Source organism: Sapajus apella, unplaced genomic scaffold (assembly GCF_009761245.1).
Source record: "Sapajus apella isolate SASKATOON/1434 unplaced genomic scaffold, GSC_monkey_1.0 scaffold20, whole genome shotgun sequence".
In the NCBI taxonomy this organism is placed as follows: domain Eukaryota; kingdom Metazoa; phylum Chordata; class Mammalia; order Primates; family Cebidae; genus Sapajus; species Sapajus apella.
In genome coordinates, this window is record NW_022436960.1 from 17,413,461 (window position 1) to 17,557,639 (window position 144,179).

The 144,179-nt window shown below is 39.5% G+C and overlaps 1 protein-coding gene across 4 annotated transcripts; it reads right to left on the bottom strand.

Moving 5' to 3' along the window:
• Positions 1–10,415: 10,415 nt before the first annotated feature.
• FLRT2 (fibronectin leucine rich transmembrane protein 2) lies at positions 10,416–112,003 on the bottom strand. 4 transcript variants are annotated; one of them, XM_032287702.1, is made up of 2 exons: positions 110,093–112,003; positions 10,416–18,998 (listed from the first exon to the last, which is right to left on the bottom strand). In XM_032287702.1, exon 2 carries the CDS (start codon positions 18,622–18,624, stop codon positions 16,642–16,644), a length of 1,983 nt encoding a protein of 660 aa, XP_032143593.1. In that variant the 5' UTR covers positions 18,625–18,998; positions 110,093–112,003; the 3' UTR covers positions 10,416–16,641. The 4 variants fall into 4 exon arrangements, with proteins under 4 accessions (XP_032143593.1, XP_032143594.1, XP_032143592.1 ...); XM_032287703.1 differs by lacking the exon at positions 110,093–112,003 and adding an exon at positions 107,406–107,487; XM_032287701.1 differs by lacking the exon at positions 110,093–112,003 and adding an exon at positions 106,682–106,764.
• Positions 112,004–144,179: the final 32,176 nt, after the last annotated feature.

Below are 144,179 nucleotides of genomic sequence, written 5' to 3' on the forward strand. Positions count from 1 at the left end.
AAGGCCGGAAGGAAGCGAGGTCAGGAATTCCACGTAGGCGATTCGCTGTGTTGCCGAAAAGCCTAAGGTAGGATCTGAATTTTAGAAATGTTTGTGTATATCAGTTCTCTCAAGCTATTTAAAGGGTGAATAGGAGGTTGTTTCTAATGATGTGTTTGCCACACTATTTGAGTAGTTTCCTATGTTCTGGTCAAAGGGCTCACATCTCTGCAGAGATGCTCAACTCTAATAGAGATGACTGAGCAGACCAGTGAGAATCTAGCACATATATGGAATATTCACAAAGTATGTTTATTGAATAGTAAAAAAGTTATGGCAGTAAGTGGTTCTATCATGGCAGAGACATTGATGAGAGGAATTAGTCATTATTATTATTATTTTTATTAAATAATTCAATGTCTCCTAATTTGCTTCTGGCTCCCAGAAGGCTCCCAGTGGCTTTCCTATGAATTAAATAATTAAAGAAAACCTCTCACCATATTTAATACTTGCTATATACATTGTGGTGACCAAATTTTACTTCCCAACGGAAGCTTGGTCATGATTTGCATTAAAAACTAATAATTGCATGATTCTAAATGTAGTCAGCAGTTTGGAAGGGTCATTACTCCACTGACTGCCTTACTGTCCTGATAAAATACACAGTTTTGGAAATAAAGCATTTAGGTTGGCCATTTCCAGATTTCCTTTGCTTTATCTGCAGAAGGAACCACCACAAGCTCACAGCAGAGTTCGCACTAGCCAAGTAGTTAGATAAAAACTGTCAGGAATTTCTGCCAGTGAAGCAGTATGGTGCGGGGAGGAAAACAGCCTGACTTGCAATCCCAAGCCCTGTGTTTCAAAGCTCACTCCGTCACTTATTGGGAGATCTTAGCCAGTCCTGTCCGGGGGCTAATTTTAGCCAAACTCCTAAGAGAAAATTCAGCTTCTACCCGAGAAGATTGAGACAAATCATTCATTGCTACCATCATTTGGGCTCATAAAAAAGTAGTAGAAAGTGGAAACAAATCTCAAAATGACTGGTGGGGCCCCTTCCTCTACTTGTATTATAGAAAGTAAACGTGGTGCCTTGAATGCCTAATGGCCTTTAATACTCATCCTCTTTTTGCCCATCCTGGTAAACTACTTTCAAGAAAAGCTGCTTATTTTAAAACCATAAATCATTTCACGAAGAGAACTCAATTCTCTTTCACTCCTGTCAAATTTTGTCAACGAGAAGGCATGGCCATAAACAATTTGCCATCTGGTTAACTGAATTTGTCAAGGAGAAGGAAACAGGGCAACAGTGAATGAGAGTCACCCCTTTCCCAGCTTCCAGCCAATCACTGAGGAAGTCTGTGGCATCCTGCAGGTGTCCTTAATATAACTGGATCATGAGAGAACATTGTTACAGAATAGACTCTGCCTGCTACGGAATTTTTTTTAGTTTCAGTTTAGTTTTTACCTATCTACAGGAGACACTTATCCTAATGCACCAATCATTTTGATTGTCATTTTCTTGGACATTTTAATTTTCAGATAGAGTTGATACACTTAGGTTCACTGGGCTTCATTCAAAGAATTGATTGTTAGCTAATTTTTGTTTGCTTTTTTGCACTGTGCATTTTTTAATCTTTTATTTTTGGCTATACCAACGTTATCTGACAATCATAAAAGAAGGGGAAAAATTCAGTCCTGATTAAAAATCAAAATAGGTTTGAAGACCTGCAGCAAAATCTGAGCCTTATATATGATCAGGCGCATCATTTAAATTCATGGAATTTTAACAGTTAGTGGTTATAACATGAATTAATATTACTTTGCTCTGCTCAATAAGTAAAAAAAAAAAATCCTTTGGGCCCAGCCTTACACCTTCACATAATTATAGCTCTGTTGTTGGAGGAATTCAAGACAGCCTTGCGAAGAAGTGTGAAGGAGACTGTATGTAGCAGTGGGGTTCCCAAGTAAGCAGACTCTTGAGACAGAATAGAGTGCTAGAGGCTTACTTGGGAGGGTTCTTGCAACTGACATCTGTGGAAAGCACAGAAAAAACCAGAACTGGTAGAGGGAGAAGTACAGCCATTATGAAATATCAAGGGAAGCCTAAACTGAGCCTGCAACCCATCAGAGCTGATCTGAGCTGGAGTAAGGTGTCTAAGACTTCCTACCCCAATATCTATCAGTCATTGGTAAGTATTGCCTGGAGAAAAGGACAGAACCATGGCAAAACACTCCCTCTTCAGCCTGGGCAATAAGCAAGGAGCTAACAGCAAGGCTCCCTGCCAACAGAACCATAGCACTTCCAAGAACGCCACCCACACAGGCAAACCTTGCTCTCCACTGTGACGTCTGTCCATCCTAATGGCCCGTGTGTCAAACTCTTCCATTTCTCCTTTCTGTCATACTCGGTTGTCCTTTATCCCATTCTCTACCTATAATTGCTACATGTGGATAATCACCCACCGCTGGTAATAAATAATAAAAAGCCACCTAGTCCCAGTTTCCATCATAAGGGTTGCTAAACATTTCACTTCTTGAAAATCTAAGTAATTAATGTGCATGCATTTTGGTAGTGATGCCTGGTATGAAAAGAGCGAGGATAATGATAGGCATTGCAAGCACAGTGGAGGATGGGGGAGGAGAGGATTTCAATTCCCTTTAAACGACACCACTATATGGGTGCATATAATTAACCCATTTATTACCAGAGGTGGGTGATTATAACATGAAAAATTTGCAAGAGTGTGTGCTCTACCAGCTCTTCCAGAGACATCCACAGAAGCTCCAAAGGAAACTACTGTTTCAAATCTTCCTTTAAGACAAGCGATAAATGAGTTCACCCAAGGAACATGGCAGGAATGGTGTAACCAGCCTCAAAGCTACTTCACTCCTGGTCACATGAGAAGGCACCCTTCTCTGTCTGAGATTTTCATGGAAGGGCAGACTGGGGACGTTTGCTGTCATTACAGGAGCATGGAAAAGCACTTAGTTCTACCAGGAGTGACAGAACAGGAAAGAAAGAATGTTGGATGGTGTCCATATAACAAAGCAACTGTATTTACTAGACACTGTGCTAGTAACTTTAAATGAATTCTTACATCAACACTGAGGTACATGTTTTTGTTATACCTTTTAAAAAATATGAAACTAGACATTAAAGAGGTGAAGTTATTTGACTAGAGGACACATCTGGTAAGTGAACGAGTCAATATTTGAACGCCAAAGCTAATGCCATTCCTACCATGTCCATGCCATGGTCATTCTTAAATGACTTTTAATTACCTCAATTCAACTTTCTAATACTTGGAGGGATAATATTTTCAACTACTTGTTAATGCTTTTAATAACTTCTTGGTCTAGATGAAAATTTTTTATAGTTTACAAATTACAGTTGATTAGTTAAACTTACACCAATGCCAGAAATGATTTGTATGTTCAAAATGTGTTTACATTTATCTACACAAAACATGTTGCTTATTCTTCCCTATAAAATGTATGTCACACCACTATTTACTTGCCCACTTTATTGTTTTGTAAAACAGTTTTGTTTTGCTTATTAGAATGTTCCTCTTTTTTTTTTCTGAAACAGAGTCTCACTCTGTGGCTCAGGCTGGAGTACAGTGGCACGATCTCAGCTCACTGTAACCTCTGCTTCCCAGGTTCAAGAGAGTCTCCTGCCTCAGCCTCCTGAGTAGCTGGGATTACAGGTGCCTGCCACCACGCCCAGCTAATTATTCCATTTTTAGTATTTCACCATGTTGTACCTTTTGTATTTCATCATGTTTTCCAGGCTACTCTCAAACTCCTAATCTCAAATGATTCACCCACCTTGGCCTTCCAAAGTGCTGCAATTATAGGCGTGAGCCACCACACCTGGTCCAGAATGTTTGTAATTTTGTATAAACATTTTGTTTGTCTTTCTTTTTCTTTTCCTTAAGATGATTTGTTGCTTCCTTTTCAGTTTATGCTGGCTTTTAAAAATAGATTTCCTTTAGAGTAATTCTTTCAATAGCGATAACTATATTTGCTGAAATAAACTATTTCAAATACATCTCTGAAATTTTGAATTTCTGTCACTATAATTAGTTGAGATTAATAAGAATGTGTGTGTGTGTGTGTGTGTGTGTGTGTGTGTGTGTTTCTCACAGGTGACTTCGCCTTTGATTTTCCTACATTTAAGCAATATTAGTGATGTTCTTTGAACTGCCAGGTGGAATTTTAATGTTTGCAATACAAATACCACCAAATACTTTTATTATATTTACTTTGATAAGTTCCTTTTAAAATATTACTTTGATCCTCTATAGGGGTAACATAATATTTAAAACTAATTAGAAAAAAATATTTTACTAATTTGGTTGCATTTTATTAAATTCCCTTTACAGAATTAATGAACTTTTAAAGATTTCATAACAAAGAGCTAACTAATGAGAAGCATAAATAACAGCTTATAAAAGAATAGATAATGATACCTCAGTCTGAGTCCCAAGGACCACTTTCCAATTACACAATTACAAGCCATTAATTTAAAATATCAAACATTTTAGACTATTATCAATTATTGGAAATGTGTATTATATAAATATCTTAATAAAGCAATGTTGATTATATTCAGGTGTCTGATGTGATCAAACAAAGCTAGTGTTCACTGGCAGGTATTCTTAGGCAACCACTTAAAACACTAAACATCCATTGTTACCTGCTAAATAGTGGTTTTATAAATGTATTGAAGGTCCTGGAAAGAATAATTTCCTAATTATTCTAAAAACTTGTCGCCTTTCTTTTTTTTAAACCATAATTGTACATTTGTTCAAGGTTCAGATAAAAGTGGCAGAAAGCGGGGTTAAAATCTGTTCTATTCCATCAAAAATAAACTACATTTATTATTTAATATTTTTCTAGGTATACTTTTTATGTTCCTTTTCTGTCAAATATTGGAATTCAATAGCTGTTATATAAAGGCCTGAAAAAATAAAAATATATTCAATATTTTCGGAACCAATTTTTTTGTAGAAAAATCCATCTTTGATAATTCTTACTGAAATAAAGTATTTTATAAATATTCTATTTAGTAATATGGTTTGCATTTCCTTGTTTTGAGGGAGAGGTGATTGAACTAATGAGTTTCGTTTTCACTTGCTTCTCTTTCTATTCATTTGTAATCTGTCAGCCATAATTGGTTTGACTATATGCCAACCACTGCAGTGAAGACTACATAAGTTATATCATTAAATCCTTAAAAGTATTAGTACCTCATTTCGTGTATGAGAAAACTGACAGCTTGTGGACATAAAATAGTATCACACAGTTACAAAGTCACAGTCCTTTGTTATTCTGTAAGTCCTGCTTTTAATGATTATGCAGGTTGCTTCCCAAACATATCAAGCTTAAGGTTATTATAACTAATGAGAAACATGTTAGCCTTTATATTAAAGTCAATGAAGCTGAGTGTTTACATATTTGCTCTATCTATCCTATACACATCTTCCTGAATTTTAAAAGAACACAGAACATAAATCAGTCCAATGAGCTAAATCAAAACTACATAGAAAATGAACAAGCATAAAACAGAATTTAAGGTCCAAAATAACTTGGGAGATCAACTGAATGCTGTGCTTTTGATTAGAAGAAACAAGCCAGAGAGAGAAGTGGTCTTACCCAAGATATAAAGCAGATTTGAATTATGTAGCCCAAGTTTTTGCACACTAATTCTGCATACTTTCAGAAAGCAGCTGACATTTATTGAGCACTTTATATGTGTCAGGCACTGTGCAGCATGGTTACTGTGGAGGTGAGTATTGTTGTTAACCCATGTACAGATGAGAAAACTGAAGCATAAACATGCCCAAGGACCAAGGTTAGTATGAGCCCAGATTTGAGTTTAGCTGTAGAGAGCATTGTACTCACAATTTTGGGAGTCATCATGTTTGCATAATATAGCTTCCCATCCAATAGGCTACAATCTTAATAGACACTATTGCTCTCTATTAGATATAATTGGCTTCCATTACAAAACAGTTCACTTCCTGGATCATCTTACTTCAGATACACTAGGAAGCAAGCTGTGTTCCAACTAATGAGGGCAGATATGTGAAATATTTAAAGACAGGAGAGCTGAGGCAAATCAATCAAAACAGACACTAGTCCAAATAGAATAGAGATTGGCAGTAGACCACAGGAATGCCAGTACCCATTGATATTTGCCAAATAGCTGTCCTGAAACCAATTAAATCATGCAGTCAAGGACTGAGAAAGTATTTTTTCTCCATCATCAAATATCTGAAGTTCTGCATTTATTGAGCAAGGAAAAGACATAAGTAGAAAGGAAAATAAGGCCATAATGAGTGAATTGCTTTGAGACTATTAACTACCACAAAGTGTACAGAAATTACACAACATAACCCAGCTGAAGAGGGTGCATGCCTCTTAATAACAACCAGATTACAAAGTTAATAGTGATGCTGATTGCAAAAAGTAACTGGATGACAGGTGGCAGACTACTGCATCTGCATAGCAGAGACAACATTAAAATGTTCTTCCATTTGACTGCTACCATCCCCACTCTCAGCAAACCACGTGTGGATTTAGATGTCATATTTGGTGGTGTACTAAAATAAAACTGTGTCTTACTTAAAATTATAGATTTCTGAAACAGAAAACCAGAAATAGATTACTTTTTTTTTTTTTGAGACAGGGTTTTGCTTGGTTGCCCAAGCTGAAGTGCAGTGGCACAATCAGAGCTCAATGTAGCCTTGACCTTCTGGGCTCAGGTGATCCTCCTGCTTCAGCCTCCCAAGTATCTGGGACTATAAGCACATGCCACCATATCTGGCTATTTTTTTTATTATTATTTAGAAAGAAATGTGATCTGGGGTCTGACTGCATTGCCCAGGCTGGTCTGGAAATCCTGACTTCAAGCGATCCTCCCACCTTGGCCTCCCAAAGTGCTGTGATTGTAGTCATGGGCCATTGCACTCAGCTTATCTTGATTTTGTTTTTAGCATTTTGATTTCCAATGCCTTCTGAACGCTCATTCCTGATGCTCTTTTGATGTCCACCTATTCTGAATTAATTTTCAGCAATAACCACACCTATATGTACTCTACCGACTGGATAGAATATATGCTACATTATAAAGAAGTCTGTTCTCTTTCTGTTCAACAATGTTTTTCAATGATCCCACTTGCCATAAGAAAAAAGCCCCGCCATGGTTGTGTGTTATCTATCCTATGACGCCTCATCTTCCCCAGCTTTTCCCCCAGAAAGAATAGAAAATAATGAAACATTTTCCGACACACTTGTCTTGATAATGGCTGTGTAAATTATTGAGTGTTATGAGGAATTTTGTATGCTAATTACCTTTAAATCGATCATCTCTACCTGCAACTCTGATCTTAATACATGAGAAATCTGGTGTTCATCATAAAAAGGTGGCAATTTGTCACCATGTGCTTGTGAATTACATCTGCATGAAACATACATGGTGCTTAATGTCATTTATTCAATGTATATGCAGTGCCAGATACTGTGTCAACTACTATACATGCCTTTAATTTTGACAACCAGCATTTGAGTTAGACATCATTGTCCCCATTTTAGGAAAAGTACACTGATAACCATAAAGTGAAAGTTATTGCCAAGGCCAGTTGGCAGGTCAGTGGCTGAAGCAGGACTCCAAAGTCGTCACCTTGATTTCCAACTGAATTTTTAGTAACTACCACTCTCCACTCCCTTCTTCTTTATGGGCATATGATTTCTAGGAAATACTATTTATTCTCATGGCAATAACAAAGATAACACAATGTGAACCTTTAAATGATATTTGCTATATTTTTATATGGGATATGACATAGTGAATAATGACTGTCACTTTTGATTTTGCTGATGAAAACGAAAAAAAAGAATCTCTCTCAGCTTTCTACATGTGAAGAATTCATTTTGGCTAGCAAACTGTCAAAATGTTTAACTGTGTCTACTTGTGCTTTGTGGACTTTTCATGATGGTGATATTTTGTTGCAAGGTGATTTTTAAAGATATCTCTTTGTATGCTTTTCTGCAAGCTGGTTCAGTTTTGAGATTGTCTCTGATTTATAACAAGGATGTTCTTGGCTGGGTGTGGTGGCTCACACCTGTTATCCCAGCACTTTGGGAGGCCGAAGGGGGAGGATCACCTGAGGTCAGGAGACTAGCAGAGTCAACATGGTGGAAACCCTGTCTCTACTAAAAATACAAAACACTAGCTGGCCATGGTGGTGGGCGCTTGTAATCCCAGCTACTAGGGAAGCTGAGGCTTGAACCTCGGAAACGGAGGTTGCAGTGAGCCGAGATTATGCCACTGCATTCCAGCCTGGGTGACAGAGTGAAACTCTATCTCAAAAAAAAAAAAAAAAAAAAAAAGAAAGAAAAAAGGATATTCTTCAAGTCATAATAATTGTTCTCTCAGCACACCTTGTGAACGTAGACATATCGTGATTCCATCTAAAGCTTTCAAATCAGATGTGTGGCTCCTAAATAATCAGAAAAACAAAATTTCTCTTAAAAATGTTGATGCGTAATCAAGAGATTTTTAACAAAATACATATGTTTGGGGTTTTCTTATACAATGCATACTGTGGTGTTTGAGCAAGGCTAATTTTGCATAATTCAGAACTCCATAGCTCTTTCTGATTTTTTTAAAGCCCTATGGCAATAAGAGACTCACAGTGTGGCTCTTGTCCCCTAGCTGGGTACCTACCAGGGCCTGGGCGTGGCTCTCAACACTGGACGAAGTACAACAATTTACAGAAGATGTTCTCTTTCTCCAGGGGCCCCAGTGTATAGGCATGAAGCAGACTCACAAAAAAATTACAATCCATAGGTGCTAAAAATGAAAGTATTTTAAAGTTATATCAACTGCACAATGGGGTCAGGTGTGATTCCAGCAGCTTTAGAAGAGGGGCATTTGACTTGCATCTTAAAGGAAAAATATGTCATCAGGCAAAGGAGAGTGTCATAGGATGAAAGACCTTGAGCAAATACATGGTGGTTTGAAGGAGCTCGAGATTCCAGGAAGATAAACTGAAAGGATTTTGTTTGCTCATATCAAATATGTATCTAATCTAGAGCATGTAATGGAGTAGAAGGCAATGCTGGAAAGGGATGTCAGGGGCAATGTATAGTTGGGTACATATGTCACACAAAGAGTTTGAATTCTATCTTGCAAGCAATACAAATGCATGTTTTGAAAGCACTACAGTATCATACTCAGGCATTCTTTATAGATTATGATTACCCTTGGTCCTTCAATGAGTTGGAAAGGCTAACGTAGGAAAAGACTCAAGGAAGGGTCTTAACCAAGTCAGAGTCGGAACGAAGAGGAGAAACCACAGTTGAGAGACCCTTCTAGTGCTGGAACTAGCAGAATCCTAGGCTGATTATTTAAATACAGCGGTGTGAGTGCTCAAAGAAAGCAAAGAGGCAGAAATAGCCCAGGCCGCTGTTAAAAACCAGCAGCTTCCAAGAAAGATTTTTGATATGCAAAATTTAGCTCCCCTGGAAAACATTCTTATTCAGCACCAGAATTTACCAGGCCTTGGTACATATTTGTTGAATGAAATCAAAACTAAACCAACACAGGCCTATCCTATCCCAACGAGGGAGTTTAGAAGACTTTCTGAACCAGCATAGTTTTATATTAGGAAAAGAGTGCCCAATAGGGAGGTTTATTATGTCATTGAAATAATAAGAATTACCCTAAGGATATATTGAGGTTATCATCTAGTTTAGACTTCACACCAAAAAAAAAAAAAAAAAAAAAAGGACAGATATGACTACCAGTTGGTATGTGTGTGCTAAAGCAGCATACAGTTTAGGGTATTACCATGAAAAGCTTTTGTACCCTTAACTTTCAGTAGAGCCAATGAAAATAAAGCTTATAAAAAAATAGGAGGAAAATACAGAATTGCCCTTTTTAGTCTTCCTAAAAAAAAAAAAAAAAAGAAAAGAAAGCTTATATAACATCCCCTAAAGCACAGTCTTTATCTATGCTATGGAAAAAAATAAGAGCATAAATTCAGAAGCCCGTTTTCTAATGCCCTAATAGAGTGTGACATATGTGCTTTTTCAGCAGAATCTACAAAATACTTAGAGCAACATCTCAAGTAGGAAACAAATTTGTTACTAAAAATAACTCAAGACCTTTTAATAGTTCTTTCAGCTCACCCTATGGGTATAGACATAACTTGATTCCAACTGAAACATTGAAATCAGATAAAAGTGCAGCCATCAAATCACAAACAGAATTTTTATAAAAAGTAGTAATGGATGACCAAGGGTTTCGAAAGACAGAAATTTTGAGGTTTCTAAAATGTTCCCTTGATTTGCCACAAATAATAATATATGCATCCAATGAGAAGTTATGATAGCTCCATCATGAAAAATCTGAACGCTACTATGTCTCAGGTATACTCTATTAAGAGGCAGAAAAACAATTAGGAGTCCATAGAGTCATGCTAAGGGGTAATTCCCAACTCTGCCATTGACAGGATTTGTGGCTATGGTCTAATCACTTAATTTCTCTTGAAGCTATGTTTTAAAAGCTATGAATTAAAATAATGCATCTTACAGGGTTATTTTGAAGGCAAAGTCCAAACATGTATCAGACAGTTTGCACGTGATCTTATATAAACATAGGTTGTTAGTAATCATCAGGTGCCATTATCACTCTTTTAGATTGATTTCCATTGTGATGCTTAATAAAAATATAAGAGGCTGCATGTGTAATTACCAAATACAATTTCTAAGTTTTCAAATACTTGGTGGAAATTTGAAAATTTAATTCAAATTAAATTCTGTCTTTATCGATGTACTCTCTCATTGCTGCATCAACTAAAAAGCAAAAACATGTAATATATGAAAGATGTGTCAATTTTACCAACAGGTAGAAACATCTTTTTTGTCACCTTAGATGTCCTGTTCATTTAATGATGTAAAGTGATTACACGGGCTCTGAGACACTGGAATGCATTAAGTGTTTATTACCTGATCTGTGAGTTCCTTAATGGCTCACAGACATTTTTCCTCTGAATACCTGGAAGACCCTAACATAGTGCTGTAGAAAGTAGATAAATAGTAAATATATCCCATGAAGAGGTTTCTTCAGGGACATAGTGAGGGAGAAGATATGCTTGATTTGGCTAAGAACACATTTCATTATTCTGTGAGGTCTCTGAACTCAGCCAGTCACTAAGCTTAGTGTTTGGAACAGAGTAGGCAGATGCTAATCAATTATTTTGAATTAATGTTGGTATATTTTGACTAATGGTTTAGTCTGCATAGGATAAAGTCTGTAACTCTTGGCAAAAGTACCCAAGAATAGCATGGACATTACTTTGGATAAAATTTAGACACTACATTTACCCAAATGTAATATGCATTACCTGTTAACACTGTCTTTTCATAGTCAGTGTTCCAACAGAGATTTTACAAACAAGTAATAGTAGCTAACTGAAATCTCATACATTTATTTCTTGATTCAATCTCTGTCAAATATATTATTAATGAAATGGCCAAGGGGGGCTAGGAAACAGAGTTCTGAAAAATCATATGAGACTAATTAGAATTGAACCTGAGGATATGAATAGATACATTTCCATGCGTGCCTATTGAAAGGATGTATGGATGTGCTATAAACAATTCTGATTAAGAAAAGTACTATGAGAATTCTTAAAGAAAACTAACATTTAAAACCAATAGTGTGGCTGGGCATGGTGTCCCATGCCTGTAATCCCAGTGCTTTGGGAGGCTGAGGCAGGATGATCGCTTGGGTCCAGGAGTTCAAGACCGGCCTGGGCAACATGTTGAGACCCTGTTTAAAAAATTAAAAAATTAAACCAATAGCATCTTTTATGAAATAGGGAAAAAGACTATTCTGATTGGATAAGTACAATGGCATTATCTATATACTAAACAACATAGATTTCACCAACATAAAATAAGATGCTCTGTGTATGTATGTATACCTAGAAGATATTCATGGGAACACATGATTTAGTTGGGAAATTTAAAAGAACCTGAGGGTTGCATATAAACTCCTCACACAAAAAGGATCAAATGGACTTTAGAAACGCAAGTCAGTTTCATGATAGGAGAATACGAAAATCCTATTACCTCCTTTATTCCTGCCCTCCTGCATCAAGAAGCAGCCCTCATTAACAGCACAAGTATTGACTGTATTCCAATGAACTTACTCAGATAAACACAATGTGGTTTTCTTTTAAAATAAGACTTTACTGAATATATCAACAAGGTACTGTATAGTGTAGAGTGAAGTTTGTCATTAACAAAGTGTGCGACATGGTAGGTCTCAGAGGATGTGTGATGCAGAATCTTCCAGCCCCTTGTCAGAGAGAACACACTAAACAGAAACCAGAAGCAAATCAGCATATGGTTCAAACAATAACAAATCATCAGGTTAACTTTCAGTGAATATACACTAGTCCTGTGAAGGACACTCAGTTGGCGATGCCTTCATCTTGCCTTTAACAGTTATAAATCTTACATTCCAGGGACACCTTTACAAACGCCCCTGTGTGTGTGTTTGTGTGTGTGTGTGTGTGTGTGTACACGCACGTGCATGTTTGATATTAATTTTAAAATGCCTGTTGCAATGGTCTTGCTTTGTGCTCTTCTGGTGGGTGTGCAGCTAGAAAAAAAAAAACTATAGTAAAAAAATCTGATTTGTTATAACAACAGTATGAGACATGTACAAAACTCTTTCTCCACAGTGACAAGCATTCGCCACTGCTAGAAACTCTGTTTTGCCCCTGCTGAAGAAAACAGAGAAGGATGTAGGTTATACCTTCTTAGCATTCATATTTTACTTTAAAAAGAGCATCAGGCAAGGTTTGACAAGACCAAGAACTGTTTTGTCTTGTGTATCTTTTTCCCTTTGGGAAACTGTTTTCTGCTTTGCTTTCTCATGCAGCTGGAATGGTAAGTCGTGAGCAAAACTGCTATTCTCATGTTCTAAAAGTTAAAATGTCATGTCTCCTTGTTATAGGTTAGAGAAAAATGCTATAAGCAAAGACACCAATGGAAATTAACCACATCACTTTTCAAAAGCTGCAATGACCTCTGCAGCCGAGATCTGCTGATCAAGTGAAGCATCCACTCCCTGCAGACTACAATATTGCCTGGTGTTCAGAATGGATGCTTTGCTCGCAGCATGAAGAAGCTGTCCTCCCCTGTGGGGAAGGAAGTTCTGATTTGTGTAAAATGACTAAGACCATTATGACAGGTGCTAGTCGAAAATGGAGCTGTAATAGTAGCTACTTCATTAATACTTTTTATCAGACTGGTCACATTATACTTTTTGTTTAACCTCAGGGAAAATGTCTAATATATTTTCAACGAACATCCAGATAATTAGAAATTGCATTATTTCTCACAGGGGAGAATGTTTTTCATTTGATACACAAGGAAAATAGGCAGGGGATACATTCCTTGTATCTGCCTGCAACTGTCCCACGTAGTGGGCTGCTAACGCGTCTGACAGTGTTGGAAGATAGCCCAGAGTCTCTCTATAATCAAACATACCTCCCTAAACAAGCAGGTATTAATAACCACCCTGGCTATAGACAACTGTCAATATATCCTTGTGATCATGACTCTGCCTCTTCCTTTTCAATGTCTTCTGTCAGTGAGAGTTAGTGACCAGATTCTATGTGAATCACCTCATTTGGTCAGGTAGCATTAAGCTCTTTATCAGCCAGTGAGCACAGCTTTTTTTCCATGGTCTTGGCCTGCACTCTCAACCTTGACTCTTGGCTAATCATCTCAAAATACATCATAATGACAGCAAGAGAGGCCCAAACACAGAGCAGATATATCAGCAAAAATACATTCCCGTGACAACAAATGCCAATCAAAGCAGAATCCCCCAGGGACAGTGGTTCAGCAATTTTCATAAGACACATTAGACATCACAGATTCCATCACGTGCTTTCTATCCTGGTGCAGGTGAGGTTGTAACCAATGGGAGATAGATTTCAATCTTAGCAGTCTTTGTCATGTTGTGCACAAGATGAAAATAAAGCCTATTCCTAGATTCAATCTCTTCAGGAACACCTCCAGCAAAGGGACCCTGTCAGACCATCTTAAAGCATTCCATACGACTGTCTCCACTGTACCACTGAAGCCCCAAATAATTCTGTAAACCCTATAAGAAATGACAGAAACTCTTCATCCTTGTTCTTCCTGGCCCAAAGCAGTTTCAGCAGCCAAAAATGCCACTGGCGGTTAAACATACAATACAAATAAATGAGAATGATTATTTTGTGAATAACAAAAATAAAAACCCTCAAAAGTCAAAGTACCATCATTTGAATGCACGGTTTTATCTACACAGCCAAGGGGAAGAGGACAGTGGAAAGGAATTATCCAGCCAAGTACACAAAACCCCCATGTCGTTGTCTTGATTTTCAGTGTCTTACTGCTACACTGATCATCTTCACAAACTCTTTTCCCTTCCCTGTGTGGACCTAACTTTAAAAAAATAACAGCCAAAACCCTCTAGCTAATAGACTAAAACGGAAACCAGAGTCACTTTAGAATTAATTTAAATTAATTCATAGCTAAGTTCAGCTCTACTGGCTGCACAGTTTCAACTCTTGTGTCTACGACTTACAGCTGCAGTTGTATTTTCTGCTTATTTGGAGGGACAAGGGAGATTAAAACATATAAGTTGGGGTACATTATGAAAGAGAATAAAGCTCTTACTATAAAGAAAAAGTTGCATAGCATTTTATACCTAAACTTTTACAAAGAAGACACATCACAGTTTTATTTTGCTGAGAGAGAGAGAGAGAGCAAGTAAGATGATTGTGACATTTTCTTCATGGGTCTCTGTAATAATGGCCAGTGGTGAAAGAAATATGAAGCACAGAGTGAAATGTTTAAATATGATTTTAAAAAGACTTTTTTTCTTAAGGGAGTCGTTTTTGATAATGTATGTGATCCATAGCCCTTCTATATCTAAGGATGGAGAAGATTAAATTACGTGTTTTCTGAAGATGTTGCCTCAAAAATCTCTAGAATTAAGCATGGACATCCCTCTCTTTTCTATGCCCTACTCTGTGACGATTAGGGGAACAAGCCTTTACTCTCTGACTTGTTTGTTTTTCATGGGTTGTCCTGCTAACATAAGACTGGGTATCCCTCCACAATTCTCAAAGTAGAGGAACATCCATGATGGAAAAGGAACAAATCAAGTTTCAAAAGTGGAACAGGATCAATGTCAGTCCAAGGTGGAAACCATGTATTGCTTTCAAAATACTTCATTATTTTGGCCATCTTTGATGTGTCCTTACAGAATTATTAGCAGTGAAAATTAGTATGCATTTACAAATGTATAAGTACATACGGATATTTTGTGCAGCCAAGACTGGCATCCATAATTTTCCTTGAAATACTGAGCAGAGGGAGAAAAACAAAGGTGGCACAAACAACTAATTATGAAAATATATGGGAGATGATTGGAAGACAAGAGTTTGCCAGGGGATAAAAGATATTACTTCAGGCTATTTCAACATGATACTGACAAAGTCAGCTGACGTAACGGAACCACTGATCAATTGTTTTTGTCTAAATAGCAGTTAGGGTAATTTTTAAATAAGACATTGTATTTTCCAAATATTGATCACCTGTTGGTCTAAATATCATGTTGACATAGCCTCAATGAATCTACCCAAATAATTCTCGTTATCAAAAATAATTCCATTCAATATAATTCTTCCCTTTATTTTATTAGCCTCTTCTAAAAAAGTATTCTAGAATATATCTCTGTTGAATGTGATTCAACCTGACATCTGATTTGAATAGTAACACTTTTAAAGGGAGTTTTCTCTCTACAACATCAGGTCGGTCCCTGAAGATGATCGAAATCAGACTCAAGTCTCTTAACTCTGTTATCACATAGGGGCAGGGAAGCACAAAGCGTGATTTTTAAGTTCCCAGTCAGAAAGCCAACCCCTGTGTTTTCAGGTTTTTTCAAATTTCATCTCAATTTTCTTGATTCTGTCAGGCCGGGTTAACCTATCTCATGGGAACTGACTTCCTCCTGGTGTTTCCAGCATTCCCCACATTGGGTCAAATCAGGGTAACTACCTCCATTCTTACATGCTAGAATTTTTTTACCTGTCTTCCAGACCTGGAGGCATAGAAATCGTGTGAAAATATCTGGGCCATTTCTTGTTTTACCCATATTATTCCTTTCACCCTGATGAGTCCATTTAATCCGCCCTTTCATCTAACCACCAGGAATTTATTCTGACAGCTTCAACAGCAAAGTGGTTGATGTGTATCCTAAGGAAGAATCACTCGTTCTTTTGCCTTGGCATTGGGTTCTCATTGTACAACCCTGTACAGTACTTCAGCAACTATTTTTTTTTTAAGATTTAAAAAGCAAAGAGTTACAAAACTGTTTGTAATTAACTGGAAATAGAAAAGATAGCACTTTTTTTTAAATCCCATTATATAGTACACCGTATAAATTACAGAGTATTCAAATGCACAAATGCATCTGTGTAACATTTATCAAATGTAATCTGCGTGTCTTTATGTGCACACACGAGTGTGTTCTCAAGAGTTTAATTGTCCTCCTTGATAACACTGGGCCCCTGGCTGTCACGTATGGCAGTGCTCCAGGTCTGGCACGCTGCTGTTGCAGTATCGCATGTTGTTGGGGATATGGCAGTCTGTGTAATTAATGCCCCCATTTGGGGTGTAAATGGGCTGCAGTCTGAAATCTCCTTTAAGGAGCTGATCGTTATTTAAGGAGACGATCTGAAAACTGGTTTCTGTCATCTCCAGGATGGAGTTGTCCTTCTTGGTGCCCGCCTCGCAATAATCATCTTTCCGCCGGCCCCGGTTGTATTTCCACTTCTGGGAGGTGTAGCGCCCCTTTTTGTGCATGTGCCAGCAAAAGACGCTGAGCAAGACCACGAGCACAAATATCACAGCGCCCCCGATCAAGCCCGCCAGCAGAAAGGGGGAGCCCATGCTGTGGGATGTCGTCTGCTCGTGGCTGGACGCGGTGTTGCTGCCGTTGTTCAGATAGGAGGCATGGGTGGTGGCCTCTGAACAAATGGTGTCTTCTACGGCGCGGTAGTTAAAAGCATCCAGTGGCACCAAACAAATCCGGTAGGTGGATCGGGGCTCTAGATTAACCAGGCTCAGGTGTTGCTTCTCACCGCTGACTATGCGCTCCTGAACGATGCCCCCTACTAAACTGTGGCCCATTTTCACCCAGGTGAGTTTGTATGCCATCACGGTGAAGAGAGAGAGCCAGCTGACTTGAATGGAAGTATCATTCACAAAATGGATAGAGAGCTGGATTCGTTCAGAAATAGGTGGGGTCACTCTTTCTCTGCCATCCCAGTCAGGAATCGTGGGAAGTTTCGATGTGGTAGGAGTTTGAGGCGTGTAGCTTCTGCTAGGGTTTGGAATGGAGAGGGTGGGAGGCTGAGTGGTCGGAGAAGCTATACTTGGGGCTGGGGTGAAGAGAGGCAGGCCGGGGGTCGTGGTGGGACACGACAAAAGATTCATATTTAATTCCCTGACGGCCATTCCCCGGACTTGTTCAGGACCTTGGCACATGAAACCTCGCACATTGAGAGATGAAGGGATATATTTGAGCCATTCCGTGACCCATTTAATACTGCAGTCACAAAACCAAGGGTTATTCCGAGCAGTGAGCTGCTTCAGGTTGGAGAGATTATCAAAAACCCCTTGAGTCAGCATCCGCAGTTGGTTGTTGGATATATCCAGCCGTTCCAGCTTGCGGAGATTTGAGAAGGCTGTCAAAGGGATGTGGTTTATCTGGTTGTCCTGCAGATACAGCCTGATCAGATGTGTACCTGGGAGATCGGGAGGAGGGTGAGACAGCGAATTACGTACGATTGAAAATTCCTTGAGCTTAGTGAGATGGCTGAAGGTGCCCTCGGCGATACCCTTGTTGGTCAGGAGGTTCCCGTCCACAATAAGACGCTCCAAGCTCGTGAGATTCTGGAAGGCCATGTCTGATATGACAGCAATTCGATTTTCATCTACTCTCAGCTCTTGCAAGTCCACTGGAAGCCCAACAGGTACACTGCTCAGGTGATTCTTAGACAAAAACAACAATTTGAGGCTGATAGCCTCCCGGAAGGCCCCGTCTTCCACCCCCACTGTGGATATGGAGTTGTCATCCAGGTGCAGCTCTTCGAGCTTCAAGAGCTGGGCAAGAGCGGCCCGTGAAATGGTCTGAATATTGTTTTCCTGCAAATGGAGAACTCTGACGTTCTTGGGAAGGTTCATGGGGAATTCGTCCAGTTGGTTGCCGTACAGGTAGACCGTGTGCACCGACTGAACATTGTGCAGTTCTGCAGGAAATCCAGCATTATTAATTTGGTTATTGTGGAGGTAGAGTACGGTTACGCCCTCCGGGATCCCAAGAGGCACTGAGGTCAAGCTTCGCTCATTACAGTAGACAAAGTTCCTGTCGCAGCGGCACACACTAGGGCAGGCCAGGAGTTTGGACACCTGCGAGTAGAGCCCCAGGGAAATGATAAGCCAAGACTTCAGGAAAAATGCCCCATGGCTGGGCCACTTTGTGGTCTGTAGGCCCATTTCTGAAGTACAGAAATAAAATACAATGTGGTGGGGAAAATAAAAAGAAAAAAAATAAACAGCAAAATCAAGATGACTGGACGGGGTTCTGTCAAAGTCCAGAACTCCTGCTAGAGAGAACGTCCTGAGGGCGTATGGTAAAATAATCTCCCAGCTGTCCCTGGTCTTATCAGCTTGTGTTGCCCTCTTTGCTGCTGTCCTCCATGTGCGGAAAAATTCAACGGGGAGAATTTTCCACACTGGCAACGGGCGATGGCAAGTTATCAGCCGAGTCAGCACAAGCCCAAGTGGGCAGGCAAAGCTCTCTTCTTCTTTTGTAGTTCAAGCCAGGCTTGATTAGCCTACAAACTTCTTGGTTAAGCTCAATCTGCAATCTGTAGTAGGGAAAAAAAAAAGAAGAAGAAATGGTCAGTTAGGGGTAATAATGAAAGAAATGCCAGCATGACCCCGAGCCTTTCAAAAACAATGAGATTGGGACAAAATGTTAAGAGGCAGGGATGGCATTAAGTGGCATTTCAAATAACAGTAATTTAGCTGAAAAGGTATTCAGGAAATAATATAGTAACTTCAAAACAATATCATGCTGTTACCTGTCACTATCAACAATCAAATTGTGAATTTTATATCCCAATCAGTACCTTCTCTTTTTATCTAATCTTTATCTATTTGCATATCCAAACACTTAATTGTAACAGGCACACTGCTGAATCTAGTCAATCAGTTAATGACAATTACCTACAAATCCTACTGGTCGTGATCTTGTTCCAAGGTGGAGGTGATGACTGACAGCTAGCAAAAGTGAAGGGAAAAATGTGAAGCCCTGCATAGTTATGTATTTTACAAATGCAAAATGGAGACGAATAAAGTCACTTAAAAAGATGCATCCTTACTGAAAAATTATTCCAAGTGGATTATATTTCCAAATACATTTACTATATATGAACTTTCATATACTAGCTATTAAATAACTGTAGCTGAATAAGTTGCCATTTCCCTTTAAAATGTATTTTAAAACTCTGATACAAAAGCTTATTCATGCCTAATGGAAAATTTTAGAAAATAAAATATAAAGAATACAGTATAATGGTGATAAAGATTGTTCATTATATAATCATCCAGAGGTAGCTGATTCGATTTGCATACTTACTTCCCTTTTTTCTATACATATACTTAACAAAATTGGAATCATTATTGATTTTTCTCTTTGTTATTTAACATGTCATAACCACATTACCACATAATTTTAAAAAATTATTCAAAGAAAAAAATTATTTAAAAAAAAGGAGTATAAACGTAGTAAGCAGAAACATGTATGAAGGCAGAAAGACTTTTTTCTTTCCCACTTCTCGTCTCGCTTCCTCTTTATCTTCCTCCAAAATAGCTTGCACTCAAGCCACTGAGGAGAATGACCAAGCTCCAGCCCACAAAACATTTCCACTTATCTCCTCCTTTGGGACCTCTAGGTCCAGATGAGATACACCATTGTGGCCCCTTGAAGAGTTGCCAAGCTCACGACTAGGAGTACATTATTTTTCAACACTACCGCCCTCCTTCCGACTGTGCTTTCCTGCTTTTTATAAGAGGTCTTTTAGCCAATTTTGAAATGACAGAAGACACAGTTGAGGTAGTCAAGGCAATCCACAGATAGCAATCGTGCCTTCTTGCATCAGAATGTATTCCATCTGTTTTTAGATTGGAGAGGTAAAGAAGTTAATTGAAAGGTGCCAGATTTGATTTCCCTATAAAATAAGCTAACAAGACAGAGCATGGCAAGCTGTGAGTCTCCTAATTCTCACCAATACACGGAGACTGAAACAACTTACATTTAAAAGCGCAGAGGAACTATTTGAAATTGCTCCCTTAGCTATCTTTAGAAATATAATTAAAAAAGAAAAAAAGAACACTGGAAGTGTTATTTAAGTATCAAGGATATTGTAAATGTGTTCTATAATTTAAAAGATTGGAAGCCAAAAAAAATGGCTTCAATGGTCAGAAATGCTAAAATTCACTTTTTATTGTTTAGGAAATATAAGGTGTGTGGGTGGGGATCTTTTTTCAGGTAAAAACAGAGAGATGTGATGCTTTATTAAATATCAAGCATGGCTGGGCTCGATTTCACATGGTGGCTTACACCTGTAATCCCAGTACTTTGGGAGGCCGAGGCAGGCATATAGCTTGAGCCCAGGGGATGGAGACCAGCTTGGGCAACATAGTGAAACCCCATCTCTGCTAAAAATTAGAAAAATTTGCCAGGTGTGGTTGGAGGGACCTGTAGTCTCTGTCACTCGGAAGGCTGAGGTGGGAGAATCTCCTGAGCCTTGGAGGCACAGGTGGGCCAAGATCATGTTACTGCACTCCAGCCTGGGTGACAGAGCAAGATCCTATCTCAAAAAGAAAAAAAAAAAAAAAGTCAAGCATTATTTAATTTTTTACAAGACCTAATATACATTTTGCTGCTGAAAAGGGAGCCAGCCATTCCCTTTAAAAGAAACATCTCTATAAACTTAAAAAATAATTCATATAACTGAGGTGGCATTCGAAAAATGCGTTTAATGCTATCAGTCCGATGCCATCCTTAGCTTAGATTTCAAACCATCTTAATGTTTCCTCACATCTGGGTACTCAAGTGTGGTCCTTGGTCCAGCAGCTTGATCCTGAGATGATGAGAAGGTAGAAAATCTAAACCGCAGGCCCAGAATCTGCCTGTTGGCGAGAGTCTGGGGTGGGTACATTCAAGTTTGTGAAGCACCATGAATATCTTACTTAATCATTCATGTTTTAATTTGTTAAATGTAAAATAGATGCAAGAGCTCTTTTGAGAAGAGTTAAGGCATAAGGCATACTAATCACTTTTGTCCCCGGGAGAGAGTCTCAAATAACATCTTCCATGTAAATTACATCTTCTGGGTGGAGCAGTGCCGTGACTATATATGTCAGTCGGCCTTAACAGAAAACGACTATCTGAATGACAAGTACTAATGTCTAGTAGGACCTTAAAGAGTTACTTGTCATCACAGGAACCCACTTTTGTAAAACACTCAAGCATAAAAAACTGGTGCTATTAATAATTACTTCCACAAGAGCTAGGAAAGTTAGACTAAAGAATAAAATATAATACAGTTTTTTTAGGTTTTGTTTTTGTTTTGTTTTTGATACAGAGTCTCACTCTGTTGCCCAGGCTGGAGTGCAGTGGCGTGATCTCGGCTCACTGCAACCTCCGCCTCCTGGGTTCAAACCATTCTCCTGCCTCAGCCTCCTGACTAGCTGAGATTATAGGTGCCCTCTGCCACAACTGGCTAATTTTTGTATTTTTAGTAGAGATGGGGTTTCACCATGTTGATCAGGCTGGTCTCGATGTAATATGTTTTTGAGTATTCTACTGGAATCTTCAAAGTGTGATAGAGGCAACCACTGAAGAGAATGTCCTAAAGGTGAAAAACAGTAGCACCAGGGTCCCTAAGTTTCTAGGTAAAAAGAATAGATGCTTCTTGCTTGTCTTTTAGGCCAAGTATTAGGGGCTAAGAAACAAATCAGTACTTGAGGATGATGGAGTTTACTTAGAGTTCATCAGCTAACAGCTAGAGGACATTAACACTGGGAGTAAACCAAGTAGGCAGGGATGGGCCTAGAAACTATTATTATGCATCCAAATTGTAAATTTTCCACTTGCCTGAACTGTGTCCTCTGCAAGGAGAGAATAGGCCCCCATCAGCCAACCCTTCACCCCTGGGCCTTGCTCTCTTGCAGGCATATTTTACTCATGAGTGGCTCTTTTATAATTACATAAGAAGATGACGTGGTTCCGAAGAAAGCGCCTAGTAAGATTACATGGGGCAAACTGTCTCTGTCTATACACCTTAATAGGAGAAGAGTCCCATCTAGACCACAATGTGTTGATGGACTATGACAAGTTCAATTTTGAATGAAAACAAAACTCTCAGAGCTTTCTTTGAGCTTCTTGGGAATCCCACAAAATAACAGCATATAGCAGATTTGTTCTGTTCCTGTATCAACAACCCCTTACACCTATCAGTGAATGTACCGTATTTTTGTTTCAATCAGTGCAAACACTAGTAAAATTACAAACACCTAGGCCATAATAATTTTTTAAATTTAAATTTTCTTTGCATTTCTACCTGTGGTTCCTACTGAATAATGAAGGTAGAGATCCTTTTAGGCTTTAAGCTGGGAACCATATTTAAGGAGAAAGTATAATGGTCAACAGGCATAGATCCTGAGTTCTTGTCCTACTTCTACCACCAGGTAGCAGCAGGATCCTGAGTACACATTACTTTTTTCAAGTCTTAGTCTCCTCATCTGAAAAATGATAATAATAGTTCCTAACTCACAGCACAGTTGGTAGGGTTAAATAAAATAGTACTCGCAAAAAACGTATGTCTGTACATGGCAAGAACATAATAATGCTGATTATTGTCTATGTAATTGCTATTATTAATGATATCCAAAGAGGTGAACTCCACCATGTAGAACAAAATAAATTTAGCCTTTACCTGCAAAAATCTATGCACTTCCAACTACCCCAGTTTCTCAGCCTAGGCATTATTGACACTTTGTGCCAGATAATTCTGTGCTGTGGGGCTGTGGTGTGCATCCAAAAATGTCTCCAGATGCGGCCATATACAAGTCCCCTGGAGTGGGAAAATTGCCCCCTGTTGAGAACCGATAATCTATACACACCTTCTTACAAGTGCTTTAGAAAGCTGGCATTATTGCCACAATTTTCTAGAGGAAATTTAGGTAAATTTCTAATAACCATAACCTTCTCCCACGGACATCAAAAAGCATGAAAATGTAACATACTTTCCATTCCTTTATTGAACCAGTACATATGGAGCCCTAGAATGAGGATACAGCTGTATACAGAGCTGATGTGGGTTTCGGTCTCATGAGGCTTAGAAGTTAAGTGAGGGGAGAGAAATGAGTAGGTGGGAAATTAGGGTTCTATGTAAAGAGTTCTAACACTAGAACATCAGGTAATTGTGATCCTGTGGAAGGGGCCTACTCCAACCCATGAAGTATCAGGAAAAACTCTGCAGGGAAAGGGTGGCTCTGTGAAAATCGGAAGCACAGAGAGACCAGACCCACACCAGGGAAGAAATGTAGGTTCTGCATTCAGATTCAAGCTGCTCATAACGTGAAGCTAGAGATGAATCCCAGCTCAGCTGAGAGAAGGAACAAAATGTTAACTGCACAATACTTTCTCACAACTCTGTCTGCTTCTCACTGAGGTACTCGTGCTTCTAGAAAATAATAAACAAACTCGTGTTTCAAAATCACTGGGTATTTCAGTTATAAGCCTAAACGTTGGTGATAAAAAAAAAATTGCTTTGCAAGATACATTTCAAATATCGAAAGAGAAAGGGTATTTTTTGTCTTTTAAATTTTTCCCTGTTTGTGTGAATACTGTATTGAATATGTTGCTTCCGCTCCAGGAAACTAGACATTATAAAGAAAGGCTTATTGGCAGGTGCTAGGTAAAAGCAGAAATTTTCATTTAAAGGAGATCACAGTTTCAAAACCTTGAGTATAAATCAACATGTGAAAAATGCTCTTTGGGGACAGCAAGGACCTGGCCTTGCCAGTCTCTTAAAGATGACAGTAAAAGCAGTGACTTTTCCAGGCTACGTTAACACTTTTCATAGGAACTGAGATTCAAACCACGTAAGTCATGCAAAAGCTTTCTGCACAGTGTTCCTCTCCTAGTGCTGCCTAAGAAGCCCTTTTTCTTTTTCTAATTAGTTCCAGGAGCCTGTATTCCAGGAGCGCTTAATAAACTAGGACTATAAAAATCATAGTACAGAAAATAAGAATTGTCAATAAGCAATGCCAATCGCGTAATAGAATGACAAGGACAAACCTAATAAAATCTTAATGGTTTCAGCACTGGCTGAATTGTGACAAGGCAGCATAGCTCATGAGGTGATACAAATGAGAAAGCTGAACTGAAGAGAAATTCTCCTAGAAAAGTTTCCCAGGGTCGTATCTGACTTACAGCTTCTGGAATCAAGCAGTTCATGCTGAAAATCAGACACCTGCAGGTGCATCATCCACAGGCCTAACTACACTACAAATCTGGAAACATGAAAGCAATTTATAGATCTTATGTACATGTCCACATTCTTGACTCCAGGTTATAAATACTGTTTGCACAATAATCAAGAGTCTTATAGTTAGCTGACCAAGGTGTGGGGGTTATTAGCAAAGGAATTTGAAGAAACATTTATCAATAGCCATTCCCTAACCTGAAACCATTTTTCTATCTGATTCAGTAAACTTCAGCCAAGCCCCTGGAAGGTGCTTATTAGACAGATATTTCTCTTTACTGAGACAAAGAGAGAGAAACAAGGAGAAAGAGAAAGAAAGAGGAAGGGGTGAAGAAAAGAAAGAAAACACTTTGTTTAAACAGTTGACCATTTCCAGGCTCCAGTAAGTCTAAAATTGAAAACATTAAAATCAGACCAAAAAGGAAAAGCTATGCACTTGGACAGCATAAAATATTCTAAAACATTTGAAGTGTTGTTCTTATATGATTTCCAATTGGTTCGAGTAACAGGGGTAAATTGAGAACAAATAACCAATGTTATAAATTCAAATCCGTGAACTTGAGGTCACTTTCACTACTGCTACACACCTCTCTCAGCCCACTAGGAGGGAGTTCCCACTGATCAATCTCGCTCCCTTTAAAATCAGAAACTGCAGGACTGGGTGGCCTCTTTCCACGTCAACTACTGCCTGCGTGGTGGTTGGTTCCAGAAGAATAGCCAACTGTCTGGATGCTCTGAAGCAACTCCTGATAGCAACCTGTTGGTTACGTGGTTCCCACTAGTGAAGGGAAGCTGGCAGAACAGAATTTCAGGACGGAAAATGAATTCAGAGAGTACTAATAAGATATAAAAGTATATGGTCCATAACAGATGGATCTTCCATAGTGGATGTCTATACACTTTCAATCCATTTCAAAGGGAGATAATTCAGTTCATTAATAACATTCTTTCATTTGCTCAAGCTGATTCCAACCGTCTGATTTCTTAGACTCTTACCTTTGGAAAGAATTTTTTCCCTCTCATCACTTGGAAGTTGTACCCCAAACCCAAGAGTCATCAAACACACTAGGGGAAAGTGATGAAAAATGAAGGTTTCTAGGCCCCACCCCTGCAGATGGTGGTTTAATAGGGCTGCAGAGGAGGCGTGACATGTGCAATTTGCCAACTTTCCCAAGTGGGGCTGATGATCAGTCACTTTAAGGTTTGACCACCCAGCCACTCCCTACCAGGAATTGCTTTCAGGGAATTGAAACAACTGGTCCTTCTGTCTTTCGGGTCGGATTTGGTGTTGTGGAAGGAGTTGAGGGTTTGGAGTCAGAATTTAGCTTTTTATCTCAATGCTTCCACTCACTAATAGTATGACAAAGAGCACCTGACTTAACCTCTCTGTACCTTTTTTTTTAATCTCAAAGGGGATAATCAGCTGTGCTTATGAAGTTGTTGGGAGGATTAGATGTAAATCACGGAAAGTGACTAAGAGTATCAATTAGACACTCAATAAACTGGTTTTAGAGAAGTAGAAAAGGTGTTATGAACGGGAGCTGGGCTCTGGAGACAGGACCCGAACAGCTTTTCCACTTAGCAGTTGTGTTAACTTGGGCACACTACGTCACTTCTCTGTGTCCCAGTTAATTCACATAAAATGTAGAAAATAACAGTATTACTATTTCACAGTTGTTAGAGGGCTGCAAATCACTTACAACATTACCTAACACGTGGAAAACACACACTCATTAGGTTGGTCGTTCCTAACATCAGCTTTAAACAACAACGAAAGCGCCTGTGCCAGGGAGCATTTCTCCCTGATCTCGTAGAGAGTTGGTTGTACTGAATCCACCAACTTTCACTTTCCTCGTTCATTCACTGATCACAGTTCTTTCTTTGGGTAATATACATACACATCTTCCATTCAGCCAGCCTGCACATATGTGCAGACATTTATGAAGTTGGTCAGTGAGTACGTGACAGGGCTAGGACTTGAACTCGGGCATGGGCTGCAGGGCCTGCTCCTAACCTCTGTCCTGCCTCTCCGCAAGCTCTAGGCAGACAGGCTGCTCTGCTTTCGCTCACCATTATTTCCCCAGAGCCCACAGCAGCCCATGGCAGGCATTCAATAACTGTTTGTAGAAGAAATGAATGAATCAAAGAACGACCTTCAGATGATTACTTTGTTTGAAAAGACAGTCTGCAAAAACTCTCTGACATCTTCAATCTGAGGTCCCACAAGGAATCAGTGAGATAATATTTTAGAATAGCTTTCAAGGGTTTAAGCTACCTTAAGCTATCTGGGAAGATGGAGGGATAGATAGAGCGATGGAGGAACAGTCCCTGAGCATAAAGAAACTCGATGACCTTCGTAAAAGGCATAGAATGTGCAACTAGGAAATAGTTGCAATTATGACAGCCCTATATTTGTTTTACAAAATGACATCAAATTCCATGCTCTTATTGACTTGTAGTATTCTGAAATAGGGTCGGTAAGAAACGTTATAACATACTTGGTTTGTTGAGAGGCACGTCCATACCTAACAGTTCAGTTCTATGATGGTTGTGATCTGAAATCAACTCTTTGTGATCTGCCACAAAAAGTATGAATTTCTACTTATATAATATCAATCTATTTTAAATATTTATATAAATTTAATGTGACAGTTCAACCAAACTTTAATTGTGTATGACTTTACCTTTCCACACAGTGAGAATCAACATAAAATAGGCCAGTATCTTTGAGAGCTATAAAAAAGCTTATGAAAAAAATAAACTGAATCCAAAAATATAAACATGGCCTACTTCTCTACCCTAATATTGCACATATGTAATGTACATAACAAAACAGAAAATCTTATGTCTGCTTCACAAGAGGAATGCAGATTTCCATCGATGATATCGATTAGGCGCATGAAGTGAAATTACATAGCGTGTCTTTCCAGGGGAGTTACCTGGTTTTGAGTCTAAAAAATGAAAAATTCATTGCTTAAGCCTATTTTGGTATCATAGAGATGGCTCTGCATGTAAATGGTATAAAATTTCCTCACTGAATAAATAGGCTTTTACAATGCACCTTCTCATATTCAGCACACCTGTCATGCTGAAGTGTCAGGCTATGTTCAGGAGACTATTTCTGGATTTGGGAAACAAGAGGGGAGAAGAAACAGAAGAAAAATTAGTATTGCTTATTGTCCTTGACCCTCTTCTTCTCTCAAGGACATCCCCCCCCCGCCCCTGGACATAACTAGAAAATGGGTTAAGATCAAATCAAGTCATTTCTAAAGCTCAAAATAAAACCCTAGATAAGCTGTCTAGGTATCACCTCCAGTGTAGTTGCACAATACTCATGAGGAATAATTCGAAGCAGAATATTGAAAATACGCAGCAGATTTTAAAAGCTACCTTCAAAATAATCTATACTGGTGGCCTTGATCATGCAAATGAATTCTGAGCTACATTCTCCAAACACAGAATTTCAACATACTGGCAGATCCTTTTACGGGTTTACACACAATCAAAATGCTGCTTTCACTGAAGGCCATGGCAGATTTTGAACTTCACATCAAAGGCAAAAAGCTCATGTTTTCTCAGTGCCAATCAATTTCAACCACTTAACTGTTTTTTCTTTTTTTTTTTTGGAAGAGCTCCCACCAATAATAATTTTAAAATATCTGGAGCAGATAATTACTTTGTTTGTTTGTTTGTTTTTTTAAAGGGAGTTACATTCTGACTCAGTCTATGTCACCAAGGCCATGTGCATATAACGGCCACCAGAGGGAGGCAACACAGCTGAAAGGTGGTCCCAACACACACACACACACACACACACACACACACACACACACACACACACTGTCTCTGTCTCTCTCTCTCTCTCTCTCTCTCTCTCTCTCTCGCTCTTCACATGAGAAGATAGTTTTGATTGACTTTTCATCCTGTTTCAACCACGTGTTGTTTGTCCAGAAAAGGGTTCCAATCTTCAATGGTAAATAAAAATAACATTCATACATAAGAGAATAATGTGAAATCTGTGATGCTGAAGATTTAAAGCAGTGAGAGTGATGAGAGAATCCTATGCTTGAAATGAGAGTGGGTTATTCATTCCTTCCTTAGCTACACTCCCACGCTTGGCTGGACCGCAGGCCCTGGTCCTTGGGAGGATCACACTTGGTTCATCTCGTGAAGTACGACATCTCCAAGACAGGCTGGCTCCCTGAGACAACGCATTCTAGATCAGCTCAAGGAAAAAGACGCTTGAGTGGGCAGCACCTGCTTTCCTGATGAGCCTCCATTTCCTCGAAAATCTTTCCTTGCTGGTTCTCCGACGCTTCAAATTTCATAATTATAAACCAATTATTTTGGATCAGCATGTAACCCTCTCTAGAAAAGCAAATTTTTTTTTTTTGGTAAACATTCCAAACCAAGTGAAGTATATCAGACCTTTTCTTTAAAACTAATATTTCTCATGCATTTATTCATTAGACAATTGTTGAGTGGCCACTGTGTGTCTGACACAGCAGGAGGCCCATGTGATGCACAGGTGAGCACGACAGAGGAAGTCCCTACAGTCAGGAAGGTGCTATGTTTAGAAAGCAAGATGCCCTGTCATCCCAGCACTCTGAGAGGCCAAGGCGGTGGATCACATGAGGTCAGGGGTTCGAGACCAGCCTGGCCAACATGGTGAAACTTTGTCTCTACTAAAAGTACAAAAACTAGCTGGGTGTGGTCCCAGGTGCCTGTAATCCCATCTACTTGGGAGGCTGAGGCAGGAGAATACCATGAACCCAGTAGGTGGAGAATGCAGTGAGCAGAGATTGCACCACCGCACTCCAACCTGGGCAACAGAGTAAAACTCTGTATCAAAATAATAATAATAATTAATTAAAATGACAAAATGATATTAGAAATGATAACATTCAAAGCAATGTAATGAAGGCAATAAAGAAGTGTTACAGAGGATGATATGGTGAGTGTCAGGTAAATTTAATATGGCGGTCACAGATGGCATCTTAGAAAATGGGATTCCTAAAGAATGAGGAGTTGCTAAGGATGGAGGATCCAGAGTGCAGAATGATGGTGCACGGGAGAATAGAGGGCAATAAGTAAGTCCAGGCAAGAGCAGGCACAAGGATACACGGAAGTGAGAGCCTTAGCTCTGGCAGGAACTGAAAGACCAATGTGTCTGGGAAATTTTATGAGAAATGGGGAGAAGGGAAGCTGCAGAAACAGGGCCAAGAGTTTTAATGGACTTGAACAGGCAAACCTTTATGGCTTTGTTAAGCCATTTAGCTTCTATTCTCATGGCAATGAAAAGCCTTCAGGAAGAGTATGGTGGGAAGGTAAAGATCAAAGACGCTACCTAGATCTACCCAACCAAGAGCGGAAAGAAGTTCTTGAGAAGTAATGATGAAGTAAAACAGGAAATTTTATTAAGAACAAGAGCTGGGAGAAGAAAAGTATGCTCTGAGCTTCTGTTAGAATTCTCTCTTCAAATGTCCCATTTCAGAGAGTCTCTTCTCGCAAACAGCCCCACACATTTTTTTTTTCCAGCTGTCTCAAATTCTCTTTGGAAAGGGAGGAAGTATAAATAATAAATAAATAAAATAAATACAGCTTTGACTAAACAAGGACTTTGATGAGAAAGTGAGGAACCCACGCTGGGTAAAGACAGCCATGTAATTAATTAGAAGGGTCTCTTGGCTTCTATCATGAGCACTGAAGCCTGCCACCCTGCTTAGCATAATGTCCCTTCCACCGGGGAAGGCACAGGCCACCCGCTGTTCTCTAGCAAGTAAATTGGTCCCTGCCTATAAATTATTCTATGTGTGGTGAAGAAAACCATTGGCTTTTTTCCTTTTTCTGAGGTTCTGTGCACAGCCTGGCAAACAAGCTCCGATAATTTGAAAAAGTGGCTTTTAGTGACCCTAGCAATAAAAAGTTACGAGTGCAAGAGAGTTTGACGTATTTCTAGAAGGCTGCCTGGTTGCATCATTCATGAGAGATGACGGCTGTCTCACCCGAGAACAGAGGTGCGGGGCTGCTACCCCAGCTCATGGCTCACTGCAGAGGGCAGGCCCCATTCAAGGAATACAGGTGCTCACTCAGGCTCTGCTTCTTCCTGAAAGCTGCTCGTATGTTTCTAGAACCAAGTCTCCTAAAGGAGTTACATGGTCTTTTGGGGGAACTCACAGGTGCGGAAACTGGGCATTTAGGGTCAAGATTAAATGAAGCAAATTCCCAGTGACACAGCCACTTCCATGAACTTTTGGATGTGGCTAAGTTCTGACTCTGGTGTTTTCTCCGAATGTTCTGCCTCCCCAACTCTCTTGATTATTCTTCAGGGAATTCAGAATACGGAAATAATCTCAAAACCAGTGAGAGTTCCTGAAAAAGCTGAAATTGACCACAGTACCATCATTAGACCTACAAACCACACTCCTCCTAACAGGCCAAGGAACACAGAGAGCTGTGACCATCCAAAGCCTACACTCCTCCTTTGAGGCTGTCTTGTGTACCCAGGTTCCAGAATTTCCTGGCTGACACTTGCTCACAGGGCCCTGGAGGACCTCTCCACTGACACCTCTGAGCTTGTTTAGATGAGGAAGGAGCAGCGCAGAGCTGGGGTGTATGTGCAAAGCCTCTTTGGGTTCAGGACAGAACCTCAGTGGGAAGGTAAGAGACTTGGGACCAGTTCTCTCTGCACTGCCACTTTCCGTTCTGTACTTGGTGGAGTTTGAGAATTCTACAGTCAAATCTGCCTGGCCTCTGGGACATTCTGAAAGGCAAATGGGTCACAATAGGCAAAGTGCCTACACTTTTTAAATAACTTGCTAATGAGATTTGTAACTTTTGAAAAAGTAGATCTAAAGCAGGCCTATCCACTTGTTCTTGCTCAGGACCCTGGCATATGTTTGGGTGGCCCTACTGAGAGCAGCAGCTTGTCACATGAGGAGGAGACCTGCTTCCAAGGAGAGAAGAGTCATGCACACTTCCTGAATAAACAGAAACATCGCTGAAGAATGTTATCGCTTAAGTGTATCTTCAGGGAGGAAGAAATATAAAAACTTTAAGAAACATGACTTAACGAATGTTGCTAGAATTAATAATTCCAGAGATTTACCACAATTAAATAAAAATCCATCCATCCATTCATCTGTTTATTCACTCATTCAATAATCATTCATCAGCTGGGCACCATGGCTCATGCTTGTAATCCCAGCACTTTGGGAGGCTGAGGCAGGCGGATCACCTGAGGTAAGAAGTTCAAGACCAGCCTAGCCAACGTGGTGAAACCACATCTCTACTAAAAATATAAAAATTAGCCAGGCATGGTGGCAGGCTCCTGTAATCCCAGCTGCCTGGGAGGCTGAAGCAGGAGAATTGCTTGAATCCGGGAGGTAGAGGTTGCAGTGAGCCGAGATCACATCACTGCACTCCAGCCTGGGTGGCAGAGCAAAATTCTGTCAAAAAAAAAAAAAAAAAAAAAAACCAAACAATTTATCAAGCAAAAACTACATGACAGGCAGTGAACTGTTACGGAATAAACTGTTCCCACACCAGATTCATATGTCGAATTCCTAACTCCAGTATCTCAGAATATGACTATATTTGGAGATAGGGTCTTTTAGGAGAGCACTGAGTTAAAGTCTTTAGGGTGGGGGCTAATCCAATATGACTAGTGTCTGTACAGGAAGAGGTCAGGACACAGATATACACAGAGTGAAGGCCATGCAAGGACCCAAGAGAAGAGAAGACAGCTATCTATTAATACAATCTAAGGAGAAAAGTTTAAGAAGAAACTGATCCTGCTGATAGCTTGTTCAAGCCCCAGAATGGAGAGAAAATACTTTTCTGTTGTTAAAGTCACCAAATCTGTGCAGCCTGTGGTACTTTGTTCAGGCATCTGAGCTGACTCATACAGAGACGCTTGATTTCCTAATATAGTAGAAAGCACATAAAATGCATAATACATAAGATGAGCATGCCAAAACTAATTACAACACAAGGTGATTAAGAAACAGCTCACTCATACCCAACTCTCGTAGAAGGACTGCAAAGCAAATTTGTTTGTAAACTGAAGGCAAGTCCTTCTTCTAGACATTCACTTTGAATTTAATCTCAGCTTCCAGGCCTCCCCAAAAGCATTTCTTCTTCTTGGAGGTGCAAACTTTGTTTTCCCAGGGACTGTGATCCCACCCCTGGCTGTTGCAAGAATCCACTTACTCCCTACTTTTCTGTTCAATGAATAATGACTTCGAATCTTCAATGACAATCCATTAACAAAAATGAAAACTGCTCCTAAGTGGTAAGAAAAGTAATATCGCCTACCTCTAATTGCTTTCCCAGACTCTAAAAATCACTGATGTGCATCAATACTTTCCTGCACCCTCTGCACCAATGGCTCCCAAATCTAAGCTTCCATCTCGGTAGGAAAAGTTCCAGGGGAGAAGGGAGCATGACTCTCGGGTCAAAACTTGCTCAATCCCACATTATAAAGCCAACCCTCCTCTAACATGGTGCTCTGATGCCTTGCGTTGAGGAAGAACACAATCATCCGTAATCCAATAGACTGTGCATTCCCGATGAGCATATGGTGTCTTCCCCCGTGGGATAAAAGGTGGTTCTTGGAAAAAGGAAGTTAAAAAAAAAATCTTAGCTATTATGAGAATTGTGTCCCTCCAGGTGGCTATAGTTCAACTACAGATACACAGTAGTTCTGTAGTATTAAAATGTCATGAGGGAAGGCAACCTTTAGAAAAAAAAATCTAGGCAATCTCCTGTGGATGGTGGTGGGGGTGGGGTGGGGTGCAATAATGCAAAAAGTTTGAGAGACACTGTCATAGACTACCAAGCATGGAAATAAGAAGAACAACTGGGCGCGGATGTTCACGCCTGCAATCCCAACACTTTGGGAGGCAGAGGCTGGAGAATCACGAGGTCAGGAGATCAAGACCAGCCTGGACAACGTGGTGAAACCCCGGCTCTACTAAAAATACAAAAATTAGCTGGGCGTGGTGGCGCGTGCCTGTAATCCCGGCTACTTGGGAGGCTGAGGAAGGAGAATTGCTTGAAGCAGAGAGTTGAAGGTTGCAGTGAGCTGAGATGGCACCACTGTACTCTGGCCTGGTGACAGAGCAAAGCTCTGTCTCAAAAGCAAACAGACAAACAACAACAACAAAAACAGCTAACATATGCAGAGTACCACGTGCAATACATCATGCCATGTGCTTGAGATCTGTTACCTAATTTAATTTTCATGGCCATACTGTGTAGTAAATATTACATTGCCATTTTAGGGATGTAGAAATTGAGGCATCAAGTGTTTAAGTGACTTTCCCAAGATTACAGGTAGGTGGGATATATGTAGCCAAAAATTTCCTACCAATATGCCACTTAATCACGGAAAACACTGTGTTCTCACACCGTCAGCAAAATACATTGGCCCGTGACACACTGCATGTTAGTGGTTGATACAGTATTCTTCTACTACCCCCAAGCAGTTGTCTTCACCATTGAGCTCTGTGCTCACCAAGAGTCCCTAAGTATATGGTGCCACCTCCACCTTTTAACTATAATTATATAATATAAATAAATATTTGGTCAGGCAGTATGAGGGGTACAAAAAGGAGTTTTTCATAATATGAAAACTTCCTTGAATGGTTCAGAAAAAATCATGAATGCAAGTTAGTTAAAGTTGCTAGTTATTTGGAGGAGGGTGGGAGAGGGAAGGGGGGAAAACAGAATCTTCAGTGACATAAGAAAGCAAACTGGAAGTCAGAGTTGACGTTTCTGGGGGAGAAAATAATATGAATTCAATCAGTGCTATGGAAGTATGCAGAAGAAAACTGAGCTCTACGTCAAAAGATTGGCCAATTAATGTCCAATTTAATTTTCTGTGTACAAGTTATTATTAAATATCTTTACGATTTCTTAATTTAACTGAAGTAACTGTCCCAATTATGTCTGATATTAGGTAACTTGTATACTATGTAAGTTTTCAAAGGTATATCATGGTTCTATCAGCCTTAAAATCTTGGAAAATCTGTGACTTTTTTAGGCAAAAACTCAAGCGAAAGTGCTGAGTATCACAGGAGGAAGCTGCCATTACTGGCTTAATTCTGCTCCCAATCTCCAACTATATTTCCGTGTTATTGAAAGCACAACGTACCTGAGAGGAAACAGAACTCTGGGCTCCCTAAGTGGTCTTTTGTGACAATAGAAAGAGGGGGTGTAGGGAAATGTAGGTTTCAATCAAATTAGCTGGAAAGGCCTGAGATGATATTAAAAGAAAAGATAAAATCGCTCAGTTAAAGTCTTCCATACCAAGGCACTTCTAACTCCCTGAATTATTTATCAGGTTCACTGCAGTTGGGTCCCAGAAGGACTATGAATTCTTACTGGCATCTTCTCTGTGACCTGTGATGATTCCGAACTCATCGTGTCAAAGAACCATGTCAGCACTAAAAGGAGTGACAGCCAGATTAGGCTGGGAGGACCAAATGTCTTCCTATTTTCCATCCTAACCCCCACCCACTTCGCCCCTCTGCCAACACACGCAGCAGGAAAGACTAATTTCTTTCCCATTTTCTAAGCACTCTTTGAAGGTATTTCTTTAGCACTGCTATGAACTACAGCTATTTAGAGCAATTTAGTTTATCTGCATCCTTTTATTCCCTCTACCATTAGTCCAATTTCAAAAACAATAAGAACAAAAAGAAAATCTTCTCAGTTTTAAAAACAGTCCTAGGCCTATTTATTTTGCTTCTGATTTTTTTTTCTTTTTTGGTGGAGTTTTCCAACTCTCTCTCTCAATTTCTTCACCCAGAGCAATTTATGAAAACAAATGCAGCCCACGGCAATCATCAATCCTTAAAGTGAACAATACTACTGTGAATTATAATGTTCAAAGACTTGGGCTAGATGGTGAAAGCTCGAAATAAGTCAAATATATGATTTGAGTCCTCAGTAAATTTGCAATCTAGGCACGTAAATAAAATGAGGATATTGGAGATTACCAGGCAATATATAAACGTGGAAAACAGAGGAAATAGGTATAAGTAAAGGAAGATCTGGATAAGAGTGAGGAAGTCAAGATTTTACTTCTAAATGTTCCACTGATGCAAACACGTCACTTATCTTTCCTGGGCTTCATGCCACCCACCAGCATGAAAGGAGACAAAGCTGATTACAGTTAAGCACATTTCCAATCTTAAAATACGTGACAATTTCCGACCCCATAAGCAACAACACTCCAAGAGAATGTTTTTACTAACTAGTAAGACAGGTGGGGATGGATTAATTTAAGTAGGATGGCTTCCTGAAGTTCTTCAGCACATCAAAAGGCTATTGAAGAAAGCAACAGAAATGGGCTTCCATGAAAGCAGTCATGTTTTAACACAGTAAAAATGGCACCCTCAAGACACAAAGAAAAGCTACCTTATGTTACCCAGAAATACGTAAACATTTCATCTCTGATCTGTTCTCCATTCCCAATTTTTTTTTTTTTCTTTTGAGACAGAGTCTTGCCCTGTCACCCAGGTTGGAGCGCAGAGGTGAGAGACCTTGGCTTGCTGCAACCTCCACTTCTCGGGTTGAAGCGATTCTTGAGCCTCAGCCTCCCAAGTAGCAGGGGCTACAGGCACATGCCACTATGACTGGCAAATTTTTATATTTTTGGTAGAGATGGGATTTCACCATGTTGGCCAGGCTGATCTCAAACTCCTGACCTCAAGTGATCCACCCACCTAGGCTCCCAAAATGCCGGGATTACAGGAGCGAGTCACCAAGCCTGGCCTCAATCCAGGGTAATCCTTAATTACCTAACAATATGTGACAGAAAAAAGAAAAGAAAAAAAAAAGAAAAAAAAAAAAAAGAAAGAAAGGAAAAGAAAAGAAAAAAGAAAAGAATGAAGAGGAAATCCCATCATCTACTATCAGAAGTTATTTATCTGACCTTATCTGGTCCTCATCAGAAAGCCTCACTCAGCAATAAGCAGTGAGACACAGCTATTCTTTCTATGCTGGTTTTGAGGCTATCAGTTATTCAGTCAATCCCATTACTCTATTAAGCCTCATGACACATCTTTTTTTCCCCTTCATAATTGATGCGCAGAACCTCAACTTTCCTCTTTGCCACAGACACAAAGGGTCCTCTATCTACTGTTCTCTGCAGAGAGCTCTGTAGGCATTGTTCTCTGTAGTAGCTTGTACCAACTACCTTCAGAGAATTCAGAGATAAATCAGTTCAAGTCCTTGCTTGCATATTATTTAGGAGAGAGGAAGACCAGGACGATGGCTCAATTAATAATTTAAGGCAGAGGTCATACATGCCATAGATGTATCAATAAAATTATACCCAGGTACAAAAAGAGAGATCCTATTTAACTGGAATATCTGAAAAACTTGAAGAGAACAGGGCATTTGAGATAAACTTCATTTATACTTTTCACATTATTCCCCCTCAGTTGTAGAGAAGGAAATTATCACCAATTATCCTCCAAAAACAAAAAACAAAACAGAACAACAACAACAAAAAACCCAAACCCTAAAACAGAGGTAATCATTATTTGGGGGTTATGGTAGATTTCTCTGCAGTACCTCCTCCAAATGGCTTATTTGTTCCATTTTAAACAGAAATGAAGGGTCCCTACACAAAGAATTCACATGCATCAAAGGGTACACTATCCGTCTATGACATTCAAGCAACTTATTTCCTAATAAGTTGCCAGATCCATCCAGTTAACAGAGCAAAAGTCACTGATGTGAAGGCACAGTTCCTAAAGCAAAATTACACCCACTCTTTCCATTTCACTCTTCATAATTGGAACTTTTGCCAAATCATAATTCCCTGTGCTGAGTATAGAACTCCATTCAGCCACTCTGGCTTTGAAAACTCTAACTTGGCTTTGAACAAACCCTGAGAAAGACAAAGAGAGCACATAATGTAATCAATCCTGACTTCTCCAATTTGTTCTTTGAGCTCCAGGGTGCTTTAATAAAATCGGAAGTGCCATATCGCCTTCCAATTGAGAAGCTGAGCAGGGAGCCAAGCCAGTAGTGTACCAGGAATAATTCTGCAGTGGCAACTCCAAGTCGGAGCAAAGGGACTACTCTAAGGTTGTGTTAGCAAAATAGCTACTTTGAGAAACTGAATTTGAATAGGTTGCTTTGTTAGGAGACAGCAAAGACAATCAAGTAGTTATATGTGTATTTTTGTGTAATATACGTGTATATTTATGTACGTATTTACAGGCTGTACGTATGTATGAGAGTATATATGTAAATATAGATATGCAAATGCATTTATAAGCCATATATATCTAAGCAGACACTTTACTACCCTTCATTATAAATAAGTAATAACAAATTGTATCACAGGCTTAGATATGGTTAAAAAGCAATTCTCTATTGTGAAATGGGCTGTTCTGTCATACAGATCAATAAATCACTGTTGATGGTGGCAGGCAATGTACTCTTCCACCTGACTTTAAGGAGCAACTATTTCTAGAACCTGATATTCCAAACATTCCACAGTGACCTCAAGGAAAAAATTCTAATTTTTGAGCAGGGTACATCAGACACAGGGCAGCTGGTGTGCTCGTACTTATTCTTAATATTCCTAGAACTCTTTTGCTAGGACTCTTTCATAGCCAACCACATCTCTGTGACTTTACTAGTAACAATTATAATTATTTTAAAGGCTAATATTTGCAGAGAATTTACGAAGTTTTCTCTGATGCATCTTGTTGATCCTCACATCTCTCTAAGGCAAGTATCATCATCGGTCTCATTTTATAAGTGACCAAACTGAGGCTCAGGAAGTAGCAGGACTTTGCTCAAGCTTGTCTAGTTAGCATGGAGCAGAGCTGGGATTCAAACCCAAGTGTTCTGACTCTAGTGTTGTGCTTTTTCCTGTGGGCTGGGAAGGTCTTCAGGGCTTTGCTCCCTAAGCCATTAATCCACTGCAGCTTGCCATTCACCAGCTGCTAGGACAGCCTGCTGTCTTCCATTATCCAGAGGTCTGTGGTCTCCCCAGGGAATTGGTGATGCTGGGCATAATTTTAGTCCTGGAAGTCTGGCTGTGTTCCAGAACCTGTTTATTAGGATCGTGCTGTGTCATTTGAAGTTCAAAGAGGCTTGTAAACAATGCTTAAAAAATGGCTCAACAATGGTCCATGAGTCCATGGTGAGTCCAACCTGGCCCTGATGGCTTGGATTGCCAGTTTAGGGCCTGCCCAGGACAACATTCTTCCACTTGGTTTCTTCCACACTGCGTCACCCTTCTATCCCATCCTACAGCACGAAAGCTTCCATCCCTACATCTTTATTGCTTCCTGTCTTTAGTCCCTACCTGGTTAACAACTAAACCTTCTCATTTCTGAGGTTAAGCTCGTGCCCCTCATCTAATCTCCCTCTCACCCTCCTGTTACTGCAGGACATGACTTCCATTTGCTTATTTACTCCTACGATTTTTTACAAAATATAAAATGAAAGTAGTATCTATCTCCTGGCTTGATAAAGACTAACCTTGTCATTCAACAAACATCTACTGAGCAGTTGGAATGGATAGCACACTCTGTGCAGCATAATGCGTAAGTCACAGACTCAACCCCCAACCAGGTCTTCTCTGATGAGAAAGAGGATCAGGTCTTCACTATTCCAAAAACTCTTTCCCAGCACTGGAAGTTCTCCAAGCTCCCACTCCAGCTTTATTTTTGCTTCCATGTAAATTATGTCGTCTCTATTTCTTACTCCCTGGCTCCTTGTAATCCAGCTTACACTATCCTGAAATACCTTTGAAACTTCAAAAAAGTCCACAATATGATTTCATAATACAAATTCTAATGGTCTCTTGCAATATTCCTTTGGCTTTGCAAGGATACTCTTGACCACATTTCCTTTCCCCAAGCTCTAACCTCCAGCAGTTTCTTTGATGTCCCGTCAGAGACTTCCTTTTTCTGACCACACCTTTCCCTGCACAGATAAGTGGGCAGTCCTCATAGTTCTATTTCCAAACACCTCTTTCTCAGTATACAAATTAAATGTACATGATTAAATGATACCACTTTAATCTTATAAAACTGGATCCCAAATCTTTAACCCAATTAGAGCATTTTGATCAGAAATTTAGCCCTGTATTTCCAAACCCAGGGGTACACCCACACATCCATCTGGAACTTCAAACCAAATCTTTCAAGCTCTTTTTCTGACTTCTCCATTTTGACCAACAGCATCAACATCTTTTATTACAGTAAAGAGGCCGATGCTGGCTCCTACTACTTCCTCTTATCACCCAGATGAATCATTAGTGAGGTCAATTCTTCTTTTACAACATCGCTCACATGCCTCTCCTCCTTGATTTATAGCTACCCCCATAAATGAGCTGAACTGCACTTGCCTTACATCTCTTTGTCTCCAGTCTCTAAATCACCATCAATTACTTGTAGACGATATTCTGAAAGTATCATTGTGCCCATCATATATTGTCCTATTAGCAACTTTTATTTCTACTGCCTACGACAATAATGTTTAACATTTCCATGGCTGTATGCAGCCTTTTTATTTGGATCTTGGATTTAAATTCCAGACCTACCCCTCCCTAGCTATGTGACCCTGGAAAAATTACTTCATCTTCCTGTGGCCTGGTTTCGTCACCTGTAAAATACACATATAATTTCTTAATCAACTGATAAAGGGAAGAAAGGAAAAGAGGAAAGAAGGAAGGAGGGAGGGAGGAAAGAAAAGACACAGAAAGAGAATCACGAATTGAACTGATTAAAGATTAATTAATGGCTAAGTTACCATAAGTTTGTTTAGTTGAACATGGCACTATTAGACTAACTTAAAACTTCTTTCATCAACCCAGTGTGGTATGGAGGGCAACACATTCAAGAAACCAGTGTTCAATTTCTGAACATTCTAGTGATTAGCTTTATGATACTGTGGAAAGTAATTTAACTTCACTGGTTCACACTTTTCTCCCAGTAAATATGAACAACAATGCCTACTTTACAAGGTTGCTTTAAGGATTAGGAAGAGCACTGTGTTGTATCTTTGAACAATCTTACAAGATTGTTCTTGAGAGTGGTTTAGAGAGGCAGCAGCCAAAATATGGCCATTTCCGACCTTGCAAATACTTTTAGGCTATTGAGTTTACAGTATTTCATAGGACCAAAAGCTGTTTGCAGCACTTGTCATCTTAAAATCCCATTTCTCTTATTTCATCCTAATGCACAGTTATATAAAATATGTTGCATACCATTAAAACTATCACACACATAGCTTTTTAAAGAGAGTCTGTCTGAATAGTACAAAGAGGTAAACCCTTGAATTCCAAAGAATTCTTTGTCTTAGTTCTGTCACTAACTGTATATGTGGTCACTTCATTTATCTAGGCTTGCGTATTAAAACCACAACAGGAACAAGAGGAATTTTATAATGTCAAGGGTTTCTTTCAGCTTGAAAATCCTATGAGGTCCAACTGAGAAGTAGTTCTATAATCACAAAAACTTCTGAAGAACTTCTCAGAGCATCAGAACATCACCATCAGAAGCCAAGCACTACGATGATTTCAGTGGACCTGAAGTGCTGATAAGGCTGATAGAGAAGACTTGGTTTTCTCAACCTGCTCCCAGTATCTGGTATCACTGTGCACTGCACCCGAAAATCACTTGAAAATCTAAGTTCAGAATTCCAGTAGAATGCCTTTATTCAGTTAAGAGATCTGTTTAATTCCCTGATGAATGAAACACAATTCACCCAACTCTCACTCCATCCTTCCCTTTTCTCTGAAATGTTGTCAGACAGACTTGTATGTCCGAACACTTCCTCTGCCATTAATGAGCTGTGGGCAAATATGCAGCAAATCATGTAACTACTCTGATCCAAAATCTCCTTGCAACAAGGTTATAAAGATTAAATGAGACTACTTACGCAAAGTTTGTACTTAGTAAATGGCTGGAATGGAGTAATTGCTCAGTAAATGGTAATCATTATTTTCATCATTAGACTTACGACGTGTCTATGTGAAGTGACTAGATTGACAGTTTTGAGTGAAACAACTAAAGGAAATAGTGACAAGTATAGACAAGCCATTAGAAAAGAGTTTGAAACTGAGATCATTTCAGATGAGTTCCCAACCTCAGACAATTAGGTTTATGACTGTAAATAAATCACTTCGCTGGTATAAAGGAAAGCCAGTAGAATACATCATCTCAGCAGTCCCACTCAGCTGTAAAGTCTATCAGTATACAATTTTAAGCCACACGTTTCTACATAATTCACTCATGTTTTTAGATTTCCATAGTAGAAATAATTGTGTCTCTGAACTGACTGACTCCTCACAAGTCGTTTAAACCCAATAAATATCTTAAAGTTGACCACATCCTTAGCTGAGTGTGGTGGTGGGTGCCTGTAATCCCAGCTACTCAGGAGGCTGAGGCAGAAGAATTGCTTGAACCCGGGAGTTGGAGAATGCAGTGAGCGGAAATCGCACCATTGCACACCAGCTTGGGCAACAAGAGTGAAACTCTATCTTAAAAAAAAAAAAAAAAAAAAAAAATTGACCACGTCTTGTTACTTCCAGTATCAAGCTTCTAATCAAGAAAATAGAGCAACTTAAGAAAAAAATAAGCTCACAGACTTTGCCATTTAGCTGGGAACCTCAGCCAGCAAAATCAGGTAGAACAAATAAAAAGACAAACTTATAATGACACCTATCTGATGTATTTTCTCATAAAGAAATCGAGGTTCTCTAAATGGCTGCTCTCCTTTACTCATATACCTCTCTTAGTTAATAAGATAATATGTATGGAGTATTGTATAGATAAATGCAGTTCATGCCCAAACAGCTTATATTTCTCTTCATCTTTCTCTCATGCCCTGATAAATATTCTCTCATTTTCCAACTCCTTGAGCTACATTTTTCCTTATTATATTTTAATTGACTTTTTCATATTAAATTTTGTTTGAAAGGATGATTTGAGTTCAAAAGCACCAAAGTTGTCATATCTTTTGAGCAAAGCCTTATGTCGTATTTAATTTGATCCAAACTCGGATAGCAAACGCTAGTGTTCCTCTTTATTTTTTTCATCTCAACGCAATAAAATATAATAAAGGCATAGCTAAAAATAATAAAGAAGAAATCATTTCTGTCATTCAAACACTCAGCTTTCACCTTGACTTTGACGCTCAGGAAACTCTATCATTTTAAAATATTTGCTTGCTTTCTGAGAATCAAATCGTTAAGGCCATATGCTCTCTCCCAGGCTCAGTATTCTCATTACCATTTAAAGTATGCTTAAAATCAATTGAAAATCAACACACTCCATAGCAAGGCACAACTAGCATGTTCTCATCTCTGCCAGTTGCATGGTAACTGCTCACCTGTGAAAAATCTGATTTCTCCCAGGTACTATCTTGATAGGCAAAAAGAGTTTAAACAATGAAAATTTTTTTTAAAAAAAAGTCCTTAGCAAAATGATGGGTTCAATTACTTTAGAATCTCTACCTCTGAAATTATTTTATCTCTTTGTACATTGGACAATTCCAGAAAATAAATTCCCACATTAAAATCCTTTCTCCATATTCAAAAATAAAAAACCTGCCTTACGTTAGTGTCTAAGCTCTGGTTTGGTCCATGATTGCAGAAGGCGTAACATGACAAATAGCTAACAAATGTGCTGGAGCTCCTCAGAAAAGAAAACAGAAGAACATGAAAAGTGTATGTCCAGTTGTTTGAGTATTTACAGAGATGCCTGATTCTATTTAAGATTCTTGTGAAGATGAGTACTGGTGGTAATTTAATGGACCGCACCTAAATCCGTGAGGGCAGTTTCTGTGTCAGTCTCCAGATCTGGAAGAGAAGATAACGTGTGAAAACAAACAATGGCAAAGGTTCAGAGGCGCCTGTTTCCTGGCCCTTGGGTGAGATGCGGCCTCCTTGCCCTATGTAGGGAGTCATTGTTTGTTTTTTGGGCATCAGTATTTTAAAAGGCTCTTCCTGGATAGTCAAAAAATGAACTGTGATTTCCTGAGAGATGCAGCCACACAGCCTGTCTGAATCGGAATGAAAACCAGCCCAATTCCAACTGCAGAAATCTCAAAGACCTCCAAACCTGCCCCAGGGGACTTGTACAGCTCAACTCCAAGCAACAGACCAAGAAACACGATCACTTCTTGCCCGTCAACTGAACCCTTCCAAATCTTCTTCACAGAACCAAGAAAATATACATGTGAAGTCAAGAAAACAAAGCAAACCAGAAATGGCCTAGTTTTCCCACTGAGCCTGTTACTCGATGTTGAGAACTTATTCTCCTATAGAATGAGCTATGGGTTCTACTTCCAGGTTCTTCTGTATCAGGGCTTCAAAGAAAATTTTGAATATTAATCTTATCAATGCCCTTTGAACATGGAAAACAGTTATACCTTGGATAAAGGCAGGACATTAATTCCTAAGCTCTTTACATATAGACTTCAAAAGGTTCTTTCTTCCACATCTGTGAAAGGAATCCATGATTTCTCATAGCTGTGTGTGTATACACATACGTAACAAACAAGCACACATATATACTTGAAATGTACGCATATCAGTTACTGAGCACCTTCTCAATGCCAAGCACCTTGTCAGGCATTTTCTTACATCTTACTGCTAATCATCACAAAATTCTTGTAGGTCATTATTACTAACCCATTTGTGAGATTTATTTTAAAACTAAAGTTATGAAAAGTAAATAAATTTGCTTAAATTTATACAGACGGTAAACATCTGTACTTGATCCTGGGATTATGTGACTCCCAAAGCTCAGGGTCTTTCTAACTTTTAACACACATCTCTTATTAGTTAATGACTTTGGGCATGTAAAGAAGTATAGCTGGCACTAGAACAACATGGTTTGAACAATCAAGGTCCACTTATATTTTTTTTTACAATGTACCTGCCTTTCCTGCCTCCCCTTCTACATCCTTCATCTATTCCATCTCTGCCACCCTGAGACAGCAAGACCAACCCCTCCTCTTCCTCCTCCTCCTCAGCTTATTAATGTGAAGATGATGAGGATGAAGAACTTTATCATGATCCGTTTCCACTTAATGGATAGTAAATGTATTTTCCTTATAATTTGCTTAATAATATTTTATTTTGTCTGTTTTTTTGTAAGAATACAGTCAATAATACATATAAAATACAAAATATGTGCTAATCAACTATTTATGTTATCGGTGAGGCTTCCACTCAACAATAGGCTATTAGTAGTTAAGTTTTGGGGAAGTCAAATGTAAGGGCAGATTTTTCAACTGTGCAGAGGTTGGTGTTCCTAACCCCTGCGTTTTTCAACAGTCAGCTCCATTAAGTAAACTTTAGTTTTTATCAGGATTATAGAAAAATTAAATAGGAGAAGGGTTCAGATTCAAAAGTACCAAAACATGTGTTTCTCAACTGCAAAGCAGTGAGATTAAAACAACTCCAAAGACACTCATTCTTTTCGAGGTCAGGGAGAAACTTCTCAAATGTTTACTGAGTACCTACTGGGGTAAGAGAAATTTAGAGTGTGTGGTGAAGGGCCAAGGTTTCAATAGCTGGTCAAGCTAAGCCTCACCTAGGGTATGTGAGTTGAGGCTTACAAGCATGAGGGAGCGGTACACACACATATCTGGGAGGAGCTATTTGATAAAGTTCTACTCACTCACACAAAACCAAACTCAAAGATACGTGCACACACATTCCACACACAACACAAACCTCCAGGCCTTCCTAGCCATAGTGACTAAGGCCTACACAATTTTTCCTCCTGCCTCTTAACTGGAAGCATTTAATATTTAAGCAATAACAGTTACTATATGCTTTGTGTATGCTTAATATTATTAAATAATACTTATTTTAATGGATTTGAAAACAAATTATTACGAAGTACTTGGACCTGAATATTCTAAATGAGTAGATAAATGCTAGGATCCACAATATATAAGGTGATTAGGAATTTTAAATGTATATATATACATATATTTTGAGATGGAGTCTCACTCTGTCACCTAGGCTGGAGTACAGTGGCATGATCTTGGCTCACTGCAACCTCTGCCTCCTGGGCTCAAGTAATTCTCTTGCCTCAGCCTCTGGAGTAGCAGGGATTACAGTCACATACTACCATGCCTGGCTAATTTTTATATTGTTTTGTAGAGACGGGGTTTTACCATGTTGGCCAGGCTGGTCTCGAACTTCTGACCTCAAGTGATCTGCCCGCCTTGGCCTCCCAAAATGCTGGGATTGCATAAAAATGTAATTTTAAGAAATCAGATGCTAAGTACCTTTAATGCTCAGAGCCAGGTATAAAATTATTTCAATTAAAGGGATAAAAAAAGCCCAGGTAATTAAGAGACAATGAACAATGCTAAAGAGCCAAAATGAATAGCTGAAGGTTGGTAATGATGTAAAGAGTCAAGAATTTGTAAAACATTATTCATCGGCTCTGAGGTAAACTATAAATACCTAACAATACCTTGGTTCTTATCCTGGGAAAGTACGTGGCATTCAAAACCCTAGTGGCACTTACAGATTTGGGCTCAACACATTTTAAATATTATCGAATCAACAGAATTTCAATCATATGTAAGGAAGAGTCATATGAAAGGTATGACAAGCTCTAAATTAACCCTACTGGCCCTGCAGCCAGAAGCTGAGGTCTGAGAAAAAGAGTTTAAACATTATGTGCAAGAGACAGCAGTTAATTTCATGGAATTTCAAAAGTCATAAAGAATTGGGCACAAAGACATTGTAGAAAAATCTGAAAATCTTCAGAAGTCTAAAATTAACCTTTTGAAAGCCACCCATGCTTCAAAAAAATTAAAAGTTAATCTAGAAAATATTATATAAACATCTAGCAAAATGTCCTTTTCCTTTTTTATTTCGTAGTTAACCTAAATGGTCTTAAAGAAACAGTTTAACCTGGTGGCAATTACTTAGCCTATGAAGAAAAGAAAATTTGAACCATATCCAAATGTTAATTGAGACTTAGTGTGCAGTAGATGAAGACATCTTTTCTGTATTTTCATCAATCCACTGATTTGAAAATATTATTTGAAAATATTGTTACACATTTATGTAATCTGAAAATATTACAGATTGACTACAAAGAAGGCTGGGTGCATATGGAACCAACAATGTAGAATGTTCTCCAGCTCCAGATATCCCATTATAATCTGCATGGTATCCTGTATGAACAGGTACAGAAATCATGTGGTTCCAGGTTTTCTTTTTCTTTTCTTTCTTTTTTTTGAGACGGAGTTTTGCTCTTGTTGCCCAGGCTGGAGGGCAGTGGCACAATCTTGGCTCACTGCAACCTCTGCCTCCTGGTTCAGGCTATTCTCTGGAGCCTCCTGAGCAGCTGAGATTACAGGAGCCCACCACCACTCCCAGCTAATTTTTGTGTTTTTAGTAGAGACAGGGTTTCACCATGTTGGCCAGGCTGGTCTCAAACTCCTGACCTCAGGTGATCCACTCACCTCGGCCTCCCAAAGTGCTGGGATTACAGGCATGAGCACCCCGCTGACTCCAGGTTTTTACTGGGCAAGTAATGCTGTTATTTCTTTGCACTACTAGGCTCCATTTGTCCTTAGAGTTGATGTACTTTTATCACCAATCAGGATGGTCTACCAGTTCTACCCACCTGATAAAAACAGAAGGAGAGTGGAGGCTTCCATTTACCGGGCGTCCCCCAATTTGCAGCCCAATTGCTACCAGATTAGGAGAAAAATCAGGATGTTGTTTTTGGGATGTAATGAGCACAAGAAAGGAGCGACCTCATTCCTTTTTCGGGGTCATTTTCTTGTTTTTCTATTTTCTCTTCTGTCATCAGAAAAAAAGCCATCTTTATCCTATTACTTGTTTTCTTAAAAAAAAAAAATTATGAAATATTCTTTGTTTTCTTCCTATCACATCTGTTTTAATGATCCACTGCAGGCAGAGTGAAATCAGCGACTATGTAAAAAAATATTTAATGTGACACTTTTAAAGTCAATTTGTAATTTACTTTGTTAATTTCAACTTCGTTGAGTGAGTTATTCATTTCTTGACTGCTTATGTGTTTAAAACAATGACATAAATGCATATTAAAATTATACAGCATTCTATATAAGCATAATGACTCTTTATTCCCTATATCCGTAAGAGTCAGGGCTTAGCTCATGAAATATTTATTAAGCAATAAATATGCTATGTGTTCACCAGACAAAACACCACCTCATTTATAAATTAGGTAGCCACGTACATCTGTCACTCAATAAATCAAGAGCAGTTAAGAAGAAACATTTAGTTGCCTACTGCCCTAGCTACATGGAGATTTGTTTTATTCTCAGCTGTTTCATGTACTAATTGGCAAAAGCAATTTGATGGCTATTTTGCAGGCTTGAGGTGATGGGATTCCCAGCCACCTAAGCTACATTTCAAGTGCTCAATAAGAAACTGCTCTGTAACTTTCTCAAGCAGGAGGCAGGGCTGTGGTCTGTCCACTGCCTAACCATCTTTAGAACTTCAGAAGCCAAGTCTTTTTTCCATTGTAGAATTTCTAATTGGGAGAAGGCATTCCCACAGGACAATGTACTTCAAACATATCTACACTGGAAAAGGGCAAAATATGTCCTCAGCTTCTATGAAATGAATGGATGGCACCAACATCCAGTCATTACTGAAGCACGCTTTCATTCAGTTTTTCTACAATGGTTTTGTATTAACCCAATCCTCAGTGACTCCAAGGCTTGAGAATTCCCTGAGAAAATGGCTCAGAAAGGGGTTCTGTTGCTACCTCCTGGCTTTCTTCTAATAGTATCTTGAATATTGATGGCTGACAAATGAACTATTTCAGCTCCAAAATTAATTCCAATGAACAATGTTTCCTTTTTCCAAAAATTGTCTTTGCTTTTCAATGAATTGGATATCTTGGAATTCCTTTCAAAGAGTTTTGCAGTTACTATAATATTACCCTCCAAATTCAAAAGTAAAAGGTATTACAGTAGAAGATGGTGTTTGCTCCCCCAAAAAGACAACGAAGAAGCACAAATGATTTAGTGACGCACTCAAGGCCACTCAACAGTTCAGAGGAAATAATGATTAGATGTCTGACTCTGAACATGTAACTACTGCATATCCCAAGCACACAATTAGGAAACTGGGGTCAGCAATTTAAAAAAATGCTGTGGCTCACACCTGTAATCTCAGCACTTTGGGAGGCCGAGGCAGGCAGATCACCTGAGGTCAGGAGTTTGAGGCCAGTCTGACCAATATGGTGAAACCCCATCTCTACTAAAAATACAAAAATTAGCCAGGCATAGTGGTGTGTACCTGTAGTCCCAGCTACTTGGGAGGCTGAGGCAGGCGAATTGCTTGAACTCCAGAGGCAGAGGTTACAGTGAGCCGAGATCACGCCACTGCACTCCAGCCTCGGTAACAGAATGAGACTCCATCATAATAAAATAAAAACTAAATTAAATTTAAAAAGCTTATTCTGGCCCTCTTCATCCAAAATACTGTGCAAATCCTACTGCTTTCACAATACATGGCTCTCTACACAACTTTTATTTACAATACTCACAAAAAGAAAAGGAAGTATTTATCAATGCACTTCACCTGATGAACAAGCAGACATTAGTGATTGGTTTTTCAAGTTCTAAACTCTTATGTTCAGATGAAAAAACAGAAGAGACAAGAAGACAGGTATTATACAGCACATGCGTTAAGAGGAAGAGAATTCCTCTAAGGCATTCCCAGGTTCTGTCACGTAACTAGCAAAGTCATCCTAACAGGAGCAGTTTTGCCTCACTGCTTGCACCCCAAGGAAATTTGGCAATGTTGGAGGCATTTTTGATAGTCACGACTGGGGATGCAACTGTCATTTGGTGGGTAGAGACCATGAATGCTGCAAAATCCCATACGATACACAGCATATCATCCTACAACAAAGAGCTCAAAAGGTCCATAGTGTTATGGAAAAAAAAAAAAAACCCTGAGCAAAAACAACAAACTGGAGAATCGCATTACCTTCAAATTATACTACAGAGCTATAGTAACCAAAACAGTATGGTACTGGCATAAAAACTGACACACAGACCAATGGAACAAATAGAGAATCCAGAAAAAAATCCATACACCTACAGTGCATTTACTTTTGACAAAAGTGCCAAGAAAATATGCTGGGGAAAAGACAGTCTCTTCAATGAATGGTGCTGGGCAAACTGGATATCCATATGCAGAAGAGTGAAAATACACCTGTATCTCTTGCCATCTATAAAAATCAATTCAAAATATATCAAAGACTTACATCTAAGACCTCAAGGGTGAAACTACTACAAGAAAACCTATTCGAAAATCTCCAGGACATTGGTCTGGGCAAAAATTTCTTGAGCACAGGCAACCAAAGCAAAAATGGACAAAGGGGATCACAATTCAAAAAGCTTCTGCACAGCAAAGGTAACAATCAACAAAGTGAAGAGACACGCCACAGAATGGAAGAAAATATTTGCAAACTATCTATCTGACCAAGGCTTAATGACAAACTTCTATAAAGAGATCAAATGACTATAGGAAAAGAGCTAATAATCCAATCAAAACATGGTTAAAATATTTGGATAGACAATTCTCAAAAGAAGACATACAAATGGCAAACAGGCATATGAAAATGTATTCAACACCTGATCAATAAGAAATGCAAATCAAAGCTACATTGAGATATCATCACACCCCATTTAAAATATATGTAGAAGAGAGGCAATAAAAAATGCTGGCAAGGATGTGAAGAAAAGGGAACCCTTGTACACTGTTGGTGGGAATGTGTATTAGTACAGCTGCAATGGAGAACAGTTTGGAGGTTTCTCAAAATATTAAAAATTAAGCTACCATACAATTCAGCAATTGCACTATAGGCTATATACTCCAAAGAAAGAAAATGTTTGCCATTTGTACATCTAAGAGATATCCACACCCCCATGTTTGTGGCAGCACTGTTCACAATAGCCAAGATTTGGAAACAAACTAAGTGTCCGTCAACAGATGAATGGATTAAAAAAAAAAATGGAGTACTATTCAGGCACAAAAAAGAATGAGATCCTGTCATGCATCCAACAACACGAATGGAACTAGAGATCACTATGTCAAGTGAAATAAAGCAGGCACAGAAAGACAAACATCATGTTCTCATTTGTCTGTGAAATCTAAAAATCAAAACAATGGAATTCATCGACTTATAGAATAGAGAGATGGTTACCAGGGGCTGGGAAAGGTAGTAGGGGGCTGGGGTGGGGGAAAGGTAAGTATGCTTTATGGGTAGAAAAAAAAATTAGAAGGACCAAGACCTATTTGACAGCACAATAGGGTGACTATGGTGAATAATAATTGCACACTTTAAAATAACTCAAAGGGTATAACTGGATTGTTTGTAAAACAAAAGATAAATCCTTAAGAGGATGATATAACCCATTCTCATGATGCGGTTATTTCACATTGCATGCCTGTGTCAAAACAGCTCATGTACCTCATAAATATATAGACCTACTACGTACCCACAAAAAGTAAAAATTAAAAAAGCTGAGCTAGTGATAGGACCTGGATCAAGTCACTGAATTTCTAGAAGACCAAGTCTTTTTTGAGTAACACTATCAATAACACAGCATACCTACCTTGAAGGGTAGGTGAGGGTACCACAAGGGACAATCCAAGCAAAGCCCTTCATCCAGTTATCAAAATGCTTATTGAATTGGAAGTATTTTTATTATTTTTAGTAATATTAATGCCCATCTACCTTTCACTTAACAAGCTATAAGGAGAAAAAAGAAACTATAAGAGACCACAAAAACAGGTGCCTATTTTAAGTTGATAATAGTATTAAGCATTAAGAAAATAAAATTCAGTACTCGAATAGTCATACTTGGTTCGTTTTACAATATTTTACTCTAATCCCATCATCATCAATAAGAAAGGAAGATGAAATAAAAGTAGTCCCCCAGAACATTTCTTCATCATTCACCATCAAAATTCCAGACATCTCACTCACTGGGTGATTAGACAATACAGCATTGTGGGTAATATTTAATCACAAGAAATTTAAGCTAAAGCAGGATGCGAAAAAATATTCTCGTATTAATATCATCTTTGAAACGCGAGCTCTTCTTCCAAAGATGAGTTTTTATGTGAAGCCTTCAGGGTTTTGATTTGGTTCTTTTGAGCTGTCAATGGTGACCACATCTAAAGAGGCTGTTCGCATGTGTCTGCTGAACCTGCAGCAGGATTTGAGGAACGGCAAAGTGTTCACTTAGAAAAAGAATTTCCATGATCAAGTCCTTTAATTTGTTGACATAGTTGGAACTTGAAGAGCAAGTTCCAGTTGAAATGACCTAGGGATTGAATATGTTTTTTCTGTTTTAGGTGGTGAAGAGGGCCAAACCACAAGATTATACATCAAATGTGCAAACAAAACAAATCGGGAAAATCTCGGACAGCTGAAGTAGCTTTTGCGTAGGAATTCTTTGGAGCTATTGGCACACTGGTGTCTGCTGTCGGTGCCAATTACAGTGATCAAGATGAGCTCTGCTTTCTTTTCTTTTTGTTTTTCCATTCCTTAGCCAGATACAAACTGGATGACAAAGCAGTTTCAAGGCTAAAACCTACTCATGCCCACTTCCTGAAATGTTAAAAGAATGTAAGTGCTAGTGTGTGTATGTAAGTGCTAGTGTGTGTGTTTTCAAGTATCATTTTGAAAACAAAGTAAAACCAAGCTTCCTCGTTTGATGGTGAAATGGGCAATTGCAACACCTTTGTTGAATATGTAGCCAAGAGCTAAATATTAAGGTAGATACTGGTTGTAGAAAATAGTATATAATTGTGCATAAAATAGCATATAATTTCCCTCTGGTCAAGCAGGGGAATATATACTGATATATAAAGGAAAACCAGCTCCACCTAAGCTCAATGAGAACCAGCTTATCCTCCCATGTCAGCCTTTTGGATGCGAACTTCTTTCTTCTGACTTTGAGAAATATCATGACCCCACTGTACAAATAACGGGATCACTACTAAATTGATTCCATGTCTACCGTGCCCATGAGAATCTGCCTGATTGGCATTAAAATTTCAGTTGCTAAAACAAAAAGCTAAAATAAGACCCTTTTTATTTTTTCCTTTTTACTTTAAGATCTGTGTGTGTGTGTACATATATATCTACCTCATGTATTTACATATCTGTATCAAAATACCATATTTTCAATTCCTAAACTGTGTAAGAATTGGCACATAAATATAAGTGAGTTTTATCAGGATTATAAAATGCTCATTTTAAGTATTCTTTTTTAAGTGTTCATTTTATTATAGTAAGAACATGTAATATGCTGTCTACCCTCTTAACACATCAAGTGTTCAATACGGCACTGTCAACTACAGGCATGATGTCATACAGCAAATCTCTGGAACTTATTCATTTGCCACAACTCAAGCTTTATGTTATTTATGTTATTGACTGAGCATGGTTTCTTACTCCAGTATCATCAGTGTAGTAAGCAGAACAGGTAAGAAAGCTCGGGCTCTAGAATGCCCTGGGATTGAAGCCTGATTCCAATGTTCGCTGGCTCCAGTGTTTACTGCTGTGTGACTTGTGGGCAAGTTACTTCACTAACCTCCTCTCAGTGCCTTCTTTTCCTCATCTGTAAAATGAAGGTGGAATAATTACATATCATGGAGTTGTAAGAATTAATCTTATATTTATATTAACATGCAATATATATACATATATGTGTATGTATATAGTGTATATACTACACATACACACTATATACACTGATTATATAAATGATATATAAATATATATGATATATATGATGTATATTTGATATGATAAATATATGATCTATATGATGTATATTTGATATATTCACATATATTTTTGTGTATAAAATATAAAAATGATATATACAAATAATATATATACATGTATATATACACTGATTATGTAAATGATTATATATGTTATATAAAATTAGTGTATGTGTATATATATATACACACTGATTATATAAATGATTATGATTATACAAAATCAGTATATGTATATATATACACTCATATAGAAATATATACACACTGGCTATATAAAAACTGTATGTAGCATATATAAATTAAGTGTAATATATATAAACTAATATATTTCATTTAAAATGTATGCTTTTCATGAAATATACATTTAACTAACAAATACATATATTTCATTAAAAGCATGTAGAAACGATACCAAAGTAGATTATCAAAATATTTTCTATGATCATTATCTGGTGCATCACTACTCCCAGAAAACACCAAGAATAGAAAATTCAGCTGCTCATCTTTGGTTCCCCAGCTCTTCACCTAGGTGGACCACATGGCAGGTGCCACATGGGCCCTTGCAGCTTTATATCTCTTTTTACCAAATATCCTGTCATTTAGATTCAGTTAAATATGAAAAAACAAGATTCACCCATCTTCATTCTCAAAAAAAATCCTTCAATTTACAGGATCAGCAACCCTAATCTATAAAGAAATATAATAAAAATAGAATGCCCTCTACACACGCACACACATGCATATGAAATACACACACACATTCAAAATAATTGTGTCTGTGTGCTGAGACTACAATTAATGGTAATTTTACCCTTTAACTTTGGATTTTCCAAATCATCAACAATAAATTTGTGTAACATTAATGGTCAGAAATAAAAAGGTTTTGGCGGGTTTGCTGGCTCACACCTGTAATCCCAGCACTATGGGAGGCTGAAGCGCGCAGATCACAAGGTCAAGAGATCGAAACCATCCTGGCCAAGATGGTGAAACCCCATCTCTACTAAAAATTAAAAAAAAATAGCTGGGCATGGTGGCATGCCTCTGTAATCCCAGCTACACGGGAGGCTGAGACTGGAGAACTACTTGAACCCAGGAGGCAGAAGTTCAGTTAGCTGAGATCGCGTTATTGCACTCCAGCCTGTTGACAGAGCAGGCTCTGTCTCAAAAAAAAAAAAAAAAAAAAAGAAAGAAATAAAAAAGTTTACATTTTTCAAAATGAAAATAATTTTGGTATTATCAGTACAAGTGAACACTGAAAGACCCCGTAAAATGGGGAAGGCAGCCTGAACAGTGACAATAAAAAAACTGCCCTGAAAAATAATAGTCTGGAATGAACCAAGCCTGCACGAGATTTATAAGAGAAATAAAATATTTGAGCACTTTCAACCCAGAGGGCAGATCCGCACTTCTGTCCAGCCTGAAGATGGATGGCTATGAAAGGAAAAGGCTTCTTGAGTGTTGATGACAGATGACTGGACACGTGTTATCTCCTTTATACCCACCCCAACCTTGAGGTAGTCATCAGGGCCTCCGTTTTACAAAGAGGGAAACTGGAGCTCAAGGTCACACAGCAGGTCAAGGGCAGCATTACAATGCCAACCCAATTTCTTGGTGCCAAGTTAATATCCTTTCCTCATGCCACAAAGGCCCTCGACTGCCTCTGATTTCTCCTTGGCCCTCTTACATCTTTATCCATCATCTCTACCTCCCCCCCAACCCCCGCAACCAGCCTCCCACCCCCACTCTATGCCATTTGCAATGAAAAATAAGAGTACAAAAGCCTCATATAGCTCTCATGCAGAAGGCCTGGCTAAGGTAGGGCCAGCGACGCCTGAACCCACCAGTATTCTCGCAGATGTGCAGCTGTGCACATGCATACCGCCTCTGCAAGGCTCATAAAGCAGCTTTCAGCAGCACTTAGAACCCTGTGTTAGCCAGCATCTGCAGTGGCCGCCAACAACTGCACAGGAAGTGATTCTCTGCTCTGCCCGGGCAGGACCTGCCCTGTGTGCAGAGGAGCAGGCATGGAGGCCCAGAGAAGGATGTCCATCCTCTGTGGCTCTGGGGGGCACACGGTCATGACCTGAGAGACAACAAGGGGAGAAAGAGCTGCAGAATGTCTAAGAAAAAACCTCAACATCTGACTGTATTGAATCAGGTATTCAATGCCAACTGCTTTACAGAAATAAAGAATTAAGACGCAGCACAAGAAAGGCATTCACAGCTTTGATTGGTCATCACATTTTTCTCATTTATACCTTTCAGCATTTTTTATGTCATTTCTTTTGCTAATTATTTAAACAAGGAAATAAGCGCAATGTCCTGAGTCAACACTATGCAGTCATATGTGCACATCTCATTCAGAAAAGACATTTTCTAGTTCTGTGCAAATATTAATCAACTTGTTCATTTTGCTAGGCAAGTAGCTAAAGAGCCCTAGTTCGCCAGTGCTTAAACAGAGAGGTTAAAACAATAGAGCAATTTAATTGTAGAGCTTTCCTGAGCTTGCAAACTTACTGGTGAAGAAGTGCAGCAGCCCATATTCTCTGAGGGATAAATAAATTCTATTGCAAAAATAAAGACAGTCCACTGCACCACAGAGATGGATCTAATGCCAATCACCACCTATTCATTTTTTTTTTTTAAGCAACATTGTCTTGTTAACATTGCCCAGGCTGGCTTCAAACTCTTGGGTTCAAGGTATCCTCCCAGCTCAGGCTCCCAAGTAGCTGGGATTACGGGCTCACCTTTGCATTCAGCCATCACCTATTCTTAAAACATCCATATATCTGCTGTCAGATTCTGATTAGTTTAAGAAGAGTCCATTTTCTCTTCCTTCTGCCTGATTTTCAGGAGGCTCCTGCCTCTGCTCTTTCTAGGGCATGGCAATCAACATGCAGCACTCCATGTTATATAAAGTAAGTTATATCTCCTTCTGTGCACAATGCCTTGAAGGAATATTCTTTAAGCGGACCTGGAGCTCTGATCCTGACTTTATCCCATAGGAGTCTGGGGATGTGCTAGGGACGTCTCTCCGCAGCATCTACTGCTTAATTCTGGAAGTACTTGAGGCTTAAGCAACTGTTGCCAAAATCGGAGCATTCTGCTCCTAAAATTCATTGCTTTAATCCACATTTGAATTCTGTTCATGGGACAGAGTGCTCATCAGTTGCTCAATGGATTAACTCCTTGACAGCTACAACTAGGGGAAATCTGGCCACTCCAGCACACCAGCTGCAAGGCTTCTGGATGGGTTAAGAGTGTTTCTTTAATTTCTGATTTAACAAAATGAATGAAATTTACATATTCCTTGTCATTACCTGTACTTCTCTAAGTTATTACAGTACAGTATACAAAATGAAGGTGGACATTATAAATAAATAAATGGCCCTTGTATATCCTATTAGAAGCACTGGGAGAGACAATTTAACCTTCAGAGTTGATCCCTGCCAGTAATTTTCAGCATCCTATAAAGATTATCTTTCAATGATTTTCTGCACACAGTTCCTAGAGTCCTAACTCTTCACAAGGACAATTTCATTTCTCACATGGGAATTTTCCCTAGGTTCTTTTCTTTCAGAGAGCTTTCTATTTTAGATAAGGGCAGGGAGAGGAGAGTGGGGAGGTAGCTTAGCTTTAACCTCCAGAACTGTGCAATCAAACAATGAGGCAGAAAATTACAGAAATATATAGTAATATATATATATATATATGTATATATATATATGTCCAACATACACAGAATCCTATAAAATAAGATCCTTTTTGCTAGCCACTACTTAATTCTCCAAATTAGGGACTGTCATCCTAAATTAATAATAAAAACAACTAGACATGTAATCCATACAAAAACTATATTAGTCCATCAGATGGACTAATTATCATTCCCATTGTACATATTATAGTAATGATTATAATGGAAACAGCTATGGTTTACTGGGTGCCTAACTACATGCCACGCACCGTATTTGAGATGTCTTCATTTAATTCACACAGTAGCATTATGCAGTTGATGCTCCGGTTACTCCCATTACACAGATGAAGAAACTGATCCCACGGAGGATACATAATGCACCCAAAATCTATGCTAATAAATGCTAGGATTTAAACTCTGACTGGCTCCAATTCTAGACTTCTTGATCACTTTGCTACAATGCCTGAAACAAACAATAAGTACAAATCACAATCAGCGAGTGGGATTGAAAGAGACCTCTAAGAGTTATTGAACAAATAATTTCTATCTCTTCCTTAAGGTCTCCATTCAAGCTTTCTGTCACTTTCATAGAGGTTGCTAAATTGAAACAAACTGTAACTATATCCTGCATGCATACACAAACACATACATCATATAATCACAAGGTTGTATTTCATACATATCAAAATAATGCTCATCTGGCTACTCAACAGAAATCTATCAACACTCCGTTTGTTTTAACTTACCAACAATCTACAGGATCTAGGAGCAGGATCTCTATATATGGATTCAACCTCCCGTATCACAGATTGTAAAGTGGTGGTTATTATTATGTAAGCACCTCCCATTGCTAGAGGCACTGTTCCATGCCCCTCACTATAAGGAAAGACAACAGTTAATGCCAAACTGCATCCCTGTTTACAGACACAGCTGTCAGCCACAGTCAAGACTTCATCCTTTCAAAAGCTAAGTAAGACCCAAGTTGAAATGAAATGACATAGAATCACGTGTCATGCTTCCTAAATGTGGTAGGAAGATCTTAAGAAATAACACTACAAAATGACTCCAAACATTACACCAGGTTTTACTCAAATGCAAGACGAGTCAAGAGCTTTGGTGCGCCAATCTCATAAGCCCCATAAATAAATACACATACTCCCTGAATAAAAATAAATAATTACATAAAAATCTATTTCTATAAATTTAAAATAATACTGTAAAACAAACTTTGTAAGAATGTATGTAATGTTACTATTTTATAGAGAGAATTTAAGCTTTTATTCCAGAAGAAAATGGAAGTCTTCCTCCTGGAGTCGACTTCTAACATTAACATTGGTTGGCTTGTGCTATGAAGGCCCATGAAGACTCAGGCTGTGATCCTAGGGGACGGGAACAACCCCCATATTGCTCCAAGAAGTGGAGATGTGGCAGTTTTCTAAACCGTTTGAACTAGGACTCAATGGTACCATCAAACTATCATTTTCCTTTCTTTGACCACTAAATATAGAGGTCAGGCTTCTCTGGGGTAAGTGGTATCCTGTCATGGGCTACGTGAAGCCACGGGCTTGTCATTCAGAGCACTGCTTGCTGTGTTCTAAAATCTGGAAGACTCAAGGACTGCTGCTGCCCTCAACCATCTCCAAACAAATGGGAAGCTAATCTGCATAAGCCTCATTTCCATTTTATTCATCCTCTGCCCAAATCTAGATCAGGATGTTTTAATACCATCCCACAGTGGGAGGTCGCGCAAATTTCAAGGGTATCCGTGGTCAACAATTAGAAGGCATGGGTTTCAGAGTTGAGTTTATGTTAGAAATTAAAAGCCAAAATAAGAGAACGCCTGTTGCAAGATAGAGAATAAGAAAAACAAAAAGGCCAGCTAACACATAAACCATGAAAGAAACCTGAATCATCGCTATGGACTTCTATCTCTGGGGATTAACCAGAAAGCCATTATTTTTGGAATGCCGAGGACGTGCACTAGGTAGTTTACTTGCATTTCCACATTTATTCTTTAAAAGAACCTAGATAATTGAGGACTTTCTTTCTTTACTCCTTGAAATGTAAGTAAAAACCCAGAGAAAAAGGAAAATCAAAAGTCAAGCATTTTTCTCAATCCTCTAAAGAGCAGAAGCAAGACTGAAATACAGCAATGTCTGGCTCTACACCCATTTCCTTTACTCACCAGCCCACATGACCTGGCTTCTGCTGACTGATTGTTTTCTGATGATAGCTCTTCATAGAGCAGGAATATGTCCTAATAAGTGTACACAAGAAACTTTAGCAATTCACTCTACTTTTGGGTGTTTTCTTCTCTTTGAACATTAAACAGACTAAGACAAACCATTAACTTTAACGAAACTCTATTACAGTTTATGAACCAGATGTTTAGGTATGTGTGAATTTTATTTTTTAAGAGTAAATTGGCTCAATGCCATAATAAAGGTATCATAACGGGGCATGCTCGCACTGACACATATATGACCACATACTTCTTTTGCAAATGTAATCCCATTAAAAGGGAAAAACAAAATTACTTCTGAAAATCCTATTAAAAGAGAAAAACAAAATTACTTCTGAAAACTGCAAAAAATCTTGCAGCACCAACAGCACCTTCCTTGGCTCGATAATTCTGGCCTAAATTTGGTACTGTTACTGTCAGGCAAAGCAGGCACACTGTCCAGCAGACACCCACCTGCTATTAGGCTGAATGTGCCTGGCATCTTGACATTCTATTGATTCCAATCCAAAGCTTATGTAAAAAAGGCAGCTCAGAGTCCAAAAGGAATTTCAGCCACAAATACTTTGGGAGAAATCCAAACAACTAAAAACAGAAAGAAAGACAAGATGCAAATCTGAGTGACAAAACTGAGACAACCCAAGCCAGACTGGAGAATATTCAAGGACAAATCTCCAAATGACCCAGGCATCAAACCCTTCAGACAACCACTTATTAAAAAAAAAAAAAAAACTCCAATACCCTGTGCATGGAATGACAACCCCCTGACCCAATCTGAAGTATTGGTGGATATATTCACAATGAACTATTCACTACTATCCCAATGGCAATGCCTTTAAAAAGAACCCTGTCATTTTTGCCCTTTAAGCCCTGATTATATATTCAGTAGAAACTTGCCATCTCACAAATACAGTCCTGATAATGACAAAGAATTTAAGTTATTAAGCAGTTAAAATGAACCAGAAACTATGCAAAGTGCTTAAGAGTATCAGTCCTTGCATCTTCAAAACAACCCCATGAGCTAAGAGTTTTATTTGCATTTTATGGATAAGGAAAATTGAGGTTCTGAGAGGTAAATTAATTTGCTCCAAGTAGCTGGAAAACAAGATACTGGAAAAGAGAGGACAGCAAGATTCATTCATAAATTTTCTGATGCTTTCAGCCCCTTCCCCACCCCTCCCAAATAATCTATGCATAAATGAAATGGGTATATGTCCAATTTCCAAATCCTGGTTAGTACTCGTGGCTTTGGCGGCGGCTACCTGCCACAGTCAACTCTGTATAAATAAGCTGGCTCCAGAGGGTTCTTTAAAGCTGGACCAATTCCCCCAGTCTCGATTTTAGCCAACAGAAGACACACTTTCAAAATAATAATAAAAAAAAAAAGATATAAAAAGAAAAGAGAAGGAGAAACCCATAATACCACTGAGCGGCATAGATTGCAGCTGGTCCCGATTTCCCCACCCTAGCCTCCCACTCCCACCAGCCCACTGAACAGCTCCCACTGACTTCAAAGGCAGCTCCCAGGGGAAGGAGAAACAAAGGTCCAACAGGGCCGGCAGAAAGGAGGACCTTATCCATAGGGGAGGGTGGGAGAGAAACAGAGATTCACTGCAGACACCGGTCATCTCAAAACAAGAATTCAAAGTGCTTCCCAAAGCTGATTTCTATCAGGGATGCTGGGGCAGGGGATCAGAAGGTGTGAAGTTCCAGTTGGGAGAGATGTGTTTCTGCTGCTCAGCTATTTCCCAGGGTTGCAAGACATCTTCAGCCTTTGGAGTGCCTTCTGGGTTTGAGGAGCAGCAACGGCCATCCAGGTGTCAGTGGGACTCAACCAACTCTTCCTGTGACAAGGCAGCAGTATTTCACCATCCAATGGAGCTGCCTGTGATTTTTTTTGTTTTGTTTTGTTTTTTTTTTTTTTTTGAGTGCACTGATTTAATTTGAAGCAATACTCCTTTTGTGAAAGAATGCTCCCTGGGTTGAGCCACGTAAATACATGAAAAAAATCAGTAGGTTCTTTAAAAGAGGTTTATTATATCCCTCAACCCGTATCTCCCCATGATGCTATGATGGCTATTTTCTTTGCCTGTTTCAGGGGTTGAAAGCTTTGTCCTGAAGCCAGGCCGGTCCTCCTTCCCTCTGCTTTGTCTCTGATTTATGAGCTGTCTTCTCCGAGACAGCCACTTAGCCATCCGTCCTCGGTTTATCATCCATCGGTTACCATTGTTATTGCTGCCATTAGTATTCGAAATGATTATAGACTTATAAAGTTGTTCTCTTCTGATAATAATGTTTGCAATATGCTTTTACACTGCCTAGTTAATCTAGCGAGCCTGTGATCCTTTTGCTCTGGCACAAGTCACAAAAAAGCTGTTGCAGTGGAATATTGAGCAGCTTTCTAAATGGTTACATGTAGAACTAGGAGCTAAAAAACAAGTGTTGATGTATTCTTTTTTAAACAACTAACTGGGTGTCCTTTTGTGGACAGGTGACAACAAAAAGGTGGCACTGAATGTAACATTGAAACCATTGGACCTTTTCCTGCTCAACTCACAGTTTGACACAATCTCTACAGACAGTGATAGCCATTTGCTGAATAAAGGCCAAAGTCTGTCCATGACCTTCTCACACAAGTCCTTTTGACAGTTAAGACAAAAAAAAAAAAAAAAAAAAAAAGTAAATCAGGCCTGTGTGGTGGCTCATACCTGTAATCCCCGTGCTTTGGGAGACTGAGGCCAGAGGATCACTTGAAGCCAGGAGTTTCAGGCCAGCCGGTCAGCCTGGGCAACATAGTGAGACTCTGTATTTACTAAAAAACCAAAACTTATTATAATTATTTTTTATTATTATATTTTAAGTTCTGGGGTACATGTGCAGAACGTGTAGGTTTGTTACCTAGGTACACATGCGCCACAATGATTTGCTGCATCCATCACCCCGTCATCTACATTAGGTATTTCTCCTAATGCTATCCCTCCCTCAGCTCCCCACCCCCTGCTATCCCTCCCCTAGTCCTCCAGCCCGTGATAGACTCCGGTGTGTGATGATCCCCTCCCTGTGTCCATGTGTTCTCATTGTTCAACACCCACTTATGAGTGAGAACATGCAGTGTTTGATTTTCTGTTCCTGTGGTAGTTTGCTGAAAATGATGGTTTCCAGCTTCATCCATGTCTCTGCAAAGGACATGAACTCATTCTTTTTTATGGCTGCATAGTATTCTACGGTGTATATGTGCCACATTTTCTTTATCCAGTCTACCATCGATGGGCATTTGGGAAAAATAAAATAAAAATTAACTAGGTGCAGTGTTGCCATCTTGTAGTCCTAGCTACTTGGGAGACTGATGCAGTAGGAACATTTGTGCCCAGGAGTTCTAGGTTACAGCAAGCTACAATTGCACCACTGTACCCTGGCCTGGGCAACACAGGGAAACCCTGTCTCAAAAAAAAAAAAAAAAAAAAGGTGGGGGAAACAAACATTGAAGGTAGGACATAGTCCTCAGAGATGAATTATCATCCTAAAGGAGACAATACTACCTAGAAAGCAGAGTCTTGAAAGGGACCATGGTTGCAGGGAATTAACAAAAATCCATGCATCTCCTTTTAGAGAGAGCAGCAGTGAGCTTCTGATTAGAATTCTCTTCTTCATGCATATGCTTAACTTTAATGTCAACAGGAATTTTGTAACAGCACAGCAGGGGAAAATGGATTCATTTGTCATTTACAATGAATCATTTCACTTCCTCTCCTCCATTTTTATATATATGGACAAAATATAAAAATACATTTTTGAAAAATCAATCCAGCTTTGTAGTTTTCTACTCAAACAGCAAAAGTAGCCACCGGAATTATAAAATCAAAAGCCTTTAAATATATTATTTAAATGGGGTTCCCCCACAAGGTGATTCCATGGCCCTCAGATTCATCAACACCAAGTGAAAACTCAAGTGGGTAATGAGTTACAAATCACTCTTCATTTATTTTGAGGTTTGAATTTCCATTTTATTTTTAACAATAGCTTCACAGTTCACTGACAAATGTCCTGAACTATATTTAGAATATAACAGTATTTAAGATCAGGAGCACACGTGGGCAGAGCTGGCTTTCCACTCTTTCAAAATAGAAATACAAAACATGTGCGCATTTTGTGAATTTCATGTCAACGATTTGGGTCTGCCAGCAGAATGTCTGCTCCCCTCTGATGGCCTTATGTCAATGCTCTCTCAGGTAAATTTGGAATACTTTCAAGGTGTGTCTACAGTATCTTTTCCCCCGTGCAATAAAACATTTCCACCACCAAGTAAGCAATTCTTTTTAATATGGAGAGATGCAAATCTGAAATGAGTTTGAAAACAAATAGCACAAACAGCTTGTTAACCTCCCCCTAAAAGGTCCAACCAGTATGTGCTGTCATTGCATTTGGAATCAGATTTTCAGAAATTGAAAAACACTGTCTTTGGCTTTCCTTAAAAGAATGATGGAGGCAAGCAATATGCTGAATATTTTTCAAAGGAGGAAAAGAAGGTGTTGAAAACTCTTAATAACATGTAGAGCTCCCAGTTTGCAAGCACCAAACACAAAACAATGGTAATGTTTTAGCACTTCATAAATTATGCCATTCTGTCTACTGTTTGTATGACAGCAAACATTTTTGGACAGATTATAATGTCTCTGCCTTTATGTCTGAATAAAGGAAAACAGCCAAATTGGCATCAGAAGATAACCATGGTGATGGAAATACACAGCTCTTGCCACGAGAGAAAAAAGAAAATAAACACATAAAATTAAAACAGCACCAGATCTGAAAGAAACCCGGATAACCGAGGTCATGAGTTTCTGAGGCTGCCACTGTCAGCCAGAATTTCAAATACAGCACCCATTTTGAGTAAAGAAAGATCATTTTACCTCATGCTTGGTCATGGTGAGCTCCAAAGTAGGTTATTAATCAGAGGAAACACAGCATATAAATAAACAAGTCTATGAATAATCTCTTAATGAGTTAGTGCAGTAAGCACCCTTTCTAATTCTAGAATATATCCTTACAAACGGAGTTTTAAAGGCGAGAGGGAATTAAGGTTTCCTGAACTCCTTAAAAGCTACACCCCTCCCAGGCGTTGTGCTGGACACTTAACATATATTACTTGCTTTAATCTTCTCCGTAGCCTAGTCAAGTAGGTGGCATTATCACTTCTTTACAGATGAATATTTGACACACAGAGGAGAAGGGTTTAGCTGTAGACAGGGCTTCAGAAGCTTGTTGAAGGGCAACAAAGCCAGGCCCATCCTGTCTTCCCTCCTAAATACTTTCACTCTCTCTGCGGCTATTAGAGAGGTTTCGATTCCTCCCCATTGTTCTTTATTCATTAGACCATTCGCCCTCTGGGAAAAAAAAAAAAAGTACATTTGGGGAAAGCATTTCCAATGCTTGCTGTACCAAACAGTGGTTTGGGGCCTCAGGGAAGCAAACTGTTAAGCAAACTGTTCATCTCGTTTCCCCACTGAGCTCCTGGGACCATCACTGTGCCTGATCCAACACGGAGAACTGTTTTGTTTCCCCAGGTCCAACCTAACATGTGCCTACCAGAAAGGTAAGTAATCTGGGAACACTTTGTTTTTGAACTGCAGAACCTCTTAATTCCTTCTACGACAATATTTTCAGGTGGAAAATCAGAGTTATTAGTAGATACTTGTGAATTAAAAAAAAAATATGTTTCAAGAACTAATCATACTGTCCTCAGTGGCAGAAAGAGAGAAATGTAGGTCGGGCATGGTGGCTCATGCCTGTAAATCCCAGCACTTCGGGAGGCCAAGGCGGGTGGATCACGAGGTCAGGAGATGGAGATCATCCTGGCTTAACCTGGTGAATCCCTGTCTATAGTAAAAATACCAAAAATTAGCCAGAAGCAGTGGCACATGCCTGTAATCCCAGCTACTCCAGAGGCTGAGGCAGGAGAATTGCTTGAACCCTGAAGGTGGAGGTTGCAGTGAGCTGAGACTGTGCCACTGCACTCCAGCCTGGGTGACAGAGCGAGACTATACTTAAAAAAAGAAAAAAGAGGAATGTGGCTCTCAGTCTCAGAAGCCCTTATTCCATCCACCCACATCCGCTCCCAAGTACCCAGAAGCAGCAGATCCTTGACAATCACAACCCCCAATGCAGGTTCGGTACTAGTATATGCCATATTCACAAGATAAGTGTGCCTGTTAGGCGCCTAGAAAACCGCATTTGAAAACTTATTAAATAAAAGTCAAAGCAAAAATATTTGCTTATCGAATAGCCACAGGCCTTTTTTGCCGAGTCAGTTTGTAATAACTGTGTGGTGCTCAGAGATCAATTTCAGTAGAAGTGAATCCTGGCTTTGTTGGTGCTGACCTGGTTTGCTCTTGAGCAATGGCCAATGCCTTTGTTTCCTACCTTGCTTGGTATGTCTTGGACACATTTTTTTCAAAGGAGCCTAAAGAGGTACAATTTAACTACAGTAAGAAATACTCTATTCGAAACAATAACAATTTGTGAAGACAACAAATTGGCAGATGAGGAGGTCTTAGATTTCTTATCCGTCTCACATCAAGATATTCTGTAATTTAGGAGAAGGTGGCTGTGTCTACATGAGAAAATTTGTAACAAATTTTTGTATGAAATGACGTCTTAATAGGAGCCATGTGGTTAAACTGCTCTTCACTCTAAAAAACAAAAATCTTCTATTTATTTAAGAAATAAAAGTGAATGCTGCACTGGCAAAATGCAACAGAAAGGGAAAAAAAGGAACCAAATATTAAAAAGGTATCTCCTAATTTTCAATATAATCATTCTCAAAAGGACTCAGAATACATTTTAATGGGCAGTACCAAAGCCTCCACAAACCTCTCTGTCTCAAGGTCCTTTGTGATCTCTCAGCATTATTTTTTGTGAAAGAACCGAGATTTTCCTGGCTCTATGGCATGAAACATTGCCAAATAAGGTAAAATAAGATTTGAATATTGTATGGGACACACATGTGCAAGGATATGCATTATCATAAATTCAAATATAACTATTTTTACTTATCTTCTATGTTTATGTATTAAATATACTATAATATACATTTATATATAAAATATATATTTTATTTATATCTAAAATATCATTATTTATCCTCTATTTTTATTTATTAAAGATATCAGCTCGAAAAAGAAAATAATGAAACAGTCATGGGGAGATTTGAGTGAAGTATTTTTGAGCTGGTTAATGGTGCAGCCCAGATATCCTTATCACTAGCATGCTTCACGTTTTCCTGAGAAGTGCTCTGAAAATCTGAACTATTGAGACCTTCCCCTGTGGTTCCAGCCTCTTATGGGCCAAGCACCACTGTTTATGAGCTCCCAGGTGAGTCTTAATGCATAGCCATTTGAAAATTATCTGATAACTCGGACTAATCAAAAGAAATGAGGAAGACACAACAAGTCAGATTTCTCTGATGGCTCAACTCACTCCATCAAGCCTGTAGATGTGGTATAAAAGCCTTAAATCTTAAAGCAGTGTTTACTTAAGGATGTCAAAAGGAGATCATGTAAACCCAAATAGTGACTGCAAAAATACTGTCCTGGACCACTTCATTCCCCAGATGAAGATGCTGAGAGGAAAATCATCCTCACCCTAAATTAGCAGTCCAGAAGCAAAACCAAGAATAGAACCCCTGACACCTGATGTCAGAATTCACCCCATGCTGTCACTGTAAAACAATTCCTCCTCGCATCCTATGTCTTGAACAGCTGAAAGGGTTGGCACACCCAGAAGAAGGAGTTGAGACATTTTTCCAAGCTTAGCTGAAGTGCAAACTCCTTCACTACAAAGTAACTGTCCAATCACGATGGAGCATAAAGAAACCCACATCTGATTCAGAAATTACCTCAACAGATGTAAACTGTGTTTTCATTTTATCAGGGAAAAAGGTAACATAAGCATTAAAAGTGAGTAACGAAAAATCTAATTGCACTGCACTAAAAGTAAAACTCAATTACTTTTTGCTCCCAAAGATATGTATGTGTGTGTGTGTGAGAGAGAGATGTGTGTGATATATGTGATGTGTGTGACGTGTGAGTGTGATGTGTGTGGTGTGTGAGTGTGATGTGTGGGGTAGGAGGGAAAGAATGGGACAGGGAGGGTCTCCCCCTCTTATTGGCAGATGTTTTCCTCTGTGATATATTCGCCTTTTAAAATAACCCGCCACCCATCCCTCTATTTACATTGATAGGAACTTTCCTCCAATGGAGGACATGGCTGACAAATCTGGGTTGCTGACTACTAGTTTCAGCCCAGTTCTATGCCCAAAATGATGACTCACAAGGAAAGGTATGCACACAAAAAGTGTGGCTAGTCGGCCATAAGAAAGACTAAGAAACTGAAGCATGGCATATACGGCAGAAGCATGGCAGTAAAGTGGAAAGTAGTGAGTGACAAAAACTCTCTCTTGAGAGACTTACTCAGACTTGTGTTCAAATCCAGGTTCTACAGGCCACGAGACCTGGGCAGGCTACTCAAACCCTCTCAGTCCCTTAGGCATGTGTAAAATATGAATAACAGCAGCTAACTCAAAGGGCTGCTGTGAAGAGTAAACAAGTTAATATGTTTGAAATATCTTCCACAAGCAGGGCACAAGGCACACTAAACGTATAGAATGAGAAGCATGAATGTGTGTTTCTAGGACCCAGTGGGTCAGCCAGTCACCATATACTTACAGGGACTAAAGCACAGAACTTGCTCTATGCCTAGCTACACACAGGACAAATAAGCTATAAAAGAACAGCGAGGCCTACTGTCTGCACATAACTGTCTCATAATCAATTAACCAACGCGTGCTTAGTAACAACCCCTGCCATGAATACAGGACCTGAATAATTATGCAGACAATACAAAAACAATTCTTGGATATACTGCCCTGCTCCCCATGTCTGGGTTGAGGAGATAATGCATACCTGCTTGAGCAGTTAATGAAAATGACAGTTAAATAACAACTACAAAAGAACATAAAAGTACGCAAGGCAGTTCCTGATGAGTAGCCCAAAGGAATATAATTGATAAAGATATGAGCTCTGAGAAAAAGGGAACCACCATGAGTTAAAACAATTTGGGAATTCTTCATGGAAGATAAGCCACTTAAGACTGGCCTTGAAAGAGGAGTAGGATTTAGATAAGCAGAGAAGAGGAAATCCTAGGTTTATGATCTAAGTAAAGACACAGAAATGAGAATGCACAGGCCTAAGTGATGACTTCAAGAGGTACAATGCATGATTTGTGTTGTTTGTAGCACTGAATGCCAGACACAACAGTGAGGCCATAGCTGTCTAGGCCCGGGGTTCTCAACATTTTATGGTTTGTCAAACACCTATGCAGCTGTCAGATAATAATGGGGATCATTCTCAAGGCTCTAGACCCCAAAACATTTGGGGTTGCGTAGATAAGAGTGGTTGCAGATTACAGGAAATTGCTAGTAAACTTGCACTAGCAATCCTTCCAAAACACATACACACATACTCACATTTCTTTTTCACTGAATGCAAAATGATGCTGTCTCTTGACAGATGGTTTAGGTGGCTGTGGTGGGCAACCAGAGCCAGTAAGAGCTTTGACACACCAAACCATGAGACACTTGATAAGGAAAAAAAGTGCTCACTGTGTTCTTCGGACGTCAAATACACAAAGAGTCACAGAAGTTGAGCCTCCCTATGGCTCTGCCCCTGTACTGACCCAACATAGCTTACCTCCGACTCCATATAGTAAGGAATAAGATTCCTCCCACTCCATCATGGTAAGGAAGTCAAAGAAATATTCAATACTGGTCAACAATGATTACATTTGATTCTAATTCTTGGAATCAATCTTTGGTATAGCTAGCCTTTTAGCGCATGAATAGAAGGGAAGAGCAGAGATGATACAAACCATTTCTTCTTCCTTATGCCCGCATCAATCACCCCATCCACTGGTTACACTCTTCATGCTGCCAGTTGTCAGCAGTTAAGTGAAAATGTCATATTATGCATTATTTGACGACCTAATAATTCAATATTCTGCCCACTTCACAACTTTTTTTATAGCTTGTTAAACTTTCTGAAACTAATGTGTAAGAATGTGATAATTTCCATTCTGAAAAAAATTCCAGAACATAAAATCTTGATAACAGACCCTAAGTTAACACCATGGGATTCTTAAAATGACATCATTTTCTACATTAACACATTCACAGAAAGCAACCGGGGCTGAAATAAAGTACATCCATTGAAACCATCTCAGCCTTGAGCCAAGGAGATGAAGAAAAGCTCTGAGTTCCAAGTCTTCAGGATGTCACCAGGACCCTAAATCTACTGTCACCACCTAACATCACCCAAACACAACACTACTGGAAACAATAAACTTGAAGTAACAGAGGCTTTAAAATCTAAACTCTTGACTCAGTAAACTGCAAAGAAATGGAATGTATAATGAAACATATTAAGCTACCAGAGCTGTTTAAAAAAAAAAAAAACAAGGAGAAGTCAAAGGGAAACACAAACATAAAAACTTCTGTAAAACTATAGACTTCACTCTGCTCCTTCATTAACTATACAAATTGAAACCCACCTATGCAATGTTTTTAAAAAATAATTGATCGCGGCTGGGCACGGTGGCTCACGCCTGTAATCCTAGCACTTTGGGAGGCAGAGGTGGGTGGACCATGAGGTCAAGAGATCCAGACCATTTTGGCCAACATGGTGAAGCCACGTCTCTACTAAAAAATACAAAAATTAGCTGGGCGTGGTGGCGCATGCCTGTAGTCCCAGCTACTCGGGAGGCTGAGGCAGGAGAATTGCTTGAACCCGGGAGGCGGAGGTTGCAGTAAGCCGAGATCACTCCACTGCACTCGAGCCTGATGACAGAGCGAGACTCCGTCTCAAAATATATATATACATATAAATAAAATAAAATATAATTGATTGCTAAATGTAAAGTCATTTAGATACTTCTGCTGTATTCAGATTAAGGCAAGAAAGTAAGACTATGAATTCTAATGCCTAAAATGAAAAGGAAGTTGAATCATTACATGTTCAATTTTCATAGGTGTTTATTGAGTTATTTACAATATCCTCACATAGAATCTAATGTGGAGTTGGAATTTGATACCTAAAAAAAACAAGATCTTCCATCTTTAATATTCAAAGCAAACTTGACAAGAAACAAGAGAACATTTCTGAAGGTGACCAAAGTACAATTTATGTGTCCCAATAACAGCTCTATCCTGTTGGGTGATGGCTGTCAATTTCAGAAGCTAGAGAACGGGATGGTGGAGATACACCAGCTCACCTGGTGTGAAAGCTTGTCACTTTCTATTCTTGATTTCTGTAAGGCTGAAAGACGATATGCCCATTTGGAGAAAGGCTGTTTAAAGAACTCTGTGGTAGACAAAAATGGCCATACCAACATCTTACAAATACCACTAAGACCCACTGTCACGTTAAAGTGATCCTGCAATTCAATCTGGCCAAAAATTTTAAAAGAACACAACTTGGTCATGACAACACTTGTGATCATTTTTTTGGCCAATGCAAAATCTCTCCAAAAGCACAGAAAAGGAAAATGCTTTAATAGCATGATTTCAGGATTGGTATTCTGCTATTGTCTCACCACTGTGTAGCAAGATAAATGCATTTTTTATTAGCTCTGCTAAAACCAAAACAAACGGTGGTAACCAAAGGGCTAGGGGACACAATAAGCCTCATCTGAAATTCTCACAGCACATTCCTCACTGTGACTGTCTGCCGACTTTATGAGAACTCTAAAGTACACGTCCAATGTCCTGGTTCCTAATGATGTCTTTGTCTTTAACATTTATCTCTAAGGACCCAGTTGAATGCATCCAGTGTGGGTGGTGTTTGCTGCACAAGCTGATCTTTCCTTCCTGCTGTTCTTGTCTTATCCTGGTCCCACAGTCCAAGCACAGGGGACTCCACTAGACTCTGCCCTCCCTGCTGCTCCTGGTACTGTTTCCTGGTCAGCTGAGGGAACCAGAGGGGCACAGACTTCCCCTTCACTCCACGCCAGGCTGGCAAAAGAAAACCTGCATTGCCCATGTTAGCCCTGACAATAGATGTTCAGCTGACAAGGGTGTGGGGGGCGGGTGGCAGAGCTGCTTTAGGCAGATACATTTCCTCTTTTCTTTCTAGAAGAAATTCAAGAACAATGCTCAAAGGCAAAATGGTAATCAAGAGTGGCTAAAGGGTCCTCCTTTGTCCCCACGGAGCCCTCACAAGTTTGTCACAAAGCCTAAAAATCCACCACCTATGTGTGTTTCGTTTCAGTGAAAAGTTGCAGTCACTACGAAAGCACTACTAAGTATCATGAAAGGGTTTACCGATCCATCAGCAACACAGCTACTATTTCTAAATTAAATGATGGATTGGCAGGCAAATTCTTAAGAGAAGGGAGATGAGGGAAAAGGGGAGACAGAATGAGTGAGAGGCAGAGAGGAGCGGCTGATACATCAGGCACCGTGCTAGATGCTTTACATACCACATGTTAACTTCTGAAGCCGGTAATGGCACCTCCAGGTTACAGATAGTGAAACTGGGTTTCCAAAAGTTAAGTAGGTGAGAGAAGAAAGGTAAAGATCCCAGAATTAGGGGGAGAGAGCAGCCAAGGTTGGGCTCCATAGTGAAGTGGCCTCATTAATTGTGGGATGAAGAGTGCAGGATCAGTCCCTCAAGTTCATGGAAACAGAGGAAAAGAAAAAGGAACAGGTAAACTGGATTTGAAGCCCAAACACCATCTCTTGTGCAATTTGGTCCAGACCTGGTCTAGGCTTCTTGAATGGGAGCACATGTTTTAATGAAAATCCCCAACTGCATGATATAGCAGAAAAAAAAAAAATTTATTCAGGAACATACCTAGCGATGACTGCTGTCTTGGAACTCATGCCTTACACATGGTCCTTCAGCCTGTCCAATCATTTTACAATTGCCATGTTCACTCTTCTTACAATAAGCCTTTCAATTGCACAAGTAGGAAAGCGAAACTCGGCCCATTAAGCAAGAGTGACTTACCTAGAGCAGAAATAGAGCCAAAACCATGGGCTCTGCCTCCAGGTCCCATGATCTTCCCCCAGCAAGTTTCCTCCCACAGATCAGTAAGGTTCTATGAACAAAGGCAGTGCCTACCCCCACTACCCTATCTCGTCTTTATTTGTCCCCTTATAAAACAAGGAAAGGGTCAAATTTCCAAGGAAGGCACCACAAGGAGAACAAAGACAACTAATTTCCAAATAAGTAGTTGGGCCTCTTTCTCATGGTACTGTACAGCCCTTCTGTAACTCACATGCTGTTTCTAGGGGAAGGGAACATTCCCCTGATCTCTACAGGAAAAACAAAAATCGTGTAAGTCACTTCCTGTGTGCTAGGCCCTCTTCTAAGCCTTTCACAGATAGTAACTCTTTCCATCCTCACAACCACCTTAAGAGTAGATACTCTTAACTGTGTGCATTGTATAAGAGATATTGAGGCAGAGTGATGCAGAAACTTACCCACACTCCTAAAGAAGTGGCAGAGTTGGCCAGGCACGGTGGCTCACCCCTGTCATCCCAGCACTTTGGGAGGCTAAGGCAGGCGGATCACTTGAGGTCAGGAGTTCGAGACCAGCCTGGCCAACATGGAGAAACCCTGTCTCTACTAAAAATACAAAAATTAGCTGGGTATGGTGGCGGGCTCCTGTAACCCCAGCTACTTGGGAGGCTGAGGCAGAGAGAATCGCTTGAACCCAGGAGGCAGAGGTTGCAGTGAGCCAAGATTGTGCCATTGCACTCCAGCCTAGGTGACAGAGCAATACTCTGTCACAAAAAAAAAAAAAAAAAAAAAAAAAAAAAAAGTGGCAGAGCTAAGATATGAGCCAATGGTAGTCTGGTTACAGAACCTATGCTCTTAACCAGGATAATGTGGCAACTGGGCACACATACACATTGCAAACACAACAGAGTGCATGCTTTTCTAGAAAGCTTTAGGTTGGTCTAATAAAGAAAGATGCTAAAGGAAGCTCCGAGATTCCAGTTATCTTTACGGCTTCTATTATATGCAGGTACCCACCAGGAATGGGGCAACCACAGCATTCAAGAAACTGTCCACTGTCCACGGAATTCTGAGGGGATATGTCAAACGTGGCAGCTCAACTATGGCACTTTCATCCACTTTCATAAAGCCCAAACTTTATGCACGTGTTTGCAGGTACCTTCCCCAAACCCAGCCCCTCTGATAAAATTAGCATGAAGTGAAAGCATACACATATTTTTCATTTAAATAGGTTCTAACAGATGTGTCCTTCCTCCAACTTTCAATGACACTATTTCAATCATAAGAAATTTTGTGTGACCCATGGAAGCTATGATGATTACTTTCAAGTCACAGCAGAAATATTAATACTGCCTCAAAGTTCTGTGCTGTATTACTCTTCATCTGGCAGAAACAAGCTGCTTTTTCATCATGACTAACTCACAAATGACCAAACTGAAAAATATTTATGTTTGCTTCATTCCTGGAAAGCTGATACATAGAAGGGGTACCCTTTTTTTCATGCCAAAGATTTCGTAGTACCCAACACTGAGACTATTTTTCAGCCACGAGATGACATTTTCTTCCCCTGCAACTAGGCCAGGAATATAAACCTTGTATATTCTACCATATATATTTGGATCAACTACTGAACAGTACTAAATATTGCATTTTCCAAAGTGCTTTCACCAAAATAGCTGCAGAAGTTTCTATCTTTCACACACACACACACACACACACACACACACACACACACACATGTGCACACACACACACCCATGGGAGTGAAGAGAACTGACTGTTCCCTTAGGATTCAAGCTGAGAATTTACCTGTGATTACCTTACAGGCTGAACATCAAGATAATCTTCTTGATTCCTTTAAGAAGTCATTTTATTCTAGGAAAAAAGTCCCTGATTTCAGTCTAAAGCAGAATAATACTTTGTTATGTTTTCTTTCTTTTTTTTTTTTCCTCAATAAAACCCTCTCTTGAAATTCTCTACAATCAGACTTAACAGGCATCCAGTGAAAAGCATCTTCCCTGACTCATTCATGCGTGGCTCATCAGGGGACAACACTTTGACTTTTTCCCCCAACTCATCGGGTACTATTATTTGTCAGATTGTGTGCATTCTTTAGGACCCTCAACCAAAATGAATTAGGCCGAGGATCATTGTGAAAGTGGATCTCTATCCAGGTAGAATCTATTTTGTCTCCTGATCTTCAGTGTATAAATCATCAGACCACTTCATGGAAAAAACTACTGCTGGAATAACAGCACTTGCAGATTTCTCTAATTCTGTCACTTTCCTCTACAGGTTTACCTGTTAGCATGGCCTAAATCTGGCAGACAAAGATCCATCTTTCTTATTCGAATGATTGGTAGAAGCATTGGTGTGGGGAGCGGAGAGTTTACCCCCCCCAAAAAAAAGTGTATTTTGCTTATTTGTCTTTTCATCCTCTACTGAAATTATTCCCCAAACAGTGAAGTTTCTGTCTGGAGGACTAACAACGCAATGTGTTTTCTCCACTAAGATAAGACCTCATGGTAGGTATTTTATAGTAAATTCCATTTCAGGTTCCAAGGCCCCATGGATTCAATCGGTATGAAGTTATCAGCATCACATCAAGCACATTTAATCTGCTCACAACCTAAAATAGCCTTCAAACTAGGGGTATTTTAATGCTACTTCCAAGTGTCTTTCAAGAATGACAACTCGAAATAGCAACTTTTATTTTAAAAGTAAACAATGTGTATTTTAAAACCAATAACCTCAACACAAGATACATATAGACCTTAATACATCTCCATGCATCTGGTTTCTGAAATCATTCAAAAATTTAAATAAGTAAATAAATTTGATCACTAACCATGCCTGTAATAGAGTTAGTAATACCACTGTTAATAAGATTGGGAAACTATTGGGATTCCAGATGCCACATTATATTCCCAATAGGAATCTCAAGGTCATTATTTCTACAACTGTAGATTCCACTTGTCGCATATCCACACTAAACTTGAAATGAATGTGACAGATTACTTATAAGAAAAACAGCAGCACACAAGTGACATTACGACAAAAGCTTTTTTATGACTCCATACGTACTGAGGTTATTAATATCGATCCTTTGCAAAAACAATACATAATACTCCAGGCTGGATGCCATTTGGGTCAGGAAGACTTTCATTATCTTCACTTAGAAAATAAAAAAAAAAAAACAATTTTTAAAGTAAAGTAGTTCATTCCCTTTCCCAATATCCCTGAAAGGAATGGAGGTGACAAAAATGGAAATCTAGTTTAAAATAAAACTTTGGGATTTCTGTGGCTTTGTACCCCTGACTGTTCTATATACTACCTTACAAATTGCGTACCAAGACTGGCAGAGTTTATAACTCTGCTATTCTTTTCCTGCTGTCATAGAAATGGTAAGGCAGAGAGCCAAGATAACTAGCGATCCTATGATAAGTCTCTTATCTCCTTCACTTGCTAAAACTGGTGATCACATGACAAATATCTATCTCACATCACAACCAAAAAACCCTTTGAGATCAGCGCTATTAGAATTCTCATCGTCCAGATGCAGGAGCTGATTTGCTGAGGATGTGGAGCTGCACAGTTTAAGAACTATTACATTAAATTACAAATCATTTGTTTCAATCATGCTAGGTATAATAATACTTTTCTGTAATAGTGTTGCCCATGTCTTCAAAAGACGTAGAAAACAGTGTGCACGACAGAATCTTACTTTCAAATACTGTCTTTTGAAATTATTTCAGAGTCTCATAATCCACCAGAAAACTAGCCCTTTTGCCAAAGTCAAAATATCCTTGAATAAATTTTCCACAAATACTTTTGGAAAGATCTTGGTTGGTCCACTGGAAATGCAATGACTTATGCTTTTAATTACCTAAATATATTTCTAGCCCAGGTTACTGGTGATTGTATGTACTTGTTTAATTTTTTATTACTTTCGATTCCTCTAAGATGATTCATTTGTACTAAAATGAGGGAAACCAATGTTTCTGTTAATACTCCCAAATTGCTACTCAACATATGGGCTAAACATTGCTAAAGCTTCTAAATTGATATAGGCAATTGAAGCCAATCCAAGCAATACATATTCAAATAATACATAGTCACTGGCCAAATCAATTCATGGGTTATGAAAAAACAATGCCATTTGGCTGTAATACTCCCCATGTACAGGCAGAGAAGAGCAGGTAGCCAAGTGCCACTTTGGTGTTCTGCCATGTCAACATGGAAAACAGAGCTGTAGAAAAGCAAGACCCTCTGTCCACCCTCTCCTTCCGTTAATAAGGTCACCTATATAAGAAGAGGACAAATGCCCTGACTTCTGGCTGTCCATTTAAGTGTCAAATATAGAGGTCCTTTCACGCTAGGGCTTTTACATGAGCATCTCCCTTTAAACCCTCATATCTTCGGTGGAATTTAGATCAACTATCATCCATTGAGTCATATACAAATAACAAACCTACTCATGATCTTCACCTAAGGGGCAACAGAACATTGCACTTCTCTTGAGAGAGAAGTCCACGTTATCTATTTTTGTTTGTTTGTCTGTTTTTTTTTTTTTAAGATGATATAAATTAGTAGGGTTTGGAGATGAGAGATCTGAGCCATGTCATGGCTTGGTTCTCTGTTGCCACTCGAATCTCATGTTGAATTGTAATCCCTACATTGGAGAAAGAGCCTGGAGGGAGGTGACTGAATCATGGGGGTGGAATTCCTTCTTGTTATTCTCATGACAGTGAATGAGTTCTCAAGAGATCTGTTATTTTTAAAAGCATGTGGCACTTCCCCCTTCCCTCTCTTCCTCCTGCTCCACCATGTGAAGAAGGTGCCTGCTTCCCCTTCGCCTTTCCGCCATGATTGTATGTTTCCTGAGGCCTCCCCAGCCATGCTTCCTGTGCAGCCTGAGGAACTGTAAGTCAATTAAACCTCTTTTATTCATTAATTACTCAGTTTCAGGTAACTCTTTACAACAGTGTGAGAACAAGCTAATACAAGGTGTGTAGGACTCAATGCATCTGGCATTTGTTAAACAAAATAGATCGCAGAGTCAGACACATCCAGTCTCATTCCAATCTCACCATTAGGAAGTGGTTCGAAGGCCCTGGTGACAAGGGTAACTGCTGTGATATTACCTGGGAACAACTGTGATAATCCCTACTTTCCTAGGTGTCTGTAATCATTAAATTGAGTCAGGCAGCAGTGCCCAGAGAACCATAATTCTCAAACTTAGTATGTGTTCCTTTTAAGGAGTGGATGTCCCAACAGATGCTCCTGGATGTCTAACTTTACATAAGTAAAAAAGAGAAGATTTTAAAATCACATAGCTTTATTATTTATTTACATATATAACACTGTGGAAAGGGTGCTAGATAAGCAGAACAAGAAGCCCAGTTTCTGGTACACCCTGCTTCTCCATCGCCTCTAGGTATCTGGGACTTGAAAGCGATGTCTCTTCTTGCAGGGTTCTGTTACAATCCATTGATTTTCCCTCACGGTATAAAATTTCCTTTGCTTAGTTTCACTGGGCTATTTCCCCTAGGTAATTCTGGCCAATTACGTTCTTTGTTGTTTATACTGTTCAATAGATTTCATTTTGAAGAACATGATGCAATCATGTGACAGCAGTCTTTCCTGTTATTAAACTGTGTGGCCTGAATAATGCCCTAACAGACAGAAAAGAACTGATGCCCATGAGCATAGTCTTCAAGGCAATGACAAAATAACTAGATATCTTGAGTTTGGATTCAAAAAAAAGAAAGAAAGAAAGGTGAGTTAAGAGGATATCTGGGAACTAGCTTCAAGTGACTAACATTATAGACCCACCTACTCTTTCTGATATTTCTACTATCTCATCTGATGGTTACAATGGGTCTCCATGAGTTGGTATTATTAGCCTCAATTCTCAGAGGAGGAGGCTGAGTTTTCCTGAGGTCAAATAACCTGCATTTGGTCTTCACAGCCAAAATGTGGTAGAGATTGCATTGAAACGCAGGTCTCCTTGATGCCAAATGCCACACAACCAAGAAACAAACAAAGCAATATAAAAATTTTATATAACATTTCAGTTACTTTGGCTTAACTTTCAGAAATGTCTATGTCTGTGTGAAAATGAAATATTATCTTGGAAACATGAGTGAGTCCCATGAACTAAAGAAGCCGACCAGGTGTGTACTGAACAAGTGATGCTTTTTCTTCCGTGAGCATCGTTACTTACTTTCTTGGCAGCTGCCATTTAGCTTTCATCTCAGCAGATACTTGCATTTTGTCCAAGGCTTTACTCATAGTTTTAAAGTGTAAAAACTGTCAGAAAATGAACACTAAGCATTGGTGTTAGGCGTATTCTTTGTAGTCTTTGAGACTAGTTTCATTGGTAAGAAGGCTTAAGGACAGAAGAGAAGTGGATGGATATGTCCATGGAAATGACTGAAGTGGCACACAAATGTGAGGATGAGCAGCTCTGGAATTTTAGGGGCACTGAAACCAAACAACAACCACAACAACAACAAAATACAAAGACAATGACAGGAATAGAATTTCACAATTTTACTAAAGGCTGGGGCTGTCTAAAGAACTAATGATTTTCAAGGTTACTTTGTTATACATTTTAAAATAAGGGCAATTTGATATTCTAGTTGGAAAGGCTTCTGGTATGACTCTATTTTATCTTGTTCCTACTTGATCACTGTATTCTAGGCAGTCATTCTGTAACTTTATTGGTTGTCAACAATATCATCTGCTATAATAATGGAGAGAGAATTTCCACGATGGCAGGAGCCATGCATCAGGACACCTTGCCATCTACCTGCCAGGGTGCTGTGAGTGTTCTAAGTGTATTTCCAACACTCGTTCTGTACAATTCATAACCTAACAGATGGCACCATTAAGCAAGTGTCCCCAGTAGTCAGTCTCTTTGAAAATGAGGGCAAAGAAATACAGAATAAAATTAAGTTCACTAGAGTAATATACATGCTTATTCCTTACAGTATGTTGACAATGGCTGACAAATTTCTAGTGGATATAATCTCACAGAACATGCACAGTAACGGTTTACAATGGCATAAACTGAGATTGTAAGATACCTTGATAAATAGCTACTTTCTTACCCCAGGCTGGTTCTCCTCTCTCCAGATACATATACAGCTCCCATTACCATCAAAAAGCCAGGGGAGAATTGCACACTGTTCAGAAGATAGCTTTTGAAACTGCGCGATGTTAAAAAGCTGTATTCAAATCACAGGCTTGTGCAACACAAACATGTTGGACAGAATGTATTAACATTTTCTGAGGCAAAGAAATACAGACTGTGCAACAGAAAGGTAATGGGGAAAAATGTAATGCTCTACGTACTGACAGTGAGCCGTTAACAAGGTAAAATTACCAAATATTGGTGCAATTTGGAGCATGCATTTTTCTGTTTGGGGAATTATGATAATGTGACAAGGTTATCATTATAACTAGGAGAGTAATTAAAGTAACGGAGTAATTGCTCGTCTGCATTTTTTTCTTAGTCAAGAAGATCTAATTGTAGAAAAAGAAGAAAAGAAAATTCTTCATGTTTTTTAAGTTTCTCACCAGCATCACAGAGATCCTAAAGCAGGAAGGCTAGCCACGCTGGCATATTGTGCTTTCTGATTTCTTTTTTTCTTATGAACAACTATTGTTTCTCAGCTGCTACAAATTCCTGGTCACATAACATGCATTCTATGTGTGAAGACTGCTTTATGAGGAGCCAGCCCTTTTTTGTGATGTCATTTCTAATTCTGATGTGTTTCTCCTTCAGGCTTCATGATTCTGGATTCAGTTTCAATTAATTGTATGTTCACATCTTCTTACTTAGAGACACAAGGAAAAACAAAGCTTCGCCCAAAAGGATGTAAAACCACATGGAGTTGGAGACAAGAAAGAACCAAAAAATAAACAAGTAAACCTACTCAGCCCCAAAGACTAAGAGCTGGGACAGACAAGGTACGTCTGGCAGAAACACTTTGAAGTACACAAATGACAAAACAGCATTAAGAGATTTGTTGAAATTCCTGAGGGGAGTGAGATGGAGGACCTGGCACAGCCTCCAGGAAGTCTGAATTTTTGCTCAAATTCTATGGCTTCCTGAGACAGACGATCACACATTAAAGTGATCCAGGCAGGCTCAGGAAAGTCACTGACTAAATGCTGCTAATGCCACCAGGAGATCCAGATATCAGAGATCTAACTTGTAACCTGCGATCTAACCTCAGGGAGGCAAGGAGCAGCACAGACGTGAGTAAGAGCAGTGAGTCCCAGAAATGACTGGAGGAAAACTGGGCCGTGTAACTCCGTGCGCCTCCCCTTCCTTACCTGAAAAATGATGATCATATTAAACTAAGCTGCTGAGCTTCTATGAGGTTAAAAGAGAAAGTGTAAAAGGGCTATATAGACAATGTATATTCATGGGTAGACATATTACACATGTACGCACATATATGACATACATATAGTCTTTACTACAAGCACGTATGGTTCAGCTCACTCTCTTTCCTCCGGGCAGTAAGAACAGTGCCTTTAAGGAACATCTGAACTATTTGGAAACAAAGGAACTAATATTATTTTGGTGTAAATTTAGTCCCAAAGTGGTTACTTACTGCATCCAGTATTCCTTCTTCTTTTCTGCTCAGCTACTCCATGTTCCTTCACCAAGCACCTGCTCAAAGTCATCCATCACCTCCTGGTGTCTTCCAGGAGGGGGGCCGCAGGAGAAAGAACCTCTCTTCTACTCTGTCCCAAGGCTGCATTGCACACACATCCCCCATCATAGCATCTCTGCTCCCAAGTCTGTCCCCACCAAACTGTGAAGAAGTTGAGAATGGGGTCTGAGTCCTTTGTATGCTTGTACCCCACTGCTGAGTACATTTTCGAAAAGTATGTGTTGATAGGGCTGCATAACAAAGTATTCTGCATGGATAGATAGCTATGGCAGTGATGTAGGTACACGTATGCATGTGCACCTATCTATGTGGACACATGTGCTTCTATGTGCATTTATCTGTCTGTGTTAATGTATTTAAATACAGATTTATTTGATTAGAATACTAATCCTTTAGGAAGCCACTAGCCACCTTGTACACATTATCCAATCCAAAGAAAACTATGTAAATAACTAGTTCCTCTATTTCAGGATACATTATTTCCTGAAGGTTATTACCTGCTCTGGCAATGGCAGTATAACCGCAATCACTCTAAAGACAAGCTGTGTCAAATATGCATGATACAAAAGCATTCCCAAAACAGAATGTTGATCTAGAAAAGAATCATGTAGCAGGAACTCCCTGGTGAATAAACACCTCAGTGTTGCTGAGATGGCTGCCCTTCATCAGAGCAATTGCATCTTCCCCTCTTTTTTGTGATGTGATTTTAAACTGAAAGTATTAGGTAGTGAGGAGCACTGTAATTAAAGCTTCAAACAAAAAAATGATTGAAGAAACACCAAAAGAGACCACATTTCAATTCTCCTCATGTCTCTAGAATAAAAATGCTTCTGACAGTCTATATTTTACCACTGTTTCATTTAATAATGCATATCGACATTTATCCAGGAACATCAGCCGTTACTTTACTTCTCATTTTAAATCAGCCGAACACCTGCCTATTCTCACAACTCCAAATTCCTCCTTCCCTCCCACCTACTCATTTTTTCTTTTATCCTTATTTACTTTTTAAAAATATTAATATTTTTGATGCAAGCATAAGTGCTGAAGGATTAGGAAAAAAATTCCTGAAAAACCTGACTATAACTCTGGGGGCATATGAGAGCCTGCTGCCTCTTGTTCTGCTTACAAAATAAAAATGTGGACATATACCCAAACGAAAATGAACACACAAGCACATGCACAGGCGCATACATTCCAAAGGCAAACGGAATACATGAAGGGTTTCATTCTCCTTGTGGTCTGTTTGCAGAATATTATAAGTGCTTTCTACAGAAGTCTATGGATGCTTTCTATGGAAGTCTACATTACGTGTTTCATTTCCTGAAAAGGATCCCAGGTTGAATATTTCTACCATCACCAATTTCCGTCTACCATGAACTAGTGGCATAAGCAAAGTAGCTCTGAGAAGTATCTTTTTATTTGCTTTTGTCTTTATACTTTATCTGGGCCTCACAGAGACACCACCAATCTATCTCCTTTTTGGAAATCTAGGTGCACTACACTTAATACTTCATATTCCTAAGGTAAACTGAAGAAAGAAGAAATTCCAGAAAATTTATTTATTTAGCACTTCAATACTCGGCTAGGTGCGCCACAGGTATTACAAGATGAATATCACATGAACCCTGCTCTCACGGTATTTGCAAACTAGTAAGGCTGATGCGTAATAAAAATACTTCAAAAAAAAAAAAAACACCGGAAATTAATCATGTTTTTTAAGTTTCCACCTTAGTGAGAGGGTTCTCTGTGTTTTACAGGTTTATTCATAACATCTGATACGGTTTGGTTCTGTGTCCCCATCCAAAACTCATCTTGAATTGTACTCCCATAATTCCCACGTGTTGTAGGAGGGACCTGGGGGGAGATAATTTGAATCATGGGGGCAGTTTCCCCCATACTGTTCTTGTGGTAGTGAATAAGTCTCATGAGATCTGATGGTTTTATCAGGGGTTTCCACTTTTGCATCTTCCTCATTTTCTCTTGCCACTGCCATGTAAGAAGTGCCTTTTTGCTCCCGCCATGATTCTGAGGCCTCCCCAGCCATGTGGAACTGTAAGTCCAATTAAACCTCTTATACTTTCCAGTCTCAGATGTGGCTTTATCAGCAGTGTGAAAATGGACTAATACAACGTGGTTTACCAGATCAATTACAAAAGGTACAGAAACTGTGCTAGTAAGGCATTACTTACAACTAATAGCAATGGCTAATATTTATTATGTATATACCACATGCCAAGCACTATTCTATGTATTAACTTATTTAATTTCTCAGCAACTTTATAAAGTTGATTTATCTCCAGGCACTACATGAGAAAACTAAGGCATAGAGAGACAAGTAGCTTGTCTACAGTTAGTCAGTATGTAGAAAAATGAGACTCTGAACCCAGGAAGTCGGGCTCCACAACCAGCTTAACTTTCTCCAACTGCCTCTTGGCATAGGTTCGCCCTGCAGAGTAGCATATACACAACATTATAGTGTTGAATGTGGCTTCTCTCCCAGGAACATGTGTCCTCCCCAGATCAAGTTCAGGCAAGCTAAAATATTTTTAGCAACAGTATTTTATCACTAACTTCTTGAAATTAACAGATCACCACTTGTATGTGAAATGGAGGAAAAGAAAAAGAAGGTATTTGGGATGTAGGTTAGAACCCATTATGCCATGCATATACCCCTATAAGCTTATTTTTCAAAGACCCAGAGAGCATTTTCTCCCAATGGCAAATATTGCAGACAAAATCTATATAGTTGTCTCTAGGATACCAAACTTTTAAAAGTTTTAAATGTCTAGACAGCACTGCTTATTATTATTGCACTGATTATATTTCATGTAGTTTTATTAAAGCCTAAAACAACTGTATTCATGAGATAGGATTTACCAACTTAATGTTAAATTTTTTAATTGTATGCCTTCCATCTGTATTATACTAACATCTCATTGCTAGAAAACAGAAACATGTATACATCTGAATGCTTATTTCTTCCTCAATCCTTAAAAGTGTTTTCTAGTTTTTGATAGTTGGCTTTCTTCCAATTTTCTTCTTTTCTCACTAGATTCATTTTAAGATCTCAGATAGAGGCCAGGCAGGCACAGGGGCTCACACCTGTAATCCCGATTACTCGGGAGGCCGAGGCAAAAGGATCACTTAAGGCCACGAGTTTGAGACCAGCCTGGGCAACAGGGTGAGACCTCATCTCTAAAAGAATAAAATAAAAATAAAAAACAAAAAAGATTTCAGATAAGGGAGAAATATGCTGCTTGATATGGCTAGGTTGTGTCCCTATCCAAACCTCATCGTGAATTGTAGCTCCCACAATTCCCATGTGTTGTAGGAGAGACCTGATGGGAGATAACTGAATCATGGGGACGGTTCCCCCATACTGTTCTCATGGGAGTGAATAAGTAAGTATCAGGAGATCTGATGACTTTATAAGTGGAAGCCCCTTTTGCTTAGTTCTCATTCTCTCTTGTCTGCTGCCATGTAGGACGTGCCTTTCACCTCCACCATGACTGTGAGGCTTCCACAGCTACATGGAACCAAGAGTCCATTAAACCTCTTTTTCTTTATAAATTACCCAGACCAGGTATGTCTTTATCAGCAGCATGAAAACAGATGAATACACTGTTGATCTGCTGATGTGCAACTCTTTCTAGGAATCTAGGCACATTCTCATGTACTGACTAATTCATTTCTAAATGCACAGCAGGGTTATCAGGACTGCCAACCATTTTGGCCTCATAAGTCAGGGTCTGAATCTGCTGTGATATTTAAAGTAAGAAACTAACCTTTAGTATGCTGCCACTTTAGACTTTAGCTCTTTCTTTTCCATTAAAGACACGTTTTATACAAATAATACAATCAAATTTCTAACTTGCATACCACGTCTCTATGGCCCAAAGATATACTACCAAAGTGATGCCTATCTCCAATAGGTAGGCATTATTAGATGATGTTATAGGTCTTTTTTTTTTTTTTGAGACGGAGTCTTGCTGTATCACCAGGCTGGAGTGCAGTGGTGTGATCCCAGCTCACTGAAACCTCCATTTTCCAATTTCAAGCAAATTCTCCTGCCTCAGCCTCCCGAGTAGCTGGGACTGCAGACACGCACCACCATGCTTGGCTAATTTTTTTTTTTTTTGTATTTTTAGTAGAGACAGGGTTTCACCATGTTGGCCAGGATGGTCTCGATCTCGTGACCTCGTGATCCACCCACTTCGGGCTCCCAAAATGCTGGGATTACAGGTGTGAGCCACCGCTCCCAGCTGATGTTATAGGTCTTTAATCCACATCAGTGTATTCTGCCAAAGTGGCATGTGACAGATGCCACCCCTGACTCTGTAGGACGTCAAACCACCACCTTTAGCCACAGAGAAAAGGGACCTCAGAGTCAGCCTTTAATGAGCATCCTGTAATGACAGACAGAATTGCTCTCCTAACTAGGGTGTTTATTAAAATTTATAGCAGCAACGCTCTATTTTTATAATCGGAAAGGAAAAGCTAAAGATAAGTACTCATGCCTCGGATTAGATGAAAACCTAGACTAATATTCACAACACTAATTATTTAGGTCAAAGTTAATGAATTCAATTTTACAAATAATGGATGAAGTAGAAATACTGCAACTTGAGAAGAAAGTATTCACAACCCTATTGGGTGAGCTGAATTTCTAAGCAATTTTAATTGGAATGTGAGGTTTCAATTCTTGAAAGGAATAGAGGATTCCAAATAGGTACACAAACCACAGAGAAGTGATCCGAGGGGATCTGAGAGCCATCTGTAGTCCGCTGGCACTTAAAAACAATGAAAACGTCGTGCACCCTATGCATCCTGGATAACACTTCTCAGATGTACTAACATGTCGGAAAACGAAGCACATACGTCCACTCTGCTGCAAGGACACTTGCTGCCTGCGACGGCTCACTGATAAATCTTTATCTTCTACAGTGTATTTTGTGAGACGATTTTGTTAAATCCCTCAGGAAGACCACTTAAACTAACACTTTGAGCTTTCTGGCATATAAGGCTTCAATAAATACTTGTTGACTGCTAGCTCATTCATGAATTTTTTTTTAACTTAAATACAGGTAGTATCCTGCAGAGTGTAACAAAGCCTTCTAATAAGTTATGCTCTTTTAAAAAAGAATAAAATGAGATGTTCTCCCCTTTCTTCCAAATGAAAATAAAAAGAGAAGAGAGGCTTTGCTTCCTATTTCTGATGAAATTTTTCTTTCCAATGTAAACCCTCAAAACCACATTTGACAAGTATCTACGCTACCCTGTAAGCTAATGAATATAAAACTGAATCTATTGTTTTTACAGTAGTATGGACAAGTGTCCATCATATAGGCGGAGTTGAGTTTTAAGACACCCGAAAACTCATCTGTTAATGCTGTTTTTCAATGGCACAAAAACACTCTATCTTTCCCCAAAATGGCAATACAGAACGGAAACTAAAAACAACAACAAAATATTTCTAATCACCTACTGGAGGTAGGCTCTAATCTTTTTCCCTTTCTCCTTCTCCCTCAATCTTTCCTTTCCGTCCTCACCCTTTCCTTCCACACCCTTTCCTTCTACAAATATTTGTTAATGCCTGATCTGATGACTAATCGGTGCTTGGATCTGGGGATAAAAGTATGAATCTAATGTCTGTAGTCCCCACAGGATTCAACAAGAAAAAACAACCCTTAGATCAAGCTTGTCCAACCCATAGCCCATGGGCTACATGTGGCCCAGGACAGCTTTAAATGCAGGTTCAACAAAATTCATAAATTTTCTTAAAACATAAGAATTTTTTGTGATTTCTGCTTAGCTCATCAGCTATCCTTGTATTTTATGTGTGGCCCCAAACAATTCTTCTTCTTCCAATCTGGCCCCAGGAAGACAAAAGATTGGACACCCCTACTTTACATGGTCCCAGCAGCATAGTCTCACTAAGCGAGAGAGCGCGTGGATTATTGGGCACAGGCATTTAAAAGTTGGCCACTGCTAAACTCCCTGTTTGCATCCTAAGATTTTATCATCACCTCTTGTCCTTGTTTGAGTTTCTTAGTCAATAAACCTTAACACTGCACTACACTGAATTATTTTGCTCCTTCTGAAGGCTACAAAGAAGAGGTGGGTGTGCATTTCATAACAATAACAAATGCAGATATTCACAGAATCTTAACCAAATCGAAAGAAAAGAGCCAATAGGTAAAGCTGGCTGCACTCTTAGGTATTCCCTGCCTTATTCACGGTAACTGTTTTACCTGAAAGTCTTTAATTCACAAAAATGGGAGTCATATGCTGAGCACCACATGAAAAAATACCATTATTCCTGCAGAGTTCTACAACTAGATCCTGGATGTCAGGCTGGCAAATGTTTCAGAGACTTAACACGGTAGCAGAAGCATCAGATACATGAGCAACAAGACTCATTACTTACGGCAGCTTAGGTGCCTTGGAAGGATTACAGGAATAGTTCCTCATATCAAAGACTCCACAGTCAGCTCTCCAAATCCTGCCAACAACCCAAAGGTCTCTGTGTCTTACCTGTCTGCCCCAGGAAACCCAGTGCTGTGATAGAATTATCAACATCATCATCCTCAAACAATTGCTGAGCTCCTACTGGGGCGATTTTTCTCTTTGAAGAGGCCTGTGGGACATTGTGGGATCTGCCCTTTAGAGAGCTTTAACGATTTTGATTTGGGCATGATTCAGGCTGTTGGGTCAGTCATAAAGGAACCTGTTAACAACAACTGCTTACTGAAAACATCAGTGACACTCACCTTAACTTTTTCTGAATAAACCACAATAGAAGATCTGCTAATAATCAATTGAGCACTTAATTGCACCAGGCACTATGCAAAATGCCTCCTGTGGATTATCTCATTTAATCCTCATGGCAACTCTTGAAGGGATTTTATTACTGCTGCCCCACTATACAGATGAAAAAACTGAGGCTTATACAGGTTAAGTACTTTGCCAAGGTAACAAAGCTATGAGGCAGCGAAGACAGCCATAAACCCAAGTAGAACTAAATTCAGAGCCACATTCTAACCACTAAAGCAAGTTCCCTAGATTCTGAGAATCAGAATTAGTCGAACTGTCGTGCCTTGTATCAATGAAGAAACAGTGCCCCAAGGTTCAGTAAATTTATAGAAATCACAGATTTTTTTAAGGAGCAGCATCAAACCCAGAATTTAGTGGTCCTGCCCACCATCTTATTGAACTTTTGACCATCCCACATTGCTTGCACAATCCAATTAACGGCAAGAGTTGTTGATAAGCTGTCCATCTGCTACACAGATGCACAAAACAGAAAGGAACATGACCTTCAGTAGTTCATTTTCCTCTCTGAGAACCTAGAAACAAGGATAAATAAATATGCCTTACCTACTTACTTTAGGAGATAAAGAAGTGAAATGATAACCAAAACAGAAACTTTAAGAAATAAAAAATATGTGAGTTACAAAAATGGAAAAGATTATGGAAAATAGTTTTCACCTTCAAGTTTCTCACTGCATGGCTACCTTTTTTCACTGGCAATAATTGAATTAAGTCATCAGTAATCTCGGTCAGGTCCATTAAAATCTTAAATACAATAAATCTTAAGGTATTTCAGGGTAAAACCCCTGTATATACTCATCTATTCCATGTGTCCTTTCATCCATGTATGCATACATTCATCCATCCATTTAGTAAAGATACTATGTATCCATAGTAGGATACAATGAGAATTAGTCAAAAACATCTAGCCGCAACAATAAACAGGACAAATGGAAGTAACACTTGAGCCATTTTACTTTTTTTATGAACACTCAATACACATCCCTTGGAGAAGGGTAAGAGCTACTGTAAACAGAAAAGGAGATGCTAGAAGGGGATTTCCAGCAGTGACATGCCTGTGCCTTTCTCAAATTTCTCTCCCACCCCTCCTATTTCTTAATTTTTCCAGGCAATCCCATTCCTTACATAACATCAGTTATGATCAAATGGTCCCATGTGCCACCTTGCACAGATACCAACCACTGCTCCCCCATCAGCAACATGCTTTTAATTTCAAAAAGAAAAGGAAATGGGATTCGAAGTTTAAATTCCTTCATTTTCTCTTTATGAGTTCTGGTAAACAGGTGGAATCAGAATCACATCTAAGCTACTAGCTAAATGAAATTAAATATTTCTCACTAGATATCATCATTTACAAATCCCTGCCTCTTAAAGATGATGAATTATTTGAATAGTAATATTTTTTCAGAAACCTATTTGCTATATACTTTCATAGAAATTCCATTAATGATTTCTCAAGACAGAATCACGGAGGAGGACGGGGCAATGACAAGCCAGCTTGTGTGCGTGACTGTCGTTAAGGCTAAATTTAAGCTAAACCAGCAGATTAATTATTCTTGTTATTTTAAGAGTAGCTAATAAAGGAAATGCTACAATTTTCCCATGAAACCCCTTCCAGATTTTCAAAGGGTGTTACACAAGGAGATCAATCCTTCAGCACAAAGAAAAATATGATCAAATATCAGTTCTAATATCCATTTGTTTTAAGTTTAAAAAAAATGTGTTCTATAGATCCTTCTTTATCTCTTAACATGGAGTTTCTAGATTGTGGATAAGTCTTAAAATGAAATGTAAGTAAAGGCTAAAACAACCCTAATTTCTCTCCAAACATCAGGAAAAAGTTTACATAATTTTGCATGACTGTAGGGTTTTCAGATGAAAAAATACCTTCTTAACTTTGGATGATGTTAATACTATGCAGAAAAAGAAAAAATACTCCTGAGCTGATTATAATTACATTGGTCATTCATGTAAATGAAATGTGTCTCATATCGCATCACATTTTCCACAACGTGGTCCATAGTGAATTCATTTACTTGATCTGCCTTTTTTTTTTTTTTTGCTTCCCTGTTTGAAAAGGCTCTCATTTCCTGTTTACCTAATTCCTAATATCCATTCCCTGGGGTTTTTGAAGAGTAAATGCTCATTCTTGGAACCTCTTACTTCAGAATTCCACCTAGTAGAAACACTCACAGCACTGTCCCCATAGACTATATTACGGATGTGGCTATTTTCTCATTTATAGTGACAAGCTGAAATATAGTAGAAAAATTCTTTTTTTTTTTCTGTTGATAAGCCAGCCTCCTCTACAGGCAGTCATTTTTAAGAGCAATTTCTGTGGGTAATTCCCTTTCAATAATCCATGATGCCTACTGTTTTTAAGGTGATGAGATGGCAAAAATATTTTTTTCCCGGAAATAAGTGATTGTAAGAGTTCTTCATCAAGCATGTCCAAATTGAGATAGAACAGTGACTACTTCTAAGGTACCTTATCTTCTTCTTGATCACAGAAATAAATATTGTTAAAAAGAAACTAGGCAAAATGTACTGTGCCCCCACAGAGAGGTCCTTTGGGAGAATGACAACACAGCCTTAGAGAATTGCCTTATCTATGCAGGACAAAAAAAAAAAAAAGCTATGTATAAGCTACAGAATTCATATTATTTCACATTGGAGGGCAAAGGGATATGGAGTTAATGCACACCAGTACTCGAAGTGCGGCACATATCACACAATCTATTCACCAATTCACCAGAGTGGTCCTATGAGTATTATTTTTCTCTCTACTGAAAAATTGAGGAAGTAGACATGAACACAAGCATCAAGAAACATGCTGAAGTCATCCTAGCTGCCTGAGGCAGAACCGGGTTTCAAACCCAGTCTGTCTGGTTCCAAACTCCATGGCCTTCTATGTCCACTCTGTATCTTTATGAAACGAAATATTATTTCCCTTGACCCCTTCACAAGACTCGCAAAGGGGTTAGTTTGTTTACTGAGCCCACAGCTCCCAACCCCTCATGGACAGGGAAGCACACAGGTGAGCAGGTGCAGAGGCCAGGACAAGAGCTTCTGGGCAACTGGCAGAAGCAAACCTCTGTGCAGGCCCATGGCAGCATCTAGGAGCTGCCAGCGAGGGTGTATGTTACAGTGTGCTCTTTTAGTTTTGCCATCCATGGATGGCATAAGTGTTAGACAGCTCAGTGGAGGGTCAGTGAGACAGCTTCTTACACTGGCACCTGGGTCATTGTCTGGCATCGAGGAGGAATCAGGTTGCACAAACGAATTGAAGATGATAACTGCAGAGGATTTTATTGCCGATGAAAGTGGCTCTCATCGAAATGGGTAGCTGGAAAGTGGATGGAGTGGGAAGGTGGTCTTCTGCTGGAGTTTGGCCATCCCCAGCCAAACTCTTCTCTGAGGTCCCACTGTGAAGCCGTTCCTCTGAAGTCAAGCTGCTTCTCTCCAACGTCCAGCTACTTATTCTCTTGTCTCCCCTGCTGCTCTGCCGGTGGGGCCTGGGGTTTGTAATGGGTACAGGATAGGGGACAGGACAGGCCAGGATGGTTTTGGAAAAGGCAGCATTCGGGCAGGGAAAACAGTAATGCATGTTCTCACTTTGGGCCATGGGTCCAGGCTTGAATGTGTGGCCCTAGCCACGGACCACCTTCTTCTACCCAGTATTTCCCTGCCTCCTGTTTGTACCATGTACACAGCTCCCTTTTAAAAAGAATACAGTTTTGGAGATAATAAAAAGCATGTATTGTTGTATTTTCCAAAACATCCAGATGTCTTAGAAGCTTCCAACAATCCAGTCTATGGTTTTGCAATATCACAAGCATCTCTTTCAATATAAACTATAGCACAATTAATTTTGGCTATCAAGCCTCAGTTATAAGAATCTAATTCAACATAATCAAGTTCTAATGCCTCTGATTATTTCTATTTGTTCTTGCCTAGAGGCTTGGAAAGAGTACAGGTTTTACAAATACAAACAGAGGACTCATGGTGCTGTTGGAATCTTCTACCTTCCTGTTTTCAAAGCAAGAGGCTGCACTGCTTTGGAAAAGATTCCACGGAGGGAACAAAGGAAGCTTCTTCTATTAGATAATTTTAAAATTCATATATATCAGAGTTATTTGGGCAAACTTGGTAAATATTAATTCACCCAATATTTAAATCTAGTGGGAAGTAGCATACATGGGGTAGACAGAGTGGCACTCTATGGAAGTTTCACAGAAGTAGGTTGGAACCACACGCCTGAGTTCAATTCAGCTCCTCAAATATTTGTTCAGCATTATTTTTGCCCTTGTGAAAGGAAAATAAATCCTGGGGCCCCCAAATCACTAAGCTAAAGGGAAAAGTCAAGCTAGGAACTGCTTAGGGCAAACCTGCCTCGCATTCTATCCAAAGTCACCCCTCTGCTCACTGAGATAAAGGAGTCTCTGACTGACTCACTTGGAGAGGCTCATTAGAAACTCAAAATAATGCAATCATTTTTTCTCTCATCTGCCTGTGACCTGGAAGCCCCCTCCCCGCTTCCAGGTGTCCCACCTTTCTGGACTAAACCAATATACAGCTTACACACACCGACTGACAACTCATATCTCCCTAAAATGTATAAAACCAAGCTGTGCACCTACCACACCAGGCACATGTCACCAGGACCTCCTGAAGCGGTATCATGGGTGCGCATCCTCAATCTTGGCAAAATAAACTTTCTAAATTAACTGAGACCTGTCTCAGATTTTTGGGGTTCATTCGCTAGAAGAGTTCACTCTCAGGAAATAAAGTCAAAGTGGACAGGCACCGTGGCTCACGCCTGTAATCCCAGCACTTTGGGAGACCGAGGCGGGGAGATCACGAGGTCAGGAGTTCAAGACCAGCCTGGTCAACATGGTGAAACCCCATCTCTACTAAAAACACAAACATTAGCCGTGCGTGGTGATGGGCCCCTGTAATCCCAGCTACTCTGGAGGCTGAGGCAGAAGAATCGCTTGAAACCAGAAGATGGAGGTTGCAGCAGTGAGCCAAGATCACACCACTGCACTCTAGCCTGGGCAAGAGAGTGAAACTCCACCAAAAAAAAAAAAAAAAAAGGAAAGAAAAAAAGAAAGAAGGAAGGAAAAGAAGGAAAGTAGGAAGGAAGGAAGAGAGGAAGGAGGGAAGGAAGGAAGGAAGGAAGGGAGGGAGAGAAAGAAAGAGAGAGAGAGAAAGAAAGAAAATAAAGACAAAGCATTTGGTGAAATTTTATACCATATTGGGGCTACTATTAAGATAAAAATGGGGGCATACCCTACATTTAGGTCAGAAAGGAAGAATAACTTTCTCTAGAAAGATTAGGGAAAGTTTGAGAAAGAGGGGCCTTGAAAGTCAAACTGGGGAGTTTAGACCTGACCCTCTAAACAATGGACAGTAATTCTGTCAGCACAAGAATGAGGAAGACTAATGTAATTGGTGTGCAGGTCAGTAAAGGAAAGATGAAAGAGAGGGAGGAACATGGGTTTAATTACAATGGCCCCACTAGAACCAAAACAGAATTTTTTTTAAGTGCCTATGACTAGTGACAGAACACATGAAGATGAACAAAAGAGACTAATCAAAGAAGACTCAAACTACTGATTCCAGGCAGCATACTTCGTTTAATAAAGAAATGTTAATTTGGCACAAGTAGGACTTTATTGGGAATGTTTAATTCATTCTAAAACACACTGACACTGAAGTCCAGTGGAAAATCCAAGTGAGTTCAGCACTTGGAAGGAAGGAAGAGGAACACCATGCCATAGGCTGATTCTTTGCAGATGTATGTAGTCCAGACAAACCAGGCAGCCATTTCTAGCCACGGGGACACTGGTATGTTAAAGTTCCTTTTATAGGGCATCACCATTTTTCAGTAGCAAATTGCAGAGGGCAAGTGTTTTGGTTCCATCCAATACAGCTAAATTTGCACTTCCATAGACAGAAGAAACACTACAGAATTCATCCGGAAGCCAAATGGCGCTGGTGCTTTCATGTGGTACTGGCGCTGGCAGGCTGCAGAGCCTTTCACCTGACTGCTACCAGAGCTCAGTGGTACCTACTTTCCTCATCAGCCCCATCAAGGAGTCCGTTAGACTGGCCCAGGGAAGAAATGACCCACAGCTGCCTCTTGACAGATAATGAGCAGATGGTGACAAAAGAACGCAGAAATGACCTAAGCCATAGTCTAGCTGCTTCAAGGGAAGTGAAGGAATTAAGGAACGGATCACATAATGCAGACAGTATTAATAACATTTACATAGAAATACTACGGACAAAGAACTGAAGGGTCTTAATTACAACCCTAGAATTCGAAAAGCACAACTTTCACACAGGTAGAAAGATGAGTGCAACCACAGAAAGGGCAAAAAGGGAGGGATGGTGAAAAATCTAACTCAATAGTGCAAAGACTTGCAAGCACAGACTATGCGTATTTTCCATTTATCAATGTGGAACAAGCCTTTCCCAGCCCATCTCTGGTCATTTTTTCACCCAATAAAAGTCTACCGCCTGAGCAATTACATAGATTTAGAAAACCAGTGAAGCTGACCTATTAATAACACAGGCACTTCTTCATTTTTCCTAGGCCCTCTCAGAGGCCACACACTTCATGCTATTATCTTCCCTCTGGTCATTCCATTGTCCATTATCACCTCCACAGGGGAAAAGGCAAATCTCAAATCAATCCATTTACCTATTTATTAGCAGTGCTGGTAAAAGGGTGAGGGGAAAGAAATGGAGAACATTCTCTACAACAAATATAGCCTGTAATCATTAAGCATGTATCCACAGCTTTCCTGAGTACTGAAAATGTGCTAGAAATTGTCATGCTTTGTTTTCAAATTAATGATTCCTCACTATTCCTATGTAACAGAAATACATTGAGAGACTGATGAATCTCTCTCACTCAAAAGTGGCAAAGGCTAACTAATGATTTCTTAGGTAGTTATCTATTAGAAAAGTCAAATATAGAAAGTTGGTCCACTGGTTAGCAGCTCATCATTTATACCCCCTGGACAGTGAGTAATCACTTCTGAATTTGATTTTTAAGCCATGGACAAATAAATTTAGAGTTGATTTTCGAAATTATCCAGTGTTAAACTAAGCTATGAAGACAAGTAATATAAGAACTCTAAAGTAAGATAAGCAATCTGAGGCAACTCTACCTCAGTTTCCCTTTGTGTAAAATGAGGCTATTCACAACTTTAATCAACAGAACCTACTTTACAAGATTTAAATGAGATAGTACATATGAGCTGCATAAGCAGCAGTCTAAATAAACCTTATGATCAATATCATTAATATTGTTACTGTTGTTGTTATTGCTGGACTTCTGGATGAGAAATGTGGCCTTGACAATACTCATTGTGATTCAAGAAATCAGAAGAGCACATTGTTTGTAAACAGTCTCATAAATTCACATGAAAAGATCTGGGGTAGTGTTGCAAGCCTCCAGTATTAAGGGGTAGTGTCTTATCAAAAATCATCTCAGGTGTTTTTTACACTTGTTTCCCACTGGCTTGGAAAGTATTGCCAACATGCAGACAGCCCAGTTGGAACCAAAGGCATATCAAACTATATGGGCATATCAAACTATGCTCTATACTCTTCTAATTTTTTCTGCCACTGAAAGTTTTGTTGAAAAAAGGGAAGGGAGGGATTGGAGTGAGTTTAATGTGTGTTTGCAAACACATCACTTGCATGCAAATCACCTTTGTCCATCAGATGATAATCGACCAGGAAACTTAGCAAAGTATTGCTAAAATTTTCTTTTGGCCAACAAGAAGAACCTGAAGTCCACCTTCCTGTAACCATCAAGACATTAAACCATATAAATTTAGAATTTATTGTAGCCTTCCCATGCTCTTTGCTGTGCTCAATGTTCAAATCATGAAGACTAAGGGGGATCGTGTTTTGTGGAGCCAAATTAAGGAGTTGTGATTTCTAGCCTTCTTTTCCCTTCTCTGGAGAGCCCTGATTCCCCAGGGGCCTCCATCAGAAAACAATGTGCCTAGGATGAAATAAACAAAATAATAACAAGCAAAAAATAAAAAAAGAGAGCAAATGCAAAAAGTTTCACAAGTGCTTTGCTTTGCTCTCATTAATTACACCAAGACAGATACACAAAGTTAATGCTATGAGTTTAATTTCTCATTCTGTGGAAAGCCACATCTGCGTGACTATCTACTTAACCAACAGTTTTACTCAGTGCCAAGAAAGGCGTAGCATCAAGTGAAATTATTATTTCTTTAAACAGATCTATCCAGTGTGGCATCTGAATTGCCTCATGTGTGGTTTGGAAAGCTTGCTGCTGATAAGGATTGGGTTAACCAGCCAACATTTGTCTGACAAACCTGCTCAGAGTAAGGCAGAAAGATGGTGGGGGTATTTCCCCCTCCACTGGGCAATCAATCTATAGAAATAAAAAAGGACTTCTGAGGAAGCAGTCATTCTCACTAGATTATAAAGATCTTCTTGTGCTCCAGGGCTGGCCAGTGCTATTCCATTTCCTAACTCAGTTACATTTTCACAGAATGTGGTACATTGGACCAACTTTGTTAGCACCACAGAGACGAAATGAATGAGCCAACATTCCTAAAGTCTAATGAGAGAGATGGACACGTAAGCAGACACATTTTATAATACAACACAAACAGGGAACCAATTAAGGTTCAAACAAAACGCTGTAGAAGCCCAGAGGAAGGAGTGACCGGGAGGGAAAGTGTCACCCACGTGTGTCTTAAAGGAAGAGTTTGCCAAATGGAGAGTAAGCAATCATGTTCTAGGTAAATGGTATACAGAATGGGAAAGGCAAAGTTTCAAGAGGCCCCCGCCTCACCATCTTTGACACGAAGGTGTAGGAAATGGGGGCTGAACAATGAGGTCTGAGGAGTGGTTTGAGATCCAGATTGTCATGGATCTCACATGGCATGATAATAAGTTTTGATGGGCTTTATCCAGAGGTATAGGGGATACAAGAGGTAGGTTTCCAAAGGAGTATGATATGATTTATTAATTTTTTTTAGGAAATTAACTCTGGAGACACCAAGAACAGTACAATGGTTTAGGGGATGTTGATGGTGGGCAGAAATATACAGGAGACTGCCGCTACCAAGAGGGAAGCCAGCCCTGATATCTGCCCTCTCTGAAGGTACTTTTCTAGAAGACAGGCTTAAATTGAGCAGTATTTTCTATGTGGCAAAACACACAGAAAAACGCTCAGAAACACATAAGTAACTATAACTCAGAGAACTATAAAAGCCACTGATTCTCCAGGTCAGAAAACAATTCTAAAAACTTTCTAGCTCAGTGATTTCCAATAATGGGAGCTTTCAAGAATTCACATTCCCAGGTTTCATCTCAGATTCATTACAGAATCTGCACCAAAACAGGATTCACCTTAGTTTTCACGATTCACACGCTGAGTACAGCAAAGACCATGAGAAGATTTTAATAAATTCTAAACATATATGGCTTAAGGTGTTGATGGTTACAGGAAGTTGGACTTTAGGTTCTTATTCTTGGCCCAGGAATCTGTGTTTCTAACCAGCTCCTTCAGTTAGTTCAAGCAGATAGGTCAAGTTTAGAAAAGAGTCACTACAGGCCAACCTATTAGATTTCTCTGTGAGGAGGGACGAAGTCTTGTCTGAAAGAGTGTCCCAAGGGCCTCGCACAGAACTTAGCATGGTGCCTGGCACACAGTGAGGACTTAGTCTTTGTCAAATCCTCAGTTACAGGCTTGTGACTCAAATGGATGTCTGCGTGGCATTCCTTCAGGAGTCGGAGATTATTAGAATTCAGTTTGAAATTCCGTGGCTGTCAGCACCATTGGACTTGTTCTTTACCCATCTGAGCACAAAAATACTTTTTAAAACCATTTCCCAAAGAATTTTAATCTCTCTTACATTTCCTAAAGTAGCAAAACAAGGTCTTTTTGTTTTATGTTGGGTTGAATGTTGGTTCAGAAGCTACTTACTAAGATGTTAACAGCTTACAAAATATACTCTAGTGCCTGCTTCTCTCAGGTCCAGTTTGATTAATTATATGTATATATTACATTATATATTATGTGATCTTAACAGAAAAAGCCTATGTTTCCTAGCTTGGAGGTCTGGGGCATGTTTAACATCTTGTTAAATACAGCTTTCCTACATCCATAAATTTACGGATTCATAGTGTTGAAAAAAACAGGAGCAAATCTCAAATGTTGAGCGGAACACAGAAATTATACTATACATACATGCAATTATAATGATAAATGAAAAAAACCCCAGTACCATGTATTTTTTACCAGAACATCTGAGCACTGCTATTTGTTCAGAAGTATCTGCAGCAGAAATCGTAAGAAGTTCCTTTACTTACTTGAAAATTATCTTCTCAAAGAAATAGTTCCACACTCAACTAATAGCCCAAGAGTATCATTCTGATGCTAACGTCCACAGCAAGGTATAATCATTCTACGAGAATAGAATAAGCCCTTAAGCAAGCATAACAATAATTTACATGTTAATCTTCTACAATAAAATATTTTCATGGCTCTGCTAAGAGTCATGTATAAAGTGAATTGTGTGAGACAAGTTTTTAAAATTCATTTTGATAAAAATCTCTGTACTGTGGCAAAGACATAATAACCACAGCTCACTGAGCTCAGTGTCATAATCTAGACATGGGACTTCTTAGAAGCTGCAGGCACTGGTCATTGGTAGAAGGATACATGGCTGTAAGGTAGAAGACATGGGGGTGATTATAAACCTCTTAATTGCCTCAAAGGCTATGCTTTCAATGAACAAATAAAGTCCAACTTAGGCAGGATTCCCCAAACTGAGACAGGTCAACTGAGGACCGAGCTGATTCTTCAAACTGAGACAGGTCAGTAGAAGGTAAGGGTAACACAATGAAATCATTATCATTTTGGAGACAGAAGGACCTACCTGCAGTAAGCATTCATTAGGCCTCTACTATGTGCCAGAACAGGTAGACATTTTAAATAATTATCTCAATCCTCAGATGAATAGCTCTAGTCTTTTCCTCCATTTTCTCCTTGAGAAGTCAATAAAAGGCATTTAAAAATTTGGCCAAGTTTACAAAATTAACAAGTCACGGAACTAGCATTAGAGCCCAAGACTGTCCATCTCCAAATGAAGAGTACTTTTCACTAACACTATGCATTTCTGGCACACACAGTGTTGACTGCATTCTCTTCAATCTTGTATAAAACTGCAATGCAATTAGGTTTTGTGTCTGCCTTTCTGCTCACCAGCCTGGCTGACCTCAAGTGGAGGGATCATGCCTTACCTACTTTTGGCCTGTCCCTTCTTACTCTACGCCTGGTACACGGTTAGTGCCAAAAATCGTTTCCTGAATGAATGAACAAGTTTTCGTCACCATTTGGTGAGGCCTCCACAAGAATATCTCCTTCATGAAGATCAGGCCAGTCATACCTAAATATTTTTCTAATTGTATTTTGTAGCTTTTCTTCATTTACAGTTTCCCTAAGACCTATCTGGAAAAGAAAATCACCAATTAAGAATTACTTGGGTTATATCATTATTTCTCCCACATTAAGGACCTATGGGCTAAGCTGGCACCACCTAGCTTCAGGGTGTAACAGTACTTCCTCCCCATAGTACATAAGACTTATACTTGTTGGCGCATTTCACAGATATAAACACATACTAATTCCCCACATATATACCTACAGATGCTTCTCATTTTATTAGTAGACCTCTTCAAAGTACTAGTAAATATTTTCTTCTTTCAAATATTATATCATTCAGCACTGCCAGTACAAAAAGTATTTAGATTAATTTTGCCAAACTATGCAAGTAATTTTTCATGTTAAAATAGAGTTCTGTGGCCACATACTTTATAATACACTGCTAAAATTCTAATCAACTTTAAAAAAAACTAAAAAAGTGAGTGTCAGAACTCTGACAATAGCAAATCAGAGATTGAAAACAATGTTGTTGGATATGGACTTCATAACTCAAATCACTGAAAGAAATATTCATTTTGGCCAAGAATCAGGATCCAACCACATATTTTATAAATATAGATTTCACAAAGGCATGTGTTTTCTGAAGTCTTCAACTATGCAACACAAAACCAATTAAGAATTAACCTTTACCAAGGCCTAAATGTAAACGATTCAGCAAAATGAAATAAACATGCTCAGTCTTGGAACATTTAAAATTAAGTGTCTCAGATTTGACAATAGTAAAAACAGAAATGAACAAAACATGCAGAAATGTACTGCAAAGAACTGTTTCACAGGGCTTAATGACACTAACAACAGCAAAATAAGGCCAAGCTTTGGAATATATGTTGGTTTCATAATAAATCGTCTTTCTATTCACTGGGAATGGGTTGAGAAGGTTTGCCAAACTACTAAAAAGACTCTTTGCACTAGCCTGCCTTATTTTGCAAAAGAGAATTTTTAAAAAATCACTGTTTCTATTGGTATGTGTTTGCAAAAGGTAACGTGGATGGCTTAAGTGTAAACCCAACCAAAAAGAGAAACAACTTCATTTCAGGAAACACTTATGATATTTTTTTCCCCAAAAGAATCCTCAAAATTCTATTTCCAAATCAAGCCAAGCTGTCAAAGGAAAAGTTTGATGCTCGAACTCAACTCGCCCTAATTATCCTTTATCCTTAAAATGGATACTTCCATCAAATGGCGCAAACCCAGAAAAGGAGATAATCTATCATTAACTGAATGGAAGAAATGATGCAGCAGCCACCAGACACTGTACTGGTTAGACGATATCCCTTGAGCCCGTAAGAGCGAAAGCTCTGGAAGGCAGGACTCTGTCTTGGTTACCATCTTATTTATACAAAACCTAGTCTATCACAGCACAAGACAGGCATGCAGTGATAAATGTTATCAATTTGAATAATGCCTCTTTATGGGAATATAACACTGTATTGTTATCAAGGTATTTTCACGCACATTAATCTTATGTGACCTCTCAACAACTCTGTTGAACTCTGTAGAGAGGAAATTAAGTCTCCAGGAGATTAAGTAATTCATTCAAGGTTGAATGTAGAAAGAAGTATGTTGACATGAGAATGCAGGTTTTCTTTTCCCCCAAAGCAATCTCATTTATTGCTCACTCCCCACCACAGTTAAAGTGCCAAATACCTACATCATAGGATTATACTCATTCAGAACAGGCAAACTTGAAGTCCAATCTAATGCTGAAGAGTGAAATGCTATTATTTTAAGTCTAAATATTTGGAGGCTTACGATTTTTTTAACTGTTCTAACAAAAACAAACAAAACAAACAAATCTCATCATTTTGGGTGGTTGCATAAAGAATGGAACTTCTCAACCGTATCTGCAGAATTCTGCATCTATATAATCAAATGTAAAATGCTCAGACTTAATAGCCCTTAACTTCTTTGTGGCTCCAGTTATCCAATCAGAAGTGAGGCAGGCAGGATTTTTCTGTATCAATTCAGAGGCAGTTGTGAGAAATAAATGAAATCCTGGATGTGAGAACTTGAAAATGTAAGGGCCAGGAGTGATGAGGGTGGGTATAAATGTGTTTTCAAAATCAATCTTAAAAAGAGCTCCCTGGAACCTCTATGGTCCATATGCACCCAAACTATTCCTCTAACCTCTGACCTCCACTTTGTCTAGTAGATACGAGGAATATTACAATTTATTGCATTATTTCCTTTGTCTAAGTACTTGAGTACAATTTTGGGAGCAAACTGGGAGCGGAAACTATTCGATGCTGGATTCTGATGAAAGTGACACGTAGAGGCAGCTGGGGCTAGAGTGACGCCAGCATGTGAACTTATTTCAGGACTGATATGCATCTAATGTTTTCCATTCAGCCATATGACCTCTGTTGACTTCAATGGATAGTATATTTGTGAACCAATTTTAGGAGCTGCTGTTCTTTTGCTTCCTGCTGAAGGTGGTTTCAATTGTTCTGAGGCCTAATATCATCTATAAACTTTGGGACCTGATATTTTTTCAGTGGGTTTAAATCCAAAAGCCCTCAGGGTTCTTAAAGGATTCAGATGGAAGATTCTTTTTTCTGTGTCTTGAAAGCTCTAATAAAGAGAACTGAAATGTAACAATATGACCTGTGAACCGAAGGGAACAGAAGACCTTTTTCCAAGTTTCTTGCACATTCCCTTAAAAGCAACCTGGGAACAAAGTAGGGGAAGAAACTGCTCGGTTCTAATGAGCATCTAATGATTAGCATTAGCTCCAGAGATTTATTTTGCGAATGCTTCAAAAATGGCTGAGGTCTTTAACCATTAAACTTCCAGAAAAAGTATGTCCTTATTAAGTATTAGTAGAATAACTGACCAGCATTTGAGAATCATGAACGTGCCCTTTTGACTTCCCCAATTACATAAAGATATTTTTTCTGAACTTCCCTTATTAACAGATCCGTATGTAACAACGACACTGCTTTGTTTGGGCAATTCAAGACACATGGCACTGCACACTTTGGCAGAAACACATCCTACATTAAATTAAGTTAGAGGTGGTATTTGAAAAATAAATAAATAACGAAGTTCCAATTCACTGCAAATGGTACAGGAGGCCAGTAAGTGGGAAGCTTGCAAGAAAAGGACTTCTTTTAGAAAGATATTTTACAGGACTTTTTCTGCATCATTAACTCTTCTGGAATCTTGAACATAACATGATGAATTTCCCTGAAAAAGTAGCTACTGTTTAATTTTGAATCACTTCAAAGAGCCACAGTCGAAGGAATCAAAGAAAACCAAAAAGACCAGTAGATGTGAAATTCGCCAAGGAAGAAAAAAAGAAAAAACATGAAGGTTCTAACAGATTTTGACCATGTACTCAAAATACCACTGATTATTTTACTAATACAGTGTTTTACTGTTCCATGAGGCTGAAATAAGTCTCTGTATTCATCAGAACACAGGATATTTTTATTACAATATTTGTTTCATAGCCTTTAAAAATGGAACATACTTAAAACCTTGAAAAGAATCTCTGTCTTAAAATGGTTCTTGAGGGGTATGTGTGTGTGTGTGTATGTATGCTTTATTATAAACAGATACTTAATTGGAGGTCCCTTATTACTGAAAAAAGTAAAAGCATACTGATACTTCACTCGGGACATGGAGTTTTAAAAGAAAGATATAATTGCACAAAAACAATCTGGAGAGTAGAAAAGGTAAGAAAGTTGGCTGAAGTACCATAGTGATTGTTTAACTTAAATAACAATAATAGCTAGTCTTAAAAAAGTCTTTTGTGTAAAAATTGCCCAAGGGAAAAGAAAGAAAACCTCCTAAAAATTCCATATCCCCAAACACCACTAGATCAAAAACCATCTGGAAAATGTCAGATAATGGTATCCACCCACCTAAGAAATTCAGTAAACTTTGTCTTCAATTAGCATTTAAAATAATCGACTAAAATCAAAATTTCTATTTGAAAACCCTCACAAGACAAACCTGGGTTAGGAATCCAATTTTTAAAGTCTCCTTAAAAGGACCATCTGTTTATAAGTACTCTTCTCACACTCTTTGATCTGTCCCATAAGTTCAGAGTAGAAGCACAGCTGAATTTAAAGACATATACACACAGCTACCATGAAGTCTAGTTACCACATACATATTCTGAGCTGGTCTCAAGTTTCCCTTGTTATGTAAGCACTTAGGAGCAATAAAATTTCACTTACATTCAGCAGCATTGTGAATCCCAAAACAATAGTCAGCCTGACTGTACAATCCCTTCATTGGCAGTGGATAGCTCGGGTGTTTTATTGATGTTGAGCACATTGTCAATGCTATATGGAATAACCATTTAGTTGCCTCTCTATTAGCCCATAACATTTTTATTACTGTAATTAAATGTCATTATCCATATTGAACACCATATTAGAAAAATCAAATCAGGTAAACTGAAATATCCAGAAAGAACTACAGAGCTGTTGAGATTCACCCCCAGCACCCCCTACATCATCTGCAGACTCGGATGATAAGGGAAAAAAAAAACAATGAGTATTCACTTCTCACAGATAGAGGTCACTAATGGACTGAATTTGAATCACTGTGGCAGAAACCACAAAGTTATTAGGGTAATCTAGTGAAAAAGGAGCTTGAATTGAAATTAAATATATCAAAAGATGATTATCCAGAAAAGTCTGACCTGAATACAAATATTACATCACCTTGACCTTTTTTGAATCTTCCAAACAGAGAGCAAACCCAAAAGCCGCCGGGCACACTTGCTGTTTTTTAACTTCAGAGGCTTCAGATCGCAGAAGCAGGAATTCTTCCATGTAAAGTACAAAGCTCAAAAGTCAAACTAGATCAGATGTTCACACTGGGTCTCTACAGAATAAAGCTCCTGGACTTGTACATACTTGAGCCTTTCTTGAAACCACAGCTTCAAAATGGGAAAATAAAAAGTTGCTCTAGGGAGATATGTCTAAATCCTAAATCAAACTCTCCGGCAGGCCAGAATATAAATGTAACGGGCATCAGAGAAGGTTCAAATTAGATCCAGCCGGTCAAAGTCAAACTCGGATACGATCACATCATCTGAAGCCTAGCATACAGGAAAAGCCAGGACTGCTTTGGGGACTCCAGGGTAGCCCAGCATGGTGTCATTTGGGAATCTACTTTCTTCTGCTAAAAGCATCCTCTGGAATTTCTAAAACTGCAGTGAAACTACTGAAGTGTTAAGACTTGGGCTTAAAAAAAAAAAAAAAAACCAGCATTCCTTCCATGTTAGGTTTGTAATAGGTTCTGCCACAGTACAGCTAGCCCAATTCTTTTTTACAATTTCTTGTATCTACTGGCAGAGACACGGAATAATGTTTGAAATTTCATCTTCCAACCTCCTCCAGTCAAAGATATTTGCAACTCGACATGACAGTATGGTGTTGCACTGTATTCGGTGATTATCAAACATCCTTAAATGGTTTAACCCTATCCTGTTTCAGGCTTTCAAGGAGGGGGCAATAACGCTGAAGTAATAACGCTGTGGAGAAAGAAGCAACTTTTCATGGTATGCATATTACCCACAGATTGATTCTCTGCTAATATGGTGGCTGGTGGCTTTCCCATCATAGGTAGCTGGCCCATGTTGTTCAGTAATGAAAATAAATAAGAATCTAGTCCTAAAACGTCAAATACTGACCTAAAATTTTACATTCACACTGCAACAGCCTAATAGATCCCTGGTCAAACAGCAATCTGCATTCTATTTACCTCAAAAATGTTTGGGGGGGCTTTCTCATTGGATATTTAGTAAGGTCACACCGGTTAAGCCTACAGATTATATCGGTCTGATATAGAAGCCAGCCTTCGTATTAGCTTTTGGCTGTGAGAAGTGAGACATAATAAATTTAGCAATAAGCCTGTGAGCGAGTGGACATGCTCCAAAGCGCCCTGAAACCCAGTGTGATTAAGGAGCCTCCCAGCTGAGTGGGGAGCAATAGCTCCCATTTAGAAGAGGCTTTGCATAGCAAATACAACATGTAAAGAAATCTAATCAGCACCTTGCACTCTTGCGAGAGCTACACGGATTTGTGCCTTGCACTTGGTTAGCTAACTGTAAGCTGTACAAGAGATTCCCTTACTAAAATTAATCAACAGCTCTTCAAGGCTGATTCCCATTCACAAGAGAAGACAGGATGAGTTTCCAGGTGAATAAATAACGATCATAATAAAGGTAGTAGCGGCAAAGGCTGAGAGCTGCTTTGAAACTCAAAACTCAGTTAGGGGAAAGGGGGCGTCGGGGAGTTGGGGCTGGAATCTTTTTGCTTTTGGAGTGAGCTGCAGCTATTTTCTTAGCTTAAGTAATGCTGCTGTTCGGGAAACGTGACCGTCTTCTCTCCGCGGCCCCCGCCTCAATGAACACACTCGGCCACTCACTACCCTGGGACGATTGCGCGTCAGGCCACCGAGAAAAATTCCGCCTCTCTGCAACACCACCAACCCCCTCCCCCAAACACACGCACACACACACACACACACACACACACACACACGGACAATCGTGGCAAATTCATATCACCAACAGCTAACAACGTTTCACCTCATCCCTCAATGAAAATGTAACTTCTAAAGTTCCTATTTAGAGACGCCAGAAGCTGAAGGGAGTGAAGGAGGACTCCAGGGATGTCCAAAAAGGAAAGGACATTTTTTCCTCTTTGCTTGCAGCTTTTTTCACCCCTGAAATTTGCTGTCCAGCTAAACGAAGCAGGCGAGTAGGGAATGGGCTCAAATCATTTTTTAAAAATTCTAAACAGGGGTAAGAGTGTGAACGCGGGGGCGGTGCGGTAAGTGAACGCCATGAACCATTTCTCTGGACTGAAGAATACTAAAAGCCCCTGAATTCACATTCCAAATTTCCAAAGAGCTACAAGATGTGGCACCAGCTGGGACCGAGGGTTTTCATCCACTCCGGGGGGAATGCGCCTGTCCGTACAGCTGCCCCTCTAACGTGACTAGAGATCTGCCAGCGCTCGGTGCCCATCCCCGGGACCTTGAACTTCGCCTCCCTCTTACTTTCCGACAGACGCGCGAGGGCAGGAAAGGCTCTGGGAAGAAGCAGGAGCCCAGCCGCCCGGCATGGGAGGAGAGGGTCGGGGCGCGCTTTACCTGCAAAGGTTCTCGAGGTCTCCTTCCAGCCCTGGTGGTAATCCCGCTCAGCGCCGCGCCCTCCCCCAGATCCAAACTTTTGCTGGGTCTTCCGGGTGGCGGCAGCGGCGACGGCGGCGGCTGCTGGAGCCGAGCCCTATCGCCCGCAGCGTCGAGGCGCGGGGGTGCGGAGGCCGGAGCCTCAGAGCGGCGCGCGCCTCCCCGCAGCGGGCCGGCGCCGGGGCGCCCAGCTGGCCTCGCTCGCTCTCGCCTACGTCGCCTACGGAGCTGCGGCATCGTCTTCCCCCGTCCTCCGCCACCTCCGCCTCCAGGGTTCGGGCATGCGACTTTCTCTCGGCTCCGGCCGCCGCGGCCCCCGCCTTCTCTCCTCCTCCGCCTCCCCCTCCGCTGCGCCGAGCCAACGAACCCCGAAAGAAGTACGGCGAGTGGGGAAGGCGACGGAAGGCGGCCCCGCGGCGCCGGAGCTCCTCGGATTTGGAGGATCCCGGGACTCGGCGTGAGAGCTAGGCGGGCGCTCCTCCGACGCGTGAGTGAGGAGAGCGCGGAGCCCGGCGTGCGGCGCTGCGCGGGGGCGGGCGCGGGGCTCGCTCCAAGTGCTGCGCCCGCCCGGCGTGGGTCTGGAGGCTGCTCCGACCACACTGCTGCCTCAATCCGACGCGGCCGGGCTAATGTAGGCGCCGCGGCCCCCACCCCCACCCCTCCTGACACCCCCGGAGATGTTTACAGTAATGAATTCGCGGGATCGCCTCCGCAGCTCCCGCGCTCCTCCTCTCCCTCCGTCCCTCGCGCTCTGGCGCGCTCGGCTTCTAGAGCCCTCTTTCTCTCCCTCCCTCATTCCCTCCCTCTCTCCCGGAGTCCCTCCCACTTTTCTGGTTTAAAGAATGCTTGGGAGGCGCGGCTGCTACCCAGCGATTTCCAAGAGGCGAAGTCAGACTTGGCTTTTAACCCTGTCCTCTCTGAAAAGAGTTGCAGAGCGCCGGACTAACAGGGCAGATGCCACCCTGACCTTCTCTCTCTCTCCACCTGGCACAGGCCGTCCCTACCACCAGCCCTTAGGGATAATGCCACCATCTGAACCCTGAAAGGCGCTTTTCCCCATGCCTGCTTAATGTTGTACTGCCAAGCCGTAGGATCTATGACTTAGACACTGAGAAATGATGGAAACTTGAGATTAGAGGGTAAAATCTAGCAAACCTCTCAACCAAAATGGCGTTATTTCAAATGCAGGCAACCTTGGTGATGTGCTCCCCACTCCTCACCCCATCACTAGTTCCCTCATCCTGGACCTTCTTAAATGACTTTAACTGGGGGAATAATCCAGAATTTAATAGGATTATTTTAAACACTCCCACTTTCCTCCTTCACCCTGGCTGCTTCTGGCAAAAGTGCTGTTAAATTTCCCCATAGACTGCAGCAGACAACCAGAGATTCAGCCTAAAAATTAGGAAACAGTCTTGACAGCTAAGCAGCCTGATTTGTGTACAAGCAACGTTCCACTTCGCAATCTCTTTCCAAAGATTAAAGTGTAATGTAAAAAAACAAACAAAAACAGGTGCACGTCTCTTTTTCGGGAGGAAGAGATGCTTTTGGTTTTCTCGTCTCATTTCATGCTGCTCCTCCTGCCTCCAGTAAGTTGCTGTCATGTTATAACAAGTCCGGTGAGGCTCAATCTGAACAGAAGAGGGAGAACGAGCCCGCGCCAAGAGCTACGCCGAGACGCGCCGTCTGTGGGGCCACGCGAGATGCAACCCGAGAGTTTTAAACTAGCCCAGGACCAACCCCCCCAAGGGATCCACTCAGCTCTCGCCGAAGAAGAGTTGAACTGGGGCGTTGGCCGCCACTGGCAGAAGATGATTTCCGGACGCGCCCCAGGCGCAACCGCGCTCCTCGTCCTCAGTTCAAAGCCTGAGTAACTTGGCACTACTTCCCCAATTGTTTTTTATTTCCTTCGCATCCCTGTTGTGTCTACCACCTTCACGTATCTGAGAGCCTAAATCATGTTAAGAAGACTTGGAGAAACGCCCGATTTGCCTCCGAAGCCACGCAAGGATCCACCCAGACGCACGCCCGCGCGGAGACGCACGCTGGCACACGCGCTCACACACGCGCGCACACTACCCGGTTGGCGCGTGCGGGTCGCTGTTCCTGTTGCATTATGCAAAGGTGACTAGGAAAGCGCGTAGACTTACATTCCGTCTTCTCCCCACACTGTGTGACACAACCCGGGGAGGAGGGGGCGCGGCTAGGGGCGCTAATCGGGAGGGAATAGATAGTGAGTGCCATCTTGCTGGGAGGTTCCAGGAGCAAAGCGCCAACGACGACAGTAGCGGTGGCCTCAGCTCCACCAGTAACTGCTGATGGCCGGAGCCCCACACGCTATAGGAGTTTCCCGGGTGTCAAGTGTGGATCCAGCCCGTCCCAGTCACCCTGTTCCCCATATGACTTCCTTTCCCTGGGGCTTCCTTTCCCTGACCTCAACTTGCAACCTTGATCTTGGGCTTGATTACAAATGAGAAAAGACCACGCTGGCGCTCAAAGTGCGGGGACCAGCCCCTTAGCGGTCAGCGCGGCGGAGGGATCTTTCCAGGAGTAGACTGAGCGCCGAAGCTGGTGCAGAGACTCGGTGGCAGCTGGCTCCAGCCACCCTCGCTGGCTCCTTGCCCCTGCATTCAGCGCCTGGGGGCGTTATTCGCCCTCTCCCTGCGTCCCACGCCCGCGGCTCCAGGGAACTCGATCCCGATTCCGCCGCCTGTGCTCCCCGAGTCTTCGCCACCTCCGCAGACGCTCTAGAAAGGCGCGACGGCCCCAGCTCAGTGCCCGCCAGCCCGAAGAGGACAAGCAGGGCTGGAAGGGACTTGGTTTGGAAAAACCATCCCCCTACCTCCTAACTGGAAGGAAAAGGAATTAGTATCCACCGCATCTGTTTAACTACTAATCGATCCCAGATTACGAGCCGGTAGCAGGCTGGTGTCTTTAGATACAACCGCTTGATAATAACGCTGGTGACATTAACAACAGCTTGTGGAGGGGAGAGGATTGTTACTCGTGAAAGTTGAGAGATTCGATCGGGGAAGTAAGAGGCTGAACTCTGGCAAGGTTAGGGGCTCTGGGAACCTCAATTTAGCATCGATGAATCTACAAGGCAAGCAAATTTGCGTTTTGACCCGGAACTCAGTTATGAAGCTCCTTACAGGAGGTGAACTCGACCAACAAACAGCTCTCTCTAAAGTCCAGAGAGAGCTAAGCTGCCTATTTTCTCTCCAGGTGAAAGACAAAGCCTAGAACACCCCACTTAAAATGATCACCCCCGCTGTTTCAAAAAAAAATCCCCCAAAGAGACAGCGTGGTGCCAGCTTAGCAGCAGCTCGGCAGGTTGCTGGAAACTTCACCTGGCACCGCAGCCCCTTTTACCTGATGGCTGCGTCTTCTCCTCGCAGTGGGCTCATCCGAATCCGACAGGGTCGGGGAGGTGGAAAGGGAAGACGCTGGCGCGGCAGCAGCTGGGCTCCCGGGGCATGGTATTGTTTTAGGGGTCACCGCCGAGGTCCCTCCTGCCCATCGTTGAGAACTGCCACCCTGGTCCCGAGGCTCGGTGGACACGGCGGCGGCAGCGGAGGTGCCGCCTCGCCACTGCTGGGCACCCGGGACGGAGGAGCAGAGGTGCACCTCGGAAGGGAGTAGCGCAGCGCCTTGGCGCGGAGATTTGTGGGCACTAATGTTATCTCCAGTGCCCGTTCCTCCGCGGTGACAATGGATAATGCCAAACGCGCAAGTGACCGCGACAGGTTTCGAACGTACAACTAACTACTAGGTACCGAGCCTGAGACAGTGTGCTGCTTTTCCCCTCCCCCTCCTCTCCCTCCTACCAGGGAGGGAACTAACTTAACCCTGTGTGCGCCTGACGCTCCCTAGAGAAGCAAGGATCGACCAGGAAACCGCAGGCGGTTGCTCCCGGGGGCGAGAGCTTTGTTCACGTGCGTTTCCAGTGGGTGTGTTGCTGTCTAGGGGCACTCGCGTGGCAAGACGCCCGTGGCTGGCTTCCAGCGCCAAGACTCAAGGATGGGAAGGAGCCCTAGCGTTTCATCCGGACCAGACCCAGCCCTCAGAGTCTATTTTTTGCCACCAGTTACCGGATTTGTTGAAGTTGCCAGCGAACTTGGTTTTATTCCTTTACTTTTCTGCTCTCTGCCCCCCTCCACACACCCCCGACCCTGTATTATTTCCTGTCCTAGCTGCACTTTGAAGATTCAGAACTCTTCGATGGTTCTAGCTATAGATTTTATTTTAACTGTGTTCCTTGTGCAAGACGAGTTGTGGAGGGCGCCCACCCACCCATGCCAAGTGTAAATGAAACCGCAAGGAAAGCCGCCTCCAACTCACCCATCCAGTGTCCGAGTAAGCCTAATGACACACACTCACAGAACTCAGACGAAGACACCGGAAGATGGGGATGCGGAGGATGGAGTTTGATGTGTGAATGGGAAATGGTGAGAGAGGGGAGAGCGCGCGCGCAAGACAGCGCGAGCCTGAGCCTTCGAATGGAATAAACGGGAAACACACACAAGAATGACGATGCAAAAATGTATCTAAGTCCCAACATTGACAGCAGCAGGTCAGCTTTAAGCGCCTACATTTTGATCCGCCAAATTTCCCAGCTCTTTTTTGGAGGCAGTCGCATAGAGAATGCAGAAGACTCTGCATTGGCCGCCCAGATGCTTTGCATTTTGTAAACAGCTTTGACTAAGTACTCTGGACTTCCAAGAAGTTAACTGGAGTGGAAGCGAGTCATATCGTGGACGCGGAAGGGAAGCTTAGACAAGAAGAAACTGTCAGCAGAGCACCTATGCTGTCACCGTCACACCCAAATGAGCCAGGACGTCGCTCAGAGCGCAAACTCAGATCCACACACGGACATCTTCAACCGAATCCTTCTTCTGTCTCTATTCCGGACTAAGGAAAGAAAGAAAGAAATACGGAGCCTTTACAGAGCATTCAGAGGGCAGACACATAGATCTTGCTGAAATTGAATTATTTAAAAACAGAGAAAGTGTGTCTTCCCATCAGAGAGGTATTATAATTTCTCTCAGCAATATACCCAAGTCTACATCCGTTTCAAATGCCTTTCTGAGCGCTGCCAGCCCCACGAGAGGCTGTGGGAGTGCTGCTTCCAGCTCTCCCTGTGCAGAACTCCGTTGTAAATCCTTCTGAGCTGCCAAGGTGGCAGCAGAGCATAGGGATAGCTCCTCAAGCTCCAGCATCAACAAGGAAGATCACGTTTTAGGACAAATACTCATCTACCTGCGTTTAAACATCCATTTTCGTATGTAAGTGTACACAAGTGTCCGCAGGAGATTCTTCCTTTGAAAGCTGGATCCAAGAAAGCAGCATAATTATTTCATCTTTAAGAACACCCTTTAGAAAAGGCAAAGCAGGACCTCTCAAGCAACAAAGGTTTTGCTTTCTGATTTATGCTGCTAGAAAATGAATGAGATCGAAAATGGGGGAGGGCTTGTTGCAGATGTACAGAAAATTTATATTTTTTAAATATTGCTGTTTCTAAACTATGAGCAAACCGCATTATGAGTGTGTGCCACCTATTCAAAGCTATTGGTGCAGCTCTTGTAATCAGGACAAGGAAAATTAATTAAGAAAAAAATACCACACTGAAGTACAAGCAGAATCATTGTAACAAATTTCTTATGCTCATGACCTATGAGTCAGCTTTAGACACGTGTGATGATGGGGCCAGTGGAAGCAAAAGAATTGGAAATGTGGTTCAGGGATTCCAAAGAGCAATAATTTTACAGACTAACAAAGCTGTAATAATTAGGTTACTTTATTTTTATTAGGAAATTCTCTGATACGTAAGAGAAACAGGTGAAAGAAAAAAGCAAATCTGCGAGCTTCAAAAAGCAGAACGTCAGCTCACTATTCTTAAGATTTCAGTCCTCAATAGTTTTCCTTTCACTTGAAATTTGATTGTCATTTCAAATTCTTTATTCCCCCACCCCCATGCTTCTTACATCATTCACCATCGATACACATATGTACATCGGTCTGTCTTTACTAATACTTTGTGAAAGTAAAAATAACACAGTATAATAAGATCATAATTTAAGTTCCGTTTTGATCAACTCTGAGCAGCCTCTTCATTTATAAAATGGACATTAAAAAAATCCCTGTTCTGCCAACCTGCTAACATTGTCCCACCATGAGTCAGCATATGTGAAAGTGCTCTAGAAACTGGGCTTGCTGTTATTGTTAATGATATTATCATTACATCACAGCATATCAGCCTTCAAAATATTGACCAATAATATGAGTGCAAACATTGTCAGTTTCCCCTAATGTTATCATCGTACATTACCTTAGAACATTTATCAAAACTAAGAAACCAGGATTGCTACATTGCTATTAACTAAAACTTAAACTCCATTCATATTTCATGAGTTTTTCTACTCAGTCTTTTTCCTGTTTGAGAATCTTGTCTAGGATAGCACATTACCTTTAAACATCCCATCTCCCGTGCTCTGTATAGTTTTTCAGTCTTTTCTTGTTTTGTATTACCCTGACGGTTCTGAGAAGTGATAGGTATTTTGTAGAATATCTGTCACTTTGGGATCATCTAAAGTTTTCTCATGATTAGACTCCAGTTATAGTTCTTGGTAAAATGTATCAGAGGTGGAATGCCTTACTGGTCACATCATGTCAGCTGACACATATCGGCATGATGTCACTGATGACATTAACATTCTCCAAGATATTTCATACCAGGTTTTTCTATTGTAAAATTATTTGTCCTTTCAATATTCCGTTCTTTGAAAGTGAGTCACTAAATCTGGCCCACCTTCATGAATTTATAATTTTTTTTTTTTGAGATGGAGTTTTGCTCTTGTCACCCAGGCTGGAGTGCAATAGCGGGATCTTGGCTCACTGCAACCCCCACCTCCTGGATTCAAGTGATTCTCCTGCCTCAGCCTCCAGAATAGCTATGATTACAGGCATGTGCCACCATGCCTGGCTAATTTTTTGTATTTTTAATAGAGATGGAGTTTCTCCATGCTGGTCAGGCTGGTCTCAATCTCCAGACCTCAGGTGATCCGCCTGCCTTAGACTCCCAAAGTTCTGGAATTACAGGTGTGAGCCACCGCGCGCGCCCGGCCTGAATTTAGAGTTTTTAAATGAGCAAAATACAACTTGTAAACATTTCAAATATCAAATTTACTCAGGAATAATCTCCCACAAAATTTTTCCTATATTCAATTTAGGGAAATCCTCTCGTATTTCCTTAGGAAAATACTTGCTCAACAATCTCCTCTCGCTACCTATTTTGAAACCATTTTCAATTAATCTGTGTTTTACAATTGCCAATCCCAGTCATTCTCCAAATCTTCTTAAAGATTTTTTTTAATGCTCCCTTTTTTTCTAGTCCCATTGCCACATTTCTGGATGGTTCAAAATACCAAAATCTCTATGAGAAGATAATATCCATTACATCCTAACCTTCTCTCTTACATTTTTCAATCATTATGATATTCATTTTATTCTCCCTTAAAGTTATATTAGCAATCTACATGTTTAATCTCTTGATTATATCTTATCGACTCAAAGAATTAGGTTGTTTTCACTGTTCTATTCTCTTAGTGTCCAGTATAGTACTCTCACCTGGTTGATGCTCAAAGCATGGTTGTTCAGTGCACAAATGAGCTCCGCTATTAGGTAGACAGCATCTTTTTCTCCAAGATGTGGACCAGTCTAAGGAAATCTATGCCTACCACACCATGGAGAAGTGGCTTTTCTTTTCTCTCATGAATATAAAATACTCAGCCTGGCCGGGCGAGGTGGCTCATGCCTGTAATCCCAGTAGTTTGGGAGGCCGAGGTGAGTGAATTACCTGAGGTCAGGACATTGAGACCAGCCTGGCCAGTATTGTGAAACCCTGTTTCTACTAAAAATTAAAAAAAAAAAAAGAAAAATTAGCCAGTCATGGTGGCCCTTGCCCATAATCCCAGATATTCAGGAGGCTGAGGCAAGAGAATCATTTGAACTCAGGAGGTGGAGGTTGCAGTGAGCCAAGATAGCACCATTACACTCCAGCCTGAGCAACAAGAGCGAGACTCCATCTTAAAATAAATAAATAAATAAAATAATATATGCTATCCTTTTGTGAGTGTGACTTGATTCACGTGAATCCGTGACACTGAAATACAAACCCTTCTGATTTTGGAACACCACTCTACAGTAATGGCTCATCCACTTATCCAACAGACATCTGTAGAAAACACATCTGCAGCAGGACCTTGATGAATAGATTTAGTTTCAGTCCCTATCTGTCAAACCTCGAAATGTAGAGGAGACCATAGAAAAATCATTATCCTCTCTTTAGGGAAATATAACAATTTAGATATGTGCAAAGTACTTTTGTGCCACTGAAACAGGTTCTCTCTAGAGAGAAGCCTTCATTCAAATGATGATGAGGCTTTTTTGACAATGTACTGATTTTACCAGGGACTTTGTGGCATCATTTTATGTCCAGCTTTCTGCATACAGTAGCCCCAGCTACTGGAGTCCCCAGTCTCATGGAAAGTCTTTTGGACCAAGAATTGGAACATCAGTGTGGAAGTAATTGCTTGAATAGCCATTTCCTCAAGCCTTGGTTTCTTTGCCTTTCTGAACAGGTTACATGATGATTACGCGTGAACAAAAACAGAAGGTACATACTGGCAGGAAACAAAAGCATGTTAAACCGTGGAGATTTCCTCTTACATAAACCTGCCATTTGTTAAGCAGTTGCTCTCTGTTCCACAGGGAAGCTGGCAAAAACTAGATGCAAACATTCTCCAACTGTACTGGGAGGAATAAGGGAAGGTAACACCTTTTGAAAGAGGGCATACAAAGAGATAAAAGATCTACCTAGGGACTTATTCCAACCTAGATGCTACCATTGTAGAAAATGTTGCTGAGTCTACTTATATCCAGCTATAGTTCTTATAAAGAGGGCTGTGATGTTTTAATCTTGGAAAACACACTAGATAAAACATAGATAGGAGATTCTGAATTAAAATTCATATGTACTTTCTCTCACTATCAACGTGCTAGAAAAATACAATTGCCTTCTTGGGAAGGACAAAGAAAATTTTTGAGTCCTTCTTTTTTTTAAAAAAAAAAAAGGAAAAAAATGAAAAACAATGAATATCCGCACTCAAACTTTATGCAGTTACAAAGAGCTCTGGGCTTGGTCTTGGAAGATCTTACTTCATGTCTGTGTCTTATCAGGGAAATCACATAATTGCTCTGAGCCTCCACATCCCTTCTATCAAATAAGAAAACTGTAATGAAGAGCATCATTTAGGGTAGGTATGAAAAGATCAAGTAAAATGAGGTGTTTCAAAGCTCAAAATAAGAATAAGCTGTCGTAATTTATATAATTAATGTGTTTTACAGAACACTATTTAATGTAAGTTAGTCCATCTAACCTTAAGCTACTTCATGGAGTTTTCATTTTGTTGCTACTTTCTGCTTTGCTGGAAGCAACCTTGTTCTATGTGACCTCTGAGAGCTTCTAAGATACAGAGCTGCTTAGTCCCTGCGCGGTTACTCTGTAGTGCCTTCAGGTACCACCATTTGCTATCCTAGAAATAAACTTGACCTACCTGAGAAATAAACTTCCTCAAACCAGAGAATTCTGAGCTTTTCTTTTCACTATATATGTTATTTAAAAATTCATATAAATTGCTTAGCCAATTTTTTTTCACCCTTCTTTTTCTTAGCTAATAGAGGTAACTGTACAGTTTTTCAAGTGGTTCTTTTATTTTTCTTTTTAATTTTATCTTTGAATTATTTTAATGTTTGAGTTTTCTGGATTTAGTCATCTCATTTACTTACCTGGTTGGAACACTTAGATTTCATGTTTCCTTTTTCTCTACATAAAACATCTTCGAAAAATAAAATTAACACTAAAGCTTGATAATAAAATTAAACAGTTCCTCACAAATAGTGTCTGTTTCTCTGTCTCCGTCTTACGTTTGAAACTTTCCATTAGTACAATATTTTATAAATACGCTGGACCATCATTTACCGTGAATAGAAATGAGTTTATTAGTATTAGATTTTTGCGTTTTATTAATATTCTAGGGAAAGGAGTTAAATTCTTCCTAAACACGGAAGAGCTATCCTGGACCAACTGCCTGCTTTGTAGGTTGACAAAGGCCTAGGGGCTCTTTTCTATGATAAAGAGCTGGATTTTGAAAGTCCTTCTTCTTTCCCCGGTGTTTTGAAGAGACATCTGTCTAGTCAATCCCAAGCACAATATCAAATCACAGAAAAGTCAGCATTGTTCAGTTTCTGAATTATTTATTTATTTTTCCTTCTAGTAATTCTGCTGCATTTGCATGTTTATATCCTGGGATTCCTTCTTCCTTTTCCTTTAATGCCTTATAAATAATATAGTGTTAGATTAAAGCTCAGCAGATACAAAAACATGGATTATAGATCAGGGTTGATAGAAAGTCAAGCAATGACATTAAAATGTCTCTTTGTGGAGGCTTTATCCCTCAGAGCATTTCTCAATGAATTCTTTTACATGAGAGCCTTCCACCCCACACCCACCAAGACATGCTATTACGAGTGAAGTGTCAGCTCCTTAGCCAAGGTCAGAGTGAGGCAGCTAGTAGTGAATGCTAGGTCTCCAGAAACTTGCCCAGAGTTGAGCTCAGTGCCCTATTGTGCATCTTTTTCTCTCATCAGCAAGAAAATTTGTTCTTGTCAACCAAAGGTACTTTCAAAACTTTCAAACTATCTCTGAACTAAAAGCCAGATTCCCTAAAAAGACAATGTCTTCTTCACAGGTCTGTTTTAAGCAGGGGCTTTAAAAATCATAGAAGTAAGGCTGTAGTAGCTAAAGGGGCCTCGGCATCATTAAAGAAATGCAAACCAAAACCACAATGAGACACTACTCATACGCATTAGGAAGGCTATAATAAGAAAAACAACAACAAGACTTGGCAAGAAAGTAGAGAAATCGAACCCCTCAATCATTCCTGATAGGAATGTCAAATAGTGCAGCCATTTTGAAAAAAAGTTTGACGTGATGGTTTCTTTAAAAGTTAAAACATAAATTTACCATATGATCTGGCAATTCCACTCTTAGGTGTCTACCCAAGAGAAATGAAATTATGTTCACATGAATACTTTCACATGAATGTTCCTAGTAGCATTATTTATAATAGTTAAAAATTAGAAACTACCTAAACACCCTTCAGCTGGTGGAGAGATAGACAAAATGTGGCATATCCATATAATGGAATATTTTTTGGCAAAAAAAAGGAACTAATTCTGGATATAGCCATAACATAGAAGCTCAAAAACATTTATGTTGGACGAAAGAAGATGTATGCAAGAGACCACATATTGTATGATATAATTTCTAGATATCTACAGAAAAGTCAAAACTATGGAGATAGAAATCAGATTATTGGTTGTCAGAGGGGTGGGATTTGGGGTAGAGAAGAGGGAATAGGGGTTAACAGTAAATGTACATGTGGGATCATAATGCCGTGTTGAAAAAGTTCTAAAATTGATTCATGATGATGGATGCATAACTTGGTAAATTTACTAAGAAAAGGCCTGGCACAGTGGCTCACACCTATAATCCCAGCACTTTGGGACGCCAAGATGGGTGGATCACCTGAAGTCAGGAGTTTGAGACCAGCCTCGCCTACATGGTGAAACCCTGTCACTACTGAAAATACAAAAATCAGCTAGGCCTGGTAACACATGCTTGTAATCCCAGCTACTTGGGCGGCTGAGGGAGGAGAATCACTTGAGCCCAGGAGGTGGAGGTTACAGTGAGCCGAGATTGTGCCATTACACTCCAACCTGGGTGACAGACCAAGATTCCATCTAAAAAAAAAAAAATTACTAAGATATATATTGAACTATACACACAAAAATGCCAACTTTCATGATATGCAAAATATATCTAAATAAAATTGTTTTTTAAAAAGCTGGAATGGAAGATGTGAATACCTGCAAATATTTAATCTTGGTAAAATTATTGTTAGATCCTCATACATCATCAATAAATAGGACTTGATTTATCTTAGAGGTTAAATAAAGAATATGAAATGTATCAGAAATAGTAAACAAATATGCAAGTCTAAACAATTTTTCCTGTGGTTCCCTAACTTTCCAAAACAGTAGGTAATTTCCAATCTGATTAAATGCACTTTTGTGATCTGTAAAATTGAGAAATAAAATAACTAAAATACAAAGTGACATATCCCTTTTATTCTATTTTCTTTTAAAAAAAAGTTAACATTTTAAAAAGTTTATGAATCACCTAGAGCAAACAAATTTTCTGTATTTGTATTAAGTTCTCTGCTCATCAGTCTCCTCTGCCAAAAGATTCTTCTATTTTTACAACCCGTGGTATGTTTGTTCACTATGGCCCAAGTTAACATAATTGTTTATTAATAAAAATCTTTCATAATGCAGTTAAGAAGTATTTTAACATATTCACAGAATGGTTTAATTCCTTCAGATATTCATCAATCATGTGTTTTTTACTCTGTCCAGTTAGGGCAATATAAACACCATTTTGTGAGGATGTCAAATTTTTCTTTTTTTCTGGCAAAACAAGAAAGCATAAGACAGATGGGTTAAGAAGAAAGTCAGACACAGTATCAGTTGCCAAAGGGGGGAAAACAAATAAAGACAATATCCTGTCCATCAAGAAACTCAGATAAAGGCTCTTTCTTCTCTCAAATGATGACAGCTCCAGCGCTGTGAGCAACCAGAAAATAAATAAGCACAACCACCAAAAGTGTTTCTCCACAGTTTCCACTGTAATATCTGGAACAGACAAACATGTCATTTTACTGGGAAGATTACCCAAGGAAAAAAAAGTACTAAAATATAAAAGGAAAAAGGAAGAAAACTGCATAAGGCCATATCATATCTATTACATCTGGGTAGACAGACGGTTAGGGTATCATGCTTTTCTGGGTGCAACTGATGAAAATGTCCAGGAAGAATAATCCACATCCCTTTCAACTATATAAAGGAATCCAAAGCACCCATGTGTGACTCTGACATGAGAACCTTCAGGACAATGGACATAGTTGCTCTCAGTTGAAAACAGACCCTGGTTGGTATTCCAGGTTTATTTTTTTCCAAAAGAAGTTTGGTAAAATTGAGTCTGTATGCTCTTTTATGGCCTTTTTACAGGCAGGAAGATCTTGTTTGTCAGGTCTCAGGAAACTGTTGATAGAATGAAGGAGATTAGCATGGTGACTGGATCTACTGAACCTGTGAGCCATCCATCACCCATTTACAACGGTATCCCGAATGGAAGAGAGATGAGGGTGAGCACATTAATGAGGTGTGAATTTGAATGGATGGAAAAACACAACTGTGAAGGTTTTGAGATCAACTTCTTGAGTTGACACAATGGAAAATATTTTATTGTCGATACAAATTACCTTATTTAAAAAAAAATTCTTTACATTACTCAGACTTTAGGAAAAGAATAGAAAGTAGAATCAAAGATACTGAGAAAATTTGCTAATTGCCTACGTTCTTTTGCTAATGTCTTACAGGGTGTGTTTAAGTATAATAGCATGTTGCAGCCTATTTGGAATAGAATCAGGCTGAGTTTTAGTGTCAAATACGTTTCAAACTAACAAGCTGGGTGTTTAGGAAAGTCACTTAATCTCCTTATGCCCCAGATGTCTCATCTGTCACAGGTGATAATAATTTCTGGCAAACATGCTTTACACCGTTTTGTAAGTATAGGATAAAATGATAAATGCAAAATCATTTAAGGGAAAAACATTTCCCAAAGCAAAGGTGCCATTCTTATTAAAAAATGAGAATGGCTCCTCTTTAACCCCTAAGTTTACTTGAGGATAAAAGCCAAGGTAACTCCTTTAGGAAATGATTAGGTTCTGGTTTACATTTCTTATGTTACAGGGGTGATAAAGGCTGATCTTTAGACATGACAAGTACAAAGTCCTATGCTTGTGCTGGGTTTGAAGAGGCTCATTAATCATGCTCCATTGTGTTACAGGTTCTGTAAACACTGCAAAAGCATAAAGTACAGCCCTTTTCTTAGTGACATCTTTCCAGCCTAACTCCAGGAAGCCTTTGAGATTTCTTTAAATGACTGGATTTCATTTCAGTCATTAGTTAACCCTGCCTAGTGGGTGACTATGAATCCCACCAGGCAGAAGTAAGGGGATATGTATTCAAACAGTTCAAACATGGCTTGTCCCCGTCACATAACCATTAAGAACAGTAGGAGGGCTTTCCTTTCTTGGGGTAAGTCAAGTCGTTTATGTGAATCAGATAATATTCCACATTTATTTGCATTTGGAAACCATTGCTATAAAGTTATAGTTAGAAAAGAATGTCGACAAACCTTTCTACAGATATTTTAAGATTAAAAGGCAAGTGTTATTTCTACATGATTCATAAATTCTATTGGCAAGCCTTTTATGTAGGAAGAGGGTACTTTGAGACAAGCAAGAGCCAGGCCACCTTTGGGACTAAAGGTCTGGGTACATTCTTTATTCACTAGGACTCATTTACACAGGGTTCCTTTTTAAATTTTGGTTACACTTTGCTTTCCAAACCCTCTAAGATTCTTTCATTTGTAAATGTTTCGTTTTTATTTATTTATTTATTTATTTTGAGACGGAGTTCCCTTCTGTCACCCAGGTTGGAGTGCAGTGGTGCAATCTTAGCTCACTGCAACTCCTGCCTCCTGGGTTCGAACAATTCTCATGCCTCAGCCTCCCTGAGTAGCTGGGATTACAGGTGCCCACCACCATGCCTGGCTGATTTTTGTATCTTTGGTAGAGACAAGGTTTTTGGTAGAGACGGGATTTTGACCAGACTAGTTGTGAACTACTGACCTCAGGTGATCCTCCCACCTCGACTTCCTAAAGTGCTGGGATTAAAGCCGTGAGCCACTGCACCCAGCCAAATGTTTTGTTATTTATTTTCTGATATTTTATTTATGTTATCCTTCCTAGAAATATTTCAAAGTGCATCCATTAGTTGGAGATAGTTTTGTTTTGTTGTTAGTTATACAAACAAAGATTCCAACAGGATTAATGCTAACAAGACCATTTAAATAATTGTGTGGGTGAAATTTGTAAAGAACATATAAATGAACACTTTAATATAATTAATTTTACAATATTTTTGAAGAAGAATATATTCAGTCCCAATTTCCAAGTTGTTTTGGGAGGGCCGGATATACTAAGCTGAATTAAAACATTAATTTCCGGGCTGCTTATCTTGCCTGTGAAAGCCTCCGTTCATTTTACTCCAGGTAAACTGATGGCTATGGTGGTTAGAGATTGGCCTAATGAGGCAAGGGGAGTTAATGTGATAGGCAAGGTATCATCCTTCCATTTAAGTAACATGGAAAACTTCAGGCCAGGGGCCGGTGACTCACGCCTGTAAACCCAGCACTTTGAGAGGCTTCAGCAGGCAGATCACTTGAGATCAGGAGTTCAACATCAGCCTGACCAATATGGTGAAATCCCTGTCTTTACTAAAATACACAAATTAGCTGCACACAGTGGCTCACACCTGTAATCCCAGCTACTCAGGAAGCTGAGGCAAAAGAATCGCTTGAGCCCAGGAGTCGGAGGTTGCAGTGAGCTGAGATTACACCATTGCACTCCAGCATGGGCAACAGAATGAGATACTGTTTCAAAAAAAAAAAAAAAAAAAAAAGAAGAAGAAAAATTCATATGTCTCACAGGATGATATTGATATATGTGGAAAAGACATACAGCTGGACCTGAGACAATTCATTACCATGTGTGGATAAACTAGTCAAGATATAGGATATGCTGGCAATGGGTCACCATCAGTAAAATGTGTTTATGGAAAATAAAACGTATATCTCCTATGCCTACACCTGCAAACTTCTTCAGATTCATCAGCAACCATACATGACTCATAAATGTCATGTAGGCTTTCATGACATCATGTTCGATAATGTCTCTTATTCTACCTTCCAGAAGTTTACCACTTTCATGCTACTACTTTTAACACATTCAAAACAGTGAGATTTGAACTACGCAATTATCTAGAAGAAGAATTAATCAAAATGCATATCTCAATAATTGCAGTGGGTAAGTTAGAATTATTAATAACAAGATAATGGGGATGTGGAGACATCCACCTGCTTATTATGATGGACAAAGCAGTGTGAAATATAGCTATGGAATCGTTTCCAGGTCCTTGCATATTATAATCCATAAATATGTCTAGTTATTACAGCATTATCTCTCTTGCCTATGTCATCACTTTCTCAGATTTCCCTGATGTCGCGACCAAGATCCATGTTCATGCTACTACTCTTGGGCCTTGTGTACTTCTCCCTAACAATTGTTCTGTTTGCACTTGTCCAGAGTAAACTTCACCTTGATATGATAGATTTTCCTTTTTTAAATTTAGTATATGAATGGTATCTGCACTTTATTACTTACATTATTAAATATTTCTGAAACTCTAGTATGTGTCAGGTGCTGTATTTGAAGCGGTTAAACGTGGCAGCAAGGAAGCTAGCCCTGCAGCAGATTATTGCAGAAGATTCAGACAAATAATACCATTACTGTGCAATTCTAGTAAGGACTAGATTAGCAGAAACATAAGGTTTTATGTAAGAGAGTAGAAGAGGCACCTAACATATTCTTTTGGAGCCAGGAGCTTTTTCTGGTATGGCATGGAATACTGCAGAAACTGATTTAATGTCATTCACACTTTGCATGGAATATCTATGTGGAAGAAGGGGATAAAAGAAGAGTCAGAGGTAGTTAACAGGCCCTGCAGATTAAATTTAGAAGAGCAAACCTTATATTGAGGGAAACAGGCAGCACTGAAGGCTTTTAAATAGGAGAGTAATAACATCCAATTCGTGCTTTTGCTACTCAACTCTGTCATAGACAATATGTAAACAAATGAGTGTGGGTGTATTCCAATAAAACTTTATTTACAAAACAAGTTGGGTGGCTGCAATTGACCCACAGGTCAGTGTGCAAAGCTTAGAAAGCTGCTGACAAGGTAAATTGCAAGGGTTTGGTCACCTGCTAGAAGTAAGGGAGATGAGATGGTAAGTTTCTGGCTTAGACAATGTGTAGCAGATAATTACCAACGAGTAATCCTAAGGCATGTGTGTTAATATACCATGTAGAATGTCACAGAAAAAGGTAATGATGCAATAATAGAAGTAATTATAATTTGGAGGGTATCGTGAAATGCCCATGAGAACACAAAGTTAGATTAAGTATTGTAGTATGAGAGTGTGAGCTAGCCATTCTGTCATTTAAAAAATTATGATTTAACTTTACACCTATAAAATGTATAGGCATTCTTAACACAGTAGTTAGACAGTATTTGTTTAAACACCAAGTCCTAAAAATAAAAGGTGCTACATACAAGCAAAGTATTACAACGCAGTAACATGTAATATTTTGAAATGCTTAACAAAGAGTCATACATAAGCTGCAGAGACAGGGGGAAATATGGAAACATTTAAAGAAAGGATGTGACTCACAGGAAGAGAGCCAATCTGAAAATTCAGGGAACACAGGGAGGAGACCGAGGAGAAATCCAGAGTGAAATGAAATAATGGTTTGGGGAGCAGATGGTGCAATATCTCATTCTTAAAAGATAAGACTAGTGAAGAATCTGCCTTTTCTCCTTTAAAAGTTACATACCTGATAGTTTCTATTCCACTTACTTTTTTTTTTTTTTACATTCGTTTCATCTGTAAATTATCTTTATCCACAATTGGATTTCTTCCAGTTTCCCAGATAATATCACTGCTGTTGCCTTGATGACCTGGTGTGCTTATGCTATTTTTTCTCATTCTTTCCATGTCCATTTTTGATTCCATCCTTCATTTTCCGCAGATGAACATGAAGTCAGTGAGGTTGTGCCATAATGTGCCAAATGTGATGTTAAAATGTTTTGGCAACTCCTAATTACTGGGTTCTGCAAGACATTTGGGAGAGATTATATGCCACAAGGGAAGGAAATCTCTTTGCTCCTCCTTTTTGGCACCCTTCTCTGTGGGCCATCAGAGCCCATCAAATAGAGAAGATGCAGCTTTTAAACTTCTGGCAAATACAACTTAGAACTTCAAGTTTTCATTGGTTTTAACATCCAAAATCCAGAGATTCTGCCCATAACCCCACTCCCTGCCACTCTACCGGCTCCTATTCTCTGAAAATGTGGTGTCAGTATCTTCAGTGTCTGGAAACTTTTGGCATGGAAACCACCACCAAACAATGAAACATTTCCTTCTCATGTAGATGGAGTCACATCCATGTGCTTTAGATCTCCAGAACCCCTCCAGGAACTGTCTAAATGTCCCTATTTTAAAGGGAGGACACTGATACAAATGTCAAAACCCAACGACAGCAGGGTTGATGCCATCTTGAGTTCTTAATTTCAACATGACAAGCCCTGAGTATGTCCAGATGTGTGTGAATAAGGTTTCATTTAGTGTGCCCAGAAAAGAACGTGGAGGCACACAGTTGAAGGCTGTTTATTTGGAGAGTTTGTTTGTGTGTGTAGTGATGTGTGTGTGTGTGTGTGTGCGTGTGTGTGTGTGTGTGTGTGTGTGTATAGTGATTTACATTTTCAGAGGGATCCATTGTCCAGAGAGCAAAATCAATTTTTAAAAACTAGTGAACCCTAGGTTCCAAAAGGCAGAATCTAGGGTTCACTAGTTTTTAAAAATTGTTTTAACAACTTCAAAAGATCCTGTTAGTTATACTGTCTGTCATGTAGGCACAACTATACAGGTTTAACAACATATTCTTGAATTTTTTCTTTAATGACAGGGTTCATTTTAATGAAACAGGGCATACATACACACACACAAAGGAAGGAAAAAGTGTCTGCTTCTTACCTAGTATACTGTTAGAATAAAACTGGGTCTAACCTGGTTCAAGTCCAAACGTCCCTGTAGATGGTTCATCCTATTCAAAGTATAAGGAATAATCCCATCTATTGCATCTAAAATATAACCGTAAAGAATATCACATGTTCATTTCAAAAATTATGAAGATTCATATATAACATTGTTTTATTGTCTTAAGTTATACAAATACATACCTAGTTTGACTTAGTAATGAGGGTTAATATGGCTTCATTCTTACTTAATTTTTTCATAGCTAAGTGTTTGTATAGAGCATACAAGTTACCATATATTTTTATTAGATTCATTAAAACCACTGAAAGGTGATATTTACAATTAGTTTTTTTTTTAAAGTATTGCTTTGGTGGAAACAAATCCAGAGGAAGTGATCAAAATTTACCTCCTCGAAATTTCATAGCCACAGTGCATAGAATACACTTTAGATAATTTGAAATGCAAAATCAATGCTTAAAAAAAACTATTTTAAAAAGTCATATCTCAGCAAATAACTACCCAAGTCATGTGGAAAATCTTCAGAGACCACTTCTTAAAATATGCTTATTAATCTGTACTATAATAAGTTGGAATTTATAATTTAGCAACAATTACCCCATCTTCTTTGTTAATCATACCAATCTACGGATGGAAATGCATTGAGAGTAATGTTTCTCGTCCCATTTCTCAAAAATTGTCAGAAGGCAGAGTTTGCATGCTTTCTGGACTTTGCAGCTACCTGAACACAGATTTTGTACTCTCAGATGTTTCTACAAGGTCTCCAAGAGGACTAGAGTTTTCCATCCTTCTTATTGTTTAAATCTCTCAGATGTAAGATAGCTGTTGCACATTGTCCACATACTCAGAAAACAATAACTTTGCGTCAGCAAATAATAACCTGAGAACCTACTACATGTGTGCTGAGCATCTATGCTAGGTGTCAAAGATGCAAAACTGAAGAGGAAGCTGTCCTAGCTGTGAGCCTTCAGAATTTACTTGGTTACAACTAGAGAAGAGAATATTAAGTTGCTTTACTTGACAAGAATGTATCAGATAACACCTGTCAATTATTGTGCTACTCCAAATTATTGGCTTGCTTTTGTTCTAGAGCTAATCTTTTTTTAAAAAAACCAGGTGTCTGCCAGTTTCATTAGCTATCTGAAGCTTGTCAAAGTAACAAATTATTCTTATAGTATTTCTTGGTTGATTCCAAGACAAAATATGATTTTAATACATGTTGAGCCTGTGCTTTGTACTTCACTGTGAGTTTATAGGACAGATGATGATGTTAAGAAATCATTCTCTAGTAATTAAATACACCTCAAAACCTCTAAGGTTCAGCAAGGGTAATTGCCAGAGAGAGGGAGAGGAGATCCCTGACTCTGCTTACCACAGATACGTCTTCCTCTTAGGGTTTTCCTACTTTCAGTTCCTGCAGTCAATCTACTGCTCAGCATTACCTGGGTCCCTTAGCTGTACACGCCACTCTTTTATCTTGATGTCCATATGTGAAACCAAAATCCCTCCCTTTAATTGTCTATTGGTAAAACTGAATTACTCTGGAAATTCCCCAAATCTTTACTGAATATTAATGAAGAACAAATGGGAACTAAATGCTAGAAAAGAAAAGAAAAAAAGAAATATTTCCCCTGATAAGGTAGAAATGTGTGTGTTGGTCCTATCTAGCTTTCCTGAGCATCTGCTAACCTTATCTTTCTCAACTAGTTAATTAACTGCAGAAGCTATCATGAATAGTAATGTCAGTGGGGAGGACGGTAGAAAGGAGTAATTCAGTGGGTGGAGTATCCAGTCTAGACATTACATAGGCAGTTTCACTTTTATCTATTCTATTTACCTTTCCAGGTGAAGTTTCTTTTGAAGAAAGTTTTCATGAGCTAAGAACGTTTAAACCACTACACAAACTATCTGGGCTGGGTACCTCTGGTCCATATGTGACAAACATATGACAGGGGCACTACTTGTTATTTTCCTTGCCTCCATGGAAGGTTTCTGATACGGCTTCGCTTTGTGTTCCCACCCAAATCTCATCCTGTACTGTAATCTCCAATGTGTCGAGGGAGGGACCTGTAACCCCCACAAGTGGAGAAACATAGGTGATTGGATCCTGGGGCGGTTCCCTCATGCTGTTTTAGTGATCGTGAGTGAGTTTTCACGAGACCTCATGGTTTTATAAGGGGCTCTGCGTTCTTTGCTGGCACTTCTCTCTCTCCCACTGCCTTGTGAAGAAGGTGTCTGCCTCCCCTTCTGCCATGATTGTAAGTTTCCTGAGGTTTCACCAGCCATGGGGAACTGTTAGTCAATTAAATCCCTTTCCTTTATACATGACTCAGTCTGGGGTATTTCTTTACTGTAGTGTGAGAACAGACTAATACAGTATAACTAGATTCATGTAAGCTCACATTGATTCTTGGTGAAACTTTGGAATCCTTCTCAATCCAGCATTTCAACCAGTTACAATAATTGGTTAGTATTGGCAAATGCTTTAAGCATCATCCTTCTTCTGGCACTTTGTTCGAGTTCTTTACTTCCTACCTCCAGGCCTATATTGATGTGATAAGAACATCTTGATCCCTAAGGATTTTCCCTGTGTATCACTGTCTGTTCATTGTCTCAGCTGAAAGTCTAAAAGCTAATTCTATCTTCCCAATAGCTCTCAGATTAACCCATTATCATTTTCCCCCCTAAATCTTACTTTACATTTCTTATGAAGTGTTCTTTGGAACACATTTCTGTAATATGAGCCATGAAAAATCTCTTTAAGCAAATATACTTGCAATGTGAAGGGTCACAATGTGCAAATAGCTAAGCAAAGATTTCAGGAAGTGCTGCAGTAGAAAACCTGGTCTGATTTAGTTTAACTAAGCATTGTTCAAACTTGTTTGATCACAGAAGACTTTTATCCAATGACACTTCGTAACAAGTCTGAGAATTCATTTTGAGAAATGCTCCAACAACTTTACTCAAATTTGTTTTTCCTTCAGTCCATTTTAGTTTCTGACACCAGGATTATCATTCTATAATTATATGGCTGATAATATTGTTCCTGGCTTCAAAAACCTTAAATGGCTTCACATTAGCTACAGAATAAATCCAAGCTCTTGACCATAGTGTTTAAAGCTTGAGGTTCCCTCTGCATATCATCTTTGCCAGTTGCACATATGATATGGTTTAGCTGTGTCCCTACCCATATCTTACCTTGAATTCTAGCTCTTATAATTCCCATGTGTTGTGGGAGGGACCTGGGGGGAGATACCCGAATCATGGGGGTGGTTTCCTCCATACCGTTCTCATGGTAACAAGTAAGTCTCACGAGATCTGATGGTTTTATAAGGAGTTTCCTCTTTCACTTGGCTCTCATTTTCTGTCGTCTGCTGCCATGTAAGACATGCCTTTGCCTTCCACCGTGATTGTGAGGCCTCCCCAGCCATGTGGAACTGTTAGTTCATTAAACCTCTTTTTCTTTATGAATTATTAAGTCTCAGGTACGCCTTTATCAGCAGCATGAAAACTGACTAATACAACATAGTAGACACTTTATAAATGATCATGTCACAAACGTCTCCCCAGCCCCATGTCTTCCTGATTGTTATTTAACAGACATTGATATTCTCACTCACTTTTATGTATTTCTGTTTTGAATCTTTCTTCACCTCTCATAATCGGGGAGCTCAAAGATCACTTGAGATCTGAAATATTTCTCTTGCCTAGTCCACATCTCAAAATAAACTAATCACCATCCCAGATAACTTCCAATTGTACTCTGAATTCTTCTCTTCTTATTTTGCTCAAAGAACATAAACTGATGCCTCCTTAAAGATCTAGTCTGGGGTTTCTCAGCCTCTGTTCTGGGGACGGTTTGAGCTGAATGACTCTATTACAGGGACACTTCCCCAGAACATAGTAGGATGTTTAGCACCACCTTTGGGAGCCTCTACGCACAAGATACCAGTAGAGCCCCCACCAGTCGTGGTAACCAAACATGTGTCTAGATATTGTCAGAGGTCTCCGGGGAAGCAAAATTGCCTGGAGGTCAAGAACCATTTTTCTTTTTTTTTTTCCCTTTTGTGGACCATTTTTCTAAATCAAACAGTTGCCTCTTTCTGGCTTTGGTCCCACCACCACCAAATAGTCACTGATTTCAACATAAATATGAATTGCCCTTATTTGCCTCTGGAAGGGTTGATTGTAGTTGACAACGATAGGAGAAAAAAACAAAAGAGAGAGGAAATAATATATTCTAAAATGCTGTCATTTGGCAAATCTTGTGAGCATCATTATTTTCTAAATTTACGTTTATCAAAGCCAAACCTGAGCGAATACAGGACAAATCCTACTTCATTGAAAGATTCTCCAGACCTTGGAAGTCTATTACTCATTTCTAGGATTTTGTAATTCCAAAGTTGTCTTTTGTTTTGTGTTCTCTCAAGTGTTCAGATTTGGTGAAGTGAATACACAATTGAGCCATTAAGACTCATTAACCGCATTGATTTATCTTTTTCTTTCTGTTTCTCTTTCATTAATGACACACAGCGATTTGTCTCCGGAGACTTTATTCATCCTTTCAGAAAAAAATCTCATATTTTATTTCTTACAAAGCATTGTCTTGCGGCTTGAAGACTCATCAAAGTCGCAATTACATTTCATTTGTCCGCATTGAACTGTCTGTCATCTGTAAGCATTTGAGCCTGGTCTTGCTGCGTTTGTACTGCGTTTTGCCTGGTTACTTACCCCTCCATGATGATTCGTTAGAGTAAACTAATTTTGGCATTCTCTGCCTTTAATTTTGCTGGCTACATAACACGGTTGTTTATAATATTCTAGGGGTTCTCAAGCCAAGATGATGATGCTGTTTGTATTTTTATTTATAAAAATTGCTGAAAAGTACTCTTTGCCAGGAACCTTGATGTTTATCTACATATTCCATCTCTACCAACAATCTCTAGGCTTTATCCAAAAACACCCAAACTCCCACGTTAGATGGAGAGGTTGAATTAAAGAGGTTCAAAAGTAACCAAATGTTAAAATCTTTATCTGAACCTTATCTAGATGATGAGGGCTTCCTGAATCTCACATCCCAAATACTGAGCTCGAAATTGGAGAGCAAGCTCTCTCACTAGGCTTCCTGCTTTTAAGAAAAGTAGCTAATGCAGAAGGAATTTGTGCATGCAGGGAATTTCTGTATGTGAGCCTTTGATACTTAATTAAAATTACAGCCTACACCTTGTCACTTGTCTTTGTTTAGCATGACATGCTACTTTGGACCCAGAAAGAATCCTAATTTAGGATGTATTTGAGGGCCTTCAAATGTACAAATGCAGAAACCTGGACTGAGGGACGTTAAGTAGTTTGCATTTCTGTTTTTTTGGAGACGGCAGTCTTGCTCTGTCACCTAGTCTGGAGCGCAGTGGCGCGATCTCGGCTCACTACAACCTCTGCCTCCTGAGTTCAAGCAGTTCTCCTGCCTCAGCCTCTTGAGTAGCTGGGATTACGGATGCCCCCGACCATGCCCGGCTAATTTTGTATTTTTAGCAGAGACAGGGTTTCGCCATGTTGGCCAGGCTGATCTCGCACTCCTTACTTCAGGTGATTTGCCTGCCTCAGCCTCCCAAAGTGCTGGAATTACAGGTGTGAGCCACCTTGCTTTTATAAGATAATACTCAAGTTAAAAAGAAAAGCTTTAAAATGTTTTAAATGTTTTCTAATCCTCCAACTTCACTCTTCAAGTTCAGGTTGAGAGTTGAAGATCAGGGTGGACACTTTTCATTTCCTTTGATTTTTCTCTGGCCATTGTACAGATGTTTAATTTTAACCCCAACACAAAATAATCATAAAAGAATGGTCATAGAGTTTATCTCTTTCCTCTCATCTCTGCTTTTACTTCTATTTTTATATAGCCCATTAATCCCACCTATAAAGGCAATCAAGTATATCTTCACAGGTGCACTCATTTATCTTGACTTTTATAGTCACTGGAAGAAAAAAACATTAACCATAGTTACCACCCACCTCCACACTTACTACATCTGAAATACAATTTATTTATTCTGTATATTTTTTCTTGTCTTAGAATTAAAATGCGATAATTTTCTCAGGATTTTAAAGAAAGAAATCCCAATTAAATTTTTCTCAGCATTGTTTGACATAAGGATTTGGTAACATTGAAATGATAATAACATTGTAGCACAAATCATGAAAAATAGAAAATTTGAACAGACCAGTCATGAGTAAGGAAATTACATTTCTTCCATGAATGTGTAAAATTTTGAAAACATCAACCCCTGTATAGAGATCAGTGTTTCCGCGAGGGTGGTTGTGCAGACCATGTGTGCCAGAATCACCCACATACCTGTCAAAAATGCAGATTCCAGAGAGGGCTCCTCCTGGAGGTACTGAATGAAAATCTCTGAGCACAAATACCAGCACTCTGCATTGTAACAGGGTCCCTCCAGGGAGTTCTGGTATAAACTAAAATTTGAGGTGACTGCCTTAGAAGGTGACCCTGGATTCCAAGTGTCATGCTTGGTGGCTTATGTGCACTTATCCTGGTATCTCTTTTTCTTTCACACTCTGCATCTAAATCTGTCAGCCTATTCAAAACAGATCCAAATTCTGATTCTCTATCTCTGCTCTACAAGTCTGGTCTGGTAAAACCACCATTATCTCTTGATGAGATCACAGCAAATGACTCTTAGCTTCTGCTTCGTTTTTGTTTTGTTTTGTTTTGTTTGAGATAGGGTCTCACTCTGTCACCCAGGCTGGAGTGCAGTGGTATGATCATGGCTCACTGCAACCTCAATCTCCTGGGTTCAAGCTATCCTTCTGCGTCGGCTTCCCTAAATGCTGGGATTATAGGCATGAATCACCAAAGCCCAACCTAGCTTGTTTCGTTCTTCTACCTTGCTCTTCTGCAGTCTAACTCAACACAGTCGCCAGAAAGTTCACTTTTCAAGTAAAGCAAGTCCTATGACCTTCATATTCAGATGCCTTCAGGGGCTTCCCGTTCAGAGCAGAGGTCAAAAGTCATGACAGTGATCCACAAAACCCTTGTGATGCGGTGCTGAGCTTTCGCCCCTCACCCCTACTGTCTTCTCCTTTGCTCCCTGCCCTCCAATTATATTGAGTCCTTGCTCTTCTGCAACAGATCTTCTACCTCATGGTCACCAAGATTGATTGCCCTTCTCCCTGTTATCTGCATGGCCTACTCACTTTTTTCAGACCTATGTTTAAACTTCTCAGCAGGGTTTTTCCCAACAATCCTATTTAAAAAACAATTGCCCTACTTCTGGGCATTTTTCGTCCTCCTTTCTCCTCTCCTTCTTTTTTGTTTTTCCTAAATTTATCACCATCTGCCATTCTGGACATTTTACCTGCTTTATTTATTGTAGTCCCTCCCCACTGCCAGCTATAATCCATACGGGCTAGGCATTTTTGTTTTGCTTATGCCGTATTCTGGCCCAGAGAATACTAGACTATGACAGAGACAATAAATACTTGTAGAATGAAATGAATAAATTATCGCATTGCAACAATGCCACTCTGTAAGTGCTACTGCCTCTATTGACAGATAAGGAAACCAAGGCTCATAAAACAGAAATAAATAACTCACTCAAAGTCACATGGCCTGTCTAGAGCTGGGCAGAGCTTTACTCTGATACCAAAGCAGTCATTCTTTCCACGATTCCTCCATGTGCCTTAAGGATTCTCTTAGTTCCGTTTCTTTGTTCTCCAAATGAGAATGTGCTTTCAGCCCAAACCCTCACGGACTGTACAAGGTTGCAGTGAATAGAAGGCAAAGCTCCTCCCTGTTTCCTTCTTAGACCCATGAACTCTTCTCATTGCACCAGTCCAGGTGTGTTTATCTGAATCTAGAGCATACTTACTGTTTTTCCTCTTGATCTTCAGGTGCAGCGATTTGAGATAATCATACTTTTCCATTTATGTCAAATTATTATTGTGAGTTCCAGCGAGGTATCTCTCTTACTTACATACCTTTAGTTTTCTCCCTCCATCCTGGATCTCCCCTCCCATCATTTATTTCCTGTAGACATTTACTATGGTGTGTTTGGTATATGCTCTTAAATATATATGTAGCTTTGCAAAAAAGATGGATGTGGTGTTGTTGTTGATGAGTGTGTGTGTCTTATTTGTACATGAATGGTGTTGTGCTACAAATGTTATCATTATCATTTCAATGTTACCAAATCATTATGTCAAACAATGCTGCGAAAAATGTTTCTATACCTAGGCCCTTACTGACCCCTAGGAACTTGAGTGCTTGAAGGTCATAGGGTACACGCTAAGTTTATTTCACTATTAAAAAATCGGCTTTCCAGATTGAATGCTGGTTTACACAATCAGCAGGTTGTATGGCTAAGTTTATTTCTACATGATCTCACCAAAAAGTAGGTTTTACAATTCCAGCTAATATAAAATAGCACCATTATAATATAAATTTATCTGATTACTGAGATTTGACCTTTTTTCATAGAATTGGTGTTTGAACTTTCTCTTCTGTCAACTGCTTTTTAAATATTTTTGACCATTGAAGAAATTGGGATTTCTGTCTTTCGTTACAATTTTGAGTGTTTTTCTAATTAAGGAGAGTATTAGTGTGTTTATTTTAGATATTTCAAGTATCTTTTTCCAGACTCTTACTGGTTAACTTTGTCTATTTTGCCCATTATTAGATTAAAAACCCATCTTATTTAAAAAAGTTTTTCTTCTTCTCTAAGTCACAAATATATTTTGGAACATTTTTTTCCATTAGTTTCATGGTATTACCTCTTGAATTTTCTTTAATAATATTTATGGAGTATGCTTTTGTATTTTGTATATAGTAGAGAACTGTTTAAATTTTTTTTGTAGAGAATATTGTTTTACCAACACCATATATAGGACAATCCATCCTGTCCTCTTTGCTTTGAAGTACTGATACATATTTCTTTGCATAACATATATTTCTTTGTCCAAATTGATCTATGCATAAACTATGCATTCTGTTTCACTGACATTTTTGTTTCTGCACTTACACCATACTCTTTGTTTTAACCATATATATATTTTTTATTTTGAGATGGAATCTTGCTCTGTCACCCAGGTTGGCATGCAATAACACAATCTCAGCTCACTGAAACCTCCACCTCCCGGGTTCAAGCAATTCTCCTGCCTTATCCTCCCAAGTAATTGGGATTACAGGCATGAGCCACCATGCCCAGCTAATTTGTGTATTTTAGTAGAGACAGGGTGTCACCATGTTGACGAGGCTTGTCTCGAACTCCTGAACTCAAGTGATCCACCCGCTTTGGCCTCCCATAGTGCTTGGATTACAAGTGTGAGCCACCGTGCCTAGCCAATCAAGTAACATATTTTAATAATTGGTAAATTAATTCTGCCTAACTCAACCTTAATTCTCCTTTTTCAAAACCAATGTAAATACTTGTAGACCATTATTATTCTATATGAATTTTAGATGGAGTTTTATCAATATTCTAAAAATATCAGCTGGAATTTTTATTGTGACTCTTTGAATTTGTAGGACAATTTGGGAAAAAAAGACATCATTATCATAATATATTGCCCCATCCGTGTAAATGATTTATCTTCCATTTATTCAAATTTTCTCTGATTACTCTGTAAATAACTTTTTCTGTGTTTAGTTGGTTGTTAAAAATTTTGGTGTGATATTGAAGGCTATTTTATTTTTCTATTGGTTATTATTAGTAATTACTAGTTCTTTTTTGTTGTTGTTAGTAAGTAAATGATTCTTAAGGGGTACATAGGATTTCGGAAGGGTAAAGATGGGCAAAGAACATTCCAGACAGAGGAACGAACCTAAGTGACAACCCACAGCCCACAAAGACTGGAAGATAAATTGGCAATGGGAGAGCTTAATTTGTTTGGAACGAAAGATAGTTGAAGAAAGCCGTTGAAGAATAAAGATAAAATACATGGTGGAAAGACATAAATGGAATGTTAGAGAGTTTAGGTTTCAAAGGTAACCTGGATGAAAGTGTGAATTCTGGAGTCAGACAGTACATATAATGGCTCTATGACTTACTAACTTTTCTATGGTTTAAAGTAAATATTTGATTAAGAGTTTCCTTTTCTTCACAGTATAATAAATACATGGTGAAATGTTTGAATTGATTGCTTTAAAAGTGTACCTAAATCAAGTATATTCTTGGCTCTCTGGGCTTGTTTCCTCATTTGTGGATGGAGATTGTGACAGTGCCCACTGCATTGGAGGATAGTGAAGATTAAATGAGTTAAGACATGTAGCACCTGATGTATAATAAAGCATTCAATAAACGTTAACTTTTATTATTATTGTTGCTATTATTGTTAGGAACTGGGAAATCCTTAAAGATTTTGATGTAACCCTAGGTCAGAACGCAGCTTAGCAATATAGCAGAGAGAAAGACTTAAGACTGCTGATTCCCAGCATAGAACTCTGCTTCTAGTATTTTGTGGAAACAAATACATGAATTAAAAAATCTTTTGAAGAAATGGCCACTTAGTGCAGTATTTTACAGAGCCTACTAATATCAAAGTATGCATGCTATAGTACTCTCGATAAATAAACTGGCGTAATGTACCCAAATGCTGTCTGCATACATTTTAGAACACAAATGATGCTTGTGCATCCAAGTGCCAAATTTACATAAAACACTATAAAAATAATTTAAAGCTGCCTTGTTCTGACAAGTAAAGATGATATAGGTATACTTTTAAAAAAATCAATTCAAATATTTCATCATGTATTATACTGTAAAGAAAAGGAAACTCTTAATCAAATATTTACTTTAAACCATAGAAAAGATTTCATTGGCACCTTTGGTAGTGAGTGACCTCTTGGAAACAGAATAGAGCAATAAAGAATGATTTAAAGGTGGAGTGTAGTCACCCTAAGCAACATAGCCAGGTCATGAAAATTAAAGTAAGTATAATAGACATTTGCAGAAGGTGGCATGTCAAGAAAAACTGGCTAACACTAACTATGAAACACATTTTTCAAATGTAAATAATACAAGTTCTTTTAGCTTTCTTATTTATTTTTTTGAGACAGTCTTGCTCTGTGGCCGAGGCTGGAGTGCAATGGTGTGATCTTGGCTCACTGCAACCTCCACCTCCCAGGTTCAAGCTATTCTTCCACCTCAGCCTCCTGAGTAACTGGGACTACAGGCGTGTGCCATCACTCCCTGCTAACTTTTGTACTTTTAGTAGAGACAGGATTTCACCTCTAACTTAGGTGATCCTCCAGCCTTGGCCTCCCAAAACACTGGGATTATAGATGTGAGCCACGGCATCTGGACTCTTTTAGCTTTTCTAATGAGTAGCATAAACATTGGCAGAATTAGTTTATCCTTTACTACCATAATACCTCACATTCACTTATACATGAATTATGTTGGGATTGAGGGATTGACAATAAGGGAATTTTTTTGCTTTTTAAGTCAGACAATTTGTGCCATTCTATGACTTTCCTCCCTCCAACTTTGTTATTTCTTAGTTGTTAGATCTGCTTCCATCACAGACTTGTAGACTGCAGGTCTCTTTGAGGGCAGGAAATATGTGTTATAGACACTGGATCCCCAGAAGACACTGCACAAATTAGTCACATGGGAAGTAGCCAATAAAAATGTAGTGGCTGATGTCAAAACAGTCTGAATTAATTTGCTTTTAGTGAAAAATTACAAACATTTTTGAGTAAGGGGGTTTAATTTCATATAAGATCTAGAGAGCGTGGGGACTTACTTCTTTATTGGAAATCACAGAAAATGTGCGGGATAATTATTGGGGTAGTTACTTTAACCTGTAACTGATTGTTCACAGCAACTGGTGTGCAGATCTACCAGACAGTGCTTTGGGTCGTATCACCTAGATACTACAACGTTCTACTGGTTTAACATTTCCCAGGACACCACTGAATTGAAATTCCAGCAACTTCTCTTCCAGTTTTGTCTTTAGACCCCTCAAATCCCAAGTACCGCACCCACACCCTCCCTCATGCACACACAATATTCATCCTTTTTTTGGTTCCCCCTAAAACATTGATAAAAATAAAGAAAGTTATTGAAAGCCTGAATGGCTTTCTTTAAACAGAATAGCACAAATTCATACACAAAAGCTTCTGCCCTTGAATTCCCTCTGGGCCTGATTCTGGGACCTCTATTCTTTGGGTAATAACACTAATTTGGTTAATAACTAGGATAGAAATAGAAAGAAAAGAAAAAAAATCAATTCAGATAAAGTAACCACCTCCCTAAAACCTATCTTTTAATGGATTTGAAATCTGAAGGCCAACGACAACGATTTTTTTCTTTCTTTTGCATATTTTACTTCCTTTATTAACTCTCGACAGGAAATGTAAATCATGTGTACACAAAAATATATACCAATCTAGCCTTTACGTAAAACTTATTTCTTCTGGTTTAATGTTTACTGAAATTTTAACTCAAGGTAACAACTAACGTCGAGAATTTTCCCAGCAGCATATCCTGTTGTTGCAAAGATATGTGGAATAAATGCTACTGATCACATTTCTAAGATTTTCAACTTTTAGATTCATACAGAAGATTAGGGATTTTAGTTATCAGAGTTGCAATAATGATTTATTTCAAACCTTAAACTAACAAAAAAATTTTTTAGGGAATGAATATAGTTCATGGACAAACGCCTTTGTTGCCAAGGGAGAAAATAGACGCTTTGTGAGTCTTGGCTCCACTATTTAGGAGTTGGCATCTAAGTAATTCGTTATCAGGGATGGAATCACACAGAGAAGCAATTCCCTTTTTTTCCTGATTATGGATTGCATTTTGATGGTAAAATTGTTGGTTGTGTCCCTCCTTAGTGACAAATTTTGTGTAATTAATGTCTCGGAGGTCTATTTTTCTCTGTCACCTTCACACAATAGATGCCACAAAATCAGCATCACCAAATCAAAATGTGCCTTCTATCCCCTTAGAAATGAGCACCTTCCATCTTCTCTTGTTATGGTTGATCTTTAGCTTCATGTATTTGAAAATAAAGAATGAAATGAAAGACTGCGCCGTTGCTACATCTTACCTCCATCAGGTCAATTTAAATGATGGCTGCATAGTTCTGAGCTTCGCGAGATTTTCACAGGGACAAAAAATCATTTGCAAGTAGCTCATTAAATGTACTAGTTTTAACAAAATGCCATTCAGCGAGGCACCATTGTCTGCAATTACCCTAAACATTTGGTTGTTTAACTGTGATTCTGTACATTCATGTTTGCTGATACCCTCAGGCAAACACACCTGACTTCACAAACATTTGCTCAAATGCTTGAGCAAGATATATTTTTTATATAGTTAATTTAAATATAACCTCCCAGTGCACTTAGCTGGTGAATTTGCTAGATTAACTTGTTTGCAAGGAAAAAAACAGAATCAATTTAAGTTACCTTAAAACAGTGGTTTATAGACATATTGGTATGTTTAGGAGGCAAGTCTTCTCTCCAGACCTTGATTTATTGTCACAGCTTTTGTGCTCTTCTCTTGCTATAATTTTGTTGCCCTATAAAATAACTTCATCTGCATTCACGTTGTTCCCCGCTGCTCCTCCTTCTTATCTTTGCTGTCCACATGGCCCTTCATTGCCATTCCTGGATCATTCTCTGTCCTAAGCCTATCCAGGGGCTCAATCTCTCAGCGTTCCAAAACCAAATACTGGAGACAGAACTCTTACTCTCTCACCTCACTTCTTAGAATGGCGTTATAAAGATGATAGATTAGTTTACAGGACTATGTATTTGTATTTCAGTGTCCTTCTGCTGTGGCTCATTTCAGGTCTCATCAGTTAGGCCCAGGAGAAGCATCATCATGTGGAATAAAATATGGCCTTCTAAGCCAATTCTTTAATATGTGGCTGGAGATGCCCTCTTAGAATGGGAGACTTATATGGATGATGTCTTAACCCATTCTGTGCTGTTGTAACAGAGTATCTGAAACTGAGTGACTTATCAGCAACAGAAATTTATTTTCTCCCAGCTCTGGAGGCTTGGAAGTCCAAGACCAAGGTGCTGGCATCTGTTGTGGGCCTGCTTGCTGCATCATCCCATGGCAGAAGGGCAAAGAGAGGATGAGAGAAGACAAGAGAGTGAACTCACAGCCTCAAGTCCCTCAATTCCTTTGGCATTAATCTGTTCATGAGCATGGAGTCCTTATGACATGAGCATCCCCCATTAAGCCCCACTTTCCACTATGGTTGCATTGAGAATTAAGTCTCCAACGTGCGAACTTTAGGAGACACACTCAAACAATTGCATATGGGTAACCTAAACTGTGTGTGGTATAATTAATTGGTTGTTTGGTTTTTTCCCAACTAAATTTACCTTCATTTTTGTAAACAAGTTCAATGATATATTTCAAGGTACAGCCAACAGATTTGCTGACAGGAGCTGGATCATAAGTAAAACACAATTATTTTGCCTGGAGCAGAATTGAGATTTTAAAACTATAGGAGGCATAGGTTAGTTGGAGGTGATGGCAGATTTTTAGCTTATGATATGTTAGTTTTGAGATATCTGATAGACATTCAAGTGTCAGTGTCTTGCAGAAAGTTGGATATTTAGGTCTGGAGATCATGAGACTGTTTCAAGTAAGAGACATAAATTTGATAGTCATCAGTATACAAGTGGTAACTAAAGCCGGGAACCAGATGAGATCATCCAGCGACAAAGCATAATTACTAAAGAGGACGAGTTCACTGACTGCAACCTGCTAACATTTAGAAGTAGATAATTGAGAAGGAGTAGAAAAAGGAGATGAGAAAGAGTGAGTAGGAAAATAAGAGAAAAACTAATTAGTTGTGATGTCCTGCGTGAATGTTCAGCTGTGTCAAATGCAGCTGATAGGCAAAGTAAAACTGGACAACGGAAAAACTATCATTGAATTTGGTAATGCAGAGGTTGTGTTGGTCCGCTAAGGCTGCCCTAACAAAATTCAACGACTGGGTGGCTTAAACAACAGAAATGTATTTTCTTACAGTTATGGAAGCTGAAAGTTCAAGGGGCCAGCAGGGTTGGTTTCTCCTGAAGTCTTTCTCTGTGGTTTGCAGACAGTGCCTTTTGACTGTGTTCTCACATGGCCTTTTCTCGGTGCATGTGTATCCCAGCTTTTTGTCTTTCTTCTAAGGACACCAGTCATATTGGATTAGGATCCCACTCTATGATCTCATTTAACTTTAATTACCTCTTCAAAGGTCCTACCTCCAAATAGTCATATTGAGGGTAGGGCTTCAATATGTGAATTTGAGAGGGACATAATTCAGTCCATGACAAAGGTCACTGATGAACTTGAAAACAATAAAGTTCTTGTCATGGAGCTGTGTTGGAGAGAACCCCAACTTTAGTGAGTTCAAGCAGGAAGGGGAAGTGATATGGTTTGGCAGTGGCCCCCCCCCAAGTCTCACCTTGATTTGTGATAATCCGCACATGTCAAGGATGGGGGCAGGTGGAGATAATTGAATCATGGGGGCAGCTCCCCCTATAGTGTTCTTGTGATAGCACGTCCCATGAGTTGTGATGGTTTTATAAATGGGAGTTCCCCTGCACGAGCTCTCTTGCCTGTTGCCATGAAAACATGTCTTGCTTCCCCTTTGCTTTCCCACATGATCGTGACGCCTCCCCAGTCATGTGGAGCTTTGTCATTAGGTCTCTTTCCTTTATAGATTACCCAGTCCCAGGTATGTCTTTATCAGCAGCCTGAGAACAAACTAATACAGGAGAGACATGGGGACAGTGGATGCAGGCAATAACTATAAGGAATTTTGCCATTAAGGGAAGGCAAGAAGCAGGGACTGCCCTGAACAGAGAAATAGAGAGAAGGAAGAGTTTTGTAATACTGCTTTTTTTTTTTTTTTTTAATTAGGTGAGAAAGATACTGTTAGATGTTTGGTTCTTTAAGGCTGAGCTGCCTCCTATGTTGAAGAATTTTCTGCTTTTGTGTACATCGACCTTGAAGTGACCAGCAGAGCTGAAGGAATCTACAGAGAAATGGAGATGGAGGTTGAGAGGGAGGTGAGCAGAGGATACTTGATGGATTTTATCATTAATTTGAGTATCTCAAATTTTAGTTATTTGTAGGACACTTTAACGTATTCCTATGGTATAAAATTCTGTTTATTTATTTGTGTAAACACAATGAGGTATTTGTCTATCTAAACATGTTCCTTTTTTATTTTGGTCTCTGGGAATCCTAAAGAATAAAGATTTTTTAAATGTTTGGAAAGTTTGTTACCTCTACTCACCTCAGATCAAATAGGTACTTAAATTGCATTCATTTATGATTGGTAATGAATAAGTCAATGCTTGGTTAATTGTATATCCACTGGCAATTCTGAACTTTCATTGCTGTGTGTTTCTCTACCAGGAAGAGAAAGGAAGTGTCTCTGGCCTTGCATTGGGTACTGACTGTTCTAAGTACTTGCCTATCCATGAGAGCTCCTCTCTAGAATTAAAGTGCTTTGACAGCATGCTATGTTAACAAAGGGCACTGAGCCTGCGGTCAGCAAACCCAGATCTGCATTTTAATAGCCTTGTTGGCTAACTTACTATATATGTAGTCCTAGGTTTGCATCTGTTCAATAGAGATAATGGTACACGTTTTTATGAATTTTATTTTAAGTTACACTTAGGCTAACACTTAGACTAACTTTTCTCTGAAATGAGACCAACCTTGACATATATTGGTCTTAGTATTGCAGATGCATTTGTCAATAGTATGGTTTGGGATTTTCTGTGAATTACTGGTCATTCCAGGAATATAAACCAGCGTCCCCAAGGCAGAAATTGCCATTGAAAAGAAAAAGAAAGGCTGAAAGCTCAATACTTACTGTAGGAACAGGGATCTAATGGGGTCAGCGATTTTAGCTGTGGAACGCCAATAAAGAAATATAGACATAGAAAAGCAAGTCCTGAAATTTATGATATACCTATAAAGACAAAGCGAACCAGAGACTTCAGCTAATTCTCCTACTACAGGCAGCAAATCTCGATGTTTTTGCCCTTGGTTTTCCTATCTTATAAAACTACAGTAGCAGGTTTAGAAGAAATTGAATGGAATCAATTTTTTTTCTTTGCCTTTAGGGACAAAATGGTGTTTGGCAGGGGAAAAGGTACCTGGGAAAATGTTCTGTAACAAAGAGAACTCCTATACTGTGATTTATCCTTCTTTGAGTTTTTGGATATAGAAAAAGATAATTACAGAAAAAAGGCAGAATGTAAATTAATGGTGTTTTAGAAAATGCAAGTATTTAGATTTTTCTGTTATTCCATCATTATTTTTAGCTAGTTGTAATATATCAAGTTTCTTAATAAGTGGGGTAGCTATAATATACACTTTATTCTCATAGACAGAATAAACGCCTTCCTACAAATAATAGGCAAAGCTAATTAGCAAGTTATCATTCTTATTTTGGCCAGAAGCCACCTTGACTGAGTTCTCTAATTTGCAAATATAATCTAGCTCTTAGAGTGTTAATTAATCCATTCTTCCAATAGCCATACATTTTCAAAGGTAAGGTTAGTGTATTGTCAAAGCCCAAAGCTTCTTGTTTCCCTTTCTTCAAAAAGTGTTAGAAGTATGGTATTGGATTTCTTTACAGGATTTTGTTAGAGAAAAACTGTGTCCTTGAAAGTTGAAATTTTTGAAATGTTTTTTTTTTAAATGTGAGAAATGTAGAAGTTTCTGGCTCGTATGTGAATGACAAGGAAGGAAAATGTCACATTTTAATGAGAGAGTCTTATGATATAATTAGATCTGCAATTCATCTAAATTCCATTTATTGAACATGACTGAACACATGTTGTATCAGGCACATGGGGATGCAGAGGTGAACATAGTTAATACAGTGAATATAGGGACATCTAGTAGAGCAGCGGTTTTCACACTGGGCTACATGTACTTTGCAGATGTGTATAGACTTTCAGGGTAATAAGAGCAGCCAAAGAATTCTACAGACATTACTGTCTAGGCAGCCAACTCCATCGTTACTTGTTCCTAAAGTCAATCTACCTGAGATGGAATTTTCCTACCTCCCTTTCAGGGTAGCTCTTCTTCCAGTTACAATAAAAAGGCAGGTCTCTGAGGTTCTACTTAGGGTGTGTAAGAACTTTTCATTTACAGAACAATGGTGATAAGGAAATGAATCACTAAGAACTGTGTAACTAATCCCTTTGTAAACCTAAATGATTTCCAATTATTTGCTTAGGAAGAAAAAAGAATAGAAACCTAATGCGGTGGAAAAGTGATGAAACATAAAAAATATTTTTAGGTGTTAGATTACAATGTAATTTCTGTGGCAAAACTCCAAAGGTGGGTCTATGAATTGAGTCTCCTGAAACTTTCATTCCCAACTTCTTTAGCATAACACATTTTCTCAATGCTACATCTAGAAACAAAGACAATAATGAAAACTGGGGAGAAAAAAACATTGGTGCTGAATCTGTGCTATTCCATCAATAATTAATATTCATTCAGGACATATGAACCTAGGAAAATAATAGATAAAAAT

Excerpts from the sequence above, each read along its gene's own strand:
- FLRT2 (XM_032287702.1), bottom strand. The coding sequence starts at position 18,624 with ATGGGCCTACAGACCACAAAGTGGCCCAGCCATGGGGCATTTTTCCTG.